The sequence below is a fragment of the Triticum urartu genome, chromosome 6A, assembly GCF_056163025.1.
Source record: "Triticum urartu cultivar PI428250 chromosome 6A, HENAU_Tu73, whole genome shotgun sequence".
Classification (NCBI taxonomy): Eukaryota; Viridiplantae; Streptophyta; class Magnoliopsida; order Poales; family Poaceae; genus Triticum; species Triticum urartu.
In genome coordinates, this window is record NC_141878.1 from 603,987,152 (window position 1) to 604,131,330 (window position 144,179).

The window sequence follows — 144,179 nt, forward strand, 5'->3', positions numbered from 1 at the left end:
CCCGTCAAAAATTCCTAATTGCATAAATTAAACAAGGACATTTGGTTCCTGGCGGTTGGCTCTTGGTTGACTCTAAGGTCTGTTGGTGGCTAGCTCCTAGGTCTAGAAGAATTGTCGAAGTGGGTTAGGGACTTGGGGTGCTAGGCCCTACGCTGGGTTAACTAGCAACTCTTTTGTTAGTAGGCTGATTTGAACTAGGGGTCTCATGTCAAACCTTTGAAAATTAGCGAGCTAAACGAGCAAAAAACACTGTTCGGTTTGGTTCATTTACTAACGAGCACGAGCCGAAACGAGCTGAACTATTGAGCGCTCATTATGCTCGCGAGCTTCGAGCTTTTCGTCCAGCCCTAATAGCAGCCGCCATCGGAAGTGTAGAAGTGCATGCTCTAGCCAATGCAACCAAAAAATCCATCTAATGGAAGAGACTATGCAGCACATTATACGTCAACAGGAAGCGGAGGGAGGTCCATGGTTCAGCGAAAGAAAGGTTTGGTCCCCCGGCCGTCTCCATGCAGAGATTCCTTTTACCCGCGTTTGGTTTGGTTGGTGACCACGTACGTTTTTTCAAGTACGTTTGATCCAACTGTCAAAAAGAAGATCTAAACCTAATTACAAAGTTATATATATAAGCGGCAGAGGGAGGCGATCGATCGATCGTTTGATTCCTCGATCCCCGGCGATGGAGGAGCTGATCAGTAGCGGGCTTACGGGGATGGACATCTCCATCTTCCGCGGCGGCGAGGGCGAGGCCGAAGCCGAGGGGGACGCCAGTGCCACAAGAACGCAGAGGGAGGAGAAGACGAAGGATGTGAGGAGGGAGAACCATGATGAGGATATTAACAGCACACCTCCTACATGTCCATGTCCGCTGCCGCCGCCGCCAGAGACGACAACGCAGGAGGAGGAGGAGGTTTACAGGGAGGAAGATCGGATCGCCGCGGGCTGTGGGAGAGCCGCTTCGCCGGCAAATTTGGCTCCTTCGACGACCAGAGTAATCACCTCTAGCTCCCCTGTTTCGCTCGCATCACTACCTATTTTTCATCCATTAGATTGTAGTAGCTAGGAAGAAAACAACTGCAATTTCATTCGTTCATGGGAACTTGCTCTACTGATGCCACAAATGCACCTCGTCCATAGATTAATTACGATCAGTCATTTCAGGGGTTAGTCCTCCAAAGACCATGTCATTAACTGTGTCCAATGTTCTTGTTAATGTTGAAAAAGAGATCAGACACCCTATCTAACCAGCTTTATTTAGCATGGATGTATCTTGTTTGCTGATGATAGCTTTGCTTCCTGCAATGCAGCAAGTCTTGGTCCCATGCGCTTTACATTCGGACCCATCCCGAGCTACGCGAGACCTCATTGTACCATGCAGATCTTCAGCGTTCGGGTGGCTGACCTGGAAGACGGCCTCCGGTGGCTGCTGCATGTCCACGGCCTGGTCGCCGCCAGGGACACCTCGGATCACAATCGCAACTTCCTCTTCAACCGCACCAGGGATAACTGCCAGGACCTCACCCAACAGGCAAGCACCGTGCATCATTTGTTGTCTGTTGTTTTATGTTAAAATATATTTCCTCTGATTCTTCATCTTCATCGAGTTGGAGCATGAATTTGATATATTCACCATAGTTCTCGTCTTCGTTACATGATAGTCTGCCAGTCATTTTGTTGACATGTGTTGCTTGCATTGCAGGATCCATACCTACTGCTGACAGGCCCGTCGCGCGCGATCGTGATCATCGACCCAATCACGATTGAGTTCCAGCTGAAGGTGAAGAGCAAGACGGAGCCCGAAGAGGACGAGATGCTGGCCTTCGGGATCTTCAACTACCCCAGACCTACCTTGCCACACATGTGCTCCGCTCTGGTATCCTCTGCGACCGGTGCACGACCCAGCTTGCCTACACACCGCTGGACCCCTCGGTCGAGGCGACCGTCATCGGTGTCCGGATTATCGACGGTGTGTGGCCACAGGATTATCGACGGTGTGTGGCCACAGGGTCGAGGCGACGCTTTGTGGAATGAGCGGCGCGCCCTCGCGAAACTCGCGGAGGAGAGGGCATGAATGAGTGTTCTTTGTGTTCCTGTGTAGTGATCAGCTCAGGCAAGCACTGGAACGGAGGTTCTTCGATGTCTAGTCTGGTAGTTTATTCAGTCTACTTAATTACTATATGTTGTGACTGGCGAACTGATTCTCCGTATGACTGTCTCTGTTTTTCACTTGTCTTTGTTCAATTATAAGTAAGTTTTGTGTTGACCTACTTTGGTTTGTTACCTGTTGGCTTGCAAGAAGTAAAACCTGAAAGATGCAAGTGTTCCAGCAAAAACATACATACAGTGATAAGTGCACATCCAGGTAAAATTTGATTCCTTTCAGGAGACAAAGCACAAGTCCCGCACAAATCCACTCATCATGTCATTTCAAGTCTTGTGGTACAACATAAGAATCTGGCACATTGCAGGCTTTCTACTTTCAGAACAGTAAGACGAGGCAATACAAATGATAATCATGAACTTCTCAAGAACTGCCAAAAAGATTTGCACCGTTGGTGCAGCAAAGGATGAGACACGACTCATGTCGCCAGTCTAGTTCTCCTCTATCGCCGCAATCAAGTATTTGGATTTTCACCTGGCTGCCTATCTTGCTTATGGCAATCCTGGAGACTATCATACAGGTTACAAGATACCTATATATGCACTGTTTGCCTCATCATCTTCTCTGCATAGGCTTCAGAAGGTCTCCGAGAGTTCTCGGGCGCCTGACGTCTTTGGCCTGCGACGACTCCTCAACTACACGGTGCCGAGGTCGGCCACATCGGGTTCCTCCAGGAGGTCCTTTGTCAGTAGGAGGGACAAGTTCACGCATATGCCTTTGACAGCTGGTTCAGCACACCTGAAAAAGGACATAGTTCGATGGAAACAGCACAACTTTTCTTGCTTGGGAAAATACCACAACTGCTAGAGGAAAATATAGCACAAGTATTTTAGGCACTGGTTAATTGGTTATTGCTAATTAAGCAGATTAGAGCGCAAGAAGAAGTTGTCCAAAGGTAGCAACCCACCAACAAAGTATGATGTTTTGTAGTAAGGACTAAGGCGTACAATTAAAATGGCATCAACCATGTATCTGATGTTTGATTTATAAAGTGCATAATCATCGTTCATTTGGTTCTGAAGTTTCTGTATGATGCATACAAATAGAACTAGCAGATGAGATGATGACACTAGTTGCAGCAGCGAATCTACCAGTGGAGCTTTGACAAGGCGTGCGGGTGTGGCCTGTTATTTTGCAGCTACCTCCCTGGATTTATTGTTCACGGAAAAGCCCCCAGCAAGGGTCCGGCCTGTCAGTACAGCGAGGAAACAAACACAAAAAAAGGGCACCCTGGATTCGAACCGGTGATCAACGAGTTGCAAGCACCCAGAGCTAATGTGATGTCCAGAATGGATAGGCAAACTTAAAGTAATATAACGAAGATATTTTGCACACCTTAGTTTTGTTATAAAATATTTCTAAAACATATGTAAGCAATAAAAATAATGTTCAAATATTCATGTGTTATAAAAATAATGTTCAAATGTTCGTGCGTTCGTCTACTAGGAAAAAAGGCTTTTCCAGAATTTCGTACATGGGCCGCGTGCTGCAGCCCAGCGAAGCCAGACCACTTATTTCTCTGCCCATGTAGCTAGGAAAATACTATTTTCTGCTCTGAGCGGAAAATAGTCGGAGCTTCACACAGGACAACAAATAATGGGCTGGTCCAATTTTCTTTGTTTTTATTCTATTTTTATTCTCCTCCCCCTATATATTTTTTCCCTTTCAAGTTGATTTTTCTTACAAAATTTAATTCAAAAATTAGAAATTCTCATAAAACGTTTAGAATTAATAAAAAAAACAAATTTTGGAAAATGTTCAGAATTAAAAAAATTTGTAGCTATTTTGAAAAATATCCTGAACTTGAAAGAAATTTCCCATTTTTTGCTTTTCAAATTTGTTCGTGATTTCTAAAATGAAATGGCATTTAAAAAATATCCAAATTTGAAAAATATTCTTGGTTTAGTGAAATATTCAAAATTCAAATAATGCTTGCGTATAAAAGATAAACACTTAAGAAAAATGTTATGAATTTTAAACACATGTTCCCATTTTTAAAACATGTTCATCAATTTAAATAATGTCCATGTTTTTATAAAATAAATTGGTGTTTTCAAAGAATTTTTTTGAATTTTAAAAGATGTTCCCGCTTCAAATTTTGTTCGTGTTTTTATGGAAGTGTACATAATTTTCAAAAACCTGCTCAGAATTGATAAAATGGTTCATGTTTTCTATAATATTCAGAAACTTCATACCTTAAAATCTCCTTGATTGAGAGGGAAGTAGATTGAATAATTCATGGGCCTTATCTGGCGTACGATGACGTAACAAAACTCTTAAATGCACTCGATCAATGAATGGAAAAATAGCGGATTGATTACTTCACACCGGCGAGACCGAGAAGCTAAATGTTCCTTTTTCACGTACACACGGGGTTTCGCTTGCAGATATAACACTCACTAACTTAAATTGCATATCATTTTTTCTCACGTTGCAACGCACGGGCATATGTGCTAGTGTTTTAAAACAAACATCATCTTTTCCCTATGCTTCGTGGCTGGCCCAGGCCTGGGCTTTTCATTTTCATACTAAGCTAGTGGGCTTTGCTAAGTTCGACCCGGGCTAAAAAGCTCGATATGCGTTAGGGGTAGGCTTGGGTCCCCGTTTTCCAACCGAAGTCTAGCCCAAAAGCTTGAAAAAAGCCTGAAACATGTCATTTTCACTCGGGGCAAGGAGGTGTGGGCAGGGGATAGATCTCGATGCCACATACACGAAGAAGAATAGCGTTCAAAACATCACCGACATCATGACCGACGTTGCTGTTTTTTCTAATCCATAACGCCCAATACCCACACCCAGACCAGCCACCAGACCCAAACACCAGAGGTCATCATCCAATGCCAGCAGATAAGGACGAGTAACATGGGGAGAGTCATCGTCTTCGAATCGCTACCATGGCCAATGGGGCAGCCTAGGTCCGAGATCCACACCCACCGTCGGTGCGGCCAAGAGCGACACCCAACAGCATCAACACCACCCCATGCGCCGCCAGGAAGGAGGCACCGTCTCTGACAGTGGGCGCTGCCACGCAATCACTTGCTCACACCATGTCATTTCTAGATTATGGTGGCACCGACAAAGCCTCCACCGCCACTGTCGCGGGGCCGCACCGCCTCCTCCCGGCCCAACAGCCGTGATATTCATCGCCCCAATGAGTCGCTGATCCATGCCACCGAGATCTCAAGTATGGGAGGGAAGATGGAGCCCGGTCGCCACCACCGCCGCACGGGCATCACTCGGCGGAGACTCCCTGACTGCGACTAGGACGAGGAGGGGATGGGGGAAGGTGAGCGCCGACAGTGGAGCAAGGGCTCCCATGACGCGCAAACGGGGCACATCATGGGAGGGGGTGGGCGGGAGAGTGTCCTGATAACAAAGACTAAACCTGTTGGGGTGCTCAAAGGAGGCTTTCTCTATCCAGAAGAAAACCCACTTCTGATAAGAACATGGTTCGGTTGAAGATTTGATGTTTTTTCATGCTATCTAGTGTCATTTAAGTTTTCACAGCACCATGCCAAAAGTTGTAGATCAGTGTTCCCAAGCCACCAAAACAAAATATAAGATGTTATAACAACCAATATACTCGTATATTGGTTGTAATAACATAACATCTTATATTATGGGACCGGGGAGTATTTACAAGGTTTCGGGAGAACCAGGGCACAACCTAAATATGTCGTAAACTGAAGAGATGGAAAAACCAAGCCTCAGTACCCAAACAAAAACAGCACAGTATTACCATCTTCGGCAAGCTATAAGCTTTTGAGGAGGATAGTATTAACCCAAAAGAGAACTTCATGTTGAATTTGCATGAGAAATATCCTGGATGTCTTTTTTTCTCAATTTTGTTTAATTTTGCAAAATAGTAAGAGTCCAAGAATGTAGAATATCTAAGCTCTTGCATCAGATGAATTTTTGGTTGTTTTCTTGACGATCTGTTATGTCAAAATTCGGGCAAGCCTGATATATGAAAGGAAATTCAGCAACGCGCCAAAAACTTGTGGACATGCGCTAAATTCAGAAGCGCCCCTCAAAGTTGTGGACATGCGCCGGATTTCCATTGGCATACTACAAGTCTAGAAGTAAATGTAAATCAATCAATCAAACAAACCGTACTTGTTAGTATATCAGTAACCTTCTCAAAGCAGCAGAACCCAACGGTTGCTTCGTGATTTAGTGTTTTCCAGAAAATGAATCGTGGGAGAATAAAGAACAACATGCCAGCACGAATCTGGAAGAAAGATATCTGATAGCAAAGATTCTGGAATAGGTCTTATACGGAACATAGTAGAAATAGATATTTGTTTTACAGCTTTGTGGAACGGCTGTAGAAAATGCAAAATTCAGTGGAAATGAAACCTGGTACAACCTGGTACATACATAGGATGATCTGTCCAGTGCAAATCATCATCAACGAGGACTTGGTTGAATTAACAACCACAAGAAGCAAGCGATTATTCGAGGCGACTGCATGCATAGTAAATACCGTTGGAGATGTAGACTTGTTTCAAAAGATAGATGCGTCCACCCCAATCCAATTTGGCAACACATGTACCTGTCAATTGACACAGCAAGTAAACCCACATGAGTATATATAAATGTGGGGGAAGACGTGATAAAAGGATAAACAGAGATACTCACTTGGTCCAATTACAAAGGTCTATCGCTAGTGCTGACCCGAGGTGTAGTGCCGGCGGAGTCATCCGTATTGTCTGGCTTGATAAAACCATTTGATGAGTATACCATCATAAGTGCAACGATGGTCAAGAGATCGCCACCGCTTGTCAGGTTTTTGGCATGAGATTTCTCATTGCAGTTGTAGGCCGTGTAGCATAGCATCTCCACCCACACTTCAAAGACCATCTCCAGTAACCTAAGAGCATCACCAGCATCTCTTTGCGCTGTGTTGAGCAGCTGTGCCGCAAGCTTACATCCGAGGTCAAGTGTGCTGTTGATCGACTCCCCTATATTATTGACCGGCGGCTGAGCAGTGCCTCCCCTACGAGAAACACGAGTAATGCCTCCATTAGCATTTGGTTGAATTGGAGATCCTCTGATCAAAGCATCCTTCTGTTCCAATATGGCACCGAGCAGGGCATTGACGTGCAGTCTTCTTCTCAGACGAGTGTTGCAATCATGGCACAGCTGGACATACCTCTGACGAGTAACAGGGTAAGGCAACATGTAGGGCCGGCCGACCAGCAGATAAAACATGTAATTGCAGAGAGCGTCTGTTGCGTCAAAAAGATCCCGAGTTTTCTCCCGCTCATCCATTGTTGTGCCACGCGGAATATTTCTCCGGTACCACTTGATGTAGACATGAGTGGCGATGTGCCACACGAGGATGCTCTCATCCAGATCCAGCTCCACGCTCCATGCCAGGTCCTTCCCTAAGGAAAGGCTGTGTCTCCATAGGGCATCCCGGCCCCGTGATTTCTCGATGCCAACCGGCCTAGCTTCAGTTCCAGTACCATCAGACGGAGCACCCTGCCCGGCTTCAGTTCCGGTACCATCAGACCGAACACCCTGCCCGGCTTCAGTTCCAGTACCATTAGACCGAACACCCTGCCTAGCTTGGGTTATCCCATCGAAAGTGGTCCATGTGTAGTGCCTTAAATTCGTGGCTTCAGTTGTCGACACTAGGATCAACACCTTGCGAATGATATCTCGGGGGACACTAGTGGACCATGAGTAGAACGTTGAATCCCACAGGTCCTCCAGTCCCATTTTTTTGGCGATTCTACTGCCTCTTCTGTGGTTAGTGTGATGGGACACCTTAAACAAGCTATGTTGGCGCATGTGGCCCGACCAGCAGGTTTCTATATTTTTTACAATTTTCGGGACTAAATTGGGGAAGACCAGTTTAGCCTTCTCAACAAACAAGCCAAGCAAATACCATTTTCTTTCATACAGCAGTGCGACTGTCCACATGGAGAACATGAACCTCAGCACTGAAACGGCCTCCAGGACAACTGCACCAATGAGCAAAACTTTGGTCACATTGACATCTGCCCTTCTGTAAACATCTTGGTCTTTCAATGCACTGAACAACTGGAGTGCGGCCACAGTGAATGGCAGCGAGATGAGACGAACAATGAAGCCGGACCAGGTGTGCACCACCGCAGCCTTGGTGTACAAGAGGTCGTACATCATTGTGAGCTGAATCTTAACCACCTGTAACATCAAGGATGCATGATAACTTTTCACATTCTCAATTTTCACATAAGCTGTCGGTCCCTCAAACATTTTCTTAGGGATGTCCAACAGTGAGTGAGCCTTGACTAGCAGAGTGCTATCCAACGAACTATAGATCTCAGGAACATCAACTGCCAGCGCAGCGCCAGAATCCATGTAGCTGGTGATGGATAGGTTGCTACTGGCACACCTATTGGCAGCAATGAGCGCCCATACTCTTTCCCCGTACTTGAGAACCCCGACCACAGACATAAGTATGGCGGCCGAGCGGAGGAAGGACGGGTGTAAGAGAATGGAAGACGCATACAACACATAGCCAGCTGCAAGGAGCTGCACTCCAAAAGTCTGCAGGTGACGGAGCCACAGCCGGTTATCCTCGATGGCATAGGCGGTGATGTTATCTTGACCACCAAGGTGCACCAGCAGCAGCGGCGCCTAGAGCGCCATAAGCCCGTGCTCGGGTGACGTGACAACCACGGACAGGTGACCCAGGGCGTATATGGCCGTCGTGTCGGCCAGCATGTATGCTGACCAAATGATAGCCCTTAACACGGGCCAGTCTGTACATCGACGAATGTCTGCCAAGAGCAGAAGGGTGACCTGCACTGTGAAGCTCACCATCACCGTGACACGGATCCCATGCCCACTCCAGAAGACCACTACGGGATTCAATCCATCCGCCATTAGTAATTCTCTGCCGAAACAACGGCTAAAGGCTGTAAAAACCAAGTCCATGTCAACTTCTTTTATTGAAGCGGGCAACGCAGCAGGATTCGCTACATGCATGCGGATGAATGTATTGCATCAATAATTAAACATGACTACTAAGATTATAATATGAGCTGGTAGCAGGGCCGGTCCTATGATTTGGGGGCCTGGGTGAAACTAGAACTGTGGGCCCTTTAATATAAAACTTGAAATTTTAATCAACAATAATAAATATATCTCTATATGAAATGTTACCATTTTTTTAAATGCATTGGGAAACAATATTCGTACCAATTGCAATGCAATATATATACTACATTTGTCTTTCTATACAACGTCACTTCGTTTTCCACAGGAGACCATGGCTAGCAGCGCTACGCTGGAACCAGCAGATTCTTGGTTTGAATCCCGTGCGCTCCATTTTTTCCTTTTCTATTTCTTTTAAGTATGCTAATGGACCAACCCGTCATTATAGAAGCTTCAGGAGAGAGCTCCTACGTCTTGCTATAAGCGAGATATAGTGTCCACGAGCCTGAGGGGGAATGACCAAATCGACCGTTTTTCTATAGCCAGGCTCTGGTGAGCCTCACGCCTGGAAGCCCGGGTAACCGCGGTAGACGGATAAGGAGTCTCATATAACTCCCTCCCCTCTCTCCCGTGAACTCCCACTCCATTCACACCACACTCTCTCATTCTCACCGCCCCTTTGTTCTCCAATGGCCGGTCCACAAGTGTGCCACCCCACTCACATCCCTTCCGGTAACCCGAACCATGACTGTTGGCTCGTCGGCTTCCCGAGGGAGGTCATCGACCTCCTCGCTCCTATCAAATCACATTCCTCTGCACTAAGACGACCCACCGCCAGCGTTCGTTCAGAACAGTGGGGTTGTGGGTCGTTCATCGGCTACACGTAGCAAATCGCTCTTGGCATGTGCAGGGTTTTTTACCCAAGTGCGAGGGTTTTCTCCTTTGCTCTGACCTAAGCCGATGGTACCCCAGCTGACACATCGGCGTTTGCCATTGGTATCTCGGGGGTGAGCCCAATGAGGAGCGAGACATCAATGGGGACGAGGGACTTGCTATTGGGCCATGCATTGGCCAAATCATCCGTGCCAGCCGAGTCATCGTTCCCGCATGGGTTTGGTCTCGCTGCAAGAACTCCACCTCTAGCTCCAGTACAGCCGGTAAGGAAATCTCGACTCGTGAACATTCAATTTTGGGGACGTTATGTTTTTTCTTTTGGTCTGATTCGATCCCTTTTATTTGATTCGACTGGAATCCAGTCGATTCTAGCCAAATAGATTTCATGTGTGCTATGTGCGTTCAATTTGTTCTTGCTATGTGGTTATATTCCTAGCCTAGTACTATCTGTAGAACATGCATGACATTACTAGGGATGGAAAGCTTGTTATATGCTATCTGTACAACTTGAGATTACTAGGAATGGAATAATTGCGAGGTTTGCATGATTACTACAAATGTGCATGCATGTGTAGGAATAAGTGTGTATATTAGGAATTGTATGCATGCCCACTAATCATGCATAGCACTGATCATGGCAATGCCATTGCCTTGATCAATGCACTAGTCAGAGCAATGTGCATTGCTATGATCAAGGCCATTGCAGAGACCAAATCTTATTTCTCCACTGCAATAATATGCCTCACTCTTATCTTCAGAACTGACATGGTGATAAAGACATGGTGGGATTGAGCCAATCATAGGGTCAATGTCGTCGAAAGCGTGGAGGACGCTCAGGACATCATCCCGGAGAACAAAGTGGCTGGCAAGGCTCGACGTGCCAGGAAGGAGGAAGGAGATTGTGAGGCCTATGCCCAGGAATGTCCACTGATGATGCGGCGATTTTCATAAAACCTCTGCACCACTCTAAATAAATGCACGTGAAATCTTGGCTGTGGTAACATGGGGATGGACGACCAGGGAATTTCCATTTTTTGCAGGCTAGGATGGCATAGAGCATCAACTTCCTAATAAAGTAGGTCTGATTAGTACACCCATCGAGCGCTTGCGCGCTGCCTAGCCACATCCCTAAAATAATATATTGAGATATGAGGGCTGAAATCTTGTAACTCCCCGGGATTTTTTTTCCTTATCTATTTGTGCAGTTAAAACTTAAGTTTTAAATAGAAAACTTTAGAATGAATAGCTGTGAATATAATTAAAAACATCATCTTTCAACTGAAAATCGTGTGACTTAAAACATTGAAAATATATACAGAAGCATTTTGTGTTATGGAAATTGTGGAGGGAGACTAGCTGGAGCACGTCATGGACTGCTCAACTCGATGATTTTTCCCCATAGTATACAACACATCAATCTGGATTGATGCTAGACACATTTTTGGTAAACCATGCTGGATGGGGCGTGGGGATGCAGTTGGGTTTTGTTGTTTGGTCTCACAAGCTATCAATTTAAGATCTCGTCCTGCTAAAAAAGAAATCAACTCTGATGATTGAAATCTTGTCACGTCCCAAAAAATTGTGTTTTTACCCAATCGATATATACTTGTAATGTTTAAACATAAGTTAAAAATTAAAACCTTTAAATGGAATATTATTTATTATAAGAAATAAAAAAACATCATCCTTCAAACTGAAAATTATGTTGACTTACAATATTTTGCAAATTTTTATATATGCAGAGGGTTTTCTTGTTGGCCAACACTTGGTGCCGGTCGACTGACCAAGGCGTCGGAACGATCAACTTCTCGGCCGTATGAACCCATGCTTGTGCACGTCGAGGATCTGTCTTCGAAATTCAGCTGCTCTTCTCTTGCAAGCCCTTGCGCCGAGCACGCTTCGCAGAAGGGAAAAAAATGATGCTCCCTCTGTGTGCAGCGCCGCTCCCTCGCAGCAGCAGCGCCCCTTTGTCACAGCAACGCATCCGTTGGTCACGACACCACCATCGCCACCTATCGCCACCGTTGCAAGTCCCGCAGCAGGTGGTCGCCGCTGTCCATTGCCAGTTGCAGCTCGCCTGTCCATGGTTGCAGCACAACCATACAGCCTCACAGCAGCCCCATCATCAGCCCCAACAGTTGCGGCCAACGGTTGCAACAGCTGCTAGTAACCCTTAAAGCAATTCCAACGAGTGATGACCCCCGCAGCCACTCAGGCTCGCGTCAGCGCAAATGAAGAAGCCCCACGCAGCGCTAGGTCGGCCGGTAGGGGGGAGGTGGGTGACGGTCCTTGCAGTAACCCGCAGCCTCGCCTATGGCGCAGTCATGGAAGGGCAATGGAGGTCACGGAGGCTCGGGCAGATGCTCGGCGAGAGCTCATATCCATGGCCGCATGCAGCAGCCATGGCTAGAATCGAGCAGGGGGTACATGACGAGGGAGATCTACGACGGGAAGAGGTAGGTGACGCTAGGCGAACGAGTGTCTGGGAAGGGGTCGAAGCGGTCCGAGACACGTGCGTGGCGGCGTGGGATCTCGCCTCCTTCTAATGACACGACGAGGGACCTACGAAACGCCGGATCGGCCGCTGCCATTGGAGATAAATTCATCAGAGGTCACTCGACTCGTCCCCACATTTTACACTGAACTTAGGAATACCTGAAATCGGTCAAACGATACGCTGCGTAGGCAAAATACAGAGCTAAAGCTTATGCGTGACCGTGGGTATTCATTGATGTGACCTTCATGAACATATTTCGGGTATTTCTAAGCCCAACGACCAAAGTAAAATTTGGGGACGAGGCCGGTGACCTGCGATGAATTTATCTCCCACCACCGGGCTAGGCTTTCTTGTTCGATCTTAGGAGCACCCAATCTATACCGATGGTTTTTATATACAAGCATTCGACTGGACACAAATTATTGGTCTTTGCTACTGATTGCACATGGTAATCTAGTGTTCTACTTGTCTTGAATCTAATTTTGTTACTCCTCCGATCCATATTAATTGTCTCTCACTTAGTACAACTTTAGTACAAAGTTATACTAAGTGAGCCACAATTAACATTAATTGTAATAAGTAAGCGACAATTAATATGGATCGGAGGTAGTATATAAATTTGCTGGAAAAAAAAGGAACATCGTAATCAAATATCACATTGCTTGCATGAAATAATATGTACGACCTGCATAGAGTAGACTAAAAAGAAGACAACATACCGATTAATTGCCGACGTATGATAATGACGAGACGGCTGCCAAGTGCATCAGAAAATTGAAGTGAGCCAGTCATTGAGAAATCCTCAAAAAAGAACTAACACACACATTCAGAAAAAATAACTCCAGTTTGTATGTACGTAACATACCTCCTCTTCCAGAAATGCAAGTTACAGTAGCTGCTGATTGCGCACCAAACAGCTCCTAGTACCCGGAGACTTGGAGACGAAGAAGAAGGTAAAGAAACAGGGAAATGCAGAGAGAGCCAGTGAAACGATGTGGCCAAGTGTTTATCTGTTTGCAACTGTCCGGCGACCTATTGTTATGTATAACAAGCTAAAGTAAGGAACATCATGACAACGTACGTGTATAACCGTAAGATACAAAAAGTAATCAAGCAAAGTGTCCTCTACAAAAAACAAAAGAAACGAGAGGCTTTTGGCACGGCGGGCACAGTGGCACACACGCAGAGGTTTTGTCCATAGGAATCTTTCCATGTTATTTTCGCTGCAACAAGGCATTAACTAATTGCACTAGTTTCAGAGGTGGTTTAGCCACTACTTTCTCTTCTGGTTATGGATCTTGGTATCCATTCCATATCAATACCGTAAATGACCCTTGTCACCTCCGTATTCTCGCTGACAGCTCTGACCAGGTTTCAACTTACCAGCACATTTCCATGAGTGGCCTGCATTCCATGTCTGGCAGCACCGGATGGTTGCCAGAAAGTAGCATTCAAAGAAAACAAAAATGAAATTCAAATTTAGTACATTTTGAAGATCTAAGTAACATCTATTAATTAGAGCTGGTACTAGAACGAAAAAGTATAAACAATCGTCAAGCCCATACAACTGGTGCCAAAAGTTGGCCTCTCCAAAGACACAAAACAATTCATTCCAGGCATACATAATGTGTATACATGCATGGAAACACAGAGGCATCCACGAAACCATGAATCCATGAATCCACGACCGATTATATATGTTATTATGTCAGTCCAGACCTTGCTTTTGTGTGAGAGCATGTGCTTCCCAAGCTACTTCTCCACACAGCTTTCAAGCAGATGGCATCCAGCTAATGCTCACTTTAGAATATTCCTTGAATCTGAGTTGTTGAGAAATGGTACAGAAAAAACACCCTGTCAGTATCCCTTATCTGCTTTATTTATCTATTAAAAAAAGACGCCCGTTCTAAGATACTGGAAAAATAGCACTGCTGCTTCGATCTGTTGCTCACCTTAAAGCCTTGAAAGTTGGCATCACTACTACAAAACAATTCTGTCCAAACCATGCTTCTGTGTGAGTGCATGTGCTTCTCTACTTCCCCACACAACTTTCAAGCAAATGGCATCCAGCTAATCATGCTCACTTTAGATCATGCCTTGAATCTGACCGGTTTGGTCTGTACGAGGAGTTGTTGAGAAAAGGTACAGAACAAACAGCCTGTCAGTATCCTTTATCTACTTTATTTATTTATCTTATTAAAAAAAGAAGCCCGTTTTAAGATACTGGAAAAACAGCACTGCTTCTTCGGTCTGTTGCTCACCTCAAAGCCTTAATTTATTTTTTTGCGGGGAAAAGCCTTCAACTTGTTATTAGGAAGCAAAAGACTGTTGATGGATTTGCAATTCTTTCCGTCGGCCAGACAAATCAATTTCGCTTGATATACGAGGATCACTACCGGTTCGAAAAAGCCCCATCATCTCACTCCATGGCAACTTCAGGGCGTCTAATTGCCACCGCAAAATGCCCAGTGCCCGACCGTCGATGCAGATTATCGGTGTTGACAGTTCATAAGGGTGAAAATGGGTATCTGTCGGTATAGACAACAGGCACTTGTTGATTCTCAAAATAAAACAAAAAACAAAGTAGTTTCGGACATAAGAGATAAGATCATCTATAGCCGGATTTGGCAAATCTAGGCCCCTATACGTCTGTGGGCACACCTGGGCGTGCCCGCCGGCAAGCCCGACCGTCATGTCTTATTTGATGTCGGGCAGCCACAATCATCAAACTCAAACCTTCAAATCCATGCACATGAATCATATAGCACAAATTCATCACAATTCAACAACTCAACAAAGCGAAATCTTTACTACTAGATAGTGTACCAGTTTTGAATTTTTGAATCTCAAGACCAAGGAGTAACGTGTACCATTGATAGAGCCAATCGAATGGTTCAAAACGCTAGGATTCCTAACTACAGTAGGTACAGTTGCAAGTGGAGGGTGCTACTGTTCTCTAAAACCATCGGTAGATTGATCAATGTAGGGAAATAATAATTGTGTACTGCAAACTTGCTTGGTGCTCTATTCATGCGTGTAGCTGGCCTACTCAGCCGCTCCTCTGATGCACACACTAGCAGCCAGTTCATCAGCGATGGTTACGTGCACACTAATCGTGTCAACCATTGTAGTGCGACTTTAGAGTCGATCCAATGTAGTGAGCAAAGTCAATGCATGCATTTGCACATACGCAATATAAACCGTTGATTGATATTGATCCAATAGTCTAGGTTGCTGGGATTTAGATCTATAGTAATTAACATAATTGTATCCAGACACATTCTTCTAGAACTAGTAGCACGGCAGTGTGATCGATCAATACAAGAAACACGCAATAGGAACTTCAGATGTGCCACCGTGGCTTCATAGGTGCCCCCCCCCCCCCCAATCATATTAATCATAATACATTGACTGAAAAAGGAGAGTAATCACCCGAAACAAGATCTTGTCTGTGTTTTGTTCCTACGAAGTTGTGTCGTATAATTGGAATTTGAACTTACTTGAGTACTACTAAATCATTCTTCAACAATTTGGACATGGCAAAATGAAATTGAAGTCCGAGCGTGATGGATCAATCGCCAGATGGATCAATGGCTGAACGTCATCCACGCAGCCTCCTCTACCACCTGCTCCGCCTCCATCCTTCTCGCCTGCTCCATTGCCATCTGGCCCGCCTACTTGTCCACCTGCTCCACCTCCATCATTGTCGCCTGCTTCGCCTCCATCTGTGTTATCTCCTCCGCTGCTGCCATCATCGCTGAAGCCCATACAATTGATGCTAAAAGTTGGCATCTCCAAAGATACAAAACAATTCATTCCAGGCATGCATAATGTGTACACATGCATGGCACAAAGATGCATCCACGAAACAATGAATCCATGAATCAACTGGTGCCAAAAGTTGGCATCTCCAAAGATACTACAAAACAATTCAGTCGGGACCTTGCTTTACCGAAAAAGGCTTTCGCCCCGTTTTATATATAAAGCACCAAACCACAAGCATCCAGTACAACGACACGCCACGCCACCGCAACACACGCACACACCCAAGACAGGATACATAGGCGCTGAGCGCAACAACACCACTCCTAGCACTACCGCCCCGAAGATATGAAGCTACATATGACGAACCATGTGCTCCAAGGCGACACCTTCAGGAAGGATACGACGCCGGAGCGCCGCCACCGCCCGATCCAAGGATCAGAGTTTCCTCCGGAGCCGCATGACGGGCAATGAGAGCTGCGACGACGCCTTCAAGAAGGGAGCGATCTTCGCCGCCACCGGTCCATCCGAAGATAGAGCAGGTTTTCACCTCGGCCAACAATCACTGCCACCGAACGCCACACCCTGGCAACCATGCCGCCCACACGACCATGATGACCGGGCAGCACCAAGGCACGGGCTTTGTCCAAGAGCACCGCGCAACCACCACCACCAGGGCCGCCGCCCCGGCATCCAAGGCCTAAACACCACCTCATCCAAGACCCGCCGCTACCCCAACCAAAAGAGACTGAGCGGCCCCTAGCATCTGGCCACCATCGACTCGTCCTGCTGCACCGTGCGCGAGACGAGCTCGGTCCTGACGCCAGGCGCGAGACGAGCTCGGTCCTGCAGCCGTGCGCGAGACGGGCTCGGTCCTGCTGCCAGGCGCGAGAAGAGATCGGTCCTGCAGCCCGGGCGCGAGACGAGCGATGGACCAAAGCTGGGGATGAGCCAACTCTCCGACGAAGATTGCGCCCGGGCACCGAGAAAAGGGGTCGAAGGCCTGCACAAACCGCTCACCGACGGGCCGACGCCGAAGAGGTCCAGCCACCGTCGTGAGACGAACCCGACCACCGCCAAGGGCCACCACCACGCCGTGGCAGCCCCATCCACGCCGAGCACAGCCCGCGGCACCTTCCATCGCCGGATCGGCCGGGGGCCGGCAGGCCCGCCACCACCAGGGAGCGCCGCAGCAGGGGGCGGTCACCGGAGCCGGCCACCACCTGCAGCGAGCCGGAGCCCCGCCACCACAGAGGCCCAGGCCACCCGCGCCGCAGCTTCGTCAGATCTAAGCCGCGCCCAAAGCCGCCGCCGCCGGGAGCAGAGAACGCCCCAGCCCGCACCAGCCACTCCACGCCGCCGCCTGCAAGCCGCGCCCCCGTTGCCGACCGCCGCCGCCGCGCCCTGAGCTCGCGCCGCGCCGCTGCCCGGCCCAGATGGCCCGCGCCATCCAGCGCCGTGCAGGGGAAGGAAGAGGCCCCGCCGCCGCCCGAGCTGGCCGGGCTTTGCCCGCCAGCACGCGGGGGCGGCGGCGAGGGGAGGGAGGAGTAAGGAGGAGGGCCGAGCCTGCGTGCTAGGGTTTCCCCCCCGGCGGCGCTCGCGGGAGCGGCCAGGGAGGGGAGGGAGGGAGGGGAGTGGTCTCGGGACCTTGCTTTTGTGTGATGAGAGCATGTGCTTCTCTACTTCCCCACACTTGTTAATGCTCATTTTAGATCATGCGTTGAATCTAACCGGTTTGGTCTGTACGAGGAGTTGTTGAGAAATAGTACAGAAAAAACAGCCTGTCAGTATCCTTTATCTACCTTTTTATTTATCTTACTAAAAAAGACGCCCGTTTTAAGATACTGGAAAAACAGCACTGCTTCTTCGGTCCGTTGCTCACCTTAAAACATTAATTTATTTTTTTGCGGGGAAAAGCCTTGAACTGTTATTAGGAAGCAAAAGACTGTTAATGGATTTGCAATTCTTTCCGTCAGCCAGACAAGTCAAATGTGCTTGAAGTTAAAGGCGAAAACACATGCCATAAACGTACGAGGATCACTACCAGTTCGGAAAAAGCACCTCATGTCACTCCCATGGAAACTTCAAGGCGGCTGATTGCAACGGCAAAATGCCTAGTGCCCAACCGTCAAGGCAGATTATCGGTGTCGACCATTCATAAGAGTGAAAATGGGTACCTGGCGGTATAGAAAACGGCAGTAGTTTCGATAGGGTGATGCGCGAGACCGCAAGTATCAGAAGAGATCGCACTTGAAGTGTTTAGCCAGGTTTGGGCCATTATCGTAGAGATAAGAGCATCTAAGGCTGGCCTTGGCAAATCCGACCCTATATACGTCTGTGGATGCGCCAGGGCTCGCCCGCGAACGTGCCCGGACGGACCATCATATTGGCTGCCGATCATCGAACTCATGATAGACAACGGATAAAGCAGAGGTGGCAAAGCTAGCAAGGGTGCAGCCGTGCAGGGTGAGTGGAGGTGGGAGGCTGTTCCGCACGGGATCAATCAGTTTCTCGTTTCATTTCCATCTATGAATGACCTGAACCGTATTGCTGATGTTGAGTTCCAGATTACATCTCATGGGGTTACTATTTCCTTCAGTGAGTGGAAAGATGATGATATACCATCCTACTTCGCTCTTGACTCTGTCTGGGTTCACGTCTATGGTGTTCGACATGGACTCATGAATTTTATGAGGCTATGGGCTATTGGTTCTGTCATTGGCTTAACTCAAGACGTCGATCTGACTTATTTGCGCCGCAAAGGAGTCATCCGTATCCAAGTTGCAGTGGTCAACAAGGACATATTCAAAAACCATGATGCAGACTCTAATGAACCTTTAGATACTGACATTTATGTGAAGCTAAAAGGGTCTGCACCTCGATTTGAGCTCGATAAGGACGACTCTTTTCTGGAGCCAGACATCGTGCCCCTCATTTGGAGGAACCATCTTATATAGTTATTTAGATATATATTATAACTGAGCGCCTTTCGAGGCCTCTCACGCTACGTGCCTTTTCCTTCATTGGATCACATGATCTGGTCTTCCTTGGCCGTCTGATTGGTAACTGGCCGAGGGAAGCTATTCCCGTAGAAAAATCCGAGCATTCTGGTTAATCGGGCCCGGCAGCTGGATGAAGCCCATGTATATACGATCCAGTATTTCCACTGTACGAGAGCCCATCGCCCCCACCCTTCCCAATATGAGCAAGTGTAACCTAGGTCCGCCGCCGCAGATAGAGAGAGAGAGAGAGAGAGAGAGGGCACCTTGCCGGCGGCACAACCATCTCCTCCTCGATCCTTCCAACTATCCTTGCCTCCACGCCGCTAGCTCCTCAGCTCCCTGTTTCGGTGCTCTGTGTAGGTCGAAGGGGAGAGGAAGACGAGAGGACGAAGGGACGGCGAATCGATCTGAAACAAGGCGGATGCGTTTCCATGTCAAAGGCGGTCCGAGAGCAAGTTCAGCTGTCGTGGACGAAGGAGTCGTCATGGCCAAGGCAACCGATGACGAGCCATCGAGGCGTGGTGCCGGGATGCACGCTGCTATACAGGGACGTCGTCGTGGTGACTGTACAAAAGATGAGCGTCGAGTTTGGCTTCCGGTGCATCTAGCCATGACCCACTGGAGATCCTTGATGGCCGCGCGCGTGTGGTCTTCGTCACTGTCGACTTCCTGGCGCACCTCTGGTCTTTTGAGCAATGTCGCGTGGGGTATCTCAGGCGTAGTGGAGCGGACGCACGTGCCAGCGGCTGGCTCCTCCGGATGGAAAGGTTGCAAGGTTAAGTCATTCTGGGCACGTACATAGGGATATTGGATATGCATATGTGTGTCCTTGACTTCTGTTCATCTCAGAGAAATAATTTATCCAAATTTCAGACATTACTTCTTGGCTACTTACTGCCTTTTGAGCAACAACTTTGCCTTTCTCTTCCTAAAATTGCTCTTAGCTTTTGATGCAATCGTTCTCATGTCATTGCATGGATATGCATTGTATCATTATTTTGCTTCTGTTTTTGTTTTGTTTCAGGTACCCAATTTCTATGGAATAAAAGATGTACGACGATTCATTAACGGCATGGATTAGGGTAATTGTTTATTTACTGATTTGTTCCTTTTTTATATTGTTTATTATTCTTATTCTACAGAAATTATGCTCAAGGAGAGTACAAGTACAGTAGATATTATATTGACATAAATAGTTGTCTGTGATCATAAGCATTTGATTTACATGCAGAAATGTTTTTCGTCAATTATTGATTTTGTTTCATGAAAAAATATTTTTTGTCAATTATTTTTCGTTTCAGCTACCGAATTTATATAGCCTTACACTACTAACGGGAAAACATTGGTTCAATTCCTGCCTAGTATATTCATCTTCTACATTCGTGAGCCAAATCTATTCCAGCATTTGTTCCTGGCCATTCGATTTCATGTTCTAAGCATTCCTGGCTGTCTGATCTCGCTTTGAAACTGCTATTTTTTCGTGAGATGGGCCACATGTCTTAGGAGCAGCTATTCCCATAGCCCTTTTGGACTTCTGGTTAATTAGACCAATATTGGGTTGTCTAGCCCATTTGTCGAACCAAAGGCAGCAAACGGCCCTCTCCTCCCCAGACCGTCATTCGCCAAACCCCTTACTTCCTCTATCTCTCTCAGTACTAGAGAAAACCTAAAGACGATGACGGCGGAGGCAGTGAGTCCAGGCGTTGGCATTGACGCGGGTTAGTGGTGTGCCGGTGTCCCCCCTTTCCTATTATCGGTAACACTCCCTCATTCACATTTTGTGTCGTGCATGCAACTGATCATGCGACCATGGAGTGGAGTTCCTCACCCTAGGTGTCAGCGAATGCTCCACAAGCAGCGGCCCGGTGTACCCGATGCAAGGCAACACCTCCGCCACCTGCACCTTGTCCGTGTTGGTCTGTTCTCCATCGTACCCTGCGTGCCCAAAAACCTCGCAAGTTCGCGTAGTTCACTCTCTGGTCATGATCCTACATCCTCTCTCCCATGCTCTCATCTCCCATTTTTTTCATTTTTTATGTGAAATATCTGGTGTTATTGTTGAATTTTTGGCATCACTAATTTCTTTGTACATATGCTCTCATCTCTCATTTGTTATGTGCAATATCTGATGTTACTGTTGAATTTTTTGTATCACTAATTTCTTTGTACCTACAGAATAACAATATGCAGGGAGTGGGCATCTAGAGGAATGAATTGAAAAGAATCCTTGCACTGATGCAATGATGTACTCTGTAAATTCAGGAAAGTGTCTCAAGACAGAAAGTTGAGTCTGAAACTGTATATTTTACGGGGCAGTCAAATTTGGACTTGATATTACAAGTGCAAAAATCACTCTTCACTTGCTAAATCAAATTTACTTAATTTTAAATTCCATATCAATTCTAAACTACATATACTATCAAACTTTGTTCAAGGATCCTTTGCATTTTAGGAAGATCACTTTGATGTGAAATGGGTTGTAAATACTAAATAGCATGTAAATAACATTATACAATCATTTACCTTCTTGAAGAGATGGCACGGTGTTTCTTTTTTGGTCCAATAGTTTTTTCATGTGTACCAACTGATCCTATATCTTCTACTCCTTCATATTTGCATGTATCCCTAATGTCGCTTCTTTTTCCTTGAGATGTGAGACTGTAGATATTTCTTGGCCACTACAATGATGTATTTTTCTGATCCATTTGTAACGATGCAGTGCAGAGAGGGATCAAGAACAGAATATTGTTATGCTAATCTCCTAACACACTTCTTGCTGGTTTATGCTTTTGTCGCATAAATTCATGTTTCTCAAGATACACATAGTACACTTGATTCAGAATGGAATTAGCAGCCTTTTGCTTCTGCTAGGTAATTTCATTTAATGGCATTCAACAGCCAGGAACACCTAGGTCATGAGAGTGTTGGCAGACATTCAACTTTCTTAGTTGTTTCCATTTAGTTCCATCTAATTAGTTGTAAGTATTTCTAAATTCAGGTAAGACTGGAAAGCGTACCAAAACATACATATGTCTGAAGGTGGCTTTCTTATACTGCGCAATATGATTTTCTCATCTGGCACCATTCTTTGTAAGTCTTTCTTTTCTCCTTGACTTCTATTATAGTCCAGATTTGGACTTCTGTAATTTTGCTCCCCCTCTCAGATCATTATGTATTGTACCTTTTTGTAAGTTTCTACATAGTCCGTTCTGGTTGCAGTAGAACTTTCTCTGCATGCTAATATGATGTTTTTCACGTTCCATTTTTGCAGATTTAGTTCATGTTTTTGTAGGTGAAATAGCAATTGGATTCAGAGATAAAGGTTCAGCTTTCAATAACCAGGCCTTGACAAGGTACATGCTTAGATTGGAAAGATAAGTAAACTTGAATATTTTGTCTGATATACTCAAGCACATCCTTTGGTTTTATCATTACTACTTGGAGACGATCTTCCGTTTCCCACTTAGCCTTCAGTTAGTGAACATTCTAAAATTTAATTGTTCTACATGATACACAGTTTTAGTGCTCCAGTGGCTCAACCTGTTAGAAACATATCTTAGTGCACTCATTTGTTGTGTTTAGCTATATAAGATATATACCAGCTGTAGTAACATAATATCGTTGTGTATATTTTTGTCATTCGATTGGACAATCAAGATTATTGTTTTCAACTGGAGCAGCAATTATGTTTATCAGTTCAAAACAAAACTGTTATGTTCTCGGTTGTATCATTCTTGGATATCACTAGCGGAGGGTCATTGGTGGAACAATCAAGTACCTGCTCCGTAAAGAAATATAAGAGCATTTAGATCACTAAAGTAGTGATCTAAACGCTCTTATATTAGTTTATTCCTACTTGCTTGCTTGGCTACATTTTACCGTAGTAAAACTTCCATTGCTAACGAGATGATTTGGTGCAGGACCAATATTTTTACTGACTAAAATATAGTAACCCAAGAAGATCATCAAGTGTTTTTACTTCTTTTCCATGAGTTCTTCTCATTTTCTTTTGCTTCTCACACCTCTTATTGCCCAATGGCAGCTGTAAGAGAGAGGGAGCTATGTGCCGTTGTGGTGGGCAGGGTCTAACGATGAAACCCTACACATCCTGTTGTGGTTTCCAGCCGCTTCGACTTTGTTCTTCTCTCTCCAGAAGGCCCCCAAATCCGTAGTGTGCAAGCCCCTTTCAAGTCCCATCCATTTAGGTATCCTATCCAAATTGATCTATCTATGCATATACTTCATGCTTCTGCCCTTCAAGATAAACTACCCCTCTTGCACATTTGTCAGATTCGCCTCTCAGCACTCATGAAGCATAGATTCTGCCAGTAATGTATACTATTGATAAGATTGGTTCACCTGGTGTATGTTAACAAGGAATGATTCATCTTGAAGAGATTGTACTTTTATTAATCATGGCATACATTAATTGTTGCTACTATATAACAAGTAAGCCAAAGATAAAATTTCTAATATATGCATGTGTCTTCTTTTCTGAAAATGAGATGTTGATATATTGAGAAACTTCTACCCACTTGGTAATTTAAATTGCCCCTTTAAGTTTGAGTGCATCTTTGTCTTAATTTGTAGCAATATTATTTCTTCAGAAATGCCCCACTCGTGCTGTCCACTTGGCTTCTCTTTGATGTCTATTATTTCCTTCCGAACTATCAAGCAAATTTAACTTTCATGTATTCATGTCACTATATGAAAATTTCTACAATTTTATTGTCAAAATAATCAGACGTGGTAACGTGCGTCATCATGATATACTGCACCAGTTATAGGTTCCCGTAAAGTATTTGAGTGCACACATTTTTTCCTTGCCTCTCTTGCTTCCTCCATGGTTTAGAACCCTTGCAATTTTTATACAAAATCAAACCTCACAAAACATCTTACCATCTAACATGTTCATACAAAAAATAATTATCAACTTATATTTTTCATCAATAGCAAACATGCTCACACAAAAATTAATAGACACGAAAAAACAGGACTACTGGATGAATTTCCGTGTCAAAACACAAAAACATGATTCATGGGTGTGATAATTATATTGCGTCATTAAAATTCTCTCCTTGAATATAATGTGATAATATATCACATGATTCAAATACTGCTCTTGCATATAATTGCATCATCCATAATATCATACTGTCAAAATGGACGGGCGCAGCAACGCGCGCCTTCGATGATCTAGTATTTACTAAATGAAAGCACCATACGAGCCTCCATGTTTATCCTTAGAACTGTTTACAAATAATTGTTAGATATTAATTTGGCGTCTATAGGATAAAACAAGATATGGCCCCCTCATGTTTGTAGTACGTACGTCCACAAGGGAGATCCATCCAGCCCAAGAGTCCATACGTGGTACACTTGAAAGAAAACGTGCAAAACTTCAAAAAAAACGGAAGGATGTGTAAATAATAATCATCTATAATAAACTAGATTTTCTGTCCAGAAACGTACCCATGAAGTTATCCTTGCAGGCATGATGCAACTAGCAGTATAAGGATTTTTTTTTCTGCGAGAATAGTAACTAAAAAAAAATTGTACGTGTCAACATTGCTCACCTAGCTAGCTCTACGTACAATGCTTTAGTTTGGTGCGTACATCTTGGTCTAGGTAAGTGGACTAAATTTTCCCATCCAAAATCACAACATGCACAACCACAATTTATACCACATGTACTATACCAATCCCTCCATAAACCACACTTAATTAAATATATACTCCCGAATTTATATGTGACAATGCACATAGTATTTTTTGAAAATACAAAGAATTAATCAAAAAATGTTATAAATCTATGTCCTAAATATAATTATTAAATAAATCCGAGATTATCATTTAAATATAAAAATTGGTGAACCGTGCAAGTGCATCAAAAACCGACTGATTCAGGTATCAGGGGATGCAGTATATATATGTTTGTTTTGCGGAAAGGCCTAAGTTTCATATGTAAGATATTTAATGAATAAGCACACAAAAATGTGAGAGCGCTTAACTAATAAACAAATGTAATTTAGTAGTGGGCAAAATGTGAGATGTGCATCCAGATAAATGTAATGTAATGGCATAGATGTCTGTCGGTTAAGTCCATATCTATTCATGGGCTAGGATACATGCTAGCGGTCATCGCGTGCAACAAATGTATCGTCGTTGCTTTTCCGGATGGCTCAGTTTGCATGTCAGAAGGATCAATTTTTGGAGTGTACAAAATAACTCTAAACAATTTCTAGGTGGTCATCCCCTAATTTAGGTGGATTTTCAGACAACAGAAGGTTGAGCGTCTAGAAACTTACATGCCAACTTAAAAATATTGAAGCAAATTTCTAAATGTTAATGTTATAATTTCTTTCAAAAATATAATTATGGCTTCTAGAACATTACATTCTAATTATAAGAAAGATTCGGTGACAATACCACAAATATAGGGAATTATAGAAAAGACAAAGAAGGCTTCCACGAGTTTAAAAACAAACTTTAAGAATTTTAGTAGTCTTCCAAACATGTAAAATTGAGAGGATACACTTTAACCGAGTTTCCCAGCAAAGACAACTTTAACTGAGTTGTGTCCAAGGCGTGCGGCTCACCGGGCATGTTGAACTCATGAGCACTTGAAATGAATGCTTGGAATATGGTCGTTGGTCACACAAGTTTTCGTTAAACATTTTAGTCATATCTCTTCATGGGAAGCGTGAAATAATCTTGGAAATAGAAATCCATGAACCGTGAAATCATAGATGGTATATTTATAATAATGTTCAAGAAGAGAAGACATTTTCATATGAATTTAGTCATTGATAAAGTACATAATACAACAATTTATAAGCAATGAAAATAGGATATTTATAAGTATTTCACACATCAAATATCTATTAGATTAAAAGAAAATAATACTTATAGAAACTTTCTAAGTATAGTACTATAAACTTCTCAAATTTCTAGACCGTGCAGGAGCACGGGTTGACGACTAGTGATGATAGTCCAGATCTTGGTCATGATGATGAGGACTTTCTGGACGAGGATAAAACTAAGAGACAAAAAGAGAGAGGAATGGTGCAGTAACTCGTCTAGTGCAGACTTCGGGCTCAGACATTTCGATGCATACTACCACCGCAATTCAGTCCACCGTGGTCGATCAGCTCGCGATGGCCTCTACACCACCTTCGGCCGCTCCTGGTGGTCCCATGCGTGCGGCTGCATTGAAGTCCTCACTGTTGCCGGGTACCTAACCCGACGGGTGCCTATCCCCTAATCTTGACACGGCTCGTCGTTCCGCGCCACCACGCGGGACCTCGACGGCCTCCTCACCGCGTCGCCGCGGCCTCTGTGCCATCATGTACACTAGTAGAAAACAGGGTATTAGTCCCGGTTCTGGAACTGGGACAAAACAAACGGGACTGAAACCCAAAACCTTTAGTCACGGTTTGCTTACGAACCGGGACAGAAGGGTATCCATGTGGCCGCTACGGGGCGGCCAGACAGGAGGACCTTTAATCCCGGTTGGTAACACCAACCGGAACCAAAAGGCAGCCACGCGTCAGCAGCTCGCAGGCGCTGAGTTTTTTTAGGGGGGGGGGGGGGGGGGGCGTTAGGGGTTTTGGAGGGTTAATTTAGGGGTTTTATATTGTGTTAACTAGCTAATAGAGAAGTGACCTCTCTTTCTTCGTACTTGGTCGACGCTAGCTACTATACATATAGAGAAAACTCAACACGCTAGCTAGTAAGCAAATTAAGAAATCATTTACACAAGATCGTCATGAACATATACAGAGAGAAGTGACCTCTCTTTCTCCGAGATTGGTCGAATAACAAATTTTCGTATATCTATCCAACGCTACTACATATATACAATGCAACATCTCTTACAATCCCTAATATCTAAAATCCATTTCAATTTCCACATGGTATTCTCCGTCTTTATGTATGACGTGGTCAAGAAAGAATCCCGCCAATTTCTCTTGAATTGCTCGTATGCGATCATGTGGTAGGAGTTCATTCCGCATCTGCCACATCTAATTTAAAGAAGGGGGTCATACATCACTAGTAGAAAACAGGGTTTGGGTCCAAGCTCAATGTACAGATTAGTCTCGGTTGCATTACGAACCCGGACTAATGTGAGCATTAGCCCCGGTTCAAGCGGCTAGGGCGTCAGGAAGGCATTAGTCTCGGTTCAATAATTATTTTTAGTTAGTTCTTTATGTAGATTTTAACATGTTGTAGTATGCTTCTGTTAGACAACAGTAGATAAATTTTTATGATTAATTAATATTAATTTTTCTACTGTTGTGTATTAATAGTCATTTAGCCTTTAATAATAGTTGATAGAATTAGTTTTGCTATATTAAAAATTAATTCTTTTTGCCACTTTAATAGAACGTGACTCTGGCTTGGTTAACCTTAGTTGTGACTCTGGCTGGGATGATGCTACCAGATGTAGTCGACGGTGGATTGGATGGACACCATCCCGGACCAAAGGGGTTTAAACTCTACCCCCCCCCCCCTCCGCGTATCGCCATTTCAGTTTTGAATGTACTTATGTTACTACATCTACTAGTTAGGAAAATTAAAAAACTTAAATTTGGACATGTTTTGTAAAAAAGTGTTATGAAAATGTAGAACGGCTATAACTTTTGCATATGATGTCAACAAAAATATATAATATATCAAAATGTTCAGAACGAAAATCCGGTTCCGATTTCGACGGCCGTAGGCCGTTTTGCAATTTTTTCGAATCCTCAAAGTCTGAAAGGAAAAAAGTTATCCTCAAATTTATGTTTTTTTGAATTTTTTGTCAAACTGTGGTCAAACTACTTATTCAAGAAATATTAGTGTTACTAAATAATTATTGGTTTTAAGAATAATAGTTCAAATTCAAACGGTGAAACGTGTGACTTCATGCTCAAGTTCAACTCCTAAGGGTTAATAGAATTGACAGCTTACTATTATCAGGAAAACCACAAGTGCAAACTTGGAAACGAGGGGGAATAAAACTCGGAAGTTGAGCATACATCATCTATCATCAACAATTCAAGATCATCATCTAACAATCATCTATCAACAACATCATCATCTATCAACAAAATCATGAAAAAAACAGGGGAGGAGGACAGGGAGGAAAGGGGGCCGGCCGGACCGAACGGGGAGGAGCACGGGGCGGCGCGGACCGTCGGGGCAGGGCAGGGGCACGGGGCGGCGCGTCGACGGCGAGCTCGGGGCAGGGCAGGGGCGTGGGGCGGCGCGGACCGTCGGGGAATGTGAGATCAGGCGTTCGCCGGTCGGGTTTCCGTGAGGGGAATCAAGCTGCCGGAACAGCAGCCGGCGATCGCCATGGGTTCAGCGAAAGAAATGTTTGGTCCCTCGGCCGTCTCCATGCAGAGATTCCTTTAGCCGTGTTTGGTTTGGTTGGTGAACACGTACGTTTGAGCCAACTGTCAAAAAAAAGAAAGATCTAAACCTAATTACAGAGTTAAGCGGCAGAGGAAGCGATAGATCGAACGTTTGATTCCTCGATCCCGCCGATGGAGGAGCTGATCAGCAGTGGGCTGGCGGGAATGGACCTCTCCATCTTCCGCAGCGGCGAGGGCGAGGCAGAAGCCGAGGGGGACGCCAGTGCCACAAGAATGCAGAGGGAGGAGAAGACCAAGGATGTGAGTAAGAACCATGATGAGGATATTAACAGCACACCTCCTCCATGTTCATGTCCGCTGCCGCCACCGCCAGAGACGACGACGCAGGAGGAAGAGGAGGAGGAAGAGGAGGAGGTTTACAGGGAGGAAGATCGGATCGGCAGGTTCCGCGGGCTGTGGGAGAGCCGCTTCGCCGGCAAATTCGGCTCCTTCGACGATCAGAGTAATCACCTCTAGCACCCCTGTTTCGCTCGCATCACTACCTATTTTTCATCCATTCACCTGCAAATTCATTCGTTCATGGGAGCTTGCTCTACTGATGGCACAAATGCACCTCATCCATAGATTAATTACGATCAGTCATTTCAGGGGTTAGTCCTCCAAAGAACATGTCATTAACTGTGTCCAATGTTCTTGTTAATGTAGAAAAAGAGATCAGACACCCTATCTAACCAGCTTTATTTAGCATGGATGTGTCTTGTTTGCTGATAACAACAAGCTCTATTCGTTCCCGTGACACATAGTTTAACTTTGCTTCCTGCCATGCAGCAAGTCTTGGTCCCATGCGCTTTACATTCGGACCCATCCCGAGCTACGCGAGACCTCATTGTACCATGCAGATCTTCAGCGTTCGGGTGGCTGACCTGGAAGACGGCCTCCGGTGGCCGCTGCATGTCCACGGCCTAGTCGCCGCCAGGGACACCTCGGATCACAATCGCAACTTCCTCTTCAGCCGCACCAGGGATAACTGCCAGGTCCTCACCCAACAGGCAAGCACCGTGCATCATTTGTTGTCTGTTGTTTTATGTTAAAATATATTTCCTCTGATTCTTCATCTTCATCGAGTTGGAGCATGAATTTGATATATTCACCATAGTTCTCGTCTTCGTTACATGATAGTCTGCCAGCCATTTTGTTGACATGTGTTGCTTGCGTTGCAGGATCCATACCTACTGCTGACAGGCCCGTCGCGCGCGATCGTGATCATCGACCCGATCACGTTTGAGTTCCAGCTAAAGGTGAAGAGCAAGACAGACCCCGAAGAGGACGAGATGCTGGCCTTCGGGATCTTCAACTACCCCCAGACCTACCTTGCCACACATGTGATCTGCTCTGGTATCCTCTGTGACCGGTGCACGATCGAGCTTGCCTACGCGCCGCTGGACCCCTCGGTCGAGGCGACCATCATCGGTGTCCGGATCATCGACGCTGTGTGGCCAGAGGGTCTCCGGGGGCGCGTCGTCGCCGAGGTCACAACTGTGAGGGAAGGAGAGGTGCTGCTGCTCGACTCCCGGGACGGGAAGATGCCGATCAGCCCTTCGACCGGCGCGGTCGAGCTCTCGAGGCACGTCGTGTCGGTGGACCTCGAGGGGGGGAAGCTGGTTGTCTCCGTGGTGGCGTCCCCTCAGATCGCTGGCAAAGAAGACGGCGATGATGGTGGTTTCGCTGCCGTCGTTGTTGCGCGAGGTGAGGCCGTGTTCGCGCCGGAGAGGGCCGGCACGAGCAATGGCACCTGCGATCTTGGCTTCTGCAAGGTGGAGGTTGCTGTTGCATGGTCCCTTGTTTCGAGCTTGTGGAATGAGCGGCGCGCCCTCGCGAAACTCGCAGAGGAGAGGGCATGAATGAGTGTTCTTTGTGTTCCTGTGTAGTGATCAGCTCGGGCAAGCACTGGAACGGAGGTTCTTCTATGTCTGTTTAGCCTTGTTTGAGAGTTGATCTAGTCTGCTAGTTTATTCAGTCTACTTAATTACTATATGTTGTGACTGGTGAACTGATTCTCTGTATGACCGTCTCTTTTTTCATTTGTCTTTGTTCAACTATAAGTAAGTTTTGTGTTGACCTACTTTGGTTTGTTACCTGCTGGCTTGCAAGAAGTAAAACCTGAAAGATGCTAGTGTTCCAGCAAAAACATAACACTTGCTAACTAACATGAAGAATTCTGCCTTGTGTTACAGCAATTTAATCTAACCTTCCCAGGGAGTTAACCAGTGATAAATGTACATACAGTTAATTTGATCCCCCCAGGAGACAAAGCACATGTGTCGCGCAAATTCACCCACATATCATTTCAAGTTTTGCGGCACAACATAATATCCTAGCATTGCGTTGCAGGCTTCTACTTTTGGACCGTAAGATGAGGCAATACAAATGATAATCATGAACTTCTGAGGAAAGGCCAGAAAGATTTGCATCATCAGTGCAGCGAGCGAAGCATGAGATGCGACTCAAATGTCGGCAGTCTAGTTCCCCGCTATCGCTGCCATCAAATATTTGCATTTTCACCGGGCTGCATATCTTGCCCATGAGGTCATGAGAATCATAGAGACTATCGCATAAGTAGGTTACAAGATACCTGCATATGCACTGTTTGACTCATCATCATCTTCTCTGCATAGGCTTCAGCAGATCTTTGAGAGTTCCCGGCCGCCTGGCGTCCTTGGCTTGCAACGACTCATCGGTGCTGCAGCTGCAGCTGCTCGTGTTGAGGTTCGCGCCACAGACGATGTTAGAAGTTAATCTAGTCAATGTATGATTTAATTAATTGTTGATCATGCTCATGTGTTGATGCATGTTTGACTCCTGCCATGTGAGCCTGATGTAAAGGTACATGCACATGTCGTGCATTGTGTGAGAGGACATGCCACTGTGTGTCATGGCTGTCCATGCTTAGATCAGGAGCAGTACATTGTGAGTTGATGTGCTGCAGAGTTGGTAGGAGGAGTGGAGTGGGTCTCTGCTATGTAATAAGCTGAACCTTGCATTGGTTGCAAGCAGCACACCGAGCATTCGTTGCTGAAAAAGAAAAAAAAACAAGGGCATTTGTTGCCTGGAACCACAACTCGTGCGTGCCTCCTCTGTTTTTCCTCCTTGCTCTGCTTCTCCTTTAGTTTCAGCAAACACTTCGGGTGCGTGTGTAACCACAGAGAGAAGAGAGATCGAGGGACCTGTGACCAACAGACGAGGCACAAGCCTTTGCAGGTGCTGCTGCAGAAGGCATCCAGCGTGATCTCCAGGTGGATGATGTGCCGGAGGTTCTTCGAGATGTCGATCTCCTTCTCCCCGGCAGGGAAATGCATGCGGTCATCCCAGTCTATGTCTTCATCGTTCTCGTCCTTGCTGCCAGTTATCGAAGGGAACTTGGTCCTGTCTTCCTCGTACACGGTGCCGAGGTCCATCACATCGGGTTCCTCCACTGGGTCCTCTGTCAGTAGGAGTGAGAAGTTCGTGAATATGCCTTCGGCAGCTGGCTCGGCACACCTGAAAATGGAGCATGATAATAATGGGTTTCAGAACCAACAACAACACTGCTTAGTTGTACTACCCTCAAATCAGCCAACTCAAAATTCAGGCCATAAACAAAATTAATGCTAGTTTTATCAGGAGAAAAACTCTGTTGCGGTTCGTTCATAAAGAGTCAACTTTGTTGCAATTAACTAGAAACAGAGTATTTCCATATCGAAAATGCCAGAATAGAATACCCCCCTTTAACAGCTAATAATGGATCTAATGACCAATAACAGCCTTGATAATAATATTGTCCACAGATTACTGAAGTCAGATGTAGCTACATCAGTTGCGGTACTAGAACCAAAGGGCCGTAGTGGGCTGGGTTTGGACGTTTTTTCGCTCGAGGTCGTTGGGCCAGGGACTATTGGGTATGAGGCCCAAGTGAGTCCGGGTCCTATCGATAGCGAAACTGACGTCGCATGCATCCAAGCGCCATCTACATCGCGTTCGTCTACTCCGAGTCCTAGGGTTTTTTCGCATCGGGCGCCTCAGCTGCATTCTTCGGGTCCTGGACGCGCTAGACGGATTCCTCCCCTGGTGGCCATGGCGGGCCGCGGGGCTGGTCTGCAGCCGGGAAAGAACACCGCCGTGCATACCGGGGCAGGCCGCGTCGGGGGTGCACCGCCGCCGGGCGGTGTCAATGGCCGTGGTGCACCGCCGCCGGGTGTTGGTTCTGGCCGTGGTGCGCTGCCGCCACCGGTCTCTGGGTCCGTTCGAGGTATGCCGCCGCCGGCGGCTGCAGCTGGCCGGGGTACTGCGGTCGGCCCTGGGATGGCGAGTGTGGCTGCAGGACGTGGTGGCGGTGCCCTTCCATGGGTTCGGCCGCCGTCGCTGGGCTCGGCGGGGCTGCCTGCCGCGGGTCGAGGCTGGACGACCGGTGGTCCTCGCCCGCCGACGCCGGCTCTGACTGGGGTGACTGCAGCGGGCCGGGGTGGTGCGATCGCACCCAGGCCGCCGGCGCCGGGGAATCAGGGTGTGACACCTGGTCAGCCTCGGCCGGCGCCTCCGCCGCACTACGTCGCGAGGCTGACTCAGAATCGGTCTGGGCCGATGCAGACGCAGGCGCTGCCACCGCAAAACATGGGTGCTGGAGGTGTTTCGGGAACGCCCCGGGGTCAATGGGGAGATGATGGGTACAATGCCTATGGAGATGGCCAGCACCGAGGTTCTTTGTCGACTGGCGGTGGCCGAGGATATGCATGGCAGGGTGACGGGATGGCGGAGAGACCATTTCTCGGTCCTTCGGGTGGTTTTGTTGAGGGGGCGTCTGGCCCGGGCTATCGGCAGCGGGGAGGCTACCGCGGTCATCGTGGTGGTCGAGGTGGTCGAGGTGGCCGGTTTCGTTAACGGCAGCCTGCTCCGCCTGTGGTCGTCGGGGCGACTACCGCCACTGGGGCTGCCGAGGAGCCGGTGCTGTCTGGTCAGGCTATGGATGTGGTGTCGGCGCTCGCTAATGCTGAGATACCCGGGAGTGAGACCACGGTGTCAGCGTCAGTGGAGGCGACAGACAGGGCTGACTCGGACAGGGCGTCCAAGTGGGCACGCAAGAAGGAGAAAATGTTATGCTATCGGTGTGGAGAGAAGGGTTATTTTATTGCTGAGTGTGTGGCTGACCTATGTGACACCTGTGGCTAGCCGGCACATGATTCAGGGGTTTGTCCGATTTTGCGTGATCAGGCGCCGTCTCTTATGATGTATGGAGTGTGTTGTGCTGAGCTCACGTTCTTTGAGTCTCCTGATGCGATGGAGATCCCTGATGAGACCCAGAGTATGACCACTGGGGTTGTCAAAGTTACCATAGGAGAGGTCTCTGAGACTCAGATTGTGCAGAGGCTGAAGGAGTTAGCTCCTGGTGACTTCCAGTGGGAGCTTGTTAGTCTCGAGGAAAATATGTTTAGGGTTGAGTTCCTTTCAGTCGAGGATTTGCAGAGACTTTTGAGTTTTGGGATGTGCAAAGTGTCGGGTACTAATGGTGTCCTCGAGTTTCATGAGTGGAAGATGGTCGAACCTCAGGGTAAGCCGCTTACTCAGGTTTGGCTGCGTTTTTCTGGGGCTCCTCGAAGCCGATGCAGGATGCCAGGGTTTTGGCTAGCTTGGGCATTATGGTGGGGAAGACTGAGAGAGTGGATATGGCTTATACCAGAGCTCACGGGATTGCCCGACTGCTAGTCAGTGTTCTGGAGATTGAGTTCGTGCCCGATGTGGTCAAGTGGACATATCGAGGCCAGATTTATAACCTCGTGATTGAATTTGGATGAGAGTCTGTTCGCCGAGGCGGCTAATGGGACTGATGTTGATATGCACGAGGGAGATGACAACTCAGGAGCTAAGGAGGCACCAGTTGATGACACTGGACGAGAGTTGTCCAATGGACCGGGATCCGTTTCTCAGACATCCGGGGATGGGACGGTGCCACCCTCCTCGGTGCCTACGACTTCCCTGAGATTTGGATCTTTCGATCCGGCTTCTGCGCCTTCGAGACTTTGGAGTGAGCGGGTGGAGTCTGACGAGGTTTTTGAGCACACGTTACTGGCTTTGGATTTTGAGGATGCTGTGAGTCCCGACCCTGGGGCTTTGCCGATCTCGGTCAGGGGAGAGGAGGAGGTGGCTCCCTCTCATGTACTACTCGTTGATTCTCCTCAGATCGAGGGTCCGGCGGTGGAGGTCTTTCCCGCGGGAGGGGGTCCGAGGCTGGTGGTCTCGGTTCCCTCTTCTTCTGTCGCGATGCCGGAGCTGCAGGTGGCGGTTTCGCTTTATGAAGGGGGCTCGGAGCAGGTGGCCTCGGCGCCCTCTTATCCTCTCGCGGTGGACGAGGTTTCGGTGGTGGAGGTTTTATCTTCGGGAGGGGGTCCGGGGCAGGTGGCCTCGGTGGTGGGTTTCGTAGTAATTTCAAAAAATTTCCTACGCACACTCAAGATCATGGTGATGCATAGCAACGAGAGGGGAGAGTGTTGTCTACGTACCCACGCAGACCGACTGCGGAAGCGATGACGCAACGTAGAGGAAGTAGTCGTACGTCTTCCCGATCCGACCGATCCAAGCACCGTTACTCCGGCACCTCCGAGTTCTTAGCACACGTACAGCTCGATGACGATCCCCGGGCTCCGATCCAGCAAAGCTTCGGGGAGGAGTTCCGTCAGTACGACGGCGTGGTGACGATCTTGATGTTCTACTGACGTAAGAGTGCTTTGGGTGTACCAAACGTCACAACGTAACTGGGTGGCTATAAAGGTACACTACAGGTATCTCCAAAAGTGTTTGTTGGGTTGGCACGAATCGAGACTGGGATTTGTCACTCCGTGTGACGGAGAGGTATCTCTGGGCCCACTCGGTAGGACATCATCATAATGTGCACAATGTGATCAAGGAGTTGATCACGGGATGATGTGTTATGGAACGAGTAAAGAGACTTGCCGGTAACGAGATTGAACAAGGTATCGGGATACCGACGATCGAATCTCAGGCAAGTATCGTACCGCTAGACAAAGGGAATTGTATACGGGATTGATTAAGTCCTTGACATCGTGGTTCATCCGATGAGATCATCGTGGAACATGTGGGAGCCAACATGGGTATCCAGATCCTGCTGTTGGTTATTGACCGGAGAACGTCTCGGTCATGTCTGCATGGTTCCCGAACCCGTAGGGTCTACACACTTAAGGTTCGGTGATGCTAGGGTTATAGAGATATTAGTATGCGGTAACCCGAATGTTGTTCGGAGTCCCGGATGAGATCCCGGACGTCACGAGGAGTTCCGGAATGGTCCGGAGGTAAATAATTATATATATAGGAAGTGCTATTTCGGCCATCGGGACAAGTTTCGGGGTCACCGGTATTGTACCGGGACCACCGGAAGGGTCCCGGGGGTCCACCGGGTGGGGCCACCTCCCCCGGGGGGCCACATGGGCTGTAGGGGGTGCGCCTTGGCCTACATGGGCCAAGGGCACCAGCCCCCTAGAGGCCCATGCGCCAAAGGGACAAGAGGAGGGGAGAGTCCTAAAGGGGGAAGGCACCTCCGAGGTGCCTTGGGGAGGATGGACTCCTCCCCCCCTTGTCCGCACCCTTCCTTGGAGGAAGGGGCAAGGCTGCGCCCTCCCCCTCTCCCTTGGCCCTATATATAGTGGGGGGAAGGGAGGGAAACCATACCTAAGGCCTGGCGCCTCCCTCTCCCTCCCGTGACACATCTCCCTCCTCCCGCAGCGCTTAGCGAAGCCCTGTTGGAATCCTGCTACTTCCAGCACCACGCCGTTGTGCTGCTGGATCTCCATTAACCTCTCCTCCCCCCTTGCTGGATCAAGAAGGAGGAGACGTCGCTGCTCCGTACGTGTGTTGAACGCGGAGGTGCCGTCCGTTCGGCGCTAGGATCATCGGTGATTTGGATCACGACGAGTACGACTCCATCAACCCTGTTCTCTTGAACGCTTCCGCGCGTGATCTACAAGGGTATGTAGATCCACTCCTCCCTCGTTGCTAGATGACTCCATAGATTGATCTTGGTGACACGTAGGAAAATTTTGAATTATTGCTACATTCCCCAACGGTGGCATCATGAGCTAGGTCTATGCGTAGTTTCTATGCACGAGTAGAACACAAAGTAGTTGTGGGCGTTGATTTTGTTCAATATGCTTGCCGTTACTAGTCTTATCTTGATTCGACAGCATCATGGGATGAAGCGGCCCGGACCGACCTTACACGTACTCTTACGTGAGACTGGTTCCACCGACTGACATGCACTAGTTGCATAAGGTGGCTAGCGGGTGTCTGTCTCTCCCACTTTAGTCGGATCGGATTCGATGAAAAGGGTCCTTATGAAGGGTAAATAGCAATTGGCATATCACGTTGTGGTTTTTGCGTAGGTAAGAAACGTTCTTGCTAGAAACCCATAGCAGCCACGTAAAACATGCAAACAACAATTAGAGGACGTCTAACTTGTTTTTGCAGGGTATGCTATGTGATGTGATATGGCCAAAAGGATGTGATGAATGATATATGTGATGTATGAGATTGATCATGTTCTTGTAATAGGAATCACGACTTGCATGTCGATGAGTATGACAACCGGCAGGAGCCATAGGAGTTGTCTTAATTTATTTATGACCTGCGTGTCAACATAAACGTCATGTAATTACTTTACTTTATTGCTAACCGTTAGCTGTAGTAGTAGAAGTAATAGATGATGTGACAACTTCATGGAGACACGATGATGGAGATCATGATGATGGAGATCATGGTGTCATGCCGGTGACAAGATGATCATGGAGCCCCAAGATGGAGATCAAAGGAGCTATATGATATTGGCCATATCATGTCACTATTATTTGATTGCATGTGATGTTTATCATGTTTATACATCTTGTTTACTTAGAACGATGGTAGTAAATAAGATGATCCCTCATAATAATTTCAAGAAAGTGTTCCCCCTAACTGTGCACCGTTGCGACAGTTCGTTGTTTCGAAGCACCACATGATGATCGGGTGTTAGATTCTAATGTTCACATACAACGGGTGTAAGACAGATTTACACACGCGAAACACTTAGGTTGACTTGACGAGCCTAGCATGTGTACAGACATGGCCTCGGAACACAGAAGACCGAAAGGTCGAGCATGAGTCGTATGGTAGATACGATCAACATGAAGATGTTCACCGATGTTGACTAGTCCGTCTCACGTGATGATCGGACACGGCCTAGTTGACTCGGATCATGTAATCACTTAGATGACTAGAGGGATGTCTATCTGAGTGGGAGTTCATAAGATGAACTTAATTATCCTGAACATAGTCAAAAGGTCTTCGCAAATTATGTCGTAGCTCGCGATTCAGTTCTACTGTTTAGTTATGTTCCTAGAGAAAATTTAGTTGAAAGTTGATAGTAGCAATTATGCGGACTAGGTCCGTAAACTGAGGATTGTCCTCATTGCTTCATAGAAGGCTTATGTCCTTAATGCACCGCTCAGTGTGCTGAACCTCGAACGTTGTCTGTGGATGTTGCGAACATTTGACATACACATTTTGATAACTACGTGATAGTTTAGTTAAACGGTTTAGAGTTGAGGCACCGAAGACGTTTTGAAACGTCGCGAAACATATGAGATGTTTCGAGGGCTGAAATTGGGATTTCAGGCTTGTGCCCACATCAAGAGGTATAAGACCTCCGACGATTTTCTTAGCCTGCAAACTAAGGGAGGAAAGCTCAATTGTTGAGCTTGTGCTCAGACTGTCTGAATACAACAATCATTTGAATCAAGTGGGAGTTGATCTTCCAGATGAGATAGTGATGTTTCTCCGAAGTCATTACCACCAAGCTGCTAGAGCTTCGTGATGAACTATAACATATCAGGGATAGACATGATGATCCTTGAAATACTCGCGATGTTTGACACCGCGAAAGTAGAAATCAAGAAGGAGCATCAATTGTTGATGGTTAGTGAAACCACTAGTTTTAAGAAGGGCAAGGGCAAGAAGGGATACTTCATGAAACGGCAAATCAGCTGCTGCTCTAGTGAAGAAACCCAAGGTTGAACCCAAACCCGAGACTAAGTGCTTCTGTAATAAAGGGAACAGCCACTGGAGCAGAATTACCCTAGATACTTGGTAGATAAGAAGGCTGGCAAGGTCGATAGAAGTATATTGGATATACATTATGTTAATGTGTACTTTACTAGTACTCCTAGTAGCACCAGGGTATTAGATACCGGTTCGGTTGCTAAGTGTTAGTAACTCGAAATAAAAGCTACGGAATAAACGGAGACTAGCTAAAGGTGAGCTGACGATATGTGTTGGAAGTGTTTCCAATGTTGATATGATCAAGCATCGCACGCTCCCTCTACCATTGAGATCGGTGTTAAACCTAAATAATTGTTATTTGGTGTTTGCGTTGAGCATAGACATGATTGGAGTATGTCTATCGCAATACGGTTATTCATTTAAGGAGAATAATGGTTACTCTGTTTATTTGAATAATACCTTCAATGGTCTTGCACCTAAAATGAATGGTTCATTGAATCTCGATCGTAGTGATACACATGTTCATGCCAAAAGATATAAGATAGTAATGATAGTGCCACCTACTTGTGGCACTGCCACGTAAGTCATATCGGTATAAAACGCATGAAGAAGCTCCATGTTGATGGATCTTTGGACTCACTTGATTTTGAATCACTTGAGACATGCGAACCATGCCTATTGGTATATATGCATGAAGAAACTCCATGCAAATGGACCGTTTGGACTCACTTGATTTTGAATCACTTACATGCAAATCATACCACATGGGCAAGATGACTGAAAGCCTCGTTTTCAGTAAAATGGAACTAGAAAGCAACTTGTTGGAAGTAATACATTTTGATGTATGCAGTCCAATGAGTGCTGAGGCGTGTAGTGGATATCGTTATGTCCTTACTTCACAGATGATTTGAGTAGATGTTGAGTATATTTACTTGATGAATCACGAGTCTGAATTATTGAAAGGTTCAGGTAATTTCAGGGTGAAGTTGAAAGATTGTCGTGACAAGAGGATAAAATATCTATGATATGATCATAGAGATGAATATCTGAATTACGAGTTTGGCACAGAATTAAGACATTGTGGAAATTGTTTCACAACTAATACAGCCTGGAACACCATAGTGTGATGGTGTGTCCGAACATCATAACTGCACCCTATTGGATATGATGCATACCATGATGTCTCTTATCGAATTACCACGGTAGTTTATGGGTTAGGCATTAGAGACAACCTCATTCACTTTAAAAGGGGCACCACGTAATTCCGATGAGATGACACCGTATGAACTATGGTTTAGAGAAACCTAAGCTGTCATTTCTTAAAAGTTTGGGGCTGCGACGCTTATGTGAAAAAGTTTCAGGCTGATAAGCTCGAACCCAAAGCGGATAAATGCATCTTCATAGGACACCCAAAACAGTTGGGTATACCTCCTGTCTCAGATCCGAAAGCAATAAGGGATTGTTTCTAGAATCGGGTCCTTTCTCGAGGAAAAGTTTCTCTCAAAAGAATTGAGTGGGAGGATGGTGGAGACTTGATGAGGTTATTGAACCGTCTCTTCAACTAGTGTGTGGCAGGGCACAGGAAGTTGTTCCTGTGGCACCTACACCAATTGAAGTGGAAGCTTATGATAGTGATCATGAAACTTTAGATCAAGTCACTACCAAACCTCGTAGGTCGACAAGGATGCGTACTACTTCAAAGTGGTACGTAACCCTGTCTTGGAAGTCATGTTGCTAGACAACAAGGAACCTACGAGCTATGGAGAAGCGGTGGTGGGCCTGGATTCCGATAAATGGCTCAAGACCATAAAATCCGAGAGAGGATCCATGTATGAAAACAAAGTGTAGACTTTGGAAGAACTACTTGATGGTCGTAAGGCTGTTGAGTACAGATGGATTTTAAAAGGAAGACAGACAATGATGGTAAATGTCACCATTAAGAAAGCTCGACTTGTCGTTAAGATGTTTCCCGACAAGTTCAAGGAGTTGACTACGATGAGACTTTCTCACTCGTAGCGATGCTAAGAGTCTGTTGGAATTATATTAGCGATTACTGCATTATTTATGAAATCTTGCAGATAGGATGTCGAAACATTGTTTCCTCGACGATTTTCTTGAGGAAAGGTTGTATGTGATACAACCGGAAGGTTTTGTCAATCCTGAAAGATGCTAATAAGTATGCAAAGCTCCAGTAATCCTTCTAAATACTGGAGTAAGCATCTCGGAGTTGGAATGTACGCTTTGATGAGATGATCAAAGATTTTGGGTTTGTACAAAGTTTATGAGAAACTTGTATTTCCAAAGAAGTGAGTGGGAGCACTATAGAATTTCTGATGAGTATATGTTGTTGACATATTATGGATCAGAAATGACGTAGGATTTCTGGAAAGCATATAGGGTTATTTGAAAGTGTTTTTCAATGGAAGGCCTGGATTAAGCTACTTGAACATTGAGCATCAAGATCTATGAGGATAGATCAAAACGCTTAATGGTACTTTCAAATGAGCACATACCTTGACATGATCTTGAAGGTGTTCAAGATGGATCAGTCAAAGAAGGAGTTCTTGCCTGAGTGGTAAGGTATGAAGTTAATACTTAAAGCTCGACCACGGCAGAATAGAGAGAAAGGACGAAGGTCGTCCCCTATGCTTAAGACGTAGGCTCTACAGTATGCTATGCTATGTACCGCACCTGAAGTGTGCCTTTCCATGAGTCAGTCAAGGGGTACAAGAGTGATCCAAGAATGGATCACAGGACAGCGGTCAAAGTTATCCTTAGTAACTAGTGGACTAAGGAATTTTCTCGATTATGGAGGTGGTAAAAGAGTTCGTCGTAAAGGGTTACGTCGATGCAAGCTTAACACCTATCCGGATAGCTCTGAGTAGAGATACCGGATACGTATAATGGAGCAACAATTTAGAATAGCTCCAAGTAGAACAGTTATTTGGAATAGCTCCAAATAGAACGTGGTAGCTACATCTAGGAGATGACATAGAGATTTTTAAAGCACACACGGATCTGAAAGGTTCAGACCCGTTGACTAAAACCTCTCTCACAAGCAACATGATCAAACCCAGAACTCATTGAGTGTTAATCACATAGTGATGTGAACTAGATTATTGACTCTAGTAAACTCTTTGGATGTTGGTCACATGGCGATGTGACCCGTGAGTGTTAATCACATGGCGATGTGAACTAGATTATTGACTCTAGTGCAAGTGGGAGACTGTTGGAAATATGCCCTAGAGGCAATAATAAATAAGTTATTATTATATTTCCTTGTTCATGATAATCGTTTATTATCCATGCTATAATTGTATTGATAGGAAACTCAGATACATGTGTGGATACATAGACAACACCATGTCCCTAGTAAGCCTCTAGTTGACTAGCTCGTTGATCAATAGATGGTTACGGTTTCCTGACCATGGACATTGGATGTCGTTGATAACGGGATCACATCATTAGGAGAATGATGTGATGGACAAGACCCAATCCTGAGCATAGCACAAGATCGTATAGTTCGTATGCTAAAGCTTTTTCTATTGTCAAGTATCATTTCCTTAGACCATGAGATTGTGCAACTCCCAGATACCGTAAGAGTGCTTTGGGTGTACCAAACGTCACAACGTAACTGGGTGGCTATAAAGGTACACTACAGGTATCTCCAAAAGTGTTTGTTGGGTTGGCACGAATCGAGACTGGGATTTGTCACTTCGTGTGACGGAGAGGTATCTCTGGGCCCACTCGGTAGGACATCATCATAATGTGCACAATGTGATCAAGGAGTTGATCACGGGATGATGTGTTACGGAACGAGTAAAGAGACTTGCCGATAACGAGATTGAACAAGGTATCGGGATACCGACGATCGAATCTCGGGCAAGTATCGTACCGCTAGACAAAGGGAATTGTATACGGGATTGATTAAGTCCTTGACATCGTGGTTCATCCGATGAGATCATCGTGGAACATGTGGGAGCCAACATGGGTATCCAGATCCCGCTGTTGGTTATTGACCGGAGAACGTCTCGGTCATGTCTGCATGGTTCCCGAACCCGTAGGGTCTACACACTTAAGGTTCGGTGACGCTAGGGTTATAGAGATATTAGTATGCGGTAACCCAAATGTTGTTCGGAGTCCCGGATGAGATCCCGGACGTCACGGGGAGTTCCGGAATGGTCCGGAGGTAAAGAATTATATATATAGGAAGTGCTATTTCGGCCATCGGGACAAGTTTCGGGGTCACCGGTATTGTACCGGGACCACCGGAAGGGTCCCGGGGGTCCACCGGGTGGGGCCACCTACCCCGGGGGGCCACATGGGCTGTAGGGGGTGCGCCTTGGCCTACATGGGCCAAGGGCACCAGCCCCCTAGAGGCCCATGCGCCAAAGGGACAAGAGGAGGGGAGAGTCCTAAAGGGGGAAGGCACCTCCGAGGTGCCTTGGGGAGGATGGACTCATCCCCCCTTGTCCGCACCCTTCCTTGAAGGAAGGGGCAAGGCTGTGCCCTCCCCCTCTCCCTTGGCCCTATATATAGTGGGGGGAAGGGAGGGCAACCATACCTAAGGCCTGGCGCCTCCCTCTCCCTGCCGTGACACATCTCCCTCCTCCCGCAGCGCTTAGCGAAGCCCTGTTGGAATCCCGCTACTTCCACCACCATGCCGTTGTGCTGCTGGATCTCCATTAACCTCTCCTCCCCCCTTGCTGGATCAAGAAGGAGGAGACGTCGCTGCTTCGTACGTGTGTTGAACGCGGAGGTGCCGTCCGTTCGGCGCTAGGATCATCGGTGATTTGGATCGCGACGAGTACGACTCCATCAACCCCGTTCTCTTGAACGCTTCCGCGCGCGATCTACAAGGGTATGTAGATCCACTCCTCCCTCATTGCTATATGACTCCATAGATTGATCTTGGTGACACGTAGGAAAATTTTGAATTATTGCTACGTTCCCCAACACCGCACACGGCTAAGGAACGATCTCAATCATCAACTTGTGTGTCTAGAGGTGCCCCCCTGCCCCCGTATATAAAGGAGCCAAGGGGGAGGGGGCGGCCGGCCAGGAGGAGGGCGCAGGAGGAGGCCTACTCCTACCGGGAGTAGGACTCCCCCCCCCCCAATCCTATTTGGAATAGGATTCCCCGAAGGGAAAGAGAGAGAGAGGGGGGCCGGCCACCTCTCCTTGTCCTAATAGGACTAGGGGAGGGGGGAGGCGCGCAGCCCACCTTGGGCTGCCCCTTTCACCTTTCCACTAAAGCCCACTAAGGCCCATATGGCTCCCGGGGGGTTCCGGTAACCTCCCGGTACTCCGGTAAAATCCCGATTTCACCCGAAACACTTCCGATATCCAAACATAGGCTTCCAATATATCAATCTTTATGTCTCGACCATTTCGAGACTCCTCGTCATGTCCGTGATCACATCCGGGACTCCGAACTAACTTCGGTACATCAAAATGCATAAACTCATAATAACTATCATCGTAACGTTAAGCGTGCGGACCCTACGGTTCGAGAATAATGCAGACATGACTGAGACATATCTCCGGTCAATAACCAATAGCGGGACCTGGATGCCCATATTGGCTCCTACATATTCTACGAAGATCTTTATCGGTCAGACCGCATAACAACATACGTTGTTCCCTTTGTCATCGGTATGTTACTTGTCCGAGATTCAATCGTCGGTATCCAATACCTAGTTTAATCTCATTACCGGCAAGTCTCTTTAATCGTTCCGTAATACATCATCTCGCAACTAACTCATTGGTTGCAATGCTTGCAAGGCTTATGTGATGTGCATTACCGAGAGGGCCCAGAGATACCTCTCCGACAATCGGAGTGACAAATCCTAATCTCGAAATACGCCAACCCAACATCTACCTTTGGAGACACCTGTAGAGCTCCTTTATAATCACCCATTTACGTTGTGACGTTTGGTAGCACACAAAGTGTTCCTCCGGCAAACGGGAGTTGCATAATCTCATAGTTATAGGAACATGTATAAGTCATGAAGAAAGCAATAGCAACATACTAAACGATCGGGTGCTAAGCTAATGGAATGGGTCATGTCAATCAGATCATTCACCTAATGATGTGATCCCATTAATCAAATAACAACTCTTTGTTCATGGTTAGGAAACATAACCATCTTTGATTAACGAGCTAGTCAAGTAGAGGCATACTAGTGACATTAAGTTTGTCTATGTATTCACACATGTATTATGTTTCCGGTTAATACAATTCTAGCATGAATAATAAACATTTATCATGATATAAGGAAATAAATAATAACTTTATTATTGCCTCTAGGGCATATTTCCTTCAGTCTCCCACTTGCACTAGAGTCAATAATCTAGATTACACAGTAATGATTCTAACACCCATGGAGCCTTGGTGCTGATCATGTTTTGCTCGTGGAAGAGGCTTATTCAACGGGTCTGCAACATTCAGATCCGTATGTATCTTGCAAATCTCTATGTCTCCCACCTGGACTAGATCCCGGATGGAATTGAAGCGTCTCTTGATGTGCTTGGTTCTCTTGTGAAATCTGGATTCCTTTGCCAAGGCAATTGCACCAGTATTGTCACAAAAGATTTTCATTGGACCCGATGCACTAGGTATGACACCTAGATCGGATATGAACTCCTTCATCCAGACTCCTTCATTTGCTGCTTCCGAAGCAGCTATGTACTCCGCTTCACATGTAGATCCCGCTACAACGCTTTGTTTATAACTGCACCAACTGACAGCTCCACCGTTTAATATAAACACGTATCCGGTTTGCGATTTAGAATCGTCCGGATCAGTGTCAAAGCTTGCATCAACGTAACCTTTTACGATGAGCTCTTTGTCACCTCCATAAATGAGAAACATATCCTTAGTCCTTTTCAGGTATTTCAGGATGTTCTTGACCGCTGTCCAGTGATCCACTCCTGGATCACTTTGGTACCTCCCTGCTAGACTTATAGCAAGGCACACATCAGGTCTGGTACACAACATTGCATACATGATAGAGCCTATGGCTGAAGCATAGGGAACAATTTTCATTTTCTCTCTATCTTCTGCAGTGGTCGGGCATTGAGTCTTACTCAACTTCACACCTTGTAACACAGGCAAGAACCCTTTCTTTGCTTGATCCATTTTGAACTTCTTCAAAACTTTGTCAAGGTATGTGCTTTGTGAAAGTCCAATTAAGCGTCTTGATCTATCTCTATAGATCTTAATGCCTAATATGTAAGCAGCTTCACCGAGGTCTTTCATTGAAAAACTCTTATTCAAGTATCCCTTTATGCTATCCAGAAATTCTATATCATTTCCAATTAGTAATATGTCATCCACGTATAATATTAGAAATTCTACAGAGCTCCCACTCACTTTTTTGTAAATACAGGCTTCTCCAAAAGTCTGTATAAAACCAAATGCTTTGATCACACTATCAAAGCGCTTATTCCAACTCCGAGAGGCTTGCACCAGTCCATAAATGGATCGCTGGAGCTTGCACACTTTGTTAGCTCCCTTTGGATCGACAAAACCTTCCGGTTGCATCATATACAACTCTTCTTCCAGAAATCCATTCAGGAATGCAGTTTTGACATCCATCTGCCAAATTTCATAATCATAAAATGCGGCAATTGCTAACATGATTCGGACAGACTTAAGCATCACTACGGGTGAGAAGGTCTCATCGTAGTCAACCCCTTGAACTTGTAGAAAACCTTTTGCAACAAGTCGAGCTTTGTAGACAGTAACATTACCGTCAGCGTCAGTCTTCTTCTTGAAGATCCATTTATTCTCAATTGCTTGCTGATCATTGGGCAAGTCAACCAAAGTCCATACTTTGTTCTCTTACATGGATCCCATCTCAGATTTCATGGCTTCAAGCCATTTTGCGGAATCTGGGCTCACCATCACTTCTTCATAGTTCGTAGGTTCATCATGATCTAGTAGCATGACTTCCAGAACAGGATTACCGTACCACTCTGGCGCGGATCTCACTCTGGTTGATCTACGAAGTTCAGTAGTATCTTGATCTGAAGTTTCATGATCATCATCATTAGCTTCCTCACTAACTGGTGTAGGTGTCACTGAAACAGTTTTCTGTGATGTACTACTTTCCAATAAGGGAGCAGGTACAGTTACCTCGTCAAGTTCTACTTTCCTCCCACTCACTTCTTTCGAGAGAAACTCCTTCTCTAGAAAGGATCCATTCTTAGCAACGAATGTCTTGCCTTCGGATCTGTGATAGAAGGTGTACCCAGTAGTCTCCTTTGGGTATCCTATGAAGACACATTTCTCCGATTTGGGTTCGAGCTTATCAGGTTGAAGTTTTTTCACATAAGCATCGCAGCCCCAAACTTTAAGATACGACAACTTTGGTTTCTTGCCAAACCATAGTTCAAAAGGCGTCGTCTTAACAGATTTTGATGGTGCCCTATTTAACGTGAATGCGGCCGTCTCTAAAGCATAACCCCAAAACGAAAGCGGTAAATCAGTAAGAGACATCATAGATCGCACCATATCTAGTAAAGTACGATTACGACGTTCGGAGACACCATTACGCCGTGGTGTTCCGGGTGGCGTGAGTTGCGAAACTATTCCGCATTGTTTCATATGTACACCAAACTCGTAACTCAAACATTCTCCTCCACGATCAGATCGTAGAAACTTTATTTTCTTGTTACGATGATTTTCAACTTCACTCTGAAATTCTTTGAACTTTTCAAATGTTTCAGACTTGGGTTTCATTAAGTAGATATACCCATATCTGCTTAAATCATCTGTGAAGGTGAGAAAATAATGATATCCGCCACGAGCCTCAATATTCATCGGACCACATACATCTATATGTATGATTTCCAACAAATCTGTTGCTCTCTCCATAGTACCGGAGAACGGTGTTTTAGTCATCTTGCCCATGAGGCATGGTTTGCAAGTACCAAGTGATTCATAATCAAGTGGTTCAAAAAGTCCATCAGTATGGAGTTTCTTCATGCGCTTTATACCGATATGACCTAAATGGCAGTGCCACAAATAAGTTGCACTATCATTATCAACTCTGCATCTTTTGGCTTCTACATTATGAATATGTGTATCACTACTATCGAGATTCAACAAGAATAGACCACTCTTCAAGGGTGCATGACCATAAAAGATATTACTCATATAAATAGAACAACCATTATTCTCTGATTTAAATGAATAACCGTCTCGCATTAAACAAGATCCAGATATAATGTTCATGCTCAACGCTGGCACCAAATAACAATTATTTAGGTCTAATATTAATCCCGAAGGTAGATGTAGAGGTAGCGTGCCGATCGCGATCACATTGACTTTGGAACCGTTTCCCACGCGCATCGTCACCTCGTCCTTAGCTAATCTTCGCTTAATTTGTAGTCCCTGTTTCGAGTTGCAAATATTGGCAACAGAACCAGTATCAAATACCCAGGTGCTACTGCGAGCATTAGTAAGGTACACATCAATAACATGTATATCACATATACCTTTGTTCACCTTTCCATCCTTCTTATCCGCCAAATACTTGGGGCAGTTCCGCTTCCAGTGACCAGTCTGCTTGCAGTAGATGCACTCAGTTTCAGGCTTAGGTCCAGACTTGGGTTTCTTCTCTTGAGCAGCAACTTGTTTGCTATTCTTTTTGAAGTTTCCCTTCTTCTTCCCTTTGCCCTTTTTCTTGAAACTAGTGGTCTTGTTGACCATCAACACTTGATGCTCCTTCTTGATTTCTACCTCCGCAGCTTTTAGCATTGCGAAGAGCTCGGGAATAGTCTTATTCATCCCTTGCATATTATAGTTCATCACGAAGCTCTTGTAGCTTGGTGGCAGTGATTGGAGAATTCTGTCAATGACGCAATCATCTGGAAGATTAACTCCCAATTGAATCAAGTGATTATTATACCCAGACATTTTGAGTATATGCTCACTGACAGAACTGTTCTCCTCCATCTTGCAGCTATAGAATTTATTGGAGACTTCATATCTCTCAATCCGGGAATTTTCTTGAAATATTAACTTCAACTCCTGGAACATCTCATATGCTCCATGACGTTCAAAACGTCATTGAAGTCCCGATTCTAAGCCGTAAAGCATGGCACACTGAACTATCGAGTAGTCATCAGCTTTGCTCTGCTAGACGTTCATAACATCTGGTGTTGCTCCAGCAGCAGGCCTGGCACCCAGCGGTGCTTCCAGGACGTAATTCTTCTGTGCAGCAATGAGGATAATCCTCAAGTTACGGACCCAATCCGTGTAATTGCTACCATCATCTTTCAACTTTGCTTTCTCAAGGAACGCATTAAAATTCAATGGAACAACAGCACGAGCCATCTATCTACAATCAACATAAACAAGCAAGATACTATCAGGTACTAAGTTTCATGATAAATTTAAGTTCTATTAATCATATTACTTAAGAACTCCCACTTAGATAGACATCCCTCTAATCCTCTAAGTGATCACGTGATCCAAATCAACTAAACCATGTCCGATCATCACGTGAGATGGAGTAGTTTCATTGGTGAACATCATTATGTCGATCATATCTACTATATGATTCACGCTCGACCTTTCGGTCTCCGTGTTCCGAGGCCATATCTGTACATATGCTAGGCTCGTCAAGTATAACCTGAGTATTCCGCGTGTGCAACTGTTTTGCACCCGTTGTATTTGAACGTAGAGCCTATCACACCCGATCATCACGTGGTGTCTCAGCACGAAGAACTTTCGCAACGGTGCATACTCAGGGAGAACACTTCTTGATAATTTAGTGAGAGATCATCTTATAATGCTACCGTCAATCAAAGCAAGATAAGATGCATAAAAGATAAACATCACATGCAATCAATATAAGTGATATGATATGGCCATCATCATCTTGTGCCTGTGATCTCCATCTCCGAAGCACCGTCATGATCACCATCGTCACCGGCGCGACACCTTGATCTCCATCGTAGCATCGTTGTCGTCTCGCCAATCTTATGCTTACACGACTATCGCTGCCGCTTAGTGATAAAGTAAAGCATTACATCGCGATTGCATTGCATACAATAAAGCGACAACCATATGGCTCCTGCCAGTTGCCGATAACTCGATTACAAAACATGATCATCTCATACAATAAAATTCAGCATCATGTCTTGACCATATCACATCACAACATGCCCTGCAAAAACAAGTTAGACGTCCTCTACTTTGTTGTTGCAAGTTTTACGTGGCTGCTACGGGCTTAAGCAAGAACCAATCTCACCTACGCATCAAAACCACAACGATAGTTTGTCAAATAGACTCCGTTTTAACCTTCGCAAGGACCGGGCGTAGCCATACTTGGTTCAACTAAAGTTGGAGAGACTGTCGCCCGCAAGCCACCTATGTGCAAAGCACGTCGGGAGAACCGGTCTCACGTAAGCGTACGCGTAATGTCGGTCCGGGTCGTCTCGTCCAACAATACCGCCGAACCAAAGTATGACATGCTGGTAGGCAGTATGACTTATATCGCCCACAACTCACTTGTGTTCTACTCGTGCATATAACATCAACATATAAAACCTAGGCTCTGATACCACTGTTGGGTTTCGTAGTAATTTCAAAAAAATTCCTACGCACACTCAAGATCATGGTGATGCATAGCAACGAGAGGGGAGAGTGTTGTTTACGTACCCACGCAGACCGACTGCGGAAGCGATGACGCAAGATAGAGGAAGTAGTCGTACGTCTTCCCGATCCGACCGATCCAAGCACCGTTACTTCGGCACCTCCGAGTTCTTAGCACACGTACAGCTCGATGACGATCTCCGGGCTCTGATCCAGCAAAGCTTCGGGGAGGAGTTCCGTTAGCACGACGGCGTGGTGATGATCTTGATGTTCTACCGACGCAGGGCTTCGCCTAAGCACTACAACGATATGATCGAGGTGGAATATGGTGGCAGGGGGCACCGCACACGGCTAAGGAACGATCTCAATCATCAACTTGTGTGTCTAGAGGTGCCCCCCTGCCCCCGTATATAAAGGAGCCAAGGGGGAGGGGGCAGCCGGCCAGGAGGAGGGCGCAGGAGGAGTCCTACTCCTACCGGGAGTAGGACTCCCCCCCCCAATCCTACTTGGAATAGGATTCCCCGAAGGGAAAGAGAGAGAGAGAGAGGGGGGCCGGCCACCTCTCCTTGTCCTAATAGGACTAGGGGAGGGGGGAGGCGCGCAGCCCACCTTGGGCTGCCCCTTTCACCTTTCCACTAAAGCCCACTAAGGCCCATATGGCTCCCGGGGGGTTCCGGTAACCTCCCGGTACTCCGGTAAAATCCCGATTTCACCCAGAACACTTTCGATATCCAAACATAGGCTTCCAATATATCAATCTTTATGTCTCGACCATTTCGAGACTCCTCGTCATGTCCGTGATCACATCCGGGACTCTGAACTAACTTCGGTACATCAAAATGCATAAACTCATAATAACTGTCATCGTAACGTTAAGCGTGCGGACCCTACGGTTCGAGAATAATGCAGACATGACTGAGACATATCTCCGGTCAATAACCAATAGCGGGACCTGGATGCCCATATTGGCTCGTACATATTCTACGAAGATCTTTATCGGTCAGACCGCATAACAACATACGTTGTTCCCTTTGTCATCGGTATGTTACTTGTCCGAGATTCGATCGTCGGTATCCAATACCTAGTTTAATCTCGTTACCGGCAAGTCTCTTTACTCGTTCCGTAATACATCATCTCGCAACTAACTCATTGGTTGCAATGCTTGCAAGGCTTATGTGATGTGCATTACCGAGAGGGCCCAGAGATACCTCTCCGACAATCGGAGTGACAAATCCTAATCTCGAAATACGCCAACCCAACATGTACCTTTGGAGACACCTGTAGAGCTCCTTTATAATCACCCATTTACGTTGTGACGTTTGGTAGCACACAAAGTGTTCCTCCGGCAAACGGGAGTTGCGTAATCTCATAGTTATAGGAACATGTATAAGTCATGAAGAAAGCAATAGCAACATACTAAACGATCAGGTGCTAAGCTAATGGAATGGGTCATGTCAATCAGATCATTCACCTAATGATGTGATCCCGTTAATCAAATAACAACTCTTTGTTCATGGTTAGGAAACATAACCATCTTTGATTAATGAGCTAGTCAAGTAGAGGCATACTAGTGACATTAAGTTTGTCTATGTATTCACACATGTATTATGTTTCCGGTATTCTAGCATGAATAATAAACATTTATCATGATATAAGGAAATAAATAATAACTTTATTATTGCCTCTAGGGCATATTTCCTTCAGTCGGCACCCTCTTCCCTTCTCGCGAGGCCGGAGCTGCAGGCGGCGGTTCCACATTCTGTAGAGGGCTCGGGGTAGGTGGCCTCGGTGCCCTCTTCTCCTGGGGCGCCTAGGGTGGCCGGCCCTCCTGTGGCGCTGGTGATCCCTTCTTGCCGGCGGGCCATGGTGCCGTCTCTCTGCCATGGGGCGCGATCGACGTCGGCGGTGCCGTTGAGCGCCCCACCGCTTTTCGGTGGTCCAGCTGGTTCGTCGATGGAGGCTGACCGGTTGCGTGTTCGGGGTGAGGCAGGAGGCCCCACCCCAAGCAGGGTCTCTCGGGAGGAGGCGATTGCATTCAGTGGGATTCCAGATCCGGTGTCTGAGGGGCGACGGTTGAGCTGCCGTCTCCAGGACAATCCGGAGGTTGACGACATACAACGGCGGTGCGCCATGAGGGCGGCCAAGCTTCATGACGTTGAGGTCACTACTGGTATGTCGGTTAATACCTCAAATTCCATCTTGCATTTTTCTAATGATGAGATTATTAATAATGCAAACCAATTAGGAATTTCACTAGGTAGTAATGATAGTGAAATTTCAAATTCCACTAATGATATCCTCGATTTAGAGGCAGAGCAGGCTTTAGAGATGATTCGTAACTTAGCAGCGGTTAAACCCATGAATGATTCCGATATTGATGCTTTGGGGGTCATGGTGCTCGATAATTTTTGTGCGGATCTTGCTCCTCCCCTACCTGAGCCTGAGGAGGAGGATGAGAGTTTTGAGAATGTTGTAGTCAGGCCTTCTGAGCCTGGTTGTGAGGACCGGCTGGAGAGTAAGAACATTCCTAAATGCAAATGGAAGCGGAAGATCTACCCAACTTCCGCAGTGCGTAGGAGTGATAGGATCCGCACGGCTAAAAAATTCCATGACAAGATATGAAAGGAATCTTTTGGAATAGAAGAGGTCTGAAAGACTTGGCTAAAAGAAGGTTTCTTGCAGAGGCGTCTATCGAGCATAGGTTGGACTTTATCGCATTGTCGGAAACTGGTAGAGATAATTTTTCGCCACAATTTCTCAATACTTTATCAGGCGGTATTGATTTTGACTGGCATTGTCTGCCACCGCGAGGAAGATCGGGTGGGATCTTACTCGGAGTTAGATGCGATTCGCTCGAAGTCCGAAGTGTGGTCATGGGAGATTTTGTTGTTAAGTTTAGGGTGCAGTCAAAGGCTGATGGGTTTAATTGGGCTCTGGTGGCGGTATATGGTGCCGCACAGCCCGAACTCAAACCTGATTTCTTGGCTGATATGGTTAGGATTTGCGGTTTTTAGCAGCTTCCAATCCTGGTGGGGGTGATTTTAACATCATTAGAAGGCGTGATGAGAAGAACAATGATAACTTTGACGGCAGATGGTCCTTCATGTTTCATACTATCATTGAAAGCTTGGATCTGAGAGAGATAGAGCTTTCGGGAAGAAAGTTCACCTGGGCTAACGCGATGCCAAATCCGACGTTTGAAAAGTTCGATCGAGTACTGGCTAGTGTCGAATGGGAACAGAAATTTCCCTTTGTAATAGTTCAGGCACTTTCTCATGGTATTTCTGACCACACGCTTTTATTTCTTGACTCTGGTGAGGCCACCCACTTGGGAAACAAAAACTCATTTTCGTTCGAGCTTTCTTGGTTTGAAAGAGAAGGCTTCTTTGATCTCGTAGCCAGAGAGTGTGCTAAGGATGAAGGAGGTAGGACTGCGCTTGAGCGTTGGTAGTATAAGATTAGGCACTTGAGAAGTTTCCTACGTGGGTGGGCTAAGCATCTTAGCGGGATTTATAAGGTCGAAAAGGAACAACTCCTTACCCTTATTCAGTCCCTAGATGTAAAAGAAGAAACCACGGTTCTGCCAGCCTCAAAGCTTCATGCCAAGCTTGACGCGGAGATGAGGCTGAAAGTGCTTCTTCGTGAAGAAGAATTAAAGTGGGCGCTGCGGGCCAAGGTCCGACGAGTAGTCCAGGGGGACGCGAACACTCAATTCTTCCACATGATCGCTAATGGCAAACACAGAAAGAAGAGGACCTTTCAGCTTGAACAAGATGAAGGAACGATTCTAGGTCAGGAGAACCTAAAATTATACATTACTGAGTATTACAAGCAATTGTTTGGGCCTCTAGAGGATAACTGTGTTTCTCTGGATGAGTCCAGAATTGAGGATTTTCCTCAACTTACTGTAGTTGAGAATGATATTTTAGCTGCTCCTTTTTCTGAGAAAGAGGTGTTTGAGGCCATATCGCAGATGAAAAATAATAAGGCTCCCAGCCCGGATGGATTCCCGGCTGAGTTTTGTAAGAAGTGTTGGCATATTATTAAAGGGGATCTGCTACCGTTGTTCCATGATTTATTATCTGGACAGCCTCAGCTTTTTCAACTGAATTTTGGAACGATAACCCTGCTTCCTAAGAAAATAGAGGCTGCGAGAATTGAGCAATTCAGGCTCATCTGTCTTCTTAATGTTAGTTTCAAAAAATTTACCAAGGTCGGGACTAATAGGCTCACACAGATTGCGCATGTTGTGGTGCAGCCTACCCAAACTGCTTTCATGCCGGACAGGAACATCCTCGAAGGGGTTGTGGTCCTTCATGAAACGCTCCATGAGATTCACACGAAAAACTAGACGGAGTTGTTTTCAAGGTGGATTTCGAGAAAGCGTAGATAAAGTCAAATGACCTTTCCTTCAACAGGCCTTACGCATGAAGGGTTTTGATGAAGCTTGGAGACGCCAGGTAGAATCTTTCACGCAAAAAGGGAGTTTTGGAATTAAAGTGAATGACGACATAGGTCATTATTTTCAGACACACAAGGGCCTGAGACAAGGTGATCCAATGTCTCCTATTCTGTTCAACATTGTGGTTGACATGTTGGCAATTCTGATAGGTAGGGCAAAGGAGGCCGGTCAGGTAGGTGGCTTGGTGCCTCACCTAGTTGATGGTGGTGTGTCCATCCTGCAGTACGTTGATGATACAATCATCTTTATGGAGCACGACTTGGCAAAAGCGAGAAATATGAAGCTGGTTTTATGCTTATTTGAACAATTGAAAGGATTGAAGATTAACTTTCATAAAAGCGAGTTGTTCTGTTTTGGTAGAGCCAATGAGGAACAAGAGGCTTATAGGCTATTGTTCAGATGCGAATTGGGGGCATTACCTTTCAGGTATACCCATTCACCATCGTAAGCTGACAAACAGAGAATGGAAGTGCATCGAGGATCGGTTTGAGAAGAAACTGAGTTGCTGGAAGGGCAAACTCATGTCATATGGAGGCCGATTGATTCTTATTAATTCGGTGCTCATGAGCATGCCTATGTTTCTCTTATCTTTCTTCGAAGTCCCAGTTGGTGTAGCAAAAGGCTGGACTTCTATCGATCCCGATTCTTCTGGCAGAGTGATAAACTAAAGAGAAAATACCGACTCGCCAAATGGGATATCATCTGTCGACCAAAGGACCAGGGGGGCCTTGGTATTGAGAATCTTGAAGTCAAGAACAGATGTCTGATGACTCACAAGTATAGGGGATCTATCGTAGTCCTTTCGATAAGTAAGAGTGTCGAACCCAACGAGGAGCAGAAGAAAATGATAAGGGGTTTTCAGTAAGGTATTCTCTGCAAGCACTGAAATAATAGGTAACAGATAGTTTTGTGATAGGATAATTTGTAACGAGCAACAAGTAACAAAAGTAAATAAAGTGCAGCAAGGTGGCCCAATCCTTTTTATAGCAAAGGACAAGCATGTACAAACTCTTATATAGAGAAAAGCGCTACCGAGGACACATGGGAATTATCGTCAAGCTAGTTTTCATCACGTTCATATGATTCGCATTCGGTACTTTGATAATTTGATATGTTGGTGGACCGGTGCTTGGGTGCTGTTCTTACTTGAACAAGCATCTCACTTATTATTAACCTCTATTGCAAGCATCCGCAACTACAACAAAAGTATTAAGGTAAACCTAACCATAGCATGAAACATATGGATCCAAATCAGCCCCTTACGAAGCAACGCATAAAATAGGGTTTAAGCTTCTATCACTCTAGCAATCCATCATCTACTTATAACTTCCCAGTGCCTTCCTCTAGGCCCAAATAATGGTGAAGTGTTATGTAGTCGACGTTCACATAACACCACTAGAGCATAGACAACATACATCTCGTCAAAATATCGAATGAATACCAAATTCACATGACTACTAATAGCAAGACTTCTCCCATGTCCTCAGGAACAAACGTAACTACTCACAAAGCATATTCATGTTCATAATTGGAGGGGTATTAATATGCATAAAGGATCTGAACATATGATCTTCCACCAAATAAAACAACTAGCATCAACTACAAGGAGTAATCAACACTACTAGCAACCTACAGGTACCAATCCCGGACTTGGAGACAAGAATTGGATACAAGAGATGAACTAGGGTTTGAGATGAGATGGTGCTGGTGAAGATGTTGATGGAGATTGCCCTCTCCGGATGAAAGGAGCATTGGTGATAACGATGGCGACGATTTCCCCCTTCCGGATGGAGGTGTCTTCGGCAGAATAGCTCTTCCGGAGCCCTAGATTGGTTCCGTCAAGGTTCCGCCTCGTGGCGGTGAAGTCTCGTCCCGAAAGGTTGCTTATGATTTTTTTCTGGACGAAAGATTTCATATAGCAGAAGATGGCCACCAGAGAGCCAACAGGGGGCCCACGAGGCAGGGGGTGGCCCCCCTGACGTATTTCTTCCGCTCAGTATTTTTTATTATTTCCAAAAATAACTTTCATGGAGTTTCAGGACTTTTGGAGTTGTGCAGAATAGGTCTCTAATATTTGCTCCTTTTCCAGCCCAGAATTCCAGCTGCCGGCATTCTCCCTCCTTATGTAAACCTTGTAAAATAAGAGAGAATAGGCACAAGTATTGTGACATAATGTGTAATAACAGCCCATAATGCAATAAATATCGATATAAAAGCATGATGCAAAATGGACGTATCAACTCCCCCAAGCTTAGACCTCGCTTGTCCTCAAGCGAAAGCCGATAACGATAAATATGTCCACATGTTTAGAGGTAGAGGTGTCGATAAAATAAAATACGGACATGAGGGCATCACGATTATTCTCATAACAGCAACATAGATGGATATTGTCATATGATTTCTTATGCTCAAGTAATAATCTATTCACAATGTAAAGTACGAATCAGAAACTTTATTGAGAACTAACAAACTATAATCTCAGTCATTGAAGCAATTGCAATTTATCATAACATCAGAAAGAGTCTATGTCAGAGCTTTCTAGCAAGTCCACATACTCAAGTATCATTTAGTCTTTCATAATTGCTAACACTCACGCAATACTTGTGGTTACGGAGTTTTAATCGGACACGGAGAAAGATAGGGACTTATAATTTCGCCTCCCAACCTTTTACCTCAGGGGTAATGTTAACAATAATAATTCATGCTAACCCATATCCAATTAGATATATCTATCAGGATCTTTCCAACATATTGTGCTTGCCAAAGGATAAAATGTAAAAAGGAAGGGTGAAGATCACCATGACTCTTGCATAAGGTAGAAGATAATGATAAAATATAGGCCCTTCACAGAGAGGTTGCCATGCGCTTTCAGGGTTGGATGCACAAAATCTTAATGCGAAGAACATCACTTTATATTGCCACTTGTGATATGAACCTTTATTATGCACTCCGTCGCTTTTATTTCTTCCACATCACAAGATCGTATAAAGCTTATTTCCTCCACACCAATCAATCATACATATTTAGAGAGCAATTTTTATTGCTTGCACCGATGACAACTTACTTGAAGGATCTTACTCAATCCATAGGTAGATATGGTGGACTCTTATGGCAAAACTGGTTTAAGGGTTTTTGGAAGCACAAGTAGTATCTCTACTTGGTGCAAAGAATTTGGCTAGCATGAAGGGGAAAGACAAGCTCAACATGTTGTATGATCCATGACAATATACTTTATCTCAGATATAAGAAAACATAACCCATTACGTTGCCTTCCTTGTCCAACATCAGCTCTTTAGCATGTCATATTTTAATGAGTGCTCCCAATCATAAAAGATGTCCAAGATAGTATATTTATATGTGAAACCTCTCTTTCTTTATTACTTCCTATTAATTGCAACGATGACCAAAGCTATGTTTGCCAACTCCCAACAACTTTTAATCATCATACTCTTTCTATGTGAAGTCATTACTCTCAATAAGATCAATATGATCTCTTTATTTCTTTTTGTTCTTTTTCTCTTTTCTTTTAATCACTCAAGATCATGGCAAAATAATCAAGCCCTTGACTCAACACTAATTTTTATTATATATAGCTCATGGACTCGATTACATAGAGAGATCATAAAGCAAAACTCAAAACTAGATCATGCCATAAACTTTATTCTACTAGATCAAGATACTACTAAAAGTATCGAACTAAGAAAAACGGTAAAGATAGGAGTGTGTTGGTGATACGATACCGGGGCACCTCCCCCAAGCTTGGCAGTTGCCAAGGGGAGTGCTCATACCCATGTGATTATGTCTCCTTCTTCCGGGATGGTGATGTGATATTCTTGGCGATAATGCCCTCCAGGATACGATTCTCTTCCTCGAGCTTATTGAGTTGCTGCTTGAGATCCATTATCTCATTATGAAGCTTCCCTATAACGGCTAAAGCTCCTTGCACCCAAGGATGCTGAGCTGTGGGAGAACAAGTGACACTCTTCTTCATATTTTCATAAGAAAGAAATCTAACATTGGAAGGGATAACCGAGTTTGGAATAGCGGAGATCTGTAGTTCCCCCATCGTGAACCCAGCTTGGAAGTGAGAAGTGACTTCTTGATCCTCCATGGCATCTATCCTCATCAAATCAGCCTCCATCTCTTCCTCCGTTGCTGGCCCAAAGTGGTCAGTATCGCTGTTTGTCCATGGTCTTGATGCCGGATGAGACACCCGGCTCTCTCCGACTGACTCTTGAGAAGACATCTTGCTCTAATCTGTAGGAGCAACAGCTCGAAACAAGAACAGAGGATATTTGCGTGATACAGAAGTCAAAACCTTTGGGAGATTATGTAATGAATTTTTACCAACCAAAATACGTAACGTGCAAGAAAACGGAGTCCGGAGAGCACACGAGGTGCCCACGAGGTAGGGGGGCGTGCCCAGTAGGGTAGGGCGCGCCCTCCACCCTCGCGGAGGCCTCGTGTCCTTCCCGGACTGCTTCTTATTTTCCTATTTTTCTAAATATTCCAAAACGGAGAAATATTGCCATAAAAACTGTTTTGGAGTCAGTTTACTTACCGTACCACATACCTATTCCTTTTCGGAGTCTGAAACGTTCCGGAAAGTGTCCCTTATGTATTCCTCCGGTGTTACAGTTTCAGTAACATTGGCTTCAACATTTATAGGATTACCTGAGATATACTGTTTGATTCTTTGACCGTTCACCACCTTCAGATTTGTGCCTTCAAAGTTGTTGATTTTTATGGCACCGGAATGATAGACCTCCTCGATAACGTAAGGACCTTCCCATTTAGAGAGAAGTTTTCCTGCAAAAAATCTTAAACGAGAGTTTTATAGCAACACATAATCACCTACATTAAACTCACGCTTTTGTATCCTTTTGTCATGCCATCTTTTAACTTTTTCTTTAAACAACTTGGCATTTTCATAAGCTTGGGTTCTCCATTCATCAAGTGAGATAATATCAAATAACCTCTTCTCGCCGGCAAGTTTGAAATCATAATTGAGCTCTTTAATAGCCCAATAAGCGTTATGTTCCAGTTCGAGAGGTAAGTGACATGCTTTTCCATAAACCATTTTATACGGAGACATACCCATAGGATTTTTATATGCAGTTCTATAGGCCCATAATGCATCATCAAGTTTCTTGGACCAATTCTTTCTAGATCTATTGACAGTCTTTTGCAAAATTAATTTGAGTTCTCTATTACTCAATTCTACTTGACCACTAGACTGCGGGTGATAAGGGGATGCAAGTCTATAGTCACGTACTATGTGTTATGATCCGGCAACCCCGAAGTGACAATAATCGGGACCACTCCCGGTGATGACCATAGTTTGAGGAGTTCATGTATTCACTATGCGTTAATGCTTTGTTCCGGTACTCTATTAAAAGGAGGCCTTAATATCCCTTAGTTTCCGCTAGGACCCCGCTGCCACGGGAGGGTAGGACAAAATATGTCATGCAAGTTCTTTTCCATAAGCATGTATGACTATATTCGGAATACATGCCTACATTACATTGATGAATTGGAGCTAGTTTTGTGTCACCCTATGTTATGATTGTTACATGATGAACCGCATCCGGCATAATTCTCCATCACCGATCCAATGCCTACGAGCTTTTCACATATTGTTCTTCGCTTATTTACTTTTCCGTTGCTACTGTTACAATCACTACAAAACATCAAAAATATTACTTTTGCTACCGTTACTTTTGTTACCGTTACCACTACTATCATATTACTTTGCTACTAAATACTTTGCTGCAGATATTAAGTTATCCAGGTGTGGCTGAATTTCACAACTCAGTTGCTAATACTTGAGAATATTCTTTGGCTCCCATTGTGTCGAATCAATAAATTTGGGTTGAATACTTTACCCTCGAAAACTATTGCGATCCCCTATACTTGTGGGTTATCACACTACTAGTTGGAATAGCTTCTACCCACTTAGTAACGTAATCAACAGCAACTAAAATATGTGTGTATCCATTGGAGGCAGGAAAAGGTCCCATATAATCAAAGCCCCAAACATCAAATGGTTCAATAACAAGTGAATAATTCATAGGAATTTCTTGACGTCTACTAATATTACTAATTCTTTGACATTCATCATAAGATAAGACAAACTTACGGGCATCCTTGAAGAGAGTAGGCCAATAAAAACTGGATTGCAATACCCTATGTGCAGTTCTATCTCCAGCATGGTGTCCTCCATAAGCCTCAGAGTGACACTTGCGTAGGATCTGTTCCTGTTCATGCTCAGGTACACAACGTCTAATAACACCATCTACTCCTTCTTTATAAAGATGTGGGTCATCCCAAAAGTAATGTCTCAAATCATAGAAAAACTTTTTCTTTTGCTGGTATGTGAAACTAGATGGTATAAATTTAGCCACAATATAATTAGCATAATCAGCATACCATGGAGCAGTACGAGAAGCATTTATGACATTTAATTGCTCATCAGAAAAGCTATCATCAATAGGTAGTGGGTCATCAAGACATTTTCTAACCTAGACAAGTTGTCTGCAACGGGGTTCTCAGCTCCCTTTCTATCAACAATATGCAAATCAAATTCTTGTAGCAAGAGAACCCATCTAATAAGTCTAGATTTAGCATCTTTCTTTTTCATAAGATATTTAATAGCAGCATGATCCGTGTGAATAGTTACTTTAGAATCAACAATATAACACTACTAGGGAAAAGGCTAGCAGCAGCGCGAGTTTTAGACCTATCAGTAGCGCGGGGTGGTGCGCTACTGATAAGGCGCTACAGCTAACGAATAGTAGTAGCGTGCCTCCACCCACGCTACTGCTAAATCGACTTAGTTGTAGCGAGTTCCAGGAGGAGCGCTGCTGGTAATTAGTAGTAGCGCTTCTCTCTGCCCGTGCTGCTACTATTATTTCGTATTTTATTTCCTTTTTATTTCATGTTGTATTCGTACACCTTTACACAAGTTTTCATACAACAGGAATTTACAAATTGTTTTTACATCATAATGAGTTATTACATCACGGGGTGAAAGAACCGTGTGGACTAGTTTCAAGTGGACGGACATCCACTTGAAACTAATCCGCGGTTCTTTCAGCCAATGATATAATAAATATCATCATCATCATCATATCATTAACAACTTATCATCATCATCATCATCATATCATTGGTCACTAGTCGTAATCACAAGTACTCCTCACATATTCAACTCTAACACATTGTATCACATAATAAACATATTGTACCTCATAGGACCTACTACATTCTCTTAGGACCTACTATATTCTCTAAGGTAAAATAGCAAAAAACAAGATAGCCCCTGGCTCTCCATTATGGAGAATGCAGATTATCCTGTCTCCAATTCTTGCCTTTCGCTTAATGTTGCTTCCAAGAACCTCCTTACAAATGTCCAAACATTTTTTCCACTCTTTGATTAGCATGTGTTCACCGGTTTCAGAAATTCGATATGCACAGGTGAGATCCGTAGGATGACCTGGCTGTAGGTTCAGAACTTCAAGTCGACCATTGTAATACATCAGATGAGGCACACAATCCATCGGGATTTTCTGTTGAAAAACATAGTAATAACTTCGTAGTTAGCAATGATGTACTAGTTTTAGAAGTATGCAAAAGATGCACGGATGTCGTAATAGTAAAATATCTTACCAGGGTATCTCCATAGAAGTTATCGTGGTTCAACACGTGCACTAGTGGCATGTATTCACCATAATTTGGAGGAGTTCGATAATAGGTATTGTAATTCTCAAAAAAAGTACAATAAGCAATCAGATGATTTTTCTCCTTATAAGTTAATTCGGAGCCATCAGTGTAGTGGGTTTTGTCTACCATCTTCTGCACATTCTTTGAAGACTCAAAATAAGTTGTCAATGGAAATAAGCTGTCAACTATTTTGAAATAAACAATATAAATTAGTTAATAACTATGTTTGAGAAACTCACATTGCAGTAGAATCGGAAGCGTATCAACAAGGACCCAAATGTCCATATTGTCTTGCTCGATGTCAGGATCACCAAGATCCATGGTGACAATCATACCCTCATAAAAACCATACATTTTGCAAAGTGCTTCCCAATTTTGGCAACCAAAATGGGTTACGCTCTGAGAATTGTACAGATTTACTTCAAAATCGATATCATGATGGGTCCTTAGGTGTATTTTCTTTGTTTGAAAATTTTCATGGTCTTCAAAACCCATCCTCTCCAAGACATAGCATCTTGCATGGCATGGGATAAGCTAGTCGAATTGTAAAATATGAAAATTAGACGTTGAAATAGTTGAATTCATGCTTAATTACGAAAAAAACACTTGTCGTTGTTGTGTACCGTTTCAACATCGAAGGTCTCCTCGAGCTTAATGCTGAAGCGCCGATCTTCATCCAGCTGAATGAACCTGTCGCACATACCTCGATCATCGTGGCACCAGCTGCACTCCCCCGGGAGACTGTCGTCGTCCAAGTACGACATTTCCTACGTTCATAATTGAAAGATTAAACTTGTACATATTCTAGCACAAGTCATGCCAAAATTCACGGAAAAATCCGGCATGACCTTTGCTAAAAAAGGACATATCGAGCGCCTGAAATTTGCTGGAATGGAAATTAATCAACACTCCGGCAAAACATAGGCCACTCGGAGGTGTAACCAAAACATGAAATAATTGCTTAAACTAAAAAATAACACCAAATATGGCATGTTCAACTAGTTCTATTAATTCAACTAGTTCTATTAATTCAACTAGTTCTTACTAAATATAAACTTAGAATAAAAAGAAAAAAACTAGTTCTTTCTAAAAATGAAGTAGTTCAACTAGTTATTAATTTACTTACTATACTGGTTCAACTAAAACTTAACTAGTTCAATTAAAACTAAACTAGTTCTATTAATTCAACTAGTTCTTACTAAATATAAACTTACTATAAATAGAAAGAAACTAGCACATCTACTACTACTAATTAACATCTAACTACTACATCTACTACCAATTAACATGTACTACTGCTAATTATACAACTAGTTTACCATCACTACTAGTAATTAATAGCCACTACTTCTAAAAATCATTATCTATGAACCCTAAATTAACATCTACTACTACTAAAATCATCTACTAACTAAGCAAAGAGAGAGGGGGTGGGGGAGGGGTGGGGGGCTTACAGAGGGAGAGACGGTGGCGGAGAGGTGCTCGGCGACGGAGGGGCGGCGAGGGCGGGCTCGGGATCGGGAGGGCGGCGGTCCTGGGCGGCGGGCTCGGTCGAGGGCGGCGGTGGTGAGGTTGAGGGCGGCGACAATGTGGTCGAGAGTGGCGGCGGTGAGGTTGAGGGCGGGCGGCGGTGAGGGCAAGCGCGCTTGGGCTCGGGTGGCGGCGACAGGGAGTAGGGGAACAGGCCGGTGGGGGGAAAGGAGGACTTAGCGAAATTTTGATGCGGGGGGTGGTTAACTCGAACTAGCAGTAGCGCACGTACAGAAAACGCGCTATAGCTAACTTATCTACAACGCGTTTTAGAGAAAACCGCCACTGCTAATGGAAGCAGTTATTTCTTTTGTTTAGTAAAAACATCAAAAATATACATTGGTCATCATTGATCTTTTTGTGTATAATCTAAATAGTCAACATGAATTCTCACTGTACCTGTATAGGTACAGGCGAGGATTCATATTGCAACCACAAATCATACACATATAGTTCAATGAAGACCAAGTGCTCGAGATAGGTTGAGAAGCAACATATTTAAGGTGGTAAACACCTTGTTCGCTTAGCAGTATGGGACTAAACTTAATTAGTTGCGGTCATACTTAGCAGTAGCGAGTTTTGAGCAAAACCGCTGCTACTAAGTTCTTTAGCAGTAGCGCGTCCACGGAAAGGGCGCTACTACTATATCTAGCCTGGAGGCAACACCGTGGCAATTATAGTAGTAGCGCTCTTTTCACCTAGAGCGCTACTGCTACTCAGTCATTAGCAGCACTCTTTTCTAAAGCTCGTTGCTGCTAATTAGCAGTAGCGCCTGTTTTTAGACCCCGCTGCTGCTAAGATTCTGTGTATAAGGTTTTCCCTAGTAGTGTAAGGTCTGAACTTATCACAAGCAAATACGACTGCTAATAATTCTTTTTCAGTAGTAGCATAATTTCTTTGAGCATTGTCTAGAGTTTTACTAGCATATTGAATAACATTTAATTTCTTATCAACTCTTTGCCCTAGAACAACACCTACAACATAATCACTAGCATCACACATAATTTCAAAGGGTAAATTCCAATCAGGTGGTTGAACAATAGGTGCAGAGATCAATGCTTTCTTAAGTATTTCAAATGCTTCTACACAATCATCATCAAAAACAAATGGTATATCTTTTTGTAATAAATTAGTCAGAGGCCGAATTTTTTTTGAGAAGTCCTTAATGAACCTCCTATAAAAACCGGCGTGACCAAGGAAACTTCTTATACCTTTGATGTCCTTGGGACATGGCATCTTTTCAATAGCATCAACCTTGGCTTTATCATCCTCAATACCTCTTTCAGAAACTTTATGCCCCAGGACAATACATTCATTAACCATAAAGTGGCACTTTTCCCAATTCAAAACAAGATTAGTTTCTTCACATCTCTGCAAAACTCGATCAAGGTTGCTCAAGCAATCATCAAAAGAGGATCCATAGACGGAGAAGTCATCCATGAAAACCTCACAAATCTTTTCACAAAAGTCAGAGAATATAGCCATCATGCATCTTTGAAAGGTAGCAGGTGCATTACATAAACCAAAAGGCATACGTCTATAAGCAAAAGTACCAAAAGGGCAAGTAAAAGTAGTCTTTAATTGATCATTGGCTGACACAGGTATTTGAGAGAAACCAGAATAACCATCTAGAAAGCAAAAATGTGTATGTTTGGATAATCTTTCTAGCATTTGATCGATAAAAGGTAAGGGGTAATGATCTTTCTTAGTAACCTTATTTAATTTGCGAAAATCAATTACCATCCTATAACCTGTAATAATTCATTGCAGAATCAATTCATCTTTATCATTAGGAACGACAGTAATACCTCCCTTCTTAGGGACATAATGGACAGGACTTACCCACTGACTATCAGGAATGGGATAAATTATACCTGCCTCAAGGAGCTTTAGTATTTCTTTTATTACCACTTCTTTCATCTTAGGATTCAGCCGTCGTTGATGATCACGAACTGGTTTGTCATCTTCTTCCAAATTTATTTTATGTTGACATAGAGTGGGACTAATGCCCTTAAGATCATCAAGAGTATATCCAATAACAGCATGGTGCTTCTTCAGAGTTTTCAATAACCTTTCTTCTTCATGCTCTGAAAGGTTAGCACTAATAATAACAAGATATATCTTCTTTTCATCAAGATAAGCATATTTAAGAGTATCAGGCAACAGTTTAAGCTCAAACACGGGATCACCCTTGGGTGGAGGAGGATCCCCTAGGATTTCAACAGGTAAATTGTGTTTCAGGATGGGTTTCTGTTTTAAGAATACTTCATCTATTTCCCTTCTTTCATTCATAAACATATCATTTTCATGGTCTAGCAAATATTGTTCTAAAGGATCACTAGGAGGTACGGCAATAGAAGCAAGACCAATAATTTCATCCTTACTAGGCAATTCTTCTTCATGGTGTTGTCTACTAAATTTAGAGAAATTAAACTCATGAGACATATCACCTAGACCGGTAGTAACAACATCCTTTTCGCAGTCTATCTTAGCATTAACGGTGAAGGGTCTACCAAATATAATGGGACAAAAGATATCTTGTGGGGAACCAAGAACAAGAAAATCAGCATGATATTTAGTTTTCCCACACAAGACTTCAACATCTCTAACAATTCCAATAGGTGATATTGTATCTCTATTAGCAAGTTTGATGGTAACATCAATACCTTCTATCTCAGCAGGTGCAATTTCATGCATAATTTCTTTGTATAAGTCATGAGGTATAGCACTAGCACTAGCACCCATATCACATAAGCCATGATAACAATGATCTCCTATTTTAATAGAAATAACATGCATGCCTACCACAGATCTATGTTTATCTTTAGCTCAATGTTTGGCAATTCTAGCAGTTTCCTCACAGAAATAAATAACATGCCCATCGATATTATCAGACAAGAGATCTTTAACAATAGCAACATTAGGTTCAACTTTAATTTGCTCAGGAGGTGTATAAGTTCTAATATTGCTTTTACGAACCACAGTTGAAGCTTTAGCATGATCCTTTATTCTAACAGGGAAAGGTGGTTTCTCAACATAAGAAGTAGGAACAATAGGATCATTATAAGTGATAGTCTTTTCTTCAACTTTAATAGGTGCAGCTACTTTTACTTCTATGGGAGGATGATATTTAAACCACTTCTCCTTGGGGAGATCAACATAAGTAGCAAAAGATTCACAGAATGAAGCTACTATCTCAGAGTCAAGTCCATATTTAGTGCTAAATTTACGGAAAACATCGGTATCCATAAAAGATTTAACACAATCAAACTTAGGTGTCATACCTGACTCCTTACCTTCGTCGAGATCCCAATCTTCAGAGTTGCATTTAATTCTATCCAATAAATCCCATTTGAATTCCATAGTCTTCATCATAAAAGAACCAGCACAAGAAGTATTGACCATGGTGCGATTGTTATCAGAAAGTCGAGCATAAAAACTTTGAATAATTATTTCTCTTGGAAGCTCATGATTGGGGCATGAATACAACATTGATTTAAGCCTCCCCCAAGCTTGAGCAATGCTTTCTCCTTCGCGAGGCCAGAAATTATATATATTATTGTGATCACGATGAACAAGATGCATAGGATAAAATTTCTGATGAAATTCCAATTTCAATCGTTTGTAGTTCCATGATCTCGTATCTTCACATAGCCTATACCATGTCGATGCATATCCCTTCAAAGATAAAGGGAAGACCTTCCTCTTAATAACATCACCAGGTATACCTGCAAGCTTAAAAAATCAACAAACTTCATCCACATATATTAGGTGCTCATCGGGATGCTTTGTTCCATCTCCTGCAAAAGGATTAGCTAGCAGTTTTTCTAACATACCCGAAGGAATCTCAAAGTGAATATTTTCATTTTCATTTTCATTTTCAGTAGGTTCAGTAGGTTGAGGATCAACTCTTTGCTCTACTGGTCGGGGTGAAGATACCCCGAGCAAGCCCCTCAGAGGATTACTTTCCATAGTAACAAGTGACAGTAAATTTCAGCACACTATATAAATTTTTCCTTACTAAATTCCACTTACCAAAGGCGCTTCACTCCCCGGCAATGGCGCCAGAAAAGAGTCTTGATGACCCAAAAGTATGGGGATCTATCGTAGTCCTTTCGATAAGTAAGAGTGTCGAACCCAACGAGGAGCAGAAGGAAATGATAAGCGGTTTTCAGCAAGGTATTCTCTGCAAGCACTGAAATAATAGGTAACACATAGTTTTGTGATAGGATAATTTGTAACGAGCAACAAGTAACAAAAGTAAATAAAGTGCAGCAAGGTGGCCCAATCCTTTTTGTAGAAAAGGACAAGCCTGGACAAACTCTTATATAGAGAAAAGCGCTCCCGAGGACACATGGGAATTATCGTCAAGCTAGTTTTCATCACGTTCATATGATTCTCGTTCGGTACTTTGATAATTTGATATGTGGGTGGACCAGTGCTTGGGTGATGTTATTACTTGAACAAGCATCCCACTTATGATTAACCTCTATTGGAAGCATCCGCAACTACAACAAAAGTATTAAGGTAAACCTAACCATAGCATGAAACATATGGATCCAAATCAGCCCCTTCCGAAGCAACGCATAAACTAGGGTTTAAGCTTCTGTCACTCTAGCAACCCATCATCTACTTGTTACTTCCCAGTGCCTTCCTCTAGGCCCAAATAATGGTGAAGTGTTATATAGTCGACGTTCACGTAACACCACTAGAGGATAGACAACATACATATCATCAAAATATCGAATGAATACCAAATTCACATGACTACAAATAGCAAGACTTCTCACATGTCCTCAGGAATAAACGTAACTACTCACAAAGCATATTCATGTTCATAATCAGAGGGGTATTAATATGCATAAAGGATCTGAACATATGATCTTCCACCAAATAAACCAACTAGCATCAACTACAAGGAGTAATCAACACTACTAGCAACCTACATGTACCAATCCCGGACTTGAAGACAAGAATTGGATACAAGAGATGAACTAGGGTTTGAGATGAGATGGTGCTGGTGAAGATGTTGATGGAGATGCCCTCTCCCGATGAGAGGAGCGTTGGTGATGACGATGGCGATGATTTCCCCCTCCCGGAGCCCTAGATTGGTACCGCCAAGGTTCCGCCTCGTGGCGGCAGAGTCTTGTCCCGAAAGGTTGCTTATGATTATTTTTCTGGACGAAAGACTTCATATAGCAGAAGATGGCCACCGGAGAGCCAACAGGGGGCCCACGAGGCAGGGGGTGGCCCCCCTGACGTATTTATTCCGCTCAGTATTTTTTATTATTTTCAAAAATAACTTTCGTGGAGTTTCAGGACTTTTGGAGTTGTACGGAATAGGTCTCTAATATTTGCTCCTTTTCCAGCCCAGAATTCTAGCTGCCGGCATTCTCCCTCCTTATGTAAACCTTGTAAAATAAGAGAGAATATGCATAAGTATTGTGATATAATGTGTAATAACAGCCCATAATGCAATAAATATCGATATAAAAGCATGATGCAAATGGACGTATCAATTTCTTCTCAGTAAGTGGATGTATAAGTTATCAGTTGAGACTGAGGCCACGTGGGCGCAGATTCTCCGCAGTAAGTATCTGCAGTCCAAGACTTTGTCCCAAGCGACAGTGAGACCGACTGACTCGCCATTTTGGAAGGGGCTTATGAGAGTCAAAGATGCCTTCTTTAATAGAACAAAGTTTATCGTCAGTAATGGCAACACCACTCGCTTCTGGGAGGATACTTGGCTTGCTGAAACGCCATTGGCGCTTCAGTATCCGTCCCTGTATCGTATTGTTCAACGACATGATGCTCTTGTTGCAACGATTATGCAGTCCATTCCCCTTAATGTTCAGTTTAGGAGGGCGCTTGTTGGCGACCGGTGGGAAGCATGGCTTCATTTGGTGAGTAGGCTGATGGAGGTTCAGCTATCTCATCAACCCGATCAGTTGTGTTGGATGCTTACTAGGTCTGGAGAGTTCACAGTTAAGTCGATGTATATCGATGTGATTAACTCTAGTGCTATTTCTAGTCCCAAAGATGTTTGGAAAGTCAAAGTTCCTTTCAAAATTAAAGTGTTTATATGGTTTGTACATAAACAAGTCATTTTAACAAAGGATAATTTGGTTAAGCGCAACTGGACAGGATCTACTAGGTGTAGTTTTTGTGATCGGGATGAAACTATCAAGCACCTCTTCTTTGACTGCCCGTTGGCGAGAGTTTTGTGGCACACGGTGCATATTGCCTTTAACATTACTCCTCCAAATTCGGTCAGTACGTTATTTGGAACGTGGCTTGTTGGGATAGAGTCCGAAACAGCTAGACACATTTGCGTAAGAGTATGTGCTTTGTTGTGGGCAATTTGGAACTGCAGAAATGATTTGGCTTTTAACAGAACAACAAATATTCATTTTTTGCAGGTTTTATTCCGGGCTACTGCGCTGATCCGTATGTGGTCGTTACTCACTCCGACAGAGGCCAGGGAGCGTTTGGTTACTGGATCTGTCCGCTGGGAGATGGTAGCGCGGGATATCTTCAACCGGTTTGGATGGCGGTCATGTAATAGGATAGGCTATTAGTTTACCTATCTTTGTTATGCCAGCCGGTTGTGGCTTTTGGGCCTATTGTTTTTGGCGTTGTGGCTCTTTATGAGCTTGCCGTTATTTTATTTTCAGACTATAAGATCTTGTTGAACCTCTTTATTTATCTACAAATGTGGCCGTATGTATCGTTCCAATGCAGAGGCCGGGGAGTCCCCCTTTTTAGGAAAAAAAATCTCCATGTTTTACAATTTAGTTGAACTATAACTTACTGCTAATCATCTCTGGCAAATGCATCAGTACATGTCACCATGTCACTCTCCAACTGAAAGATCACTATATATGATGCCATTGAACTAACAAAAAGGAAACAATACTCTACGAGAAACAGCGCAACTTTTCTTGCTTGGAAAAATATAGCACATTATATCACGGCAAGGAGGAAGCCTTGCTGCCAGATTGTACATGATGTCTTCCCTTAGTCCTAGCCCAGATTGTGAAATGTGAAAGTTTGAAACCCTGTAGGCTGTCTGTAAACGGGCAAGGGACATGGTTTCAGAAGTGTGGCGGCCGGGCAGATTAAGCACCCGCGCCGGTGCGCGGCGGTAACAATGGGCAGATTACCCATATAGCCAGATTATAGCAAGTTTACCTTGGTTCGAGCTATCTAGTTGTAAAATGTGTCAGTTTGAAACGCTGTAGGCTGTTTGTGGATGGGCAAGGGACATGGTTTCAGTTCAGAAGTGCGGCGGCCGGGCGGATTAAGCACTCGCGCCGGGCGGTGCTGGTGATTCGGGCGGCGGATGATTGGTGATTGCTAAGCAGCTAGCGCGCAATCAGAGCTATGATGGAGTAGTAGGATTCAGAATGGTGGTGTCAAGATTTTCTGAAAATTGTGTCCATGATGCATTGCAGACAGACATACATACAGCAACAGCAGATAAGATGAGACGAGAAGCAGCAGCAGCAGCTGTCGTGGATGCTCACCGGTAGCAGCCGAGGGTGATGACGGTGCGCAGGATGCCGTCGAGCCGGAGCCGGCCGCGGCGCCGGGCCACGTCGACGGAGACGAGCACGGGCGTCGTCGACTCGTCGTGGCCGTGTCCTCGGTGCTGCCCCGCGGTGGCCTGGGGCTGGCGATGCCCATGGCGGCCGCGCGCGCGCGGGAGTGCGGGGAGGAGAGGTCGGCCAGGCCGAGGCGCTCCAGGGTGGTGGCGTACTCGACGTGCTGCACCGCCGCGTCGCGCCCGTACACCACCGCGCCCTCCCACGGCGACGGGCCCTCCTCCGCCTCCTCGTCGGCGAGCCCCTCGAAGTCCTCCAGGTCGAGGGTGAGGAAACCGTCGTCCTCCTGGGGGTCGACGGCGTGGCAGCGGCAAGAAAATCGGATATTTGCCACTTTGAATACGTGGCTTCTCAAAATTGCCACTCTCAAGATTGTCTTCGAATCGCCATCCAGCTCATCGACTCCTTGATTACCATGCCATTTCTCTCCTTGCATCGATTTCTTTTTCCGTTTTACATTTATAAATATCGGAAAGTACCAGACTACCCCTGAGACAAAGATACGTACGTGGGCATCCAATCGGCACTTGAAGCGGGACGAGAGGGCGCCGCCAGCCATGGATACCGTGCGTGCCGCATCGCCAATTCCCTGGACGCCGCGTGCCAACGATTTCCTGGACACCGGAAAGCAGCGAGCCGCCGATCTCCTCGATGACTCGTGCTGCGGATCGGATGAACTAGCCATGTGCCGCCGATCGCCTCAACGCGGCGTGCCGCTGATCGCATGAACACCGTGTGCCGCCGATCACCTAGTCGCTGTGTGCAAAAATCTATGGCGACCGATCTCTCTTTGCCAGCTCGTCAACAAAGCTCTGCGTGCTCTGGACTGTGGTTCACCGTTCACGACGCATCAGCGGAGAAGCTGTCGTCGGCCGGTAGTAGTTCACTACTTGCATGAATCTAACAAAACACAGTAACTCTGTTTCTGTACTGAACCTTGGATAAATTTCTCTTCCAGAAAAAATCTAATCGGCCGACGGCAGCTCCTCCGTGGCCACATGCCCATCTCCCTCCGCCTCCTCCCGTCCTCACGAGACGCGCCATCCCTCCTCATCCCAGTTGAGCGGCCCGGCAACCCGGACGGATGGCGCAAGCGGCGAGCAGGAGACGGGCTGAGCGGCTGTGGAGCACTGGAGGCAGGGCGAGCGGCGATGGCGGCCGGGGAAAGTGAGCAGCCAGCGGTCTAGTGGCGCGAGCTGCAACGGCGACCGGACGGGCGACACTAGCAAGCGCTCTTACCGACGACGAGTAATTTTGCGGCTCAGTCGTTTCTTCTCGGTCAAGAACCAGATGCATAATCAGATGGATGCCCATGTTTGTGTACTTAGCCTTAGGGGTAGTTTGGTATTTTTTTCTGTTGCCTATAAATGGAAAATTAAAAAGAAATCCAGTTAAAGGAGAGAAATGGCATGGTTATCAAGGAGTCAATGGGCTGAATGGCAATTTTGCGAAGCCAATCTTGAAAGTGGCAATTTTGAGAAGCCCCACATTCAAAGTGGCAAATATCCAATTTTCTCGGCAGCGGCCCCGTGTCTGCCGTCCGGCCGAGGAGGCGAGCGGGCGGAGTTGGAGCAAGGGCTGGCGACGGAGCGGGGTGGCCGTCGTCGTCAGCAGGGCACGGCGGTGAAGGAGGATGGGCGGGCAGTGGCAGCGACCGGCGGCGCCGACGCCGAGCGGATAATACACCATCTTTCTTCTCTCTCTGCAGTGAGCCTTTCTTTCTTTCCAAGCTGGTACTATTTCACTAAAGAAATATATTTTTAAGAGTTTCTTCCATCACTTAATCAAGGTAAACAAACTATTCCTAACAGTATATTTTAAGAAGGACCATATCGAGGCAATGAATGGAAGCGGATTTGTTAGCACCCGGATGCTCCACACCCATATACAAATATTAAATTCAAAAAGATACCAAGAAATTAGAAAAATAAATATGGAGTTTTGGGGTATTAAACATGGGTTGCCGATCTACTCCCGTGTGAAAATTTTGATTTTATTTAAAGTTTTATATTTCCGAAATGCTTGGCAACGGGTGTGTTTTCCAAGTGCTCGATAAAATGCACGCGGCAAATTACTCAACGCCAAGCAGACTTGTCGATCCCAGTAGTGAATATAGGTTGTACTTAATATTAATATGTACACTTATTAAAATCAAAACAATTTATTTGCCAAGAATTGAATAAATATATCTCCTATGATATTAGGAAATATAAATATCTCTTCCTTTTTGTGACCTATACCCATCACAATGAAACAATGCCAAATTGGATATCACCGGTGTTGAATTTGGATCTATTGATATGGACAATGTCAAATTTTGGTAAAAGGGACCCACTCGTGAAAAGACAAATAAACTGAAATTTTCAACCGCCTCACTTTTAGGGCATCTCCAATAGATTGTACTACCTCCGTTTCAGTTTACAAGTCCTACGCGTATGTCTAGGTTGTCAATTTTATCACTTTAATATAAACTATATAACATAAAAATTATACGATTTGGAAATAGAACATCTGAAGTTTATATTGGTATATTTTTTTGTAATATATGACTTGTATTAGGTTGGTCAAATTGACGACCTAGGGGCACGCGCACGTCCTATAAACTGAGAGAGAGGTAGTATGTAAATCTTGTTGGTCAAATGTCCATGTCATTAACTAACAAGCTATGATACAACTACTCCAATAGGTTGTATCTAAGCTATCCAATAGATGAGAAGAAAATAAATGTGATTGCTCTCTATTTCACCTTGGAGCTTGTGCAAAGATTGTTGGTTATTCTACATAGTACAACTTTGCTCTCTCTCCACATTTATTACATGCCACATCATCACTATGTCCTAAATGGCAAATTTACCAACAGCTATCTTACAACTGTTGGAGATGCCCTTACCATCTCCCTGACAAATGCTGCTGGCACAACATTCCCCACACCCCATGAAGCATTGACTTAATAATTCTGCAAGGATACCCGATAAAGAGTATCATGGCCACAAATATCGAGGTGAACTTATTAATTAGTGCCAAGTAGTCTTTCCTCCTTCCCAAGAAAAGTCTCCTCCTCCCGTCGGCGCCGCCGCTGATCTGCCCCGTCTCCGACGGCCTTTGGCCTGTGGAGGTGTGGAGGATCTCGGTCCCCCCACCGGCGGGAGGGACACCATTCTCGTTTTTGCCAGGTTGAATGTTTTGGTTGGGGCTGTGTGGCGGCGGCGATGTCCCTCGGTAGCAATAATGTCTCGCACGTTCTATCCCCGTCTCGATGGTGCGAATAGCGTTGTCGGAGGATGTGTGGAGGTGTGTCTCCGTCGGATCTCTTGGGATTTGGTCGCTGCTGGTCTTCGATGGATCTATTTGGATCCATTTTTGTTCGTATTTGTTCGTGTGGTTTCAGGTTTGATCTTTCTGATCTATAATTTTCTTCATCAGCGATGGTTGCTGCTCAGGTGTGTTGGTCCTATGGGGCCTTAGCACGACGAGTTTCTGATTGTTTACTACAATAAGGTTTGCTCGGCTCCGGTGATGAAGGGACGATGACAGCGGCGCGCCTTCGACTCGCTCCAGTGCTTGTAGCCGTCGCTAGGTGGTCCATAGACCTGGTTGTAATTTTTATTACCTCTTATGTTCTCTGTACTGCCATGATTGATGAATAGATTGGAAATTTCTCTCGTAAAAAAAATCTGCAAGGAAGAAAAGTTGATGTTAGTCCCTGCTTCGGACTGCACACGAATGCCTCTGTCTTCCATTCAGTTTCTCATTTCCATCAAGTTTGTTGCAGTTGCAAAATTTCCTGTGTAAAATCGAGGAAGATGGTGTAGAAAACGATTGTCTGGCCACAGCAAAGCATCTCTCTGGAGCCAGCATGAACAAATACTAAAAAGAAGGCCAGCAAAAAAGATTGCCAGCTTGTACTGTTGTAAGACCAGACCAGTAGGGTTTCTGTTTTTTCCTTTTCTTCACAAGATGCCACTTTGCTACATGTCTTCGATCATCGGTTTTCCGGATCAAGGTGAACACATGCATTTGTGAGCCAGTTCAGAATCCAGGGCGATGAAGGATACGAAATAAGTCCAGTAAACTAATTTCATTGGCCAGAAATCAAAGTGTATGCAGCGAGGGAATGGGAAATGGGAAATAGGTCGTGAGGACGATCAACAATGGGGTTAGCAAGGTGTGTGTAGCGTTTGTAGATGCTTATAACAAGTTGGTTTTCATTATATGAATTTGGAGGGGGAGAGCCGCTCTTTTGCTCAAAAAAAAAAACAATGGAGTTAGCCATTGTGCATGTTAGAGGAGGGGGTGACGGGGCGGTGTTGGATGATAACGTTGTGGGGGCTAGCTGGACGCATGTGGCGTTGGAGGAGTCCTTGTGGCGGCGTTGGAGGAGGTCACAGGGAAGCGTTGAAGAAGAGAGGGAGCCACACATCGTCGAAAGGAGTCCAGGCAGCGAGTTGCACAAGGAGGCTGGGAATTAGGGCTCCAGCACGAGCGTGGGAGGTCGGAGAGCTCCACTTGGACACCTCGGGCGGTGGTCACATGATATTTGAGGATCTCTGTAGCCTGCGGTTCCTAATGCAAAAGTGAGAAAGGAGATTTGGACTCCACCAACAGGTGATTGCGTTAAGATAAACGTGGATGCTTCATTTGATACAGACTATTTGAGGGGAACTACTGACGCTGTCATTCGAGATAAAAAAGGAAAATTTATCGCTGCGAGTAATGTAAAGTTGGATCTAGTTCAAGATGTTCTTTATGCTCAAGCGTTAGCCCTCAAGAATGGTTTGCTCTTAGCGGAATCAATAGGGTGTAATAGAGTTATTGTGAGCTCAGACAATCTAGAATTAATAGAAGTTTTGAAGAATGAGAGACCACCTATAGGTATTGCTGCAGCGATCTTCCATGATTGCTTTTCCATGGAGCATGATTTCGTTAGGGTTAAATACGAGCATGCCATTAGGGAAACAAATTCTGTAGCTCATGAACTGGTACAATTGGCAAAGTTCCAAGTTTATAGAGTCTGGCTTGATGATCCTACCCCCTCTATTGTACCTCTTATGGTGAACTATGTAACATTATTTTCTAATGAATAAAGAGGGTTTTTTAGGTCAAGAAAAAACTCCACACATGGGTCTCTAGGTTTTTTTGAGGGATAAAGCCTATTCTTTATTGACCAAAGTCCACAACGAGTGGGATTTTGTTTACATCATGTGGTTGGCCAAACCACACATGACGCCCAGGGCTAAATTTAAAGTGTATCTAGCTAACTTATGAGCTTCCATATTACTTTCACGACCTTCATGAATGAAACTACAAGAAAAATTGGTAGACCGAAGTTTGATCTCATTGATAATTGTGCCATGCCTTCCCTGCGAACCTCGATTGATGTCCTGGACTACCCCTTTTGCATCTGAGGATATGACGAAACGCTGTAGGAGAAGGTCATCGGCAATGCAAAGTGCCTCCCTGCAAGCCAATGCTTCCAGCGTCATCGGGTCATCTACGCCTTGCACCACCAGTGCGCAGCTGCCTAGATAGTTCCCCGCTGAATCACGGCATACCACCGCTACAGAACCCCCCCTGCCTGTCCACACAGCTGCATCAACATGGACCTTAGCATGATTTGCGGGTGGGGCTCGTGGTCGAGCTCACCTGTTTCTTTCCACATGTATCCTTGGCGCCCCTTCCGGTTTGCTTTCCTTTATTTGTTCAAGCTCACCAATGAACCTTGTTGTGAAAGAGTACAACGATTGTGGGCTCTGGAAGATCCCTTCATGAATGGACTTTCTTCTGGACGTCCAGATTGCCCATAACGTGACTGACAGTTTGACAAACAGAGCATGTGATAACGATTCCATCTGTGCAAACAACCAGTGTTTTGCGTTGGATTCCATATTTGCCACAAGTGACTGCCCAATTTCATTTTCTACTAACGGCCAAACACACCCGGATGTCGTATACTCAAGTAGGGAGTGGCACCATGAATCCGGAGACCCACATAATCCGCATGTCGAGGAGTTTGACATGTGTCGATGAGACCAAACATCTTCGGTCGGCAGAGAATGCTTTGAGAGCCGCCATAGAAACATGCGAATTTTGCCCGGAACTTGGGCCCTCCAAAGTGTTTTCCACTCTTTCTCTTCCCCTCTTGCTCCTGACGAGCCTGCATGACCATCCAGCCAGGCTTCCCGACGTTGCCTCATCTCCACAAGCATATTGTATGCCGATCTCACACTGAAAAGACCATTTTTCTCAAAGTGCCAAGCCCAAAAATCTGATATGTTTCGGATGCATAGGGGTATGCTGGTTATTACTTTGGCATCAAAAGGCAAGAAGACTTGCCGGACCCTCTGAATGTCCCATGTGGCTGTTGTTGCATCGATAATTTCTGAGACGAACTGGGGTGGGTCTCTAGATGATGTGTGTGCCTGCTGATGGATGGTGCGCATCTGTGCTAGCTTAGTTCTGAATGTGTGTGTGTTGCGGGATTAGTAGTGTGTGTGGTGGATTGGTGATGGATTAGTGACGAAATGTCTCTTTTGGAATGCACACTGTAAAGCTTTCCGGATTGGAAATGTGATTTTAGTGCAAAAAAGGGGAGGGGGGGAGGTCCCCACCTGAATATATTTCAAAAAGAGTGAAAGTTTACTGAGGTCGCGTATTACGTGAGGAGAGGAAATCACACCATAGTCCGGCATGATCCTTTAAAGTTTCCGTCTTAAGACCGTGAGACCATAAAATAAGATCATCTAGAATAGCTATAACAGAACCTCTCGCATCAATCTCTAAATCCTGAAAAACCTTTTCGTTCCTTGCATCCCAGATTTTCCAGAGAATGAGGAGGAACATAAAGGGACTAATCGAGCTGGGTAAGGCATCAGACAAGATGGTGGTAAAAAACTCGGTGATCGCACTGAAGCGCGGCCGAATGCCGGTGCGACGCCAGATTCGGCGAGCCGCCGGGCAAGTGAAGAACAGGTGCTCCCTATCTTCAACGGAGCTGTTGCATCTGGGACAAGTATCATAGGAGAGGATATGCTTCTTGCGAAGGTTTTTCCGAGTGTTCAGACTGTCCAAGACAAATAGCGGCCAAAGATCATGACCCTCTTCAGCACCCTTTCGACAGTCGCTGCGTTTGCGTCGTTTGTGACTGAGTTGCACTCTAGCATCATTGTCCAATAATGGACATTGATTTCTAGTAATAAAATCTCATGTGACATGCATGCAAGGACACTGGTCACCAATTTTGGGTGGTATGTCTGATTTGATTCTGACGTGCGTAATCTTAGATTTAGTGATTTTGTGTTTGGCTGGCCTGGCGGTTAGTAAGAGAATCTCTAGCAGACCCCTTAAATCGTGTTGAACTGTAAAACAACCGCCAGTTTACAATTTTACACGGAAAAAATGACCTGAACAAACACCTTAGACGCCCGCAATCCTTCAAAAAATTTGGGGGACGTGTTAAATTGTCCCATTGACCGGCGAAAACGCGGTTAATCCGACTCAAACACCCACCACCAGCTTCAGCCTTCAGCACGATCTCATTGTGCACAATTGGCAAAGGCATGGGCAGCAATAAAACCAACCATTTTTACATTTATTTAATTTAATTCATGAGTGATTTGTATCATTGTTGTATGCGGAACAATTCTTGTATTGAATTATAAGTTTAATTCTTAGATTTGAATAATTATTGTAATTTGGATGATTGTTGCATTGTAATATTCAGATTTTAATTTATATTGATTTCATATTTCTATGTATACTATGACACATGTATCAAGTTGAAAAAAAACTATGTGTTTTGAGGGCCGACGCAGGCTGCGGCCGAACAAAGCAGCCTGCGCCAGCACTCAAAACACGTTTTCTCCAGCCTTTATACTCACTTTAAAAGTCTGCGCGGTGAGGGGTCTATTAGAGAGATACTCTCGCCGAAGGCTTCTCCTCTATTAGCATGCCTGGGACGTAACTCGCGGTCTCGTGCTCCTTGTCGGATTCACGGTCCTACAACGACGAGCTGCATTGTGCAGCGTTCTTACACTTATCCACACATCCACACAACACATGTGCATATACGAAAGAAAGAAGGCAGAGCTGCAAATAAACGAACAAATGTCATTTCTTTTACACTGAACATGTCACATGATACATCGTCGTTACACCAAAATAGTCCAGTTCTTCGCAAATGGCAGAGAAAACATGTATGGTACTAACATCTCAGCCTCTCACTTCATGTAATCCAATCTAGTACAAAACACATGCCAGCTACATGCTTCGTTTGCTATTTGATTTGTTTATGGCTCAGATTAATTATACGGCTGAGAAGCTCGCGTCGACAAGATATGAAGCTCTGATATGCACCACCATAGGCCAGGGCCTCCCTCCTCTGCTTCCCAGAACGTGCAGCTCTTTCACCTTCCACAGATGGCGGCGCCCGATCTACCTGGAGCGTCAAGCACCTATGGCGACGGCGGCGTCATCGGCCTGGTTGAGGCGGCGGCGAACCGTAGCCTAAACGGGCCGCCGGCGCGCGGCCTGCGCCTTGGCTGCTCGTTGTTGACACCTGATTTTGGCAAGATACAGATTGCAATGAAGATGATCTCGAGTGAATGAGTTTTCAGCATAAAAATATTCACGTCACCGAGTGGAACCACTTTGATGTTTCGGTTATATTCATTCGACTTTATCTTACGGACCGAAATTATACTCCGAATGGCATAGTTCAATGTTTCGAGTGGTTTTTGGCCAACCACGTCTTCAAGATGACCTCGGATGAAGGAGCACTTTTAAGGAATTGTCTTCGTCTCGTCGAGGCAATCGATTTTGATATATAAATCATCTCAATCCGAGTTCATATGCAAAAGTTAGAGGCAATATACTGCAGACTGAACCTCAACCAAAATATGGCGCGAGGTGCCAGGCACTTGTCTGATAGGTTGCGCGAGTAAATCGGCCATCAATACGGCCTTGAATCGAAAAACCTTCAACATGGAAAAGTTTCGTCTCGTCGAGCCGATCGATTTTCATATATAATTCATCTCAATCCGAGATCATATGAGGCCTGGAGAGACAAATCAAGATCGGGCTATGTTTTCAATCGGAAATCCGAGTGAAAAGTTTACGGTCGAGTGAAAGTTTGCTGACCGGATGAACTTATTATTATCCAAGTGGAAATATAGTCATCCGAGTGAAATTGTCGTCCAGGTGAAAATATTCCAAGTGAAAAGATTATCATCGGGACGAAAACTTGCCGATTGAATAAGATAGTGCCTTCCGAGTGGAAATATAGTCATCCGAGTGAATAAGGTAGTGCCTTCCGAGTGGAAATATAGTCATTCGAGTGAAAATATAGTCATCCGAGTGAAAGATTGTCTTCCGAGTGAAAAAGTCCAATCGGACGATCCGAGTGAAAGTATCTAATATCCGAGTGGATGAGCTCAAGTCCGAGTGAAATTGAACATGTGCTCGAAAGTTTATCAAAATGACCTTGGATGAAGAAGTGTTCAATACAGAAGTTGTGTGTATCATCAAGACGGTAAATTTTGATTTTGGAGTCATCATCATCAGAGATAATATATAGCCTACAAATTCACTACGAGACTCGGATAATCCAGTCTACTGCAAAACCGAGTCCGACTGGAAGATAAAGATGACCTCGAAAAGTATTCAAGATGGCCTTATTTGAAAAAATGATCAACATGAGAATTGTTCGTATCGTCGAGGCGCACAAGTTTGATATTTGGGCCGTCTCGATCGGAGATCATATGCAAGCCCGGCGGCCCGCGCAAGAAGGAAGACAGAGTTTGGGCCAGATTCAGACTGAATCCGAGTTGGAATAGAATTAGGACTCTAGGACGTGAATTGATGTAATTTTTCTTGTAAGGAAAGCCTAGATGAATCCTTTACTTGTACGGGAAGTCCAGCCGCCTCTTATATATGTTGGGGGTGACGGCCGATTGAACAACACACAATCGAACAAATCAATATACTATTTTTTCATCTACGTTTTATCTCTCCACCGTTTTTCTATCTCGTTCTTCGCTGTTCTTCGTGTTTGAGAGCTGCGAATCCCAAGGCTCTAGGGACGAGCGAATCGACCTAGGGCAGCCCATAGCCGCCGCACTCCCTGACGGGGTCCCTCCCGGGGGTGTGAGGTTTTCGGGTCTGCAAAAGCGCCCGTCGACTGTCTTGCGTATCGCGCTGTCGGTCGGGTCTCCTTCGACGTGAGCTGCGGTGCATCACCCCCGACGTCGAGGGTACACGTGATGTGTTCGTGTGTCAACACTCGTCACGAGGTCTGATCTCATATCATCCTTTTTTCGACCGCAAGGAGCTGCAATCGGCATGGATCGAGGTTGAACGCAGGTAACCGGCCTGGCGAAATAGCCCACAGGGGCACCTAGCATGGCGAGGACCCCCCTCTCTGGTATGTCCGCTCTCTGCCGCTTGTACCAAATCTCTCTCTCTCAAGCTATTTTCAGATGAGAGTGGTTCTTTTACACCCACTCTCGATGCACCCACGGTGCACCCATGTAAGAAAATATATCAAAACATTTCGAAAAAATCTGAAACTTCGTAAAAATGATCATCAATAAATGTTATGGGGGCTTGCAAAATTTGGTGGTTAAATTTCATTCGAGGAGCTCTCTATAAAAAAGACAAAATTAGTCAAAATGTACGTGCACTGTTTGAGCAGATTTTGCAATTTTGTCTTTTTTGTAGAGCGCTTCTCGAATGTTATTTGACCACCAAACTTTGCAAGTCCTCATAACATTTGTTGATGATTATTTCCACGAAGTTTCAGATTTTTTCTAAATGTTTTGATATGTTTTCTTGCGTGGGTGCACCGTGGGTGCACCAAAAGTGGGTGCAGCCACTACTTTCCTTTTTCAGATCCGTGCCAGGTTGATGTTGGTAGTGTATAATACAAGTGTGATTGTGTTCTTGTATCCAGATCTCATTCAGCGACAAGCTCCACCACGGTGGCCTTTGGCATGGGCTGGCTTTGCGGAATATGTTTACCCAACAACATCAAAGGTAGTACATACATACAGAGAACTAAACTATGCTACCTTAACTGAATATTATTACTCGTATCAGTTTGCAGCAGGGAGAGAGGCGCACCTTGATTCTTCTACGTGTGGTGCTGACATGCTTCTCTTGCTGCTTGGTTGTTTATGGCTCAGATTATATGTACGAGAAGCTTGGTGTTGACAAGAGATGAAGCCCTCCGTCATCCTCTACAAGCACTCAAGCAGAACGGAACCACCTTGGTCGTGCCTCTCGTGCGTATGATTTGAATCCGCAGTAAAAACCGGTTCATTTTTTGACTGTAGTACTGACCATGTGTCTCTTGTGTTCCTCGATGCAGCCCGTCGACTATTATGCTTTTGGAATGAAGATGACAAACAATTTTTGTTGGGTCTGCAGAGTGTGTCGTCGTCATGTTTGTTAGCTCAGGTGTTGGCTTGTTTATGATGAAGCTCAACACTGGGAAGCTTAAGAAGGTTGGCAAGTCTGGAGTGTACTATAGCGTCCTACCCTACACGAGCTTCTACACTCCAGGTACGATACGGTCCTTGCTTGTCTATTGTCATGTATGTTTGCTTATTTGTTGGTTCTGGTTCTTAAACAATTATCCATACAGTTTTGTGTATGCTTGTTAAAATTGAATATGTGGCACGGGAAAATAGAATGTAATTTTGTTATCATGTTGTGGTTGCTAAGGGCCATGAGTTGCATCGGTTGTTTGGTAAAGGTGCACATAAACTTGATGATCTTGTAGTATCCTGCAACCTTGTTTCAGATTTTCTTTTTGTCAAAGAACATGCCTTTTATTTTCTAGCATAGCTGTAGCTCATGTATCAGGTTCAGTCTTGTGACCTTCACAGTTAGTACTCAGTACTAGTACATGTACCTCATCATAGTGGACTGCTGACTTTAACTCTTGGTTATTACTTTTGTGCATGGTGTCTGATTAGATGAGGGCACATTGTTATCGTCACAATAACTGATCTCTGAGTTGTTTACATACAGACCTCAATCAATGGCAGTCTCTACTCTACACGGTGTTCTCTGGCATCGGCTGGCTTCACTCAATATTTCTACTGAAGAACATCCAAAGTACATACACAAACCAAACTCTGCTGGCTTCACGGGATATTTTTACCCATGTCAGTTTGCAGCAGAGAGAGATGCTTAGATGGTTTTTCTATGTGTGGTGCTTATGTGCCTATCTTGCTGTTCGGTTGTGTATGGTCCAGACTGTATGGTTGAGAAGCTCGGCGTCCACAAGACCAGAAGCTCTGCATCATCCTCTACAAGCAAAACAGAACCACCATCACTGTGTGCCGCTGGTGTGTATGATTTGAAACTACAACAAAAACTGGTTCTTTGTTTGCCTCTAGTACTGACCATGTATCTCTTGTGATCCTTGATGCAGGCCGTCGAGTAGCAATTCTACTACGATGATTTCCACCGGTACTGCCTCCCGGCTTCTCTCCAAACTTGTTGTTACCTCTTTCTTGTCTTTGTTGGTAATTCATTGTTTATGGGAATGATGATGACAAATAAACTGTTCTTGGGTCTGCAGAGGGTGTGGGTGTCATTTTCGTCAACTCAGGTGTTGGTTGTGTATGATGAAGCTCAACTGTGGGAAGCATAAGAAGGTTGATCAGTGTGGGGTCTACTTAAGAGTACCACCCTACATGAGCTTGTACACTCCAGGTATGATACTGACCTGCTTGTCCGTTGTCATGCAATTTCTTTACAGCTTATATGGTGGTTCTGATCCCTGAACAATTATCCATACAATTGTGTATGCTTGTCAAAACTGAATATGTGGGATTGGAAAACAGAATGTAAATTTGTTTTCATGCATGTTGTAGTTGCTAAGGGTCATGACTTGCATCGGTCATACCGGTAAACGTGCAATGAACTTGATGATCTTGTATTATCCTGTAACCTTCCTTTGAATTTTTTTTTGTTAAAGAACACACCTTTTTATTTGCTAGCATAGCTGTAGCTCACATATCGGGATTAGTCTTGTAACCTTGGGAATTAGTACTAGCACACGTACGTCGTCAAAGTGGACTGCCGAGTTGAACTGTTGGTTATTTCTTTTGTGCACAGTATCTGATTAGATCAGGGAACATTGTTATCATCACAACTAGCTGATCTGAGTTGTTTACATACAGATCGTGCAAGTCATTATTATCGACTGTGTTTTTTTGTTTGTCAAATTTATCTTAATGGTATTGTTGTAAGTTTCTAATATGCCAGGCATGTCTCAGTGCAGTCTTTGTTGTTTCTCTTTCATGAAACCTGAAGTTCAGTGTCGATCTCATCTCCTTATCTACTAAATATCATCGGCGGACTTATTGGGCATACATTTGGAGATACGGGGAGAGCAAGATGTAATTTAGTCTCGTCATAAGATGTTCATCATCTATAAAACAACTGAAGAAAATATTTTAGTTTATATGGTGTTCTTGTTCAGTTCATCATGATCATGTGTCCAGAAAAAAGGTTGTTTCACTTAACATGTTGGCTTCTTTGTCTGTTGAGCAGTTTAAGTAGGAATCGTTCATTCAAAAATGGGGTCAACTACCAGTAATAGTTGTTCATTTGTTTTGCAGCTTTGTTCATGGGGTGGGCTAGCTTACGAAGTGTTCTGTTGCCGTGTCGAACCGGCCTGGAGAAATGGCCCGATGGAGGCAGTGTCAAACCCTAGCCGCAACGGCCCAATGGCACCCATCCCGCGCCTTGGCTGCTCGCCATGAGCCCACTCCTCACCTCCTCTGTTTTTCGGCCATAGGGAGCTGCAGCCGGTGTCACTGGATTTTTTTACTGAAGAACAACCAAGGTAGATATGGAACCAAACTCTGCTAGTAGGGCTGGAATTCGAGCCGAGTCGAGCCAGCTCGGCTCGACTCGCTAGAGCTCGTTTCGTTAACGAGTTAGCTCGACTCGACTCGTTATTATTAACGAGCTCAAATCCATGATTGGCTCGACTCGTATAACTCGCGAGCTGGCTCGTTTAGCTTGTTAAGCTCGTTAAAAATATGAACATAAAACCCTCAAACATTATAAAAATTATTATGTATATATTAAACATATATATCACTAAACAATAGTAATTTCTTTGTAACGCATGAGTCTCCTAGGCAATTGGGCCTTCAACGGCTAGGCCTTGTGTTGTGCGCCTGGGACATAGGGTGCTGAGTGGCTATTCTTTTTTTATATTGAAAGTGGCTGATCTTTTGTATCAAGCCTAACGAGTTACACGAGTACTCGTGAGATTGGCTCGTTTAACTTGGTCTATAAACGATCTTAAACTAAAGCTCGGCTCGACTCGTTATTCTTCGAGTTCGAGTCGATTCGAGCCGAGTCACGAGCTACTCATTTAGCTCACGAGCTTCGAGCTTTTTTTCCAGCCCTATCTGCTAGCCTCACTGGATGTTTGTACTCATGTCAGTTTGCAGCAAAGAGAGGTGCATATATGGGTTTTCCTATTTGCAGAGGGTGTGTGTGTGTGTCATCATAATGATCTTGTATTACCATGTAACCTTACTCAGATTTTCTTTTTGTTAAATAAGACACATTTTATTTGCTAGCATAGTTGTAGCCCATGTATCAGGATCAGTTTTGTGACCTTGGGAATTAGTACTACCACATGTACACTACCTCATCAAAATGGATTGCTGAGTTGAACTGTTTGTTATTATTTTTATGCATGTTATCTGATTAGATCATGGCACATTGTTATTGCTATGACTAATTAATGTCTGACTATCAGCGCCGCATTTTTCAGTACATGTCAAACTGTAACATCCCAGGCATAACACAAGAAGACACTCATATCACAGGATCAAGTTTTGCTAGCGAAAACTGCATCAACTTTGGTACATGACGGGCAAGGGTAAGTCCGAAGGACTATAATAATCATCACTCAACAAGCATTGCCATTAAGAACTGCATGAACGTTGCTGTCTTGACGACACACAACAGTTGCCTCCAGATGTAGTGCTTCTTGTTCATCGAGCTTCTTGTCCTGGGAGAGTTCAGACGTAGCAAATATGATTCAGTTAGCGCAAGTCCATGTATGTGCCATACATTCATACCTCAAAAATTAATCATGAGCTGTTCAAATAAATATGCATCAACAAACACCATCTGACTGTGTGCTGCACATACCACAAGGAAGGATAAATAGAGAAGATATGACATTCATCGCAAAAGGCAACCTAAAGTATGTTCCTATGTTGTAAATGGCAGACAAGACAACTATTTTGTGGACAATCCTAACTTAGCAATAATGAACAAATTATATAAATACTCCCTCCGTTCCTAAATATTTGTCTTTCTAGATATTTCAACAAGTGACTATATACAAAGTAAAATGAGTGAATCTACATTCTAAAATATGTCTACATACATCCGTATGTGGTAGCCATTTGAAATGTCTAGAAAGACAATTATTTAGGAACGGAGGGAGTATTATTTATCTTGTACAGGAAAATAACTCTAGTGCATTCTAGAGATTCGTAACAACCGGCGGAATTAAGCAATAGAATTATTTACATAATTGCCCTAATAGAAACCCATCCTTTATAAAACTTGCCATTTTCAAATCATGTGCTGTGTGTGCCGAAAGCAAGGGACAAACACGGGGAACAGGGAGGACGAAAGGGGCCGGAGAGACGATGGACAAACTTACACAGAAACGCTCGAGCATGGTGGCCAGTGGCGGAGCTATGTTCGGGCCAGGGGGGCCGATGCCCCCCCCCCCTCCCCCCCCCCCCCCCCCCCCCCCAAGCCTTTGACCAATTTATGAAGAAATTTTTTTAGGGAGACTTAGATTAGAACATTTTTAGCATTTGGCCCCCCAGACACTGCTGCGGTCTGTACAAAAAAAACAAAGTTACTCAAAATGTATATGCACTGATTGAGCGGAATTTGTAATTTTTTTTGTATGGTACTCCTCGGATGTTATTTGATCACCAAACTTTGTAAGCATCTATAACATTTGTTCATAATCATTTCCACAAACTTTCAGATTTTTCGAAATGTTTCCTGTTTTTTCTTGTGTGGATGCACCGAGCTGGGATTCAGCCACTATTTTCCCTAAACCCAGTTTAGTTTTTGATTCAGGTTCTCAACCTTCAAATGATGAACTGAGACTTGCACCGGAAGATCATCTGCTGCTGCGCCTACACCGGCGAGGGTTTCAACTGAAACAAACAAAACACTGCTGAGTCCACAGCCGACCATGCAGTGCACCCTGCAATCCGTAAACCTGGCTAGCAAATATTGATTCAGGTCTAGTTATATCTGCAGCAATTATTACTTATAATGTTCCACGATTTGCTTTCTTCGCTCAACATTTCGGTTTGCTGAGCATCCGGCAGAAATTGTACCCATCAGCTTGGCGTATTCCGTCAAAATCTGAACATTTAGATGACTGGACAAGAGGAATTGCAGCACTGGGTGCTGACTGCAGTGTTCTAGCGACGTTTCAAATACAGGTCTATGTTTGTACATACATATACCTCTTCCTAATGCTCAATATATCCTTAGTCAGGTTAGGCATTTGGATTTTTCGTGTTCTGTTTGACGTGCACAGGTTAACTGAATCTATACTGTTTGTGCAGGAGCAATTAAGCTGCATATATACTTGGATCACATCCACCCATCTGATCAAATCTATTGAGAAATAAAAAACAGAACCCTCGCTCTGACTTCTTTAACGAAACCAACGTCTGCTACAAACTACAAAAACAAGACAAGAAGAGAAAAGGAGGAGCACGAACATCATCCTGCCAAGTAAGAGACCGTATGACAAAGAGACCGCATGACTCGGAAAAAGAAAAAAAAAGCAAGAGACCGCTTGACAACCACACCATATACGAAAAACTATATTGGAGAGGCGTAATACAAATCAATAAAAACTACTGTACACTCCAATGAAAAATCTGAGGACAAGTGTGTGTGTGCGCGCTATAAAAGAAAGTCTACGTTGAAATGTTGATTGCAGAAGCCAAGAAAATGAGCAAGACATTCAGGGTAGTTTTATTTCCTTGCTCAGTCTAAAGACTGGTTTGTGTCTGCTTTGTTCTGCTTCAATCTATAAAATTGGGGCAGGGGGGGCAACCCCTTTCGTTCAAAAAGGAAAAAAGAAAATGAGCAAGACATTCAGGGTGCTTTGAAACTTGACGAAATTGCCAAGGTAAAAAGTAGTGCTGTTATGTGCATTGACCTGCCATATATCGGTCAATCTTGTTACATGAAGTCGCATGATCATCTTCTCTTCGACCTGACATACTTCGTTGTGTCTGACTTCAGGTTTGTGACAGCCGAGATGAGTTTTGGATTCATGTCCTGAATCTTAAAGTCATGAACGGAGACTGGCACTCGAAGCATCTACTCAAGCGGGGGTTTCAATTGGCTGGCTGTTCCAGGAGTGAAACGCCACTTCACGCATCTACGCCCTCGACTGAAACGAATAGAACTTTTTCATGTACTCTACTCTGAATGGGATACAAGTCAGTTACTGTGGTTCTGTAAACCATCAAAGCTGTTGGACATTTTAATCACTCAAAAACTGGTCATGAGTTCAACAAGAACAATATTAGCACAGCCACTCCCTAATACAAACCAGTGAACCATGTACGAAGTATAATAATAGACACATAACATGTCTATTCTTGACATTGTGAAGCATAAACAAGTCTGTACGCCGCAAATAGTCATTTCTAACCTTACCATAACATCATCACTATAGTACCTTTTTTTACTGAAAAGAGTTCAATAGTGTTTGTTTGGGTAGTCCACTAGTTCGCGTTATATGAAAAATATCTTGCAACATTATTTGCAAACACACTAGGCTGTTTAGTGTTTGTTTGGGTAGTCCACTAGCTCGTGTTATTTGGGTAGTGTTCAATAGAGTTCAATAGTGTTTATTTGGGTAGTGTTCAATAGAGTTCAATAGTGTTCGATAGAGTTCAATAGTGTTTGTTTGGGTAGTCCACTAGCTCGTGTTATACTAGCAAAGCCCTTTCCATATGCTCCTTCCGTTTCAAAATATGAGGTGTGTTGTTTTTTTAAACCAAACTTCTCTGACTTTGACCAATTTCATATGCTCATGCTCATAACCCTGAAAGTTATCAGCATGTACAATACCTAATCAGCATCATTATGTTCATTATATGCAATGCAATGTATTTTCATACTTTATAAAGGTTGAAAATATATGGCTATAAACTTTGTCAAATACAAAAAAAAATTGACTTCTGCAAAATTACTAAATCTTATATTTTGGATTGGTGGGAGGAGTATTGTACTATTAGCTATATCTTAGAAGACAGAGTAGATGTCGGAGTCAATAAGGCGTCTGGACTTGTGCTTGACCATCTGAAGCTTGGTTCCTTCTCGTACGACCTCCACGCCGGTGAGCAGGACCACTGTGTCGACGGGGTCGCAGCCACCACTGCCATGTCCGTCCTCCTCCATTATGTTGAAGCTTCTCTGGATGCAGAATTTGCCATCCCCGAGGTAGGCTAAGCTATTCCAGGAGTCCGATCTCCAGTTTGGTGGTGGGTCGACGTCCACCCAGGTGTGCCGCCGCACAGGAGCTGATCCTGAGATATCCATGACACAAAAGCGGTTGGGGTAGTTGTTCTTGATGCCGAACAGGAGGTCGTCGCCGAGCTCTGGGACGTGGAGGGCGCCAGGGGCGGATCCAGGATGAAAGTTGAGAGGGGGCAAAAAAATTTTTTTTTGCATGGAGATGTGTAGGAACTTATGGCTATCATTTGCAAACACTTACCCCACAATCATACATATATGAAGGACAACAATTGATCTTTCATTCCATGAAAGTTTTGAGCTATCACCTCATTAATGATTTTGTCAAATAATTCATTTTGTACAAGCAAATAAGGCTACTGCTGAAAAATACGATCGTCCATTTCTTTCTACTCTCACATACTAACTCATTTTTAATAAATTACTACGTCAAGCTAGACTCGATCAACCCACGAACACGGAGCTCAAGCAATGCCGCTGGACACCAGCGATTTTTGGAAATTCTTCACTAAGTTTGCACTAATCATTTTTAATCTGTAAAGATGACATGACTAATTTGGAGTTGCCCCATAGGATCTATTTTATAGATTCGTCCCTGAAGCAAACTAATTGACAGTTCGTGTGGTATCACATAGTGGAAATTTTATGAAACTCCTTAACTTTGTATGTGGAAATTGGAAAAGAAACAAGAACAGAAAGCAAATAAATAGTATGATTGATGAATTGACCCTAGGGTTTACCTCGATTGATAAAAACACGTAGTGCTTGTACCGATCTTCTGAATCCAAGAACCAAAGAACGGCAAGGACCAGCCGACGTGCGAGGCGCAGATTGTTGCCGGAGCGATGGGGCAGTCTGGCGAGGTAGCTTCACATCTCGCGTGGTCAGGGCGGCGGCAGGGCACGTCTAGCAGCCTAGGACCCCATCTCCGTCCTTTTCTTTAGGGGTACCCCATCTCCTCCGTCTAGGCTCGTGGCTCGTGCCTGCGTGCGTTTCAAGGCCTCGGTCGTACGCATACCATATAGGCCGTCGTGCAGGCGATAAAACGTTGCGGAGGCCAGTCTGCAGGTAGCTCGGAATCAACCCCGCTGAACCAGCGTTGCGATCTGTGTTGTCAGGCGTATCTTAATTGCCACCATCGTATTTCACCGTATTCGACGGATAGGCTCCAAGTTGCTGATAGGACCTGAAACTAGGCGAAGCAGCATCCATCCCCTCCAATCTGGGCATTTGCCTGTGGGCCATCGGTTTGGACTAGTGACATGATGGGCCATCAATTTTTGCATGCAGGCCTGCAGGCTTCGATTCTCATGAAGGGAGGAGATTACTTAAAGATCCTGGGTTATTGGCACTATAATTACGAATCTACAACCAATAGATTGTTAACTAACAGTTTCGGGTTTGTAGCAATTTCGTGAAGATTAGCGATGTGAAAATAGAGAAACGCTCTGAATGAAAGTATTTTTTTTCCTTGGGAATATTCGGGCTTGTTAATGTCGAATTGGAAAATGCAGTATATTTTTTGCTCACTAATTCGTGAGTTTGGTAGTTTTTTTTAAAAAAAATCATAGGTGCACAATTACATAAAACAAAAGAGAAGGGGCCTACACATAATTGTATCATTATCCGTTGGGAAAGAGTGGATCTAGAGCTTCATACGTAAAAAAAGGGTTGGGCGCGTTTTGCTGCGCCGTTGGTGTTGTTGAGATTCTTAAAAAAAATACTCGCTTTGTTTTAAAATATAAGGTGTATTACTTTTTTGAAAAGTTCAACGTCTTTAAATTTGATCAAATTTATAAAGAAATATATCAAAATTCATAATATCAAATTGGCTTTATTAGATTCATCATGAAATGAATTTTCATAATTTTTGGTTTAATATTGTGGATGTCGATATTTTTGGCTCTAAACTTGGTCAAAGTTAAAGAAATTTGACTTTCCAAAGAACTAATATCCCTTATAATTTTTATTTGATGAAATATTTAGTTTGGCGGACGGGAGACGATGGAGTGTGTTTTATGTTTATTATAATGCGTTTCTTTGGTGGGCCTTTCATGGTGTGATTTTTGTGGGTAAATTTCTACGTCGGTGGTTACATGTACTATATTGGTGCTATAGTACCATCATATTTTGGCGCTTCTTTTTTCTAGATGGTAAGAGGGCGCACGGGGTTGATATGTCTTTGTAGCCGATTGGAATTGATAGATTTGAAAAATGGTTGGCCCGATCAAAATTGTAAACCAAATTCAAAATTGAATATCTCAATCGAATAAAAGAGCTTTAAAATTAAAAAAATATGACAAATTAAAATAATTAAACGGGGAGGTCCTTTAGAAATATTGACCGGGGCAAAATCAGGTGACCAGGTTCTAAATGGAAGACCTCAATTAGTTGTGAGGACTTAAAAATTAGGAAGCATATTGTACAGTATAAAAGATGAGAGCTTTGAGAGATTATTCACTTGCTCAAAATCGGATGACCCAATTCCAATTGAACATCTCAATTGATTGTGATGCCTTTTATCTTAGAAAGCTTAGTGATATAGTAGATGAGCAGCACTCTTAATTAACTTAGTTAGTTTGCTCAAAATCTAAAACGTAACAGTGCACTAATCAGAGGATTTAGTCATTAAAAAAAGAAATATGCTGATTGCACAGGTCGGAAAGCTCGCCCAGAATAGCATGGTCTCATATAAAACAGACATCGACGGATGAGACGCTTGGTCTAATATAAAATTGATACCTTTTGCTGCCTGCCACAGCTTCGTGGTAAATTTAAGTTATGGCGTATTAATTGAGAGCTGTCAAGTCACCGCTCCAGTGCTCCACCACGCGCATCAAACAACATCTGCATTCAGTCAAGCCGTGTGGGGAGCAAGTGCAGGAGACAATGGGCAAAGGACATACGCGCGTACTATTCCCGCAGTCGTATATTGCGAAGTACACCACGAAAAAGCCTGCCAGGAGTGAATCGCAAAGCATATTCCCACGAGGCAGATAACGAGCTACCTGATGCTCGGCCTCTGCAACGCCGCACTCGTCGTGCAGGCCTCTATGTGGGCTGCCTAGCACTGGCCGACGGGCTGCTTAGGCTTCGAAAATAACAAGAAAAATGGAAGAAGTGGGGGCAAATATCATGGGCTCAGTGGGGGCAATGCTTTGTACTCTGGACATAGTATTAAGTGGGCCGAAAATCAAGTGGGGGCATTCGCCCCCAGAGAGCTGTACGTGCGTTCGCCCTCAGGGCGCGGCGCCAGAAAGGCAGCCTCCAATTGCCGGCCTTGGTCCACTCCTCCGTTCCCGTGTCGAAGCAATAGGTGCCGGCGCTTGTAGGCGGTTTTGTGGCAAGCCGGCAAAAGGAGACACAGATGGTGTCGTTGCGGCCTCTCCTAGAGGCATCGTCATCGCCGTGGCCGTGGAGCACCGCGTAGCACTGGGCGAAGGGGAAGTTGTAGTAGTCTTCGTCGTCGAAGGGCGGCGGAGGGAGCTGGCGCCAGTGCCAATCGTAATTGCGGCTGTTCTTGCAGGGCGGCGGCGGCGGGTCAGGGTCACCGTGGATGAGGGCCTGCAGACTGTGTCCCGCCCTGTCCATGACGTAGAGCACGTGAGGATGGGTGACGGAGAAGGAGACAGGGTCCCTCTCGGTCTCGGGCAAGACGAGGTCGGGCATCATCTCGACGGTGGACATGTCAACGTTGTAGAGCCCGGCCTTGCCATCCTCGTCCACGCAGAGGATCCTGCCCTCACCCCCGCCATAGAAGGGGAAAAACTCGAGCCTCGTCGAGACGTCGTCGGCCGCGTCCGCGGGGGAGAAGGTCTTAACGTGAAGTTGGGCTGGGGCAGTTGCAAGACGCCGTCGTAGATGCTCTCGTTCTCCTCCTCCCATGGCGATGGCGATGGCGTCGTCTTCTCATTCGATTTGGCCGCCACGGCTGCTTGTTGGATCTGCTGTGCGTGGGCTGTGGAAGGGTAGAAGAGCTCCTTCTTAGGCTTAACGATGCGGCTCAGTGATCCTCCGCTATATCTCCCCAACGCCACGTTCAACAACCGCCGCGCCTTCGATCCTTCCGTTCAGTGATCCTTCACCGCGACAATAAGAGGCGGCGAGGCCGAGGCCGGTGATCGAGGTCGAGGCTAGGTCGTCTCTACTTTTTTTTCCCTCTTTTTGTGCGGGCTAGGTCGTCTCTACGTTTTTTCCCCTCTTTTTGTGCGGGCTAGGTCGTCTGATGTTAGGCTGTAGTACGTTTTTCTGTTTGTTTCTGAGAGCTATGTGAATGGATCGGCCCAACATCATGTAGAGCATGGGTTGGCTAAAATGCACCTCGTGGATGGGTTCAAATTAGCTCTTTATTTATTTATTTATTTCAAAAAACGCGCTTGGACGTTTAGGGTTTCTCCACGCACATAGCAATAGCTCTTGGACGTTTATGGTTTCTCGTGCCGCTACCAACGTCGCCGTGCGAAATTTAGGTCCTCTCGCCTCCGGCTGCCATCTTGGCGCTGAGGGGTCAGGGTGGACACGGTCCGGGCCGGTCCGGTCCTTGACCGAGCCGTCCTTTGGACCGGCCGTCGGCGGTCCAGACCGGACCGGACCGAGCAGGGTCACGGTCCTGTTTTCAGGGACCGGACCGGCAGGGACCAAGCCCGAGCCGGACCGAGCGGCTCGTTTGGACCGGCCGGAGTTCACCACAGAGCACGCACCGGAGCATGGCGACGCGGGGAGGGTGCTGGAGGCAGCGGGGCTCATCATGGAGATGTCCAGCGACTTCTGTGACTCATGGTGGACGGCACGGCGGCCAGGCAGAGCTCGGGCAGCAACAGCGACGACGAATCTCGCACGACGGCCGGTGCACGACGGCCGGTGTACAACGGCGGTGTAGGGCCTCCCGCTTCAAGTTCTACCTTCTAGATGATAGATCCGAGCATGGTGCATCCACTAGACATGCTTTCCAGCGTCAGAGAGGCCGGTGGCCGCGCGGATGAACGACGGCGGCGCAGACCAGCGCACGGCCGACGCGCCCGCCACGCAGCTCTGGCCACACGCTCGCCACGCGCCCGCCACGACCTCGACATGCCCCTGCAACGCCCTGGGCACAACCCCGCCACGCCCCTACCTCGTCCTGACATGCCCCCGCCATGCTCTCGCCATGCCACAGCTCGTGTTCGTCGGTCCGCTCGGTCGGCTCGGTTAAAGCCCGGACCGGACCAAAGCTTTGTCGGGCTGGTTTGCTGAGCTCAGACCGGCCGATTTTTTCAACGGGCCAGGACCGAGCCGGCCCGAGCCGAGCGGGCCACGAGCCGGACCGCCGGACCGGACCGTGTCGTCCACCCTGACTGAGGGGTGAGGGAACCTCGAATCTTCAAGAGCTCTATATTCTTTGTCATCGTGTAGTGATCATCACAGTTTTTTGAGAATAAATTTTCTCTCATTTTTTACGGTGCCATGAAGTTAGAGAGTTTTATGTCCTCACAGATCCGATTATTCAGATCTGATGAGTTTATGTTGCTGCATCAAGCATTTTTTGTTGGTCTGATTCTTTGTGAAGGTGAAATCTTTCATCGACACACCATGGTCAGGATATAATGATTCGATGGCATTGCACTTCTAGGGGGTCATCCCTGGTCCAGTACGTTCATCGATCAAGGTTTCCTTACTTGTTAAACACTTGAGCTATACATGTGGTAGGCATTTTACCTTCGGGGAGTTACTTGCGGAGTGCTTTCTTCGGACCGATGTTTCTGCTCCTTCTCCAGTAAGCACAACAGTACGCTGGTTCGCTTTGCTTACAGCTTTGTTCTCCCCAAATAGCAATTTAATCTTTAGTGAAACATGCAAGATATTCTAACTATCAGAACCACGTTAATGTTGCACAGATCTAATTGATATTCACGGAGGATACGACAAGTTGCAGGTGCAAACACATAGCTGTTGCAAGGACAAGAATGGTTCAAAAACATCTTGCCTCCTCTGCTTTGTTTAGGTATCTCCTTGTCCCTTTGCTGGGCTCGTACTTCATTCTTTAGAACAGTAAGCTGGGCATGCAGAATAGCGCAGATAAGATGGATGTTAATGTCTCAGATTAGTAGCACCACCTAAATAGGTGGACAACAACTGCATTTGGTAAGCTGGGCATCACCAAATATTTTTTTGTCAGTGTGGCCCATTAACCTCGGCAGTGGGCGGAACGTAGGTATGGCACATAGTCTCATGGGCCTAAGCTGACGCGCTCTAGTGCAGTGGGAGGGAGGCAGGAGACGGAGGGGAGCCTCGGTCATGGCCAAGGCTAGGAGCAGGAGCTCTGCCGAGCGCCGCGAGCTCGCACGAAGCGGCGGTGCGCCGGTCGATACCGGCCTTGCGCATATCGCTTGACTCCTAATCTAGGTCGGCGGTCGACCGGGGGGGGGGGGGGGGGGGGGGTCCAAAAATAGTCAATTCAATGATGACCCTCCATGGATTCACCTATATGGGGGGGGGGGGGCAGTGGAGAACCTCCACGAGTAGAAGGGAGGAGCCTGAGTTCAGAATCGACCGGGTGACAACCTGGCGATGGTGCATGCGGCGGAGATCGTCGAGCGGCGGGAGAGGGCTAGGGTTGTCGGCGGAGATCGGAGATGCGGCAGGGGTGGTCTAGGGAGATGTCCGGCGGCCCGCCAGAAATGAGCCACTCCAGCGCAGGGTGGGATGGTACATAAGTTTTCATGCTCGGGCGATTGGCCTTCGCGCCACTATTTTGAGTCAAATGAGTATCCCGCTTGCTAATTCCCTGGTAGCAAAATATGGGTATCTACCCATATTTTATGCGTATGCGCGCGTGTGTGCGTGTGTTTAGAGCTTGTTTTGGGGTCAAAATCCCCATATGGGCAGTTTTTTGATTATTCAAGTTAATTTTGGGTACGCTGAGATGCTCCGACGACAGTGGATATTTTATGGATACTTGGTTACATATGCTTGTTTTTAGATATCTTATGGGTACTCGGTTGCATATGCTTGTTTTTGGATATCTTATGGACCCATATTTTATGCGCATGCGCGCGTGTGTGCGTGTGTTTAGAGCTTGTTTTAGGGTCAAAATCCCCATATGGGCAGTTTTTTGATTATTCAAGTTAATTTTGGGTACGCTGAGATGCTCCGACGACAGTGGATATTTTATGGATACTTGGTTACATATGCTTGTTTTTGGATATCTTATGGGTACTCGGTTGCATATGCTTGTTTTTTGACATGCCTGGGCCCGGCAACCTGTGACATGATTGATATTAGTTTTTGTAAATTAGATATTGCCTAGCTCTGCCTTATTGCTCTCTACCCCTGTATGTGAAATGAATGTTGTGTTTAGAGTGCTTTATACTTCTGGTTAACTTTTATAATGGACCCAGGTCTTTTTCGCAAGAAAGAACACAACAAACAAAGTTTATCATGCAAAAAAGAAAGAAAGAAATGTTGTGTTTCCTCTTCTTGCAGCAAATTTGCAATAGATCAGACAATAGAAGTAGTATTAGCTAGTTGCCGGACGTTATGTGATGAACAAGATTAGCAAAATACCCATTCAAGATGAACAAGATTAGCAACACGCTGTCAAAGGAATAAAAAAAATATCTGGTGATGCCTAAACCATAAACTGCTTCCAAGCATTGAAATGGCATACAAAACGTCTGTTTTTGCCTAATCACGGAAAGAAATGTAGGGGAATCATGGTGGTATGCCTAATGCAGACATTTCCCTAAGTGGGAAGTTGAGAATGATGTGCCAACCAGACAGAGCAAATCCCATGAGCGTGAAAGACAGATTATATTTTCCGACGGACGATTGGGCAGTCAACCTGTTGGGCTTGTGTTAGATCCACGTTCCTTTGGCCGCGATTATTTATGCTAGTGATAGCAACTGTCTTCTTTCTTTCTTTTTTTGCGTGATAAGTGATAGCAACGCCGGCGACATTTCTCAGACGATAAAACATGGTCGTGACTGTCAGAACCAGAGCGAGGGTAGGAGAGAGAGGTTTTGTGCAACGCTTGATTTCGTTGATACAAAGATTACACGTATATGTAGCTACACAGCTCAACTGAACCAAACGAGAACCAGCCGTAGGAATAGGGCAGCACTAACCACTAACCCCACTCTTCTATACATGCAGTACACACGATCGCTAACAGTGACAAGTCTGCAGTCTGCACACGTCGAAGACAGACCGGCACATTCTCCCCCTCACCCTTGGCCGTCTCCATCGCCAGCCATCTCGACATCACCGCCGACCTGATTTTCTCCCCGAGTAAAAACTCCATGGGTGTACGCTTTGTACGCGATCCAAACGATCTGGCCGAGTGCAATTAGCATTAGCGGAAAAGATGGCACAAGTTCATTCTTCTGCAATAGCCATTGACAAGTGAAACGACCAAACCATGGGTCCTTACTAAATGGAGAATCTTCTCTGCGTCCCGGGGGCTATGTGTTTTTCCAACATAATCGGCAAATAGCCAATACTCTCTCGGTTTCCAAATATTTGTCTTTCTAAATATTTCAAATGGATTACAATATAGGATGTATGTAGACATATTTTAGAGTGTAGATTCATTCATTTTGCTTCGTATGTATTCACTTGTTTAAATCTCCAGAAAAAAAATATATTTAGGAACGGAGGGAGTAGTTAGTAAGTGTTTCCACTGATATCATCATCAAATCCTGGAGCAGGTTTTCATTTTCATTGCTCCATTCTCACTCATCTGTGCCACCAACAAATGAGTGTAAAATAAATCAGTAAGTATTTGCTCATGTGCACATATGCTCTGCTTTGATGTCATACCCTGTTGAGCACCAACAGAATAGCCTCGAGACAGATGAATATATCTAGGACAACTTCGAACACAGTACTGTGCCAAGCATAATTATCAGGAATTTTCATCGAGAGCATGCAAGCGTCGGTCGCCAGAAAGATCACCATGCCGGAAATCTGCAAGCGAAAATATCGTTGCAAAAGTGGCATTCAGCTTGGCACCTGTAATCTGTCTCAATCTTGTTGTTGCATAGGTAGACCCAAGGCAAGATGTTTGTACGACCCAATTATTATCTACTAATGGTACCGGAAAGTGGGTTGAACACTAGACCCAGTTTTGTATGCATGCCCCGAGAGTAGCAAAAGGACTCGAGAAGCTCGTATGAATCCTAGACCCAGTGGGAAAAAGGTTTTTAAAAACATGATTTTTTTTAACTTTTATTAAGATGTCTGAACGCTTAATGAAAATGTGAACATTTTTTTCAATTGGAACAAATTTGAAGCTTTTTAACAACTCTGGAAAAGAGGAAAAAAAGAATCAGGAAAACACAGCAGCGAAAAACAAACAGAAAAGCAAACCAAACACAAAATGTTCTAGAATGTTCCAAAAACTTAAGTAGCAGTTGCATCGAAATGGACTGGCCCAAATCCCAGCGTCCTGTGCGAAACGCCACGTATTGGACGCAAGATTTAGATGATATGCCGGCTCGGTCTCTCGGAGGTGCTCATAGAGGTAGGGTGTGCGTGTGTGTGCGTTCATAGGGATGAGTGTATGCGCGTGTATATGAGCGCTTGTGTTTGTACTGATGCTTAAAAAGAACGTATTGGACGCAAGAAAGTCCTATGTGCTGCTCTGAGCAGCATATATATAAGTGAGGCTTCAGAGATATAACCCGAGTGCGAGAGACGAGCCAGCCCACTTTTGGTTTTTATTTCAATTTAGTCAATTTTTTATTTTTTTCCCTCGTTTTTTTGTTTTTTAGTCTTTTCTGTTTCTTGTTTAGTTTTTTTTGTGGTATTTTCAAATTTCATATTTATTTTCTGTAAAAAAATTATAAAATAGAAAAAATTCAACAAATTTTCACGTTTTTCTTAAATTGTTCAAACTTTTAAATAAAGTTTTAAGTTTCATAATTTATTCGAAACTCAAAAATCTTATTACAAAAAATGTTTGGGAAGTTTAGAAAATATTCATGTTTTTCAAAAGTTATTTAGAATTTCAAAAAAGCTCTCATAAATTCAAATCAAATGCATTCTCGAAATATATTCAGGATTTTTCAAGAAAATTCCGTGTTTTTATAAAAAGATCTCAGTATTTAGTTTTTTCTCATTTTAAAACTTTCTCGCATATTAAAAAATGCTTGGGAATTTCAAAAAATTCGCCTTAAAAGATCAATGTAAAAAATCTAAAAAAGTGGGTCGTTATAGTGTACGGTTCACTACAGTTACCTGGTCGCTATTCTTGTCTTTATGAAACAAACTAATATTGCCACATAGAGAATCCAATTAGTAGAGAGAACAACAATACCCACTAATTCTGTTACAACCGCATTTGTTCAGACTCCTGTGAGCCAGCAGCCCGTTTAGACAGGACCTTTCGCTTCGGCCTGAACCCGATCTCTGAGAAAATCACAGCGGCCGGCGCGCCCGATGAAAGCATCTTGGAGAAAATTACAATGCATTGCGGAAGAACTAATCCAAGAGCGAGATCGAATTGTCTTTCCTAATTGAACCACTATTTTTGGGTGTGGGCATGCATAGTTTTAGAATAGAATAAGGGACACGCTACGCGTCGACCGGCGGATCGTTTTTAAAGATCTGCCATCTCTACAGCCGTTCGATCTATCTCATCTTGACAATTGCAATAATGACAGTGCTGTAGAACCTTTTGCAACTGAGGTCATGTTGCAGAAACTTCTGTAACATTTGGAAAAACTTCTGCAACAGAGGTCATATTGCAGTTTTTTATTTTACAACAAAGGTCTTGTTACGGATTTTTTTTTTGAACATTTTTTCTTTTTGCAGAATCTTTTAGCAACATAGGTCCTATTGCAGAACCTCCTTCCAACACATCACTTGTTGCAAGCACTTCACGGCATCGAACGCATGATGCTTCTGGTTCTAAGGGAATAGATTGAGTGTGTGCCTCAGGTAAATACGTGGCAAGTAGAGCACACGGCGGATGCGGCCGAGCGATCGGCCGGCTGATTGTAAGTGTTTTCCGTAGAATAGTTACCTATCCGCTGACGGCTTCAGCTTCTCAATCTTCAGTCTCATTCAGAACTTTATAAACAAATTCAGTAAGGCCTCCGGACGGAATTGTGCATTTGATCGAGGTACACCACGTTTCCAAGTGTGAGGAAGAGATTGGGGCAGAACTACTCTTTTGTATTTAGGAGAACATGCATATGAAAGGTCACAATGGACATATACTCAAGAGTCAAGACTATGACACGCAATATATACACTGAACACGCACCAAACAATATGCGAAATGGGAACATTGGCGACCATATGTGCACACAAGTAAGCTAACTAAGCCGGTGGCACCAGTGGCGGTGCCAGGACGATAGATCTGTGGGGTCAAAGAGATGATTATCACAGATTTTACTTGGTTTTTTAGTTTTTTATATGAATATGCACACATGTATATGAAGGATTAGCAAAATAGCTATGGGGTCAGTTGACCCCATAGCTATAACGTGGATATGCCACTGGGTGGCACCACCGCTAACTCGACGCCTTCTTATGGTGGTGGTGACACTTCCTCCCCCTCGTCGCCGCCTCCTTCGTCCTCTTTGGCAGACCTCTCTATTTCTCTGATGAAAACAGGAGGGTGGCTGGCCAATAAAAGGACCAGTGGAGGGATCTTGCCGTCCATCTGTGAAAACAGAGTATAGTTGCAACCCATCCTTGAGCTCTCGATTCGTCGAACAAATCAGAATGCAGATATATAACCAATCCCATCATCACTACCTGGGCAACTTCTTGAACAATCTGCTGCTCGAGATCAACGCCTCCGGCGCCATCCATGGCAGCTCCGGCGGCTTGTGCTTCTCCCCGATGGGTGTATGCCTTGTATAGTATCCAGAAAACCTGGCAATGGCCAATTAGCACGACCAGGCAGCTACCGACCTGTGAATGAAAAAGATGCATGTCACTAGTTCACTCTCCAGCCAGCTACTCCTTGATTGTTGGAGCAAAGATATAAATGCTCTGCTTACCAAATGGAGAATTTTCTCTGCATCCCAGTGGCTCTGTGTTTTCGCCAGGTACTCGGCAAACATGTACACATTAACAAGTGTCTCGGCGGATGCCATGAACAGATCCCGGAGAAAGTTTTCATTGCATCCGTGCTCTTTTATCTGCGCCACAAACAAATCAGTGTCCCCCACAATAAGTATGACAGTAATATATATACATGCTGTGCTTTTTGCTTAACAAGCACATGCTCTGCTTTGATCTCATACCTTGTTGAGCAATAACAGAGCGGCCTCGACACAGGTAAACAAGTCAAGGATGGCTTCGACCGCAGTATTGTGCCAAACATAATCATCATGTATTTCCATCCCAAGCAAGAAGCCTCCAACCGCCAATAAGATTGCCATGCCGCACATCTGTGAAAATTGACGCAAAAATCTTAGCGAACATGAGCACATAACTAATTCTTTTTATGATATGAGAACATACGCATAAATCTTACCCATGCTGGAGTCCCAGACCTATGCTTACTGTAGAGATGAATGACAATAGTAAACAAGTGAAGGGACATCCCAATCAAACACGAGGCCGCAATCATCCCAAATCCCTCGCTATGAACTTGACGATAGGCAGCGACGAACAACTTGATGCAGGTGACAGATCTGTCCGGGAGCAAGAAGTTTTCAAATACCTGTGAATCGCCAGCTCCATTGGATGGGAAGTCAATGAACCTACAGAGAATAGAAGGGTCCATGTAAATGCCTTCATGTATTGTACAGGAGCTGAATGAAATGAGAGGAAGAAAAGCTCATGGGGTTTGAGTCTTACGTCTGTGCGAAGCGGAGGCCGATGGAGAAGCTGTTGACGATGAACCTCATGATCGCAGAGGCATCAACCCCACCTCCAGCGAATCCTAACACCATTTTTGCTTCCAGTGTTGATGTTTTGCCGAGAGAGGGGCGGTGTATACCCCTGGTGTGTCGGCCATTGTTACCAGCCGCAAGTGTCGGTCATTGTAACCGACGGAGTCGGAGATGCCGCCGGGTATTATGAATTTCTAGTGTCACTGTCCTCTCACGAACCGGGGAGACACTCACATTTCCCTTGCGTTTTACTCTTTCTTGGGCTGGCTGGAAGCAGAGTTTTTATCGGGGAGTCGGGATGGCCGCAGGGGGAATTTTTTTTTTTTACGGATTTGCTAATTCTCATTTAGATGAGAAATAATTATGTCTCATCTAATTTTTTTTCCCGTACGTTTTTTAGACAAAGCTGCAAAGCCTTTTATTACATCGTTCACAATACATACAAGGATAAAATTAAGCTTATCGAGCTGGCCTAACCAAAAATGACTTGGTGTGGTTTTCCTGTATGTGCCGCGTAAGGGTTCCCAACGTGGCACCTAGGCCATTGTTCTTCTTTTTTTTTTACGTCTTGGGCTTGTTAGACCAGGTCAACTACCAATTTTTTCTTTTGCATTTTGAATTCTGCGAACACTTGTTAAAATTCATGAGTTTTAAATTTGTGGCCATTTTTTGAAATTTGTTGTTTTTTAAATTCATTACCATTTAAAAAATATATATGAACATGTTTTGAATCGGGTTTGTCTGAAGTGTGCGAACACAACTCACAACTGGGTTCGATGTTTCTTTTATATCGCAATTCATCCGGCTCTTTTTTGCATTGTTTGCAAGTCCATCCTCAACTTAGGTCTGACTATTTTTCTGTCTCAATTGTAAGTCCACCATCGACTCCCAACTAGGGGTTGACATTTTTTTATCCGGGTACAACTTCACCATTGACTCGCAGCAGATAGCAGGATCTGCCTCCACGCCATCGTGGAAGCCGCGGATGGGCAGATCTGGCACAATACTGCAGTGATGGCAGGATCTGCCTCCACACCATCGCGGCAGCCGCGGATGGCTGTGAGCACCACCGGCCTGCCGCAGATGGGTAGCTCTGCCACTGTGCCGATGCGGGAGCCGATGATGGATGGAAGCACTACTGCGTTGAGTGAAATCTGGAGAGGGATGGTTGTACCGAAATGGTCGGGTGTACCGACGCACCATCGCGGAATCCACGGGTGGGCGTGGTCGCCATTGCTTCTAGGGTTTGGTCGTGGATCGGACAAGGGCAAGGATTTAAGAGTGAAGTGTCGTGCATGAGAGCCCGTGGAAAGAAAAGGGAAAGGTTGTGCACGGACAACCGTGTTACTTGTGATAGGTATTGGGATTTCCGCGAAGAGGAATTGTGAAGTAGTATAGTAGCAGAAAGTATTTCCCTCAGTTAAGAATCAGGATTTATCGAACCAATAGGAGATCCACGCAAACGACCTTTAGCAGTACCTTACACACACAAGAGAAAATACTTGCACCCACAGGCTCTCGTATGCGTCGGTCGATCCCCGCATCATCTTTCTCTGTCTGCCACGTAACAGGGTCCCGAGCGCTGGTCTATTCATGCACCGTCTTTCCTCGGTGCGGGTTGAGCATCCAGTGATGACCTGCACTTGGCCCAACGTGAGCGCAAGGTGGCAACCTCCCCTCAACGGGGCTGGGAGTCGTAGAGAAACAGATTGTGGGAAGGCGGTGATGTGCGACGGTGGCACTGGAGCGAGATAGAGGAGAACACGGAGGTGGCGGGGCCAGCGCATGTGCTGGAATGGTGAGCGCCCGGAAGGGGGAAAGCAGTTGTGGTGAGCGGTGGAGACCGAGAAAAGTCATGGGAAAGAGAAATATCTAGCTAGTCACAGCGATGTAGGGTGGACCATGTGTTGAAGGATGTGGTTCCCCAGGGCATGTGCTCGAGTGGTGAGAGCCCGGAACGGGAGAAGCGGTTGTGGTGAGCAGTGGAGACCGAGAAGTCGCGGGGAAAGTAAAATATCTAGCTAGTGAAAGCGGTGTAGGTGAATCAAATGTTGAAGGACGTGGTTTCCCAAATCTATCCGAACAACAACAACAAAGCCTTTACTCCTAAACAAATTGGGGTAGGCTAGAGGTGAAACCCATAAGATCTCGCGACCAACTCATGGCTCTGGCACATGGATAGCAAGCTTCCACGCACCCCTGTCCATAGCTAGTTCTCTGGTGATACTCCAATCCTTCAGGTCTGAAAGTGTTAGTATTCGACTAGAGGGGGGTGAATAGGCGATTTTTATGAAAGTCTTCAAAACATGGAAGTTTCGAAGACAAACAATAGAAATGAGCCTATTGAGAAGTAGCGGAAGGTAGACTACACTAAGCAAGCCATAGTCAAATATGTAATGAAGTGAAATCACAAGGACTAATAGCAGCTAGGTAGTAAAGATCAGGATGGAAGATAGTATGAAGCCAAACAACAATAGTAGTCAAGCAATGAAGTCAAACAGGTACGGCAACAGGCAATGACTTCACGAAGACAAACTCTAAGTAAAGAGTGGGAGAGGATAGAACCAGTCACTTGTTGAAGACATAGGATTTGTTGGACTAGTTCCAGTTGCTGTGACAACTGTACGTATGGTTAGGGAGGCCGAGATTCAACTCAGAAGACCGCGTCTTCACCTTATTCCCCTTAAGCTAAGGACACACAGTCCTCGCCCAATCACTCTGGTAAGTCTTCAAGGTAGACTTCCAAACCTTCACAGACTTCATTCACCGGCGATCCACAATGACTCCTGGATGCTCAGAACGCGACGCCTAACCGGCTGGAGGATTCTGTAAGTGCATCTAGTGCCACCCCTAGTTGGTTTTGGAGTATTGACGACAAACCTAGTTGAGGGACTAATGTGTTTGTGAGAATTGCGGGAAAACACAGGTAGAAGTCCCTCATTGATTCGGTTTTACTACCAGAGATGACCCCTAAAAATGTATGAAGACATTGAAGACAAAGGTGGTATATGAAGATATTCACATTGAAGACTATGACAAAAGAAGACACGTTATGAAGCCTATGGAGCTCGAAGACTTAGATCTTTCGTAGTTCTTTTTATTTTGTGTTGAGTCATAGGAACCACCGTACTGTTAAGTGGGGTCCAGGAGAACCAGTCAGAATGACTGAAGTGATGCCTAAATCAAAAACCTATGTCTTTGAGTGAAGACAATGAGAGCGAATCTTGTCCAGAGCCGGACAAGTCAGCTTTGCTTGTAGCCCAAGTAAAGTTGCCATGAGAGTTCGAAATCTGACCGTTGAGACACGTGTCAGTTCCTTAGTGACCCAGGGTCATTTCGGACAAATCAGGTCGGGTTGCCAAGTGGCTATAAATAGCCCACCCCCACAACCATAAACGGTTGGCTGCTCAGATTTCAGTGCACGGCTTTTGTCGTTTGAGAGCAACCCACCTCGAAGCCTTTGAGAGAAAATTCCTAGTGAGGAGAAAAGCCCTAACCACCCAGAGCCAGAGTAAATTGGGCATCACTTAAGTCTTCTTGTCTGTGTGATCTGAAGACTTATTACACTTGAGGACTGTGAATCCTCCAGACGGTTAGGCGTCGCGTTCAGAGCATCCAAGAGACATTGTGGATTGTCAGTGAACGAAGTTTGTGAAGGTTTGGGAGTCTACCTTGAAGACTTACCAGAGTGATTGGGCGAGGACTAAGTGACCTTAGCTCAAGGAGAATACGGTGAGGACTTGGTGTCCTGAACTGTGTGTTCAGAACTGGGTGTCCGGGACTGTGTGTCCTAAGGTTTAAATACCTAGCAGCTCCAACCAGACGTACAGTTGTCACAGCAACTGGAACTGGTCCAACATATCATTGTCTTCAACGAGTCACTGGTTTCATCTTCACTTCCTCTTCTTACTGTCACACATTGTGAAGCCATTGCATGCTTGCTTTATCTTTAGTCTTCACAACGTGAATGTATGAACTGTTTGGCTTCATAACTTCTTCCTAACTGATCCTTATTACACTGCAGTTGTTTGTCATTGTGCTTTCACTCTATTGAATACATGACCATGGCTGGCCTAGTGTAATCTGACTTCCGCTGCATAGTAATAGGCATAATCTTCGTTGTTTGTCTTCATAACTCTCACGTTTTGAAGACTTTCGTAAAAATCGCCTATTCACCCCCCCTCTAGTCGATATAACGCACTTTCAATTGGTATCAGAGCAAGGTGCTCCCTTGTTCTGTGTGATTCGGTTTAACCACCTGGAGTTTTAGCTATGTCGACTGCAGGGATAATCAAAGTCTCCGCTGCGTGCCCCGTCTTCGATGGAACTGAATATCCCTACTGGAAGAATAAGATGCGCATGCATCTTGAAGCCATTGACGTCGACCTATGGTATGTCGTCGAGAATGGCATTCCCAAGGCTGGAGAAGGTGTCACTGCTGCTGATGTCAAGAAGTTCACTCAACTGGACTCTACTGCCAAAAATATCATCTGTGGTCATCTGACAAAAGGACAGTATGACCGTGTGAGTGCCTTGAAGACATCCAAGCTGGTCTGGGACTGGCTCTCCAAGGTCAATGAAGGCGTCTCAACCCACAGAGATCAAAGAATCAGTGTTCTTCGCAACCTCTTCGACCGCTTCAAGCGAAATGACAATGAGAATGTCCAGCACACATTTGACCGGCTCACTGACATCACAAATGAGCTTCAAGCCCTCGGCGCCACTGAGATCACCAAACATGAAATTGTCAAGACGCTGCTGAGATCACTTGATAGTTCGTTTGACATCCTGGCCCTGATGATTCAAGAACGTCCTGATTTCAAGACACTCGATCCGTCTGACATACTTGAGAGGCTTAACACACATGAGTTTCAGCTTTCTGAGAAAAGAGATATCTACAGTCCAAACTATGGGCGAACTCGTGCCTTGAAGGCAAAAGCTGTCTCCTCATCTGAAGAAGAATCTGACTGCAGTTCTGATGATCCTGAAGACATTGGAAGAGAACTTGCAATGCTAGTGAAGAAGTTCCAAAAATTCACCAAGAAGAAAGGCTTCAGAAAATCTTCACGATCAAGCTCAAGGAATGATGAAGCTTCTGCTCATGACTACAAGAAGAAAACATGTCACAAGTGCAAGAAAACTGGACACTTCATCTCTGAGTGTCCACAATGGGACAATGAGAACAGAAGGAAGAAGAAGAGCAAGGAATATGATTCTAACGACAAGAAGAAGAAGAAATACTCAAAGTCTTCTTCCAAGTCTTCATCAAAGTCTTCATCACACAAGAAGAGCTCATTTGGCAAGGCACGTGCGTTTGTTGGAAAGGAGATGGATTCAGAGGAGGAGTCCGCATCTGAGGAGGCAGAGGTGGAGTCTGAGGAGGAGTCTGATTCTGGCATTGCGAGTATGGCTACAGCATACGTCGCCAAGTCCATCTTCAACACTGAAGACAATGACTGCATCACCGACACCGACGCAAATGACAAGAACGACTCCACTCCTACCTACTGCTTCATGGCACGCGGTGCCAAGGTAAACACACGCACTACTCACTATCAAACATCTAGTGACGATGACTCTGACTGTGATTCAAAACCCAGCTACAAAACACTTGCTAAAATTGTAACTGAACAACAGAAAGCTATGGAACATATTCAAAAACTGTTAGACAGAAGCGATGATCTGTTGGGTGCTGAAATGACTCGATCTGAATCCTTAATTGAAGACATAAAAAACCTTCACGTTAAGTATCAGGAACTTGAAGATCGTCTTGATACTCTCTCAACAACTCATGAAAAGCTTTCCTATGATTATCTTCAAAGGAAGCAAGAACTTGAGAAATTGAGAGCGGCTCATGAAGATCTTCAAAAGGAAAACGAGTCACTTCGCTCCGAACAGATCAGTCCCGCTCAGGAAGGATTTGAACCACCATGTCTTAAATGCATTGAGCGTGATAATGCTAATTCTGTTGCTGAATGTTCCACTGCTACTGCTGTTGCAATATCTTCAACTGTTGATGTGGTAACTAACCCCTATGCTGAGGATACCACTGCTATTGCTGATGAGAATGCTAGCTTGAAGACATTGCTTGAAACAGGGATGTACAAAAGTCTTAAAGGACATCAGACATTATATGATGTCCTCAAGAAGCAGATTCTGAACCAAAACCCTAGGAAAGAAGGTGTTGGATTTGTGAGGAAAATAAATGCAGATGGCTCTTACTGGAAACCTGAGCAGTACCCCAAAACCACATGGGTTGCTGCAAAGGAACTTTCAGCAGATCTATCCAACTTATCTGGCTTCACTTGTGCTAACCCCATTATCATTGATGAATCCTTTGATGCAAACTATAAACTGTTTAAGAATCAGAATTGTGAAGTGTTTGCCAGGTACATTGGTACTAACTGCAGGAATGGACCGCCTATGAAGAAGATCTGGGTTCCGAAAAAGTGTCTGGAAAATCTTCCTGTGAATGTCTTCATGACACCTCACTTAAAAAGGACAAACCTCAGACCAAAGGCTTCTTATGGTCCAAAGGCTTCATACAAACAGAGGAATCACCTGAGTCATACTAACGCAAATGTTTTGCAGGGAAACCATACTCAGGCATATGAATATGAGAATGGTTCTTCGAATCGTCATGTTCATATGACCAAAAATTATTCTGCTTATTCCTATGAATATTATTGTCCACCTGCTAGACTGTTTGCTAAGGCTTCAAAGCCAAAATTCTCAGATGCTGCACTTAGACTTATTGCTTCTAAGCCACCCTTGAAGATGTGGGTGGTTAAGAAAGCTTAACTCTCTTTTGCAGGGAAAGATCTCCAGCAGAAAAACAAAATCTTCTGATGCTATTGCTGGGGACCTTAAAAATCTTGTAGGGCGCAAGATAAAATGCCCGAATGGCATCATTATGTACTTCGTTCCTGAATCGCATGCTACTCTCCCTATTAGTCCTAATCTGGATCTAAGTTTTCATAACCCACTGGTTCGTCAAATGTTTATGCTTCACAATTCTCTTCGTGAAGCCTATCCCCCTAACTGCACTGTAGGGTACGACACCAGCGACTTCAAAGTCTTCAGAATGGATTATTGACAGTGGGTGTACAAATCACATGACTGGCAAAAGAAGCCTTCTTATGGACTCAACATTACGTCCATCCGACAAGAGCCACATCACATTTGCTGAACTGGTAAAAGTAAGGTATTGGGTCTAGGTAGAGTTGCAATCTCAAAGGATCAACACATGAATAAAGTCATGCTTGTTGAATCCCTTGGCTTCAACTTAATGTCTGTCTCAATGCTTTGCGATTTGAATATTATCGTAATGTTTGGAAAATATCGCTGCCTGGTACTAATGGAATCTGACAAATCTCTAGTGTTTGAAGGGTATCGGAAAGGTGATTTGTACGTGGTAGATTTCTCAACAGGACCACAACTTGCAGTATGTCTTCTTGCAAAAGCTTCAGAATGCTGGCTTTGGCATCGGAGGCTTGGGCATGCTGGCATGAGGAACCTCCACACCCTTGCGAAGAAGAAGCATGTCATAGGCATCGAGGGCGTCAAGTTCAAGAAAGATCACTTATGCGGTGCCTGTGAAGCAGGGAAGATGACAAGGGCAAAACATCCTTCGAAGACAATCATGACTACTACACAACCCTTCGAACTGCTCCACATGGATCTTTTCGGTCCCACTCACTACTCAACTTTTACTACTTCTGCTTGCCTCTATGGCTTTGTCATTGTTGATGATTATTCTAGATATACTTGGGTGCACATAATCCTTTACAAGACTGAAGTGCAGGATGTCTTCAGACGCTTCGCCAATCGAGTTATGAACAAATTTGGCGCCAAAATAAAGCACATCAGAAGTGACAATGGCACTGAATTCAAGAACACTGGCCTTGATACATATCTTGATACCTTGGGCATCACACATGAATTCTCAGCTCCGTACACGCCACAGTAGAATGGCGTCGTCGAACGCAAGAACAGAACACTCATTGAGATGGCCAGAACAATGCTAGATGAATACAAGACTCCAAGAAAATTCTGGACTGAAGCCATTGATACTGCATGCCATACAATCAATCGTGTTTATCTTCACAAGCTTCTGAACAAAACATCGTATGAACTCCTAACTGGCAAGAAGCCAAATGTCAGTTACTTCAGAGTATTTGGAGCAAGGTGCTGGATCAAGGACCCACACCACACCTCAAAGTTTGCACCAAAAGCACATGAGGGCTTTATGCTTGGATATGGAAAGGATTCACACTCCTACAGAGTCTTCAATCTCTTCCATTACAAAGTGGTTGAAACAGTGGATGTGCGGTTTGATGAGACAAATGGTTCACAAAGAGAGCAACTGCCAAATGTTCTAGATGAAGTTCCAGCTAGTGAATCAATCAAGCTTATGGGAACTGGAGAGACTATACCTTCTGAGCTCATCCTGAAGAAGAACTTATCATCTCAGCACCTGATCAACATTAAGACATTGCTCAACCTGAAGACATTCCTCCCAACAACAACACAGATCCGCATGAGCAAAGTCTTCGCCCTATACATCCTCGTGTTGCCAATGAAGTGCAGATTGACAGAATAATTGACAGCATCAATGCACCTGGTCCACTCACTCGTTCAAGGGCAACTCAGCTAGCAAATTTCTGTGGGCACTTCGCATTCGTATCAATATCAGAACCCAAGAAAGTTGAAGAAGCCTTCATAGAACCTGAATGGATTCAAGCTATGCAAGAAGAGCTTCAACAGTTTGAGCTGAATAATGTATGGGAACTGGTTAAGCATCCTGATCCACGGAAGCACAACATAATAGGCACCAAATGGATATACCGCAACAAGCAAGATGAGCATGGTCAAGTTGTCAGAAACAAAGCTCGTCTCGTTGCTCAAGGATATACTCAAGTGGAGGGCATTGACTTCGATGAAACATTTGCTCTTGTGGCTAGGCTTGAAGTCATACGCATACTGCTGGCCTATGCAAATCATCATAACATACTTCTATATCAAATGGATGTGAAAAGTGCCTTTCTCAATGGCAAGATTGAAGAAGAAGTGTATGTTGCACAACCGCCTGGCTTTGAAAATCCAAAACATCCTGACATGGTATACAAGCTCAACAAGGCACTGTATGGCCTCAAACAAGCCCCTAGGGCCTGGTATGACACACTCAAGTACTTTCTGAAGAGCAAAGGCTTCATACCTGGTTCCCTGGATCCCACTCTTTTCACGAAGACATATGATGGTGAACTGTTTGTGTGCCAAATATATGTGGATGACATTATCTTCGGCTGCACCAATCAGAAGTACAATGAAGAGTTTGGATATATGATGCAAGAGCAATATCAGATGTCCATGATGGGGGAGCTGAAGTTCTTCCTTGGCCTTCAAATACGACAACAGCGCAATGGCATCTTCATATCTCAAGAGAAGTATCTCAAAGATTGCCTGAAAAAGTTCGGTATGCAAGACTGCAAAGGCTTCACAACACCAATGCCAGCCAAACATCATCTAGGTCCTAACGACAAGCGTAAAGAGTTCGATCAAAAGGTATACCGCTCCATGATTGGGTCTTTGCTTTATTTATGTACATCTAGGCCAGATATTATGCTTAGTGTTTGCATGTGTGCTCGATTTCAAGCGGCACCAAAGGAGTCGCATCACTTAGCTGTGAAGCGAATTCTTCGATATTTGGCTCACACCCCAACTCTAGGATTATGGTATCCAAAGGGCTCAGAGTTTGATTTGGTTGGATTTTCGGATGCTGATTATGCTGGTGACAAGGTTGATCGCAAGTCTACATCAGGCACATGTCACTTTCTGGGACGATCACTTGTATGTTGGTCTTCAAAGAAGCAGAACTTTGTATCTCTCTCCACTGCTGAATCTGAATACATTGCTGCTGGATCTTGCTGCGCTCAGCTTCTATGGATGAAGCAAACACTCAAGGATTATGGCATTCATCTAAAGCAAGTGCCACTTTACTGCGACAACGAAAGCGCCATCAAGATTGCCAACAACCCAGTTCAGCACTCGAAGACAAAGCACATTGAAATTTGTCATCACTTTCTCAGAGATCATGTTGTGAAGGAAGACATTGATATCATACACGTCAACACTGAAGAGCAATTGGCAGATATCTTCACCAAGCCCTTGGATGAGAAGAGGTTTTGCAAGTTACGGTGTGAGCTAAATATCTTGGAATCCTCAAATGTCCTGTGATCAGGCGCACATCCTAACACTTATGCATATTGATGATTTAGATGTGCAACACACAAAGTAAAGTATATCTTAAATCAATAAAGACATACATTCTAAGTGTGAATACATTAATGTGGAATTTGACTTCGGAGCGCCACGATAATTGTGCGCCGTGTCTGGGTCTAATACTTCCTATACGGTGGGTAACGCCACCACCAAACATTCCATTTTGAAGTGTTTCACTCATGGCGTTACCTTGCAATATCTTCACATTTGGTTTGGCTTCGAACTCAACATGTCTTCATGATTATCTTCACTACGTTGACTATATAGATATATATACTCTAGCGTTCTGTCCTCTACAGCATTCACTTATAGCTATGTCTTCTTGGTTGAATCTTTTGAACTAAGTGAATGTGATCGGACCCTAATCTCTCTATGCTTTCTATCTCAAATTCTATCTCTCCAAGTTATATGCATTTTATTGAAACTGTCGAATGTCTTCACTGTGTCCTTGTCAGCTGAAGATATAGAGACAACAATAAAGTCCGTTTTTAATGCTCATTCCTCCACATAAAATCCGGAGAAGCAGGAATGACCGCCCGACAATTTAGGCGTGCGTGGGACGTGGAACAAACCCCAAACTTCCGCTAACTGGCCACGCGTTCCTCAAATGCGAACCGCCAGGGGCACCTGCGTAATAGCACAGTGCCGCCCCTGAGTCTATAAATTCACACTTACCACGGTCATTATCTCCTTCTTCCACCCTCGCACGAACCCTAGCGCCACCGCTAGCACTCGACGACGCCGGAGACGAAGCGCTTCACTGCCGCAACCTCTCCAACGCCGTCCTCACGCCGACCGCGGACATCGTCCTCTCCGCCGTCGCCGTAGGTGTTTTCCGTCGCCAAGTTAGGGCACGAAGGACTGAACTGCTCGGCATCAACTTCCTTCCGTCTAGCAGTTCCAGTGTGGTAAATAAAACTTCTTTTTACAGCCTCTTTTGATCTCATGGTTCTGTCACTTTCTACCATAAGAAGTTTCTCTTTACACTAGTTAGATCTCTCGCTGCATCTCATAACATGCCTAGTATATTCACTTGTGCTTCATAAAGTAGTTAGATTCCTCACTTGTACTGATCTGTGGGTTCGTACAAATCTGGAACCAACTTCTTATCTATAAGTGAATGTCTTCGCACAATGAGGTCAATGTCTTCTAAACTGATTAATCTTCAAAACCTTCTGAGAATGCATATGACCTCTTCCCCTTCCCTCGCACCTTAATGCTGTCACAGGTACATGTCCGTGGGAGAATCCTTCGGTTCTCATAGTCTGCATTCATTTGCAGAATTCCTACAGCATCACATAAACTCTCCTGAAGCCAGTTCCTGTTGGTCCAGAAAAAGAAAGCCTTTGAAAGTTTTGAAGCCTTTCAAGTTAAAGTTTATGGCTTCAGTAGCAGCAGCAAGAAAGGGGGCAGACAGAGACGTGAGGGAACTTCCAAGGATCTGCCTGAAGACTTGGCAGAAATGTACAAAACAGATCCAGAAGAGAGCTATGGGCAGCAAGACCCGAATCCAATGGATTCGACACTATTGGGCAGAACAGTGGTTCAAATACCGCTTCGTCACCCAGGAGTATGCTGAAAAGAATGCTATCAAAAGTCCATGGGGGATATCTTATACAAGAACCTTGTACCCAGGACCAGAGATGAAGCCATTGCTCAAGGCTTCTACCCATGCATGGTCCGAGGACCACAGCCTGATGATGCACATCCGTCGTCACTTCTCTGGTGTCGTGACGACAATCTCTTCAAGCGCAACTTTCAGTTTGCCCAACAGTCAGCGAAGCTAAAAAAGAAGAAATTTGGGCTTGACTTCAACCCTGGTCCCTCCTCTCCAAGGGCAGATGGCACACGCGACGCGGAACCCAATATCATCGGTCCATTTGCCAATCTTGAGGGCCTGATCACCCACATCTTAGTCCAAGGGACTGCTGTGAATGACCCTCCAGCTGATTCTGAGTCTGATGAAGCTCCTGCTGTGCCGAAGCCCAAGCAGACAAAGAAACCAAAAGCTTCAAAGCCGGCCCCTACCTCAAAAATCTCAAGGGCGAAGCCATTGAAAACTGCACCTCCTGAAGTCAGTGTGCAGTCTGAAGACGTATCCCGCATCTCCAAGCCCCTGAAGGAAAAGGAGCCCCAGCAACAAACAGGCAAAGAGCTCACTACTGCTGCCATTCTGCGCAGTGAAGCTATTGATCTATCAAGCGATGAAGATCTGGGAGATGACGCACTAGAGCAGCTTATCAAAAGCAAGGAAGAAGCGGAAATCTTCAACAATCTGCCTCTCTTTGATGTCGCCATCATCCACAGCTTCATCGATGAATGGTTTGACTCACCAGACATAAGCTTCAATTATCTGCAGCTGCCAGTTGGCCTCAGTGTCTCCTTCCAAGGCGCAATTGCTTCAGAACTGGCCATTGCTCAGCGCATTGTTGAGCTAAAACAGAAAATTGATCACGAAAAAGCTCAGTTCAAGAAGCACATGGCCAGCCTCAGCGTGCAGGAAGTGAGGAGCTTCAAAATCATGCTGCATGAGCTCAAAGAAAACTTTCTGAAGAAGCGTGCTGAAGCTCAGGGCTCGCGTGAAAGGATGAAGTCTTTGGCAGACAAATGTGTTCAAGCCTACAACGAGGCTGAAAAGCGCAAGGCACTTGGGCGTCCTGGCATCGACCCCAAGATGGCCGCAAAGAAGAAGAAGCAGCCCGCTGTGAGTGAACCAGAGGCATCAAGACAAGCAGCTATTCCGATTGTCTTCCCAACCGCCACGACTGGCTCGAAGCCAAAGAGCCGGTCAACAGCTTCAGAGCTAAAGAAGACAAGAGCTGCAGAAGCTGAAGTCAGAAAAAGGAAGAGCTTTGAAGCCTCTCCTACTGCCCCCAGCAAAAAGAAGCGCAAGGTCAAGAAATCTCGGGCTGCTCCCACAGAGCCCTTGATGGTTGAACCCCTCTCTGTCATTCACCCCAATGAAGAGAGACGACTAACAGTTCATGAACCTGCTCCCATAGAGGCTCCTGAAGCTGAAGATATTCCAGCAGCCGACCCCATAGTTGCTGAAGACATTGGTCACCAAGACAATGTACAAGATGATGCAGCCCTTCCTCAGCTTGAAACAAGCGAACTCATCAGTATTGGTCGTCCTCTGACGCCAATGGCACAAGATGAGTCATGGGCGGATCGCCCTCAGGAGGAAGAAGACTTTGAGGCCCAGCCCACTCCGACACCACAAGTGTCGTCTGCGTTCCGTAGGCTTCACAAAGGTCCACGGCCTCAAGTCCAGTCTGCAGAAATTCCGGCTGCATCAGCCGAAGACAACGAAGAAGCACCTCCAGAACCCACTCCCCCGCTCCATCAAGATGCAGTTCTTCAGGAGAACGTGCCTGAGGTTGTCCCTCCAACTACAAACACTGAAGCCAATGTGGAGCCTGCCCCACCAAATGCTTCAGCGGATAGCGAAGCCACTGAGCCAGACACTTCAGTTCCTGAGTCTGCTGCAGGTCCACAGTTTGATTATCACATAGAGCACATGCCTCATGTCCAGAAGCCAGTCCCAAGGCTTCCAAGGTTCCCAGGTCCTGCATCAGCACTTGGCTCCTTTGATATAAACAGCTTCAAGGCAGACAATACATTTTTCAATAGCTCCAAGAACCCCTATTCAAGGGAAAGGATTGTATCAGATAGGTTCTGGAGCTATTCTCAGCGCAGTTATTATTCATGCATCTTATACAACCAAGGCCGCATCTTTCCGCACAAGCGTCTTGAGGTTGAAGCCATTGCTGGTCTGCCCTGCTTAGAGGAAGCACTAGATTGCTTCAGGCAAGTGGGTCTGCTGCCGTTTGCGACAGATGAAGAGCACTGGAATGAAGAGCTTCTGCTTCAGTTCTATGCCACCCTTCATATAAAAGGATACAACCGAGATCCGAAGACTTGGATCCTGGAGTGGATGACTGGCAATGTCCATCATGAAGCCAATGCATTTGATATCATTGAGCTCACCGGCCTGCCCACTCCAGGCGAATTCTTTGAGGAAGGCTGCCAACCACATTCTGAAGCTATTCAGAGCATTTTCCAGAGACCTGAACCAAATATGAGTCAGATGCTCTCAATGATGAAGCCATTGCCTCAGGATGCACCCTATCCAACTGAGTTCTTCGTTGAAGACCTAGAGTACCTGCCCAGGACCATATATCACATTATCCGGCGGACTCTCTGGCCCATTAAGGGACACTCACCACATGCCAAGATTGAGGGTGCAATGAAGACTCTCATATTCTATATCATGCATGGCAAATGCTTCAACGCACAGGATCTCTTCATACGCCAACTTGCAGCGTCAGGCTCGGACTTATTTGGTCTAAAGTTCTATGCCCCTTGGGTGATGAGGCTGATCAAACTGCACTCTACGATCTCGTATCAGCCCTCAGCCCGAAACCATCGGATCTTCCTGCCAGATGTGGATATCTCTCCTAAGGCAATATACCCTGAGCCTGCCAAGCAACCGATAAGTCTTCAGAATGCCGAACACCAGAGCTTCACGTAGAATGTTGAAGGTGTTGAAGCCATATCCAGGGTCTATCCGTTGGCTGGCACTACACGTGCACCAGCATCTACTGAAGCCACAGATAGCACACATGCTCCAAGACCCAAGAAGCGTGCTCGTGTCCTCACTGACCGAGAGCTTCTTGTGGCCCTTCACCAAAAGCAAGATAGGCATCACGACTGGCTGAAACGTCAGATGAAGAGCCTCTTGGTGGATGTCAATCGTCTTCGAAACCTTGCCACCAAGAATGCCTTCGTTACACATGAGACTTGCCGCCGTACGTGGAAAGGGCTCTCAATGATCTGCACTGAAGCTGAACTTGAAGAGGATGGCTTCATAGAGTGCTTCAAATTTGACACCACACCTCCTAGAAGGGCTGTGATGCGCAACACACCGTCACTTGAAGACTCTGAGTTTTCTTCATCTGCTGCCACAGTTACTGCAAGGATCATTGATGAAGACGACGATGCTACATCACCACCACCTGCTTCAGCACATCCAAGTTCTGCACCGCCAAACAACTCCACCGACCCTGCTGCGCCTGGGAACGCGTAGAAAACTCTATGTCTTCAAACCTTTTTGGTCATTCCTGACAAAAGGGGGAGAAGCATATGATGTTTATAGTCTTCAAGCGGGTCAAAATGGGCGGGTGCCTTATGTCTTGTTATAGTTTGCCTCGTGTTTACAACTCTTGCTTTTGCTTCATTTGGTTCTTTGAGTTGTAAACACTAAAACTCGATGGTCGTCTGCTACTTGTTTACCACTCTGTTTGCGAAGATAAATTCCGCATGTGCGACGATAAATTCCGCACTTATCTCATTCTGCAGACGTCCATTTTCCATTATGCATGTCATTATCTTCATATACTTTCACATGCATAGTGGATTGTCATCATAAGCTGAAGCGGATCTCCAGAAGTACAACCTGCCATGTGCATTTGCATTCCAAAAGCAAATTAACTTATATGCACATCTTCAGGGGGAGCCCTTGCAACTTATGAAGACAATTCCTTTACAAACTTCACACTTTATATTCCCCGTTGAAAACTTCAACTAGTTTGTCATCAATCACCAAAAATGGGGAGATTGTAAGTGCATCTAGTGCCACCCGTAGTTGGTTTTGGAGTATTGACGACAAACCTAGTTGAGGGACTAATGTGTTTGTGAGAATTGCAGGAAAACACAGGTAGAAGTCCCTCATTGATTCGGTTTTACTACCAGAGATGACCCCTAAAAATGTATGAAGACATTGAAGACAAAGGTGGTATATGAAGATATTCACATTGAAGACTATGACAAAAGAAGACACGTTATGAAGCCTATGGAGCTCGAAGACTTAGATCTTTCGTAGTTCTTTTTATTGTGTTGAGTCATAGGAACCACCGTACTGTTAAGTGGGGTCCAGGAGAACCAGTCAGAATGACTGAAGTGATGCCTAAATCAAAAACCTATGTCTTCGAGTGAAGACAATGAGAGCGAATCTTGTCCAGAGCCGGACAAGTCAGCTTTGCTTGTAGCCCAAGTAAAGTTGCCATGAGAGTTCGAAATCTAACCGTTGAGACACGTGTCAGTTCCTTAGTGACCCAGGGTCATTTCGGACAAATCAGGTCGGGTTGCCAAGTGGCTATAAATAGCCCACCCCCACAACCATAAACGGTTGGTTGCTCAGATTTCAGTGCACGGCTTTTGTCGTTTGAGAGCAACCCACCTCGAAGCCTTTGAGAGAAAATTCCTAGTGAGGAGAAAAGCCCTAACCACCCAGAGCCAGAGTAAATTGGGCATCACTTAAGTCTTCTTGTCTGTGTGATCTGAAGACTTATTACACTTCAGGACTGTGAATCCTCCAGACGGTTAGGCGTTGCGTTCAGAGCATCCAAGAGACATTGTGGATTGCCAGTGAACGAAGATTGTGAAGGTTTGGGAGTCTACCTTGAAGACTTACCAGAGTGATTGGGCGAGGACTAAGTGACCTTAGCTCAAGGAGAATACGGTGAGGACTTGGTGTCCTGAACTGTGTGTTCAGAACTGGGTGTCCGGGACTGTGTGTTCTAAGGTTTAAATACCTAGCCGCTCCAACCAGACGTACAGTTGTCACAGCAACTGGAACTGGTCCAACATATCATTGTCTTCAACGAGTCACTGGTTTCATCTTCACTTCCTCTTCTTACTGTCACACATTGTGAAGCCATTGCATGCTTGCTTTATCTTTAGTCTTCACAACGTGAATGTATGAACTGTTTGGCTTCATAACTTCTTCCTACCTGATCCTTATTACACTGCAGTTGTTTGTCATTGTGCTTTCACTCTATTGAATACATGACCATGGCTGGCCTAGTATAATCTGACTTCCGCTGCATAGTAATAGGCATAATCTTCGCTGTTTGTCTTCATAACTCTCACGTTTTGAAGACTTTCGTAAAAATCGCCTATTCACCCCCCCTCTAGTCGATATAACGCACTTTCAGATTCACAGTCCTCAAGTGTAATAAGTCTTTAGGTCACGCAGACAGAAAGACTTCAGTGATGCCTAACACTCTTTGGCTCTGGGTGTTTGGGCTTTGTCCTCGCAAGGATTTCTCTCTCTCAAAGGCTTCGAGGTGGGTTGCTCTCAAACGACAAAAGTCATGTACTAACTTTGAGCAGCCACCAATTTATGGTGTAGGGGGTGGGCTATTTATAGCCAGTAGGCAACCCGACCTGATATGTCCGAAATGACCCTGGGTCACTAAGGAACTGACATGTGTTCCAACGGTCAGATTTCAAACACACACGACAACTTTACTTGGGCTACAAGCAAAGCTGACTTATCCAGCTCTGGATAAGATTTGCTCTCATTGTCTTCGCTCGAAGACATAGGATTTGGGTTGAGCATCACCTCAGTCATTCTAACTTTGTTCACTTGGACCCCACTTAACAGTACGGTGGTTCCTATGACTCAACAAAGAAGAAAAAGAAACAATGAGACAACTCAGTCTTCGCGCTCCATAGTCTTCACTGAATGTCTTCTTATGTCATAGTCTTCAATATGAATATCTTCACATACAACCATTGTCGTCAATGTCTTCATACATTTTTAGGGGTCATCTCCGGTAGGTAAACCGAATCAATGAGGGACTACTACCTATGTTATCCTGCAATTCTCACAAACACATTAGTCCCTCAACCAAATTTGTCGCCAATACTCCAAAACCAACTAGGGGTGGCACTAGATGCACTTACAATCTCCCCCTTTTTGGTGATTGATGACAAACTGGTTGAAGTTTTCAACGGGGATAAGGTATGTGAAATTGTAAAGGATTTAGGAATTGTCTTCATAAGTGGTAAAGGCTCCCTCTGAAGATGTGCATATAAGTAATTTGCTTTTGGAATGCAAATGCACATGGCAGGTTGTACTTGTGGAGATCCTCTTCAACTTATGACGACAATTCATCATGCATGATAAGATGTAACGAAGATAATGAAATGCATAATGAAAAATGGACGTCTGCAAGATAACCTAAGTGCGGAAGTTATCATCGCACATGCGGAATTTATCATCGCATCACAGAATAGCAAATAAGAAGCAGACGACCATCGAGTTTAAGTGTTACAACTCAAAGAACCAAATGTATCAAAAACGAGAGTTGTAAACACTAAGCAAAATATAAAGCAACCGCCCATATGAACCCGCTTGAAGACTATCGAACTCATATGCTTCTCCCCCTTTTGTCAGTAAGGACCAAAAAGGTTTGAAGACATAGAGCATCTACTCGTTCCCATGAGGAGTAGGTGAAGCAGCAGGGTTGTCGTTGTTGTTTGGCGGTGCAGACGAACTTGGTGCAGTGTCGATCCGTGTAGAAGAAGGGGGCGGTGAAGTAGCATCGTCTTCATCATCGATCACTTTGGCATTCACAGTTGCAGCAGAGGAAGAATAGTCAGAATCTTCAAGGGATGGGGTTCGACGTAGGACATCATTCTGTGGAGGAGTGGAGTCAAACTTGAATCTTTTAGTGAAGCCATCGTCTTGAAGATCTGCTTCAGCACTGAGCAGTGTCAAACTCTTCCATGAGCGCCGACAGGTCTCGTGAGTGACAAAAGCATTCTTGGTGGCAAGATTGCGAATGCGATTGACATCCACCAAGAGGCTTTGCATCTGTTGTTTGAGCCAGTAGTGATGCTTATCTTGTTTCTGATGTAGTGCCACAAGAAGTTCTCGGTCATTCAGGACGCGAGAGCGCTTCTTAGGCCTTTGGGCAATTGTGCTCTCAGTAGCTTCAGTTTGCGCACGGTGAGGCAGACGAGTGTTCCTAGCCATTGGATAGACACGAGTGACAGCTTGGACTCCTTCTATGGGTTGAGTGAAGCTTTGGTGATCAGCATTTTGAAGACAAATAGGCTTCTTGGCAGGCTCAGGGTATATGGCTTCAATTGACATATCATCCTCTGGTAGAAAGATTAGATGATTGCGAGCAGAGGGCTGATAGTTGATAGCAGAGTGTAGCTTGATGAGGCGCATGACCCATGGAGCATAGAATTTCAGGCCAAAAAGATCAGATCCAGACGCAGCCAGTTGCCGGATAAAGAATTCTTGTGTATTGAAGCTGATGCCATTGAGGATGTAAAAGACCAATGTCTTCATGGCTCCTTCAAGTTTTGCAGCTGATGAATGTCCTTTGATAGGCCATAGAGTTCGCCTGATGATGTGATATATTGTGCGAGGCAGATACTCAAGGTCATCAACAAAGAACTCCTTTGGGTATTCAGCATCAGGTGGCAAAGGCTTCATCATGCTCAACATCTGGCTCATGTTGGGCTCTGGCTTATGGAAGATGCTCTCCAGTGCATTGCGGTGGAGTTGACGGTCAGGTTCGAAAAGCTCTCGGGGAGTGGGTAGGCCTGTAAGCTCAATGACGTCAAGAGCTTTGGCTTCATGATGAACATTTCCTGTCATCCACTCGAGAACCCATGTCTTTGTATCCCTATAGTAGCCGCGAATGTGGAGGGTAGCATAGAATTGAAGCAAAAGTTCCTCATTCCAGTGTTCTTTGTCTGTCACAAAGCTGAGCAGACCTGCATCACAAAAGCAGTCAAGAGCTTCTTCTAAGCATGGCAGTCCAGCAATGGCTTCAGTGTCGAGGTGCATATGAGGGAAAATGCGCCCTTGATCATACAGAACGCAGGAGTAATAGCTTCGCTGCTAATAGCTCTAGAAACGATCAGATGATATTCTTGGCCGGGAGTAGGGGTTCTTTGCTCTATCAAAGAAGGTGTTGTGGGCTTTGAAGCCATTTGCATTGAAGGATCCTGTTGAGGTGGCAGTACCTGGGAACCTTGGCAGTCTTGGCTTTGGTTTCTGGACCAGAGGCCTATGCTCAACATGATAATCAAGCCGAGGACCAGAGGCATGAGGCGGAGGAACCAAAATGGGCCATTTGACAGTAATAAGCTGGCCATAGTTGTATACTTGCTCGATAGTATGTGGCCTTGGAGGCGGAACAGGAGCAGTGGCATCAACAGAGGCGTCAGGAGCAGTTCCATCATTGGCTTCTGGCACATTGGTTGGTGCAGACTCCACATTTGCTTCAGCCATGACTACGTCATTGGCTTCATTTGTGTTGGTGGTGGCAGCCTCAAGATTCTCAACCTCCACTTGATGAGCTGGAGGGTCTGGCACTGGCACGTTCACTTCAGGAATAGCTTCTTCAGTAATGGGGGGAGTAGGCACACGTTCTTCTTCTTGTTTTTCATCGGCTGATGCAGCCGGAATGTCTTCAGCACCTTTGGCTTCAAACTCGAAGACATTCACAGTAGGAGTGGCATCTGGAAACAATTGACGTGCAACAGATTGGTGGGGCACTTCTCCTTCTGGAACGCTCGAAAGAGGGACTTGAGGCCTTGGTCCTTTGCGAAGCCTGCGTAACGCTGGCGACGCCTTTGGAGATGGAGTTGGCTGGGCCTCAAAGTCATCATCTTCTTCTTGCACAGGTGGTATGACTTGTTGTTGTTGGGGAGTACTTGGAGTGTCTTGTTGTTGTGGGTGATCAGCCCACGAAGCATCCTGAGCAATTGGCGTCAGAGGACGACCAATGCTGATGAGTTCGCTGTTCGTGAGAACAGGCGATGATACCAGGTTGTGTTCGATCTGAGGAAGAACTTCATCATCTTCAACATTGTCATTGTGACCAATGTCTTCAGCAGCGGTGGGGTCAACTGCTGGAATGTCTTCAGCTTCATGAGCCTCTGTGGAAGCAGGCTCATGAACAAGCATTCGTCGTTCTTGGTGTTCAGACGCAGGGCGAACCATTGAGATAGGTTCAACAACTAAGGGCTCTGTGGGAGTAGCCCAATCCTTCTTGGTCTTGCGCTTCTTTTTGGTGGGAGCAGCATCAGAAGCATCAGGATTTTTCCTTTTTTCTGGCTTCAGCCTCGGCACCCCTTGTCTTCTTCAGTCCTGAAGCTGTTGACTTGACCTTTGGCTTCGAGCCAGTCATGCTGCTTGGGAAGACTATGCGTGGCTCTTCCTGCCTCGAAGGTGCAGATTGGTCAGTCGATGGCTTCTTCTTCTCTGCAGCCATTCTGGGGTCGATGCCAGTATGACCAAGAGCCTTGCGCTTCTCAGACTCATTGTAGCCTTGCACACATTTGTCAGCCAGGCTCTTCAAGCGCTCACGAGATCCTTTAGCTTCTTCACGCTTCTTGAGAAAGGCTTCTTTGAGCTTGTGCAGCATGATCTTGAAGTTTTTGACATCTTGCACGTTGAGCTTTGCCACATGCTTCTTGAACTAAGCTTTCTCATAGTCGATCTTGTGCTTCAGTTCAACAATGTGCTGAGCGAGAGCTAGCTCAGAAGCAATGGCGCCATTGAAGGAGACGCCGAGGCCAATGGGAAGTTGCAGATCTTCAAAACTGAGATTTGGGGTGTCAAACCACTCATCAATGAAGTTATGGATGATTGCCACATCAAAGAGAGGCAAATCATTGAAGATCTCTGCTTCTTCCTTGCTCTTGATCAGTTGCTCAAGGGCATCATCAGCAAGATCTTCATCGCTGGACAGATCAATGTGCTCTTCTCGCAGAATGGCAGAAGGAGTCTGTGTCTGATCAGTATTCTTGACGATTTTCTTCTTCTCCGTCTTCTTGGAGATACGTGATAGATCTTCAGACTGCACACTGTCTTCAGGAGGTGCAGTGGCCAGTGGCTTCGCATGCGAAGCTTTTGGAGGAGGAGCTGATCTTGAAGCCTTAGACTTCTTTGGCTTCTGCGGCTTTGGAGTAGGAGCTGGGGCTTCATCAGTGTCAGCATCATCATCAGAATGATCCACTTTGACACCTTGGACTGAGATGTGAGAGATGAGGCCATCAAGGTTGTAGAAGGGACCAATGACATTGGGTTCTGCATCACGTGAGCCGTTAGCACGGGGAGCGGAGGGACCAGGGTTGAAGTCTAATCCCAATGACTTCTTGTTTTCCTTGGCCGATGCCTTTGCGTGCTGGAAGTTACGCTTGAAGAGATTGTCGTCACGACACCAGAGCAGTGATGATGGGTCGGCATTTTTAGGCTGAGGTCCACGGACCATACAGGGATAGAAACCCTGAGCACTAGCTTCAGCTCTGTTCTTGGGTGGAAGACCTCGAAAGAGAATATCACCCCAAGGACTTTTGATAGCATTCTTCTCAGCGTATTCCTGGGTCACGAACTTGTATTTGAACCATTGTTCAGCCCAATATCGTCGAATCCATTGGATTCGTGTCTTGCGCTGATTATAATCCTCTTCAGGATCTGTCTTGTAAAGCTCTGAGAGGTCATCAGGCAAATCTCTTGATGTTCCCCCACGTCGCTGTCTGCCACCCTTCCTTACTGATTTCTCTGCAGCCATGAACTTCAAACTGAATGGCTTCAACACGTTCAAAGGTTTCAAGGGCTTTCGTTTGCTGGACAAACAGGAACTGGCTTCGGGAGAGTTAATGTGACGCTGTAAGAATTCTGCAAACGAATGCAGACTATGAGAACCAAGGGATTCTCCCACGGACATGTACTTGTGACAGCATTAGAGATGCGAGGGAAGGGGAAGAGGTCATATGCATTCTCAGAAGATTTTGAAGATAAATCAGTTTGAATACATTGACCTCATGATGCGAAGACATTCACTTATATGTTGAGAGTTGGTTCCAGATTTGTACGAATCCGCGAATAAGTACAAGTGAGGAATCTAACTAGATATGAAGCTTAAGTGAATATACTAGGCAGTATGAGATGCAGACATGATAGATCGAACATTGTATAGGCAGAAACCTATTTTGGCAAACAGGATGAATCTTTGAGGATCAAAAAGACGGTAAAAAGAGAGTTTTATTTACCACGCGAAGAACTGCTAGATGAGAGAAGTAGGAGACCGAGCAGTTCAGTCCACCGTGCCCTAACTTGGCGACGGAGGACACCTACGGCGGCGGCGGAGAGGACGATGTCCGCGGCCGGCGTGAATACGGCGTCGGAGAAGTCGCGGCAGCTAAGCGCTTCGTCGCCGGCGTCGTCGAGAGCTAGCGGTGGCGCTAGGGTTTTGACGAGGTGGAGGGGTGGAAGAAGGTTTTCTTTACCGTAGGGGACATGTATTTATAAAGAAGTGTGCGGCACAGCGCAATTACGCAGGTGCCCCTGGCGGTTCACATCTGAGGGGCACGTGGCAAGCATGCAACATACTCAGAGTTGTCCCACGTTCCCACGCCCGCCGGGTTTGTCGGATGGTCGTTCCGGCTTCTCCGGATTTCAGGCAATAAGGATGAATCATTTAAAACAGACTTAATGTTTGTCTCTGTATCTTCTGCTAACAAGGACGCAGAGAAGACATTCGACAGTTTCAATAGAATGCATATGATTTGGACAGATAGAGTTTGAGATAGGAAGCATAGAGAGATTAGGGTCCGATCACATTCACTTAGTTCAGAAGATTCAACAAGGAAAAACATAGCTATAAGTGAATGCTGTAGAGGACAGAACACTAGTATATATATCAGAAAGCAATCAAATCAACATAGTGAAGATAATCATGAAGATAAATTGAAATTTAAGACAAACCAAATGCGAAGACATATCAAATGTAACGCCATGAGTGAAACACTTCAAACAGAGAAATTTGGTGGTGGCGTTACCCACCGTATAGGAAGTATTAGACCCAGACACGGCGCATAATTATCGTGGCGCTCCGAAGTCAAATTCCACGTTAATGTATTCACACTCAGAGTGTAAGTCTTCATTGATTGAAGATATACTTTACTTCGCGTGTTGCACATCTAAGTCATCAACATGCATAAGTGTTAGGATGTGTGCCTGATCACAGGACATTTGAGGATTCCAAGATATTTAGCTCACACCGTAACTTGCAAAACCTTTTCTCATCTAAGGGCTTTGTGAAGATATCTGCCAATTGCTCTTCAGTGTTGACGTGAGTGATATCAATATCTTTCTTCACGACATGATCTCTGAGGAAGTGATGACGAATTTCAATGTGCTTTGTCTTCGAGTGCTGGACTGGGTTGTTGGCAATCTTGATGGCGCTTTCGTTGTCGTAGAAGAGAGGTACTTGTTTCAGATTGATGCCATAGTCCTTGAGAGTTTGCTTCATCCATAGAAGCTGAGCGCAGCAAGATCCAGCAGCAATGTATTCAGATTCAGCGGTTGAGAGTGATACACAGTTCTGCTTCTTTGAAGACCAACAGACAAGTGATCGTCCCAGAAAGTGACATGTGCCTGATGTAGACTTGCGATCCACCTTGTCACCAGCATAATCAACATCCGAAAATCCAACCAGATCAAATTCGGAGCCCTTTGGATACCATAATCCTAGTGTTGGGGTGTGAGCCAAATATCGAAGAATTCGCTTCTCAGCTAAGTGATGCGATTCCTTTGGTGCCGCTTGGAATCGAGCACACATGCAAACACTAAGCATGATATCTGGCCTAGATGCACATAGGTAAAGTAAAGAACCAATCATGGAGTGGTATACCTTTTGATCGAACTCTTTACCATTGTCATCGGGACCCAGATGGTGTTTGGCTGGCATTGGCGTCGTGTAACCCTTCCAATCTTGCATTCCAAACTTCTTCAGGCAATCTTTGAGGTATTTTTCTTGAGATATGAAGATGCCATTCCTTTGCTGACGAATTTGAAGACCAAGGAAGAACTTCAGCTCACCCATCATGGACATCTGATATTGCTCTCGCATCATGTATCCAAACTCATCACTATACTTCTGGTTGGTGCAGCCGAAGATAATGCCATCCACATATATTTGGCACACAAATAGTTCACCATCATATGTCTTCGTGAAGAGTGTGGGATCGAGGGATCTAGGTTTGAAGCCTTTTCTCTTCAGGAAGTCTTTGATCGTGTCATACCAAGCGCGAGGAGCTTGTTTGAGGCCACACAGTGTTTTGTTTAGCTTGTATACCATATCAGGATGTTTTGGATCTTCAAAGCCAGGTGGTTGAGCGACGTATACTTCTTCTTCAATCTTGCCGTTGAGAAATGCACTCTTCACATCCATTTGATATAGCAAGATGTTGTGGTGGTTAGCATAGGCTAGCAGTATGCGAATAGCTTCAAGCCTAGCCACAGGAGCAAATGTTTCATCGAAGTCAATTCCTTCAACTTGAGTATATCCTTGAGCCACAAGACGTGCTTTGTTTCTTACGACTTGACCATGCTCATCTTGCTTGTTTCGATATATCCATTTTGTGCCAAAAATGTTATGCTTCCGAGGGTCAGGATGCTTGACAAGTTCCCAAACATTGTTCAACTTGAACTGTTGAAGCTCTTCTTGCATAGCTTGAATCCATTCAGGTTCCATGAAGGCTTCGGCAACTTTCTTGGGTTCTGATATTGACACAAAAGAAAAGTGCCCACAGAAATTTGCTAACTGTGTTGCTCTTGAGCGAGTAAGTGGACCAGGTGCATTGATACTATCAATTATCTTCTCAATCTGTACTTCATTTGCAACACGAGGATGAACTGGACGAAGACTTTGCTCTTGCTGATCATTGTCATCATTGGGAGGATTGTCTTCAGGCTGAGCATTGTCTTCAGGTTGGTTGGGTGCAGAAATGATAAGTTCCTCTTCAGGCTGTGCTTCAGAAGGCATGATTTCACCAGTTCCCATTAGCTTGATAGATTCGCTGGGTGGAGCTTCGTCTAGTGTACTTGGCAGGAGCTCTCTTTGTGAACCATTGGTTTCATCAAACCACACGTCCATAGTTTCGATGATTTTGTAGAGATAGAGGTTGAAGACTCTGTAAGAGTGCGAGTCCTTTCCGTAATCGAGCATGAAGCCTTCGTGAGCTTTAGGTGCAAATTTTGACTTGTGATGGGGATCCTTGATCCAGCACTTAGCTCCAAATACTCTGAAGTAGCTGACATTTGGCTTCTTGCTAGTGAGGAGCTCATAGGATGTTTTGTTCAGAAGCTTATGGATGTAAACACGGTTGATGACGTGACATGCTGTATCAATAGCTTCAGGCCAGAACTTTCTTGGTGTCTTGTATGCGTCGAGCATCGTTCGAGCCATCTCAATGAGAGTTCTATTCTTGCGCTCTACGATGCCATTTTGCTGAGGTGTGTATGGAGCAGAGAACTCATGAGTGATTCCCATTGTATCCAGATAAAGATCAAGTCCGGTGTTCTTGAACTCAGTGCCGCTTTCACTTCTGATATGCTTGATCTTGACGCCATAATTGTTCATGGATCGATTGGCGAAGCGTCTGAAGACATCTTGCACTTCGGTCTTGTAGAGAATTATGTGCACCCATGTATATCTTGAGTAATCATCAACAATGACAAGCCATAGAGACATGCGGTTGTTGTGAGGGTGGAGTAGTGAGTAGGGCCAAATAAGTCCATGTGTAGCAGCTCGAAGGGTTGAGAAGTAGTCATGATTGTCTTCGAGGGATGCTTGGCCCTTGTCATCTTTCCAGCTTCGCAGGCACCGCACAAATGATCCTTCTTGAACTTGATGTCCTCAATACCTATGACATGCTTCTTCTTGGCGAGAGTGTGTAAGTTTCTCATGCCAGCATGCCCCAGCCTCCGATACCATAGCCAGCATTCTGAAGCTTTTGTAAGAAGACATACGGCAAGCTGTGGTCCTGCTGAGAAATCTATCATGTACAGATCATCTTTCCGATACCCTTCAAAGACTAGAGACTTGTCAGATTCCATTAGTACAAGACAACGATATTTTCCGAATAGCACAATCATGTTCAAGTCACAAAGCATCGAGACAGACATTAAGTTGAAACCAAGGGATTCAACAAGCATCACTTTATCCATGTGCTGATCCCTTGAGATTGCAACTCTACCTAGACCCAGTACCTTGCTTTTACCAGTGTCAGCAAACGTGATGTGACTCTTATCAGATGGACGTAAAGTTGAGTCCATGAGAAGACTTCAATCACCAGTCATATGATTAGTGCATCCGCTGTCCATAATCCATTCTGAAGCATGAGGTGTCATACCCTACAGTACAGTTAGGGGGATAGGCTTCACCAAGAGTATTGTGAAGCATAAACATTTGACGGGCAAGAGGATTATTGAAGCTCAGATGAAGATTAGGACTGATAGGATGAATGGCAAATGATTCAGGAACAAAATACATAGTGAGACCATTTGGGCATTTGATCTTGCGCCCTACAAGATGTTTTAGGTCCCCAGCAATAGCATCAGACGCCTTTGATTTTCGGCTGGAGACCTTTCCCTGCAAGAGAAAGTTAATTCTTCTTAGCCACCCACATCTTCAGGGGTGGCTTAGAAGCAATGAGTCTAAGTGCAGCATCTGAGAATTTTGGCTTTGGAGCCCTAGCAAATAGCCTTGCAGGAGATGAATGATACTCGTATGAATACGCAGAAAAGTTCTTAGTTCTATGAACATAGCGGTTTGAGGACACACTCTCATATTCATAAGTCTGAGTATGGTTTCCCTGCAAAACATTGGCGTTAGGGTGACTCAAGTGAGTCCTCTTTTTGTACGAAGCCTTTGGACCATATGAAGCCTTAGGTCTGGGGTTTGTCTTCTTCCCAGGTGGTGTCATGATGACATTCAGTGGAAGATTCTCAAGACAGCTTTTGGGAACCCAGATCTTCTTCATAGGTGGCCCATTCCTGCAATTAGTACCAATATATCTGGCAAACACTTCACCGTTCTGATTCTTGAACAATTTATAGTTTGCATCAAAGGATTCATCAATGACAACAGGATTAGCACAGGTAAAGCCAGATAAGGTGGATGGGTCCACTGAAGGTTCCTTTGCAGCAACCCATGTGGTTTTTGGATACTGATCAGGCTTCCAGTAGGAGCCATCAACATTCATTTTCCTTTTGAACCCAACACCCTCTTTCCTAGGGTTTCGGTTCAGAATCTGCTTTTTGAGGACATCACAAAGTGTCTGATGCCCTTTCAGACTTTTATACATCCCTATTTCAAGCAATGTCTTCAACCTAGCATTTTCATCAACAATAGTAGTGGTATCCTCCGCAGAGGGGTTAGTTACCACATCAGTAGTTGAAGACAATGCAACAGCAGAAGCAGTAGAACTTTCAGCAACAGAGGTAGCGTTGTCACGCTCAAGGCATTTTAGACATGGTGGTTCAAATCCATCCTGAGCGGGACTGATCTGTTGAGCGCGAAGTGACTCATTCTCTTTTTGAAGATCTTCATGAGCCACTCTCAATTTCTCAAGCTCTTGCTTCCTTTGAAGATAATCATAGGAGAGCTTTTCATGAGTGGTTGAGAGCGTTTCATGACGACTTTCAAGTTCTTGGTACTTAGCATGAAGATTTTTTATGTCTTCAACTAAGGACTGTGGACGGGTCATTTCCGCGTCCAACAGGTCATCGCTTTTGTCTAACAGTTTTTGAGTATGTTCCATAGCCTTTTGTTGTTCAGTTGCAATTTTAGCAAGTGTTTTGTAGCTGGGTTTGGATTCACAATCAGAGTCATCTTCACTTGATGTTTGAAAGTAAGCATCGCGTGATTTTACCTTGGCACCACGTGCCATGAAGCAGTAAGTGGGAGAAGGGTCGTCCTTGTCATTAGCTTCAGCGTTGGTGTGGAAGTCATTGTCTTCAGTGTTGAAGATGGACTTGGCAACGTAGGCTGTGGCTAGAGCCAGACTTGTAACGCCAGGGTCCGACTCCTCCTCAGACTCCACCTCCGCCTCCTCAGAAGCAGACTCCTCCTCTGAATCCATCTCCTTGCCAACAAAGGCACGAGCCTTGCCAGATGAGCTCTTCTTATGAGATGAAGACTTGGAAGAAGACTTTGAAGATTTCTTCTTCTTCTTGTCATCAGAATCATATTCCTTGCTCTTCTTCTTCTTCTCGTTGTCCCACAGTGGACACTCAGAGATATAGTGTCCAGGTTTCTTGCACTTGTGACATGTTCTCTTTTTGTAGTCACGAGTGGAAGCTTCATCATTTCTCGAGCTGGATCGTGAAGACTTTCTGAAGCCCTTCTTCTTAGTGAACTTCTGGAACTTCTTCACAAGCATAGCAAGTTCCTTTCCAATGTCTTCAGGATCATCAGAACTGCAGTCAGATTCTTCTTCAGATGAGGAAACAGCCTTTGACTTCAAAGCGCGAGTTCGGCCATAATTGGGACCATAGATATCTCTTTTCTCAGACAGCTGGAACTCATGTGTGTTGAGCCTCTCAAGTATATCAGACGGATCGAGTGTCTTGAAGTCAGGACGTTCTTGTATCATGAGGGCAAGGGTGTCAAAGGAGCTGTCAAGTGATCTCAGTAGTGTCTTGACGATTTCATGCTTGGTAATCTCAGTGGCGCCTAGAGCACGAAGCTCATTTGCGATGTCAGTGAGGCGATCAAACGTGAGCTGGACATTTTCATTGTCGTTTCTCTTGAAGCGGTTGAAGAGGTTGCGAAGAACACTGATCCTTTGATCTCTCTGGGTTGAGACGCCTTCATTGACCTTGGATAGCCAGTCCCAGACTAGCTTCGACGTTTCCAGAGCACTCACGTGGCCATACTGTCCTTTGGTCAGATGACCACAAATGATGTTCTTGGCAGTAGAATCCAGTTGAATGAACTTCTTGACATCAGCGGGGGTGACACCTTCACCAGTCTTGGGAACGCCGTTCTTGACAACATACCAGAGGTCGACATCAATGGCTTCAAGATGCATGCGCATCTTATTCTACCAGTAGGGATATTCAGTTCCATCGAACACGGGGCAAGCAGCGGAGACTTTGATTATCCCTGCAGTCGACATAGCTAAAACTCCAGGTGGTTAAACCGAATCACACAGAACAAAGGAGTACCTTGCTCTGATACCAATTGAAAGTGCTTGTATTCGACTAGAGGGGGGTGAATAGGAGATTTTTATGAAAGTCTTCAAAACATGGAAGTTTCGAAGACAAACGATAGAAATGAGCCTATTGAGATGCAGCGGAAGGTAGACTACACTAAGCAAGCCATAATCAAATATGTAATGAAGTGAAATCACAAGGACTAATAGCATCTAGGTAGTAAAGATCAAGATGGAAAATAGTATGAAGCCAAACAACAATAGTAGTCAAGCAATGAAGTCAAACAGGTACGACAACAGGCAATGACTTCACGAAGACAAACTCTAAGTAAAGAGTGGGAGAGGATAGAACCAGTCACTTGTTGAAGACACAGGATTTGTTGGACCAGTTCCAGTTGCTGTGACAACTGTACGTCTGGTTAGGGAGGCTGAGATTCAACTCAGAAAACCGCGTCTTCACCTTATTCCCCTTGAGCTAAGGACACACAGTCCTCGCCCAATCACTCTGGTAAGTCTTCAAGGTAGACTTCCAAACCTTCACAGACTTCGTTCACCGGCGATCCACAATGACTCTTGGATGCTCAGAACGCGACGCCTAACCGGCTGGAGGATTCATAGTCCTCAAGTGTAATAAGTCTTCGGGTCACGCAGACAGAAAGACTTCAGTGATGCCTAACACTCTTTGGCTCTGGGTGTTTGGGCTTTGTCCTCACAAGGATTTCTCTCTCTCAAAGGCTTCGAGGTGGTTGCTCTCAAACGACAAAAGCCGTGCACTAACTCTGAGCAGCCACCAATTTATGGTGTAGGGGGTGGGCTATTTATAGCCACTAGGCAACCCGACCTGATATGTCCGAAATGACCCTCGGTCACTAAGGAACTGACACGTGTTCCAACGGTCAGATTTCAAACACACACGGCAACTTTACTTGGGCTACAAGCAAAGCTGACTTATCCAGCTCTGGATAAGATTTGCTCTCATTATCTTCACTCAAAGACATAGGATTTGGGTTGAGCATCACTTCAGTCATTCTGACTTTGTTCACTTGGACCCCACTTAACAGTACGGTGGTTCCTATGACTCAACAAAGAAGAAAAAGAAACAATGAGACGACTCAGTCTTCGCGCTCCATAGTCTTCACTGAATGTCTTCTTATGTCATAGTCTTCAATATGAATATCTTCACATACCACCATTGTCGTCAATGTCTTCATACATTTTTAGGGGTCATCTCCGCACTAGTGCAGAACCGGCAATAGCACCGGTTCGTAAGGCCCTTTAGTGCCGGTTCCATAACCGGCACTAAAGTGTGGTCACTAAAGGCCCCCCCCCTTTAGTACCGGTTCAGCACGAACCGGTGCTAAAGGGAAACCACGTGGCACGAGCCAGCTCCGGGGGCCGGGAGCCCTTTAGTACCGGTTGGTAACACCAACCGGTACTAAATGTTTGTGGGTTTTTGTTTTATTTTGTATTTTTTAATTAAATTTGTGTTATCAATTTAATTTAGGATAGTTTTACGTTATAATGAGTTGTAGTCGTCATCATCATCATCATCATCATCATCATCATCATCATCATCGCATATTAATAAATAAATAAACTCTAGCTAGCTAAAAATCATCATAGTCGTCTAATTATATAATGAACTAGTTCAAATCTCATATAACTAAATAAACTAGTTATATTAATTATTGAACTAGTTCAAATCTCATATACCTAAATAAACTAGTTCGACAATTTTCTTACTAAAAATAAACTAGTTATATTAATTATTGAACTAGTTCAAATCTCATATACCTAAATAAACTAGTTCAATAATTTTCTTACTAAAAATAAACTAGTTATATTAATTATTCAACTAGTTCAAATCTCTAGTTCGACAATTTTCTATCTAGCTAATTCATCTAACATTCGACATTAATCAAACATTCGATCATCTAATTAACTTTTCTAAAAACAGAAAATAAATAAAAAAATGTGTGTGTGTGTAGTGTGTACGTGTATATATATATGTGTGTGTGTGTGTGTATGTGTGCGGCCCCGTACGCCGCCGCCCCGTACGTACAAGCGGGGGCGCCGGCATACGGGGCGGGGGCGGCGGCGTACGTACGGGCGGGGGCGCCGCCATACGGGCCGGGTGCGACGACGACGGACGGCGGCGCGGCGGGTATACGCGAGAGCGAGAGACATACGGGACCGCGGCGGGACGACGACGGACGGCGGCGCGCGGCGTCGGGGCAGCGGCGCGAGATGGCGACGACGACGGGCGGCGGCGGGGACAGCGACGACGACGCCGGACGACGGGCGATGGGCGGCGAGGACGGGTTCGAGCGGCGCACGAGAGGTTGAAGACGAAAGAAGTGGGAGATCTAACTGAATTTTCGTAAGTGTTGTATATATAGGAGAGGCCTTTAGTACCGGTTGGAGTCTTTAGTACCGGTTGGAGCCACCAACCGGTACTAAAGGCCTCGCGCTGTCACCCCAAAGTTTAGTCCCACCTCGCCGGGCGAAGGGCAGCCGCACTAGTTTATAAACCCAGCCGCGGTTACCTCTTCGAACTCCTCTATATAGCAGGCTTCTGGGCCTAATTAATTTGGGCGCGCTGCCATGTGAGCCTGCTGGCCCTTCTGGGCCTGCATTTGCACACCCTAGGTCTGGCAGGCCCACTGGGCAGCGCGCCAACAAATTTTTTATATAGTTTTTTTTTCTGCATTATTTATTTTCTTCTATTTATTTTTGAGTAGTTTTTTATATAGTTTTTCTTTTCTGCATTATTTATTTTCTTCTATTTATTTTTGAGTAATTTTTTTGTATAGTTTTTTATTTTCTGCATTATTTCTTTTCTTCTATTTATTTTCTTCTGGAAATTGAATGCTGCATACTGAACAATTAGGTAAATGACCGAAAAATAACAAATGATGTCAGAACATGTTGGAAATTGATGACGTCGCTTTGAATGCTGCATACTGAACACAAAAGAAGTCCGGAGTTCAAATAAGTTTAAAAAACATTAAAGTGGCCGTGTAACAGATTAGTTCTCGTCCGAAACCCTGATACTCCGAAAGAGTATGTCCAGTTTGTACACGAAGTGCGTCCAGTTTTTGCCGTGACCCTCTCTACTCTTTCGCGCATGCTATGCGGGTGATATGATGATACCATGCCAAGTTTCAACATTTTCAGGATTCATTTTATAGTGATTTTCAATTTCACGGTCATTTAGCTCTCTAAACAATTAGGTAAATGACCGAAAAACAACAAATGATGTCAGAACATGTTGAAAATTGATGACGTCGCTTTGAATGCTGCATACTAAACACTAGACACAAAAGAAGTCCGGAGTTCAAATAAGTTTAAAAAACATTGAAGTGGCCATGTAATAGATGAGTTCTCGTCCGAAACCCTGATACTCTGAAAGAGTTTGTCCAGTTTGTACACGAAGTGCGTCCAGTTTTTGCCGTGACCCTCTCTACTCTTTCGCGCATGCTATGCGGGTGATATGATGATACCATGCCAAGTTTCAACATTTTCAGGATTCATTTTGTAGTGATTTTCAATTTCACGGTCATTTAGCTCTCTAAACAATTATGTAAATGACCGAAAAACAAAAAATGATGTCAGAACATGTTGGAAATTGATGACGTCGCTTTGAATGCTGCATACTGAACACAAAAAAAGTCCGGAGTTCAAATAAGTTATTAAAAATAAAAAAGAGGTGCAATGCTGGTTAATTTGCTTCAAGCCATTCGGAATAGTGTAGACTGCACTGCACATAGCTCAGTGCAATCTATGCTATTCCGCAAGGCTTGAAGCTAATCAACATGTAGGTGAGCATTGCAACTCTTCGTCATTGTCTGTGCACTCACGGCTTATAAACCGCTCATAGTGCCTCTCTCTTGGCGAGGTGGGACTAAAAATCAGCTTACAAAGAAACTCTAGTACCGTTTCATGGCATGAACCGGTACTAAAGGTTTTCGTGGGGGCCCCAGACTGACCATAGCCTGACACAGCCTCATTAGTACCGGTTCGTGGCATGAACCGGTACTAAAGGTTACCCACGAACCGGTACTAATGATGCCCGCCCGCCTAGCCGTTGGAACCGGCACTAATGGTCACATTAGTGCCGGCTCAAATTCAAACCGGCACTAATGTGCTTCACATTTGACCCTTTTTCTACTAGTGCCGGTAGGTAAACCGAATCAATGAGGGACTACTACCTGTGTTATCCTGCAATTCTCATAAACACATTGGTCCCTCAACCAAATTTGTCGTCAATACTCCAAAACCAACTAGGGATGGCACTAGATGCACTTACAAGGTCTCTCTTAACGGACTCCTCCCATGTCAAATTCGGTCTACCCCGGCCTCTCTTGACATTCTCCGCATGCTTTAGCCGCCCGCTATGCAATGGAGCTTCTGGAGGCCTGCGTTGTATATGCTCAAACAATCTTAAACTGTGCAACACTTGAGTTGTATACTTGGTGTTGGGTGTCTATAACACTATATTATACTGGCTAAGCTTCTGAGGCCAAAAATTAACAGAAAGTCAAAAGTAAATCTACAAGGCAAGTGTTGCACAGTTTAAGATTGTTTGGACTGACGTACGTGAATATTCTAATTGTGAAGTGAAAGTGCCTAGCATCCTCCTTCATGCTGCTCGGCTTGTCTTAGTTCAGCATTAAGTTACTCATGATAGCTTTCAAACAGAGAAGATACTAAAACGAATTATTAAATGAAGAACAAAATCCTTCAGACAGCATCCTCCTTCATGCTGCTCGGCTTGTCTTCGTTGAGATACTAATTCAGCATTAAGTTAATCGTGACAGCTTTCAAACAGAGAAGGAACTAAAACGAATTATTAAATGAAGAACAAAATCCTTCAGACCTGACAGCTGCCTGAAAGGGACTGGCATTCCTTCATGCTACTTAGCTTGTCTTCAGACACACTAATCCATCATTAAATTGATCGTGACAGTTTTCAAACAGAGAAGGAACTAAAACGAATTATTATAGGAAGACAAAATCCTTCGGACCTGTGGTATGTGGACGAGCCTAATATATAAATGCACATGGTGTGTACATGTTTTCTCTGTTTTAAAATATTTAAAGTTCTAGGTTTGTCCTAGATCAAACTTTTTTAAGTTTGACCAAGTTTACAGAAAAATTTACTATTATCCCCAACATAAAATATATACACTATGAAAATACATTTTATGATGTAGAGGCCGGGGTAATCTCCCTTTCGATTTTTTTTTATGAATCTAATGAAACTAATTTGATGTTGTAGATGTTGGTATATTATGAGTGTCATCAGAAGAAGACGTCGAGGTAGCAGTGGCGCCGCCGACTTAGATGTGTGGTCACCGATGCTACCATTTCACAAGATTTGTGTATAGAGATCGGTGTGTTGAAATCTATGTGTGTGCGCGGGTCAAAATAGATGAGGATGAGTTAGGATCGTCCAGATCTTATGGATGTGATGACATAGCTTGAGTATTTGGTTATTATGAGTGGGATGAGCTTATTTTCTGTTTTGTGTGCGATGTTATTAATCACGATGTCCCTTAATCTTTTATCCAACAAAAAATTTCGTGTGCTATTCCCACCCATCACTATCTATGATCTTTACGTTGAGCTTGGCACGAAGGATTGTTAAGATTGACAATGACGCATCGATCATAGATAGTGACGGGTGGAACACCAACCCAATGGAGCAGAATCCCACGAACACGAAGCAGTTAATCGCAAATAACCTGAATTCTTGAAGGCACGATTGGTTACCACTTGGCTACTTTATTTATTGTTATTCTAATCCTGGGTTTGCGAAAGCTGTTGGATGACGAAATCCTGGCAGTCTCATGCCTTTCGCTGCGTTTGGAAATTAACCGCGGGCATGAAATGCGAGAGAACACCAAAGCGAGCAGCAATTCGATTCAAGAAACAGATTCATTGAACTACAGAAATGATTGTTACAAACAAAACAGGGCTCCAGATCACCAGACACATGGCAGCATTTCCCCACAAAAAAAGAGTAGCACCGTGACAGAAAATACAGCGACTAATCTGACTAAAAAGATAACAACAATCTCTTTTCTTTTGTGCGATGTACACAACAACAATTTTAAAATATCATCGGCAAAAAAAACAATTTTAAAATACATGATTGAACACTTTCCAGAAGAATTTTTAAACATTCTTCGCATACAGTTGAACTTGTTATGAAATGGTTTGAAATATTGTCTTAAACTACGCAAACATTTTTTTACATTGCATAAGCTTTTCTCAAGTCTCGTAAAAATATTTTAAAATGCCTCAACATTTTTTGGAAAGGTACAAAACACTTTTCAAAACTATGTGAACATTTTTCATGTTCTATAAACATTTTCAAAAATGCCAGAAACATTTTTACTGAAACATGTCATATTTTATAAATGCCACGAGCATGTATTTGTAATAGCAAGAACATTTAAAAAATAAAAAATATTAACAGTGCATTAAAATTAAATGCGCAATGAACGTTTAGGTAACTTCATTTTTGAAATATATAATTTATTTTCTATTATCCAAAAAAGTAAAAAAAAACTAACAAACATGTAGCCGGTACTGAACAGTGGCATAATGGGTCGGGCCCAACACACCACCTCTTTCCGCTATTGTTTCTAGGCTCTATCAACACTTCGTTTTCTTGTGCACTCGCTCCTGAAACCAGCAGCACTATTTCTTTTGATTGCAATTTTTTTTTGATAGCTTACCAAGCTGACCACATCCTATTGTTTCTAGGTGAAACCAGCAGCACTTGGCTCACGAAAAAACAACTCCTATTATTTGGTAGATTTTTATAGATTTAAAGAGTTACATCCTTGATTTAAAATAATCATGAATTTTAACTTTTTAAAACATTTACAGGTATAAAAAGTATTCACATTTTTAGATCTTACTTTTCCATAACTATTCTTAATTTTAATTTCTTATTGATTATTATAATATTCAGTGATTTAAAAATGATATTTCACATTAATATATTGAAAAAAATCTAAAACAATTATGAATATGAAATGTGCTCATGCATAAAAAGGTGAGTTAAAAATTCTTAAATTTTATAATATACCATGTATTAAAAAGGTATAATCAAAAAGAAAAAGGAAAAAATATAAAATAGAAACCTGATAAAATTAGCAGAGAAAAAATAATCAAAAACAGGGACGGTCGCATACATTCTACTTGAATGTATCTAGTGCACCGGGCAATTTGGCCTACGGGTTCACCGGTCTCTCGTTGCACATTCAATAATGTTTGAAAAATTCCAGAAAAAATTTAGTGCATTGAGACAACATCAATGTATGTTGTCATAGATATTCAAATCAAAATTTGAAACAATTTTTCCGGATTTGGCACTGAATAGTACACATAACACAAGATAGGCTTTAGTTTTGGCCCATTGCACATTGATGTCAAATTTCTCAATTTTTTATCTGGAGCAATGTTTTGAATTTTTTTTAATTTTTTGGCAACATACATTGATTAGTGTAAATGCACTAAAACAATTTCTTGATTTTTTCGAAGAATTTTGAATGTGCAACGGGGTCCAGTGCACCAGTAGCAGCATTTGCCCCGGTGCTCCAGATACGTTCCCTACTTTCTACGGCCACCGCTCGCTCGATTAGCCTCGCTCTTGAACCGTAGTATAGCGGGCCCGGCCTAATAGGACGTTTCGTTCATTAGCTGCTACTGTGGTCGCTCACCCTCATTCATGTTTTGTTTCGTGAAAACTTTTTGCCTTTTTTCTTCCATGAATTTGAAAATTTCAAAAATTGTTCATGATTTGGAAAAATTCTGAAATCCAAAAAAAAATATTCTGAACAAAGACCTTTAACTCCAAAAAAATTAATGAATTCCAGTGTCATCTTGCGGAGGCTGCAGAAAAGAGGCGATCCGCTTCGTCTGGTGCACCTTCATCCACTCATCCTTCTGGTGCACCAAGTAATCCTCTAAGTCGTGACTAGACCTATTCCATGTCTATATCTCTGTTTTGTCCTTTTGACTTTTTAAAAATGTTGACATATCACAAAACAATTTGGGAATTCAAAAAATGTTCATGATTTCATAAATTGTTCACGAATTCAAAAAAATCACACAATAAAAAATGTTCATGCATTTGAAAGATGCTCACAAATTTCAAAAATAGTTTGCCAATTCAAAAATGCTCAGAAATTTTAGAAACATCATAAATTTCAGTTTTTTCATGATATGAAAAATCTTTATAAATTTCATAAGATGTTTCCAATTTTCAGATTTTCTTTGTGAAATTGAAAAATCATGAGTTTGAAAATGTTCATGAATCCAAAAAATCATGAATTTTATGAAAAAAATCATGCATTTGTGAAAAGCAATAGAAAAAAGAGTAGAAAATAAAAAATAAATGAAAGAAAGAAAATAAAAATGACATGAAAACCTGAAAATCAACACCAAAACCAAATGGAAGCTTCCAACTACTGGTTTTTTTTAGGCAATACGGGTTTTATTAATTATTCAAAGACAATGTTTAAAGGGACTGGATTGGGATCATAGGGGATTCCTAACAAAACCTGACGACCAATACTACTGTGTGCTTTGTGTGGGAGTGAGCCTCGAAATTAAAGTTTTCTACACTCATGAACTAAGATACATTTCTTTAATTGCCGAAAAATGAATGTATCTAAAACTAAAATACGTCTAGATACATTCATTTCTCCCATAAGTATTTCCTGATGGAGGGAGTAGTAATTACATCATTCACTTTCTAACAATACAAAGTAGAGTTCTAATCTTATGTAAATCTAGCTAAATTGTGCATCATTTTCCCTCGCAAAATAATAATAATTGTGCATCATTTTATTGGCCTCCCTTTTATTGAACGGGGAAAGGCACCCATGTTGCCAACTTCCTTCAACTCAGTAGTAGTGTACAACAAGAATTACAACTCCCTGAATGTTAGAAGTAGACAAAGTGGAGATGACATGGCAAGTTGAGTGAGAATGAGCTGAACTAAAACAACAAAAACAGGTCATGTTGATCTGGTCAGAACCGGATGAACTACATTGTTATTTCGTACGCTAATCCTTAAAAAGAGAAGAAAACTATTTTTTCATCATTTGGTAGAAAATATCTTTCATGAAAGGAAACCAAGGAGAATTTGCAAATGAAGTCAGCTGTGGCAACTTCCATGTTGAAGACTCACCCACCAGGCGAGACAGAGTGAAAGACGGCCTTCTATTCGAGCTCCCGCTCGCATGGATGGTCATATGAGGTGTCTGAAGCTCCAGCTTATCAAAGCAAGCAACTTTCGTGAAGGAAGGAGATACATCCGAGAACCCTAGGCGTCGCCACCGCAACCATTATAGAAAGAGAAGAGACCCGGAGAACACTGATACATCCATTTTGCATCATGTTTAACTATTGTTATTTATGTTGATTTAAAGAGATATTTCACTTTTAATAAATGAGAATGTGTATTGACCTAAAATGCGTTGCAGATACTGCGGCCCATTTTGCACGAGCAATATATACATAACATAACTAAAAGAGTTTTGTTCAAATATTTGTGTGTTAAAAAAACTACAGATAAAGATGAATATTAGAAAATAAAAAATATAAACATGTGTATTATATTTAAAAAATTATTTAGTTAATAAAGGCATTAATTTTTTTTCAATAAATATGTCTAGTAAATTAATAAAAAAATAAAAAATTCATGGCTTATATTTAAATTATACCAAATAATGAAGACATACATTTACTAAATATTAAAGAATATTCAACTGCATAGAATTTTTACTTGTGACTTATATTGACGAAATAATATAATATAAATATTAGTCACAATTGAGTATTCATATTAAAAAAATAATTTGAAATTATGAATATTTTTATTTATATAAACATTTTTATAATTCACAAATATGATTTTAAATATATATTTTTAAATAATACTGAAAGAATTCTAGAAGTAGCTTATTTAGTTTGTACGTACAATATTTGTAACACACAATTATCTGACCATTATTTTTATTACTGAAATTATAATTTTCATGCTATATACATATTTCTAAAGAAAAACGAACAGGTGCAAAATGGACTGCACTGGACATAGCCCATTCCAGCTCCACGAGCACTTTTATATAAAATAATCGACGGAGTAGGTTGTAGCCAGAGGAAAAGAAACTCTAGCGTTGGCTAGCTGCGCTGAGGAAATAGAAAAAAAAGAAAATGGGTCCAACTGGACACGTGGTTGGCTGGGCAGGCGGCTTGGCTAGCTTGGCGTGAAAATATCCCTGTCGCCGCGAAGCTAAACAACGCGCCTCTGTCTGCGTCGAACAAGGAAAGGTCTTATTTCCGCCGCGACAGGGATCTCTGCCTCCAAGTGCCCCAACGCCCAACATGAGGACATGAGCACCCTGTCTAATTATGCAACTTCAAATTAAGACAAGCTACCTACCAGTTTCTGGATCATTTTTGTTTTACAGATTTCTGGCATGGCGATCTTTGCTTGGGGTGAAGATCCCTGAATATTATGTTTGGCATGATACCGCGGTCGAAGCCTTCCTATTTATTTTTGTTTGGGAGAAAAGTATTTTACAAACGATCTGACTTTGGCGTCAGATCCGAACGACTTCCGCGCGGTTCAATTTTCATCCCTGGGTTGCGATTGAGCACTCTCCCGCACGCGAATAAATCTATCCCCTACTGTTCCATACGGTTGCAATCATTGCCTCCCACACGTCACTGGTACCTGCTGATTTCCAGCCACCAAAAAAATAGCGACCGGACGTGATTTGATCTGTGGTCTTGCTATTTGTATGCGTACCTAGCTACCATCTCAGCCATTGAGAATTGTTGTTTAGTGGGTACAGTAAAAACTAATTTCTTTGCTATGCCACCCATGACACAGACTCATGCACACACACTCGCGTAGTTTTTCAAACGGTTTTCTAGATGCATGCGAGTTTGACTAGTGGTTGATTGACTCTATTGTGCATTTTTTTTCTACTTTTAATCTACGATTCGTTAATTTATGGCTTAAAACAGTAACTTC

General features: G+C 44.4%; 1 protein-coding gene and 3 pseudogenes across 1 annotated transcript; 2 read left to right on the forward strand and 2 right to left on the reverse strand.

Moving 5' to 3' along the window:
* Window positions 1-6,811: 6,811 nt before the first annotated feature.
* Window positions 6,812-9,040, reverse strand: LOC125527484 (uncharacterized; annotated as a pseudogene).
* Window positions 9,041-28,776: 19,736 nt separating this feature from the next.
* On the forward strand, window positions 28,777-30,506 carry LOC147967193 (uncharacterized). The gene is made up of 4 exons (XM_087527520.1): window positions 28,777-28,869; window positions 28,915-29,107; window positions 29,434-29,654; window positions 29,826-30,506. Exons 1-4 carry the CDS (start codon window positions 28,777-28,779, stop codon window positions 30,504-30,506), a joined length of 1,188 nt encoding a protein of 395 aa, XP_087383646.1.
* Window positions 30,507-31,263: 757 nt separating this feature from the next.
* LOC125546960 (large ribosomal RNA subunit accumulation protein YCED homolog 1, chloroplastic-like) lies at window positions 31,264-73,294 on the reverse strand (annotated as a pseudogene).
* LOC147967194 (uncharacterized) lies at window positions 33,601-52,101 on the forward strand (annotated as a pseudogene).
* Window positions 73,295-144,179: the final 70,885 nt, after the last annotated feature.

Coding starts and splice junctions, on each gene's coding strand:
- LOC147967193 (XM_087527520.1), top strand. CDS start 28,777: ATGGAGGAGCTGATCAGCAGTGGGCTGGCGGGAATGGACCTCTCCATC. Junction 29,108..29,433: donor CGGCTCCTTCGACGATCAGA/GTAATCACCTCT, acceptor CCTGCCATGCAG/CAAGTCTTGGTCCCATGCGC. Junction 29,655..29,825: donor GCCAGGTCCTCACCCAACAG/GCAAGCACCGTG, acceptor CTTGCGTTGCAG/GATCCATACCTACTGCTGAC.